The sequence below is a fragment of the Martes martes genome (assembly GCF_963455335.1).
Source record: "Martes martes genome assembly, chromosome: 14".
NCBI classification, from domain to species: domain Eukaryota; kingdom Metazoa; phylum Chordata; class Mammalia; order Carnivora; family Mustelidae; genus Martes; species Martes martes.
In genome coordinates this window covers 27,420,502-27,562,462 of record NC_137902.1, presented here as the reverse complement: position 1 = coordinate 27,562,462, position 141,961 = coordinate 27,420,502, and the positions used below count along the sequence as shown (strand labels likewise).

The window sequence follows — 141,961 nt, the reverse complement described above, 5'->3', positions numbered from 1 at the left end:
ACTAAGCATGTAATTGTCTTGGCTCTGTGCTTGGCCATGGTGGCTCCAGGGAACCCCAGCTCCCAGTTCCCATGCCCTCCTCCGCCAATCTTCCCTGCCTCCGCTTTCACTCCTCTTTTCTGCCTTCAGCCAACAAGGGCACACTGAGGCTTCTCCTGCTCTAGGGGCTGTGAGAGAAGTAGGAGGAGGAGTTTTAGTCCCCTCCCCTCCTGAAGCCCAGATCTGACTAAGGAAAGGAGAAAGGACACTGGGTGTCTAGGCCTGAACTGAGCAGTGGGGACTGTCTGCTGGCCCAGCCTGGCTAGATTATTGGGCTTGGAGAGGGATCAGGGCTTCCCGGAAGAGCTCCGTGGGCTCTCCCTCCCCTTCCCAGAAGCAGCAGGCAGCCTGGGCTGGGCCTGTGGGGCTGTGTGCAGGGGAAGGGCCATTTGTCCCGAGACAATGGCAGAGAAGGGGTCTCGAAGCGGCTGTTGAGAGCCAATTTGTAGTGGTGACGGCGGCCGAGGTTGCTCCAAAGGCTGGGAACAGCTGGAGCTCCGGGTGACTGATGGGTGGGCCCAGGAGAGGGGCCATTGGTCTGGCAGACACAAAGGCCCCGATGGTGCGCGGATGGAGCCCGTCAAAATCATTAAGGGCCGAAGATGGGAGCCGTGGATTTCAGATGGGACCAGTGGTTGGGGGGAAGAGGTCAGGAGCCGGCCCCTCCCTCCCTGAAGCCCCTCCTCCACCCCCATTCCCCCAACCCCGCCCCGGCTTCGGCAACTCGGCCACCCACGCCTCCGTGACCATCTTCTTTGCATGGACACTCCACCCCCAGGCTCACGCCAATTCCCTGGCCTCACTCCATTGAGAGTCCAGGTCCCAGTCCGATTTCGGCAGCTCTGGCTCTGGGGCCAGCCCCGCGCCTCTTCGGGGGCCTCATCCACCCTCCGGCACTGCCTTTTCTAGCCAGCGGCCTCACGCACTTCTCAGGAAACAGGACATCCTTAGTTCGGGACCAGGAAAGGGCCTTCACCCCACACACCTCCATTCCAAAGGGAGGAAACCGAGGCCCAGGGTGGTGCTCGCTTTCGGTCCCTCCGTGAGAGATGCTGCTCCCGCCTGACCTTGCCCCAAGGCAGAGGGGGGCGGGGAGCCCGGGGGACCCCCGCCCCTCCCCCGGCCGGCGGCGCCCGCGGCGGGAGAGAAGCAGTGACCCGGCCAGGTGGCGATGACGCGGCCGGCCGCGCTGGTCACTCTTGGCCGCTCCCCGCGCGCAGCCCGACCCCCCTCGCACGGGTCACGGCGCCGGCAAAACTCCCTGACACAGAAACGCCGCGGGGCCTGCGCGTGTCGGGAACAATCCTCCGCCTGATGGGAAGCGACAGCTCCGCTCCGCCTCCCTCCGCTCCTTTCCCTCCCGCGGCTCCTCCCCTGAGCCTCGCTCGCAGCCAGCCGCGGCCCGGCCCGGGGCTGGGGCGCCCCAGCAGGTGCCCACCGCTCACCCCCCACTCCGGCCCCTCGCTCCAGCCCAACAAGTCGCCGCCGCTGCCGCCGCCGCCACCACCACCACCACCACCGCCACCACCACCAGCACGCCCTCCCCGGAGGGTCCTAGGGTGGGGATGGGGAGGAAGAGGAGCCTCCCTAGGCCATGAGCCCTCGGGGCTGGGGTGAGGGGGAGTGGGGACTAGAGGGGCGATCCAGAGCCTTCCGCGATGGCAGGGGGAAAACAGGCAGCAGGACTCCTTGTATGGTGCCACCCCACTTCTGTTGTGACTATGTTCGCCTAGAAATAAGACTGGAAAGAAATCTCTCAACTTTAGAGGGGGGTGTGGATTGACAGGTGGGGTTTCCTTCCTTCTTTTTGCTTCTCTGTATCTCCTGGGCTCTGCGTGTGCCGGTGTGTGTGTCTGTGTTTGTAATAAACACATAAGGAAGCCATGCCAGGGCAGAGGGGCTGTTGGAGGGAAGCTCCTGCCCCGACTCCAGGCCCTGTTGAGGCCCAGCACTAATTCAGCCACAGGGAGGGAGGCTAGTGGACTCTGGAAGGGCCCTGCGGATCAGACCAGGCCGGGGAATGACCTCTCACGGGGGACCCTGCACTTCCTCCCACTGCACCTGTGAGGCTAAAGGCCTTAGAGAAAGGGCACTAGCTATAGGAGAAAGGCCCAGACGGACACAAGTCACCTGTCAGCATTTCCTCACACACGGACACTCAGGAGCACACTGACATACTGGCAACACCCATGCACCTATAACTCACCCTTGTAGTCACACCCAAGAACACACTCAGAGCCACAATGCTCTGGTATTCACACACTCAGCCTGCCCTTCACAACCCCAAATACCACATCCTTCTCCAGCTGTTTTTCTGCTCACCCAGCCTTCTCCACACTGTCTGCGGTCCTCTCCCTCTCCCTTAAGCTCCTACTCCACTTGGTTTTGAGATAAGGGGGAAAATTTGCCTGCTCTCCTACCTGCCCTCAGCCCCAGATTTGGTACGGAAGGAGCAGTGCCTGAGGGAGAAAGTGAGGGATTCTCCTTCCCCATCCTCCTCAACCCCCACCCCCACCTCCCCCCAACTCCCCGTGCAGATGAGGCCCTCCTACCTTCTTTTTTTTTATTTTTTTTAAAGATTTTATTTATTTATTTGACAGACAGAGATCCCAAGTAGGCAGAGAGGCAGGCAGAGAGAGAGGAAGGGAAGCAGGCTCCCCGCTGAGCAGAGAGCCCGATGTGGGGCTCCATCCCAGGACCCTGGGATCATGACCTGAGCCGAAGACAGAGGCTTCAACCCACCGAGCCACCCAGGCGCCCGAGGCCCTCCTACCTTCTATCTGTGAACCCAGCTCTACCACAGAACCTTCCTCTTCCTCCCTTCCTCCTACCCATCCTTTATGGCCTAGCCTGGAGCCCAGGCTCTCTAGAAAGCCACCCCTCTGGAGCTACCAGCCCAAGGCCTGGCTGCCACTTGGGTGTCCTGGCCCCTGACTTTCCCCTCAGTCAGGTGACATTCCTTTTGTGCCTTCACCTTTGATCCTCTCTTCATGGTTATGAGTCCTGGGAGCTCCTACAAAGCAGGGGTCTCATCATGCCTCCCCCCAACTCCACCGATTTGCCTGGCGATCTCTCAACTGACTCCGGGATAAATGAATGAATGAACTGAAGGCTGTTTGTGAACACGGCTTCTCCATGCCATTGACTGTGACTGTGTGTGAATGAAGAGGAAGTAGGAACAGAGGCAGCTGCATGGGGTAAGTGCCACCACCTGTTCCCTCTGTGAAAGTACCAACAGTGTACGCCTCCCAACTACTGGACGTGGGAGGCCTCCATTGGATAAGGAAACAGACTCAGAGGGGTTACAGGATTTCCCCAAGGCCATAGCGCTGGGCATGGCAGAGCTAGCCAGATTATCAGACTCAAAGGCAGAGGATGCTAACTGCTTCTGCCTCCCTCCTCAAGGCCCAGGATGGAGTGATGGTGGGAAGGAGCTGCTTTCAGATAACCATCCTGCCCCACCCAAACTCTCCAGTGAGGGGGCCTCTGGTCTCCTCTCCATCCCTTCTTTTTCCCCCTGAAACTTTTCTTCCCCACTTTCCACCCTCTCTATTACATCATCTCTGTTCAAGACTACCATCTCCTCAGTGTTCCTTTGGCCTTGACCACATCTCTAGGAGCAAGAAAATAGGAACTACAGTCTCTGCTCCATCACTGATTAGCTGGTGGCCTTGAGCACATCACGAATCACATGTCTTCTCTGGCCTGGGTTGCCCCAAGTGCGTGCAGTGGGATGGGGCTTGAGTAGGAGCTGTCTGAGGTCCCCTTCAGTGTCAATCTGTGTTCCAATCTCTGGTGAGAGCAGGGCACAAACAAGCCAGCACTTCACCCAGCCCAGTCCACCCCCAGGCCTCCCAGAGGGGCTTGGGCTCAAAGAGGGCTGGGAAATGCTGTGAATTAATTACCATCAGACCTCCGGCCGCTGTTCATCTCTGTAAACAAACATTTTAATATGCAGTAATTAATTACATCTGCCACACCAACCCTCCTCTCGTTCATCCTTCTTCAGCTTTTCTTCTGCTCACCCTGAACCAACCCCCTCCTCCCAGTTGGGGCCTGAGAACCCAGGCAGGCCCCCCCCACCATCCCCCCAGCTTTCTCCCCCCACCACCACCAGATTCGGGGGGGGGGGGGCTCACATCTGCCACGCGACTCTGCAGCTTTTTGTTCCTCTTTCTGTTACTCTAATACCTGTCTGTCTTTCTGACAGTCCTTTGTCTCTAGTTCTCTCTGCCTGGATTTCCCTCCCCAGCAAAGTTTGTTGCCAGGGACACATTTTGGGAGACAGAGGAAAATGAGGAAGCGTGTGGATCTGCCTCAGGGGCCATGAGCACACGCTGGGACTCCTTCATGTTCCAGGACCAGGCTCATTTACAGGGATTATCGAAAAGTCAGAACAGACCCTGTTCCGGGGTACCTCTCCAGGCCCTAAGAGCTCCTAAGAGTCCTCTTAGTCTCCCTCCCTTCTCCTATCCCACTCCCTGCCTCCACAGCAGGTCAGTGTGAAAAATACAGAGGGGGCGCTTCCGCCCCAGCCCACAGCACAGTTACTTTTTACCACCTTCAAGGGCCATGGGAACCACCATTGGATTCCCCTTCTTCGCCACAGCCCGCCCCAGTCCTCCCAGTCCTCTGTACCGGCCAGGGAATGTAGGAGACGCCCCCACAGGGTGGAAGGGAGTGGACCCCTTTTCTGGAGAAGGTCATCGTGTCCTGCCTGCAGTCTGGATGGGAGCGGGAGTGACCGACACTGGATCAGAGTCGAGGACCCCAGATGAGAACGAGACGAGAGGGACCAGGCACCTATGGCTCAGAGCGACAGAAAGGGTGGGAAGAGGACGGGTGGCCCGGGAGGTCCAGCCCAGCTCGGCGGGCCGCGCAGGGGGAGCCGGGAGCGGGGTGGGCGGGGTAGGGCGGGCGCCACCAGGCGTGGCGCAGGGAACCGAGCAGAATGAAATGCAGATGCAAAACGTGCTCGTAAGAGTTTCCTCTCTCTCCCCATCTGCCAAAGCCGAGATTTTAATCTTTAATCCATGAGCAATCAGCGAGCAGCGGCGAATGGCACATTACAGATGTTTTACTGTCGCGGGCGCTCGCAGCTTCCGCGCTTCGCACAGGCGCGCCCGGCGCCCCCGCCCCGCCTGCCCCCACCCTCCCCCTGTGGTCCCTCTTCCTCTCCCTTTCCCTGGTCCTCTTTTAACAACATCCCCCTCACCTGCACGCTCCCGGCCTGCTGCGGAGGTGGGAGTGGGGCACAGGACCATTAACCCTTCCTAGCGGACCTGAAGCTCCGCTAGTGCGGGTACAGGCAGGGGCACTGGTAGGGCAGGGGAGGCACTCTGTTTTGTGTCGAGGCGGATTCCCGGCCAGTCCAGATCCGGCAACCGGAGAACAGGGGCGTCGAGTGCCCCGCTAGCTGAGCTGTCCCACCCCCACCCCTTTCCCCGACCCCACCGACAGGGCCGCTCGCGGCTCCTGCGATTAGCGCTCCAGATGCTCAGCTGCGCTGGGGCTCCAACTTCCAGATGTTGGGCACCTCTGTTCTCACGCATGGGACCACGATCCCCTCAGCATGAAAAGGGAGGAGAATACTTTCGTGGTCAGATCTGGAAGACCCTAGGGAAATCTGACAGGATGAAGTCTTGAAAATCAGCTGATAAAATCTCACTTTGGTTGCAGCAGAAGTCCCTCCTACCTCTTGGGAGCTTGAGCAAGAGGCAGAAGAGGAAGACCTTACCGGGCTCTGAGTCCAGTTTGCTCCCCATAACCCCACTGGGATTCCTGAAAGCCACAGGGATGTACTATTCCCCCAGCGCAGAAATCCTAACAGTGATCCCAGTTTTCTAAGGAATCATTTGTGTGATGATTTGATTACTATCTGTCACTTCTGCTAGTCCATAAGATCCATGAGGTCAAAGATTGTGTTTTCACTCATCATTGTGTTCCCTGGGTCTTAATACTGGGCCTGGCACATAGTAGATGCTCAATAAATATGTGTTGACAGAATGGAGAATTCATATGGTCTGCTGTAGTCTTGGGATCATATTTTCTGTGCCCTTATCAGTGAAGACAGGCCCTTCACCCCCATGTACCTAGCGCATGCTCCCTCACACCCCTCCAAAGACTTCCCAATCTGTAGCTCTCATCTCTTTAATTAATAGCCCATCCCCCCCCACCCCCACCCCCACCTTACATCCATGATGGGTCTTTAAAATTAAATAGAAGGGGCTGCCAGAGTGTGTCAGACACTAAGCCAGGGCTTCTTTGGCAAGCTGCCTTCTCTTCCCAGGCCCTGGGAGCCTGGGGTCCCTCCGATTCAGTCTTCTCCCACTACTCTTAGACATCTTTCCCCTACCTGACTCCCTCTGTTTGCATGGACAGACACCATAACCTCTCTGGCATTTCCCTTCCCTAGCGGCCCCAAATGTACCCCCAGTCCAAGCCCAGTCCTAACCTAGTCCAAAACCCTATTTCACTAAGCAGGGTCCACCCCATCCTCGGGACCCCACTCTCCTGCCAAACAGCTTCTGGTCTTCTGAGAAGAAAAGAGAAGGAGAAGGAGACTGGAAATGCAGTAGTTAAAGAGGTGGAAAAGAAAAGCCTGAGAGGAAACCTAGACAGGTGGAAGAGATCCGCAGCAAAGGCTGGGGCAGAAAGGGGCATGCTGAGAGGACAGAAGCACGCCTGAGAGAGGGAGAACAGGGGAGGCAGAAACAGTGACTGGCAGAGGTCTTGGGAGAGGCCCAGGCCTGCCTTGGTGGAAAGAGGGATGGTAAGGAGGGAGGGTGCTGGAGTCCGGGTGGGGGAAGGGAGGCTGAAGAATGGGGCAAGAGGAAGGACTCGGCTTCTGGAAGGAGAGCGCCGGAGCGGAGGAGCCCAGGGACTGGGGTCTGAGCCTGCCCAAGCCGCGGTGCAGGCCGCCCAGAGCCTAGGCCGCAGGGCCCACAGGCGGCCCTGAGAGGCGGCAGCGGCGGTGAGGGAAGCCGGAGTGAGAGGCAGCGGAGCCGCGTGTGTGTTTTTATTATTATTATTTCTGATTAAAGAGGAATTCATCTCGTATCTGCCTCCTGCCAGGGGCCGAGGCGCCGCCATTGGGGTTAACGGTGCGGAAGAATACAAAAAAATTTCATTGAGGAGGATTATAAAAGTTACTAGCTGGAACATTAACAGAAGAGTAACTTGTAAAAAATGCAATATTACAATATTCACAAGGACGGCAGAGCGTGGTAAAGCTATAAAATTCAACATTAAAATCTTCCACAGCCTAGATAACCTAGTTAACAAACATGGTATTGGAACTACTTTTCTGTTGGGGCTGAGGGATACGAGCCGGGGGCTGATCACACCTCGGCGGCGGCGGGAGGGGCGGGGCGGCCCGTGCTGGCCCCGCCCCTCCCCAGCCTCAGCCTCCTCCCCAAGGAAATGGGGATACCCCCTCGCTCCAGGGTTGGAAACGAAACACTTCACAACCTCGGGTAGGGCTGTACACTTGTGAGGTTATATTTTGTGTGAAGTGCTAATTAAAGCCGACTATTCACCATGGACTTAGTCCTGATGAATAGGATATAGGTTTCTGCAACTACAGAATGTGCGTGTAAAATGTATCAAGAAAGAATTGTATGTGTGTATGAATATACGTATTTGACGTGAGATATGCGTGTGTTAGTGCAGGATGTGTGTCTTCAGGGTCTCTTTATGCATGCGCATCATTCTGGAGAATGTATGCGTAGCATGGAAATGTGTACGTAGGTGGGGTATGCAGGGCACAGAGCTTTGGGGGTACAGGGTGCGATGTTTAAAATGTATGTATGTCAAGTGAGTATGTAAGGTATATGTGTAGGTAAGATATGTGTCTAGACAGCATAGGTATTTGCTAAGTATATGTATGTAAGTGGTGTATTTATGTATAGGTCACGGTGTCATTGCAGGCATATTCTATATCTTTGCAAGATGTATATTTATGAAAAAGATATATGTTTGCTTGGTTCTGTGTGCATGCATGTGCCAGGCATACACACGACAGGGCATTATGAGGTTGTGAACACAGAATGTGTGCAGATAGCAGAGAACGTATAACACGTTTGCTATATGTGCAGAGTATGTCCTTATGCATAAGCTCTGTAGGGAGAGTATGCATAAATGTCTTTGGGGCATGTGTGTACGAGTGCAGTATGAGTGTGTGTGAACAGAGGGGATGTTTGTGAATGTGTGTCCAGGTATTTTGTGTATATTCAAGTATTTGCAGCTCATATGTATGTGAGCAGAATACATATATGTGGAAGGCATGCCTATGTATATGTTATATGTTTGTGAACAATATATAGACATCATGTGAGATGTCTGAGTATGTGGAATGTCTTTAGATGTCACAGGCCCCCGAATACTTAATAGACTTTGGAGACAGACAGATTGGGACTGAATTATAGCTTCATCATGCACCAAGTGTATGATCTTGGGCAAATTTAACCTTTGGTGGCCCTCACTTCCCCAATGGCAAAAACAGGGATAGTAATACTACCCGCTTCATAGAGTTGTTATTGAAATCAGATGAGTTAATACTTGCTGTGGCAGGCAGACTAATGTCTGACTGCCCCAAAATGTTCAACTCCTAATCCCCAGAATCTAGGATTATGTTACCTTCCATGGCAAAGGGATTTTGAAGATGTGATTTTGTTAAGTGTTTTGAGATGAGAAAATTGTCTTGGATTATCTGAGCAGGCCCAATGTCAACACAAGGGTCTTTACCCCAGGGAAGCAGGAGTATCAGAGTCAAAGAAGATGGGAGGGCAGAAGCAGAGATCAGTGATGCAGCCATGAGCCAAGGAATGTGGTGGCTTCTAGAAACTGAAAAAGGCAAGGCAACTCATTCTCTTCTAGAGTCTCCAGAAGGAAAACAGCCAACCTATTTTAGACCTCTAACTCAAGAACTGTGAGATAATCATGGTGTTGTTTTAAGCCACTAAATGTATGATACTTGGTTACAGCAGCAATAGGAAAGTAACACACTTGTAAAGTGCTTACAACGGTGCCAAGTACACAGCAAGTACCTTGTAAGTATTTGTTAAATACATTTCTTAGACATGATGCTTGAGGCTCTAGGGGAAGCCGAGTGTGTTAGTTGCCAGGTTTGCTATCCCCATCTAAGGCTGACTTTGGCTACCCTGGGCCCTCCAAGATTCTGGATCCTGCCAGAGCCTTTGTTTTGCCAACATAGGCATGGACACATTCATGGGGGTGGGGGTGGGGTGTTCCCTCAGTATCTGCCTGTTTCTTCTCCCTTAGTCATGCACTGGAGTTCAGGCTAGTACTGGGGATCCAGCCATTTGGCTGAGGGGGCAGGGGGAGGCAGGTTGAGAATCTCTGGTCTTCTCAGTGTACTTGCTCTTTGGCTCAGGCTTAGCAGGAGGACAAAGTTGTCATGGGGGAAGAGAAACTTGTGTGGGAAGCTGGGCCTTGAGTTCTATGGAGTAGGCACATGTCCTTGGGCACAGAGAACTACACCAGGCCACTGGTCACACTCAGCCACCATTTTAGCCAAAGAACTAGAGCCATCAATGAGGGAAGTTCTTGCTCGTAGGCCCTGGCTGTCCCCTTACCACTCTGCTTCTTTTGCTGTCTTCCTCCATCTCCAGCTTGGGACCCCTGGGTAATGCTCCTCCCATGGTTTCCAGATGGGGACAGGGATTGTGGAGACACTGCCATGAGATAATGGAGTAACTGTATTAACTTGCACCACAATATAGTTTTAACTCATACAAGTAGATGTGATGTATGAGTCTCCGTTTCCTCATGCACAAAAAGGGAACAGTAATAGTAATCCTTTCCTGCCTTCCTCACTGTGTCGTTGAGAGACTTGAGAGAGAGCATGCTCTACAATCATTCGGTCCTGCTAGTGCCTGGGGCCCTGGAGCCAGACTCACATTTACTTGGAGAAAAGAGGCAACTCTAGGGGCGCCTGGGTGGCTCAGCTGGTTGAGTGACGGCTTTCAGCTCAGGTCATGATCCTGGAGTCCGGGGATGGAGTCCCCAGTGGAGCCTGGCTCCCTGATCAGCGGGGAGTCTGATTCTCCCTCTGACCCTCCCCCATCTTGTGCTCTCTCTCTCTCATTCTCTCTCTCAAATAAATAAATAAAATCTCAAAAAAAAAGAAAAAGAAAAAGAAAAGAGGCAACTCTAGTTGCTCTTGGGCATGGGGCAGCGTATAAGGATAGAAGTAGGAAGGCTGAGTCACAAGGGATCTGAAGGACCATTGTTGGCAGTTAGGTATCCATTTCTTCTCACCACCGAAGAGGACAGAGGAAGTCTGTGCAGATGCGTCTGGACTCTAGGAGCCACTGGACACTTGTGACAGACCTGAGGGAGGTATGATAGAGCATTCTTGGGATGAGCCCACTGTGGGTACAAGAACAAGTTGCAGAGTTATCTATGTGTGTTGAGATGGTTAAACACTGAACTCTGGAATTAGAATAACCAGGTGAGGATCTTGGCTCTACCATTTCCTAGCCAATGTAACCCTGGGCACCTTAATTAACCTCTCCATCTCAGCTTCCACATCTGTAAAACGGTGTCTGATTCATAAAGTCGCGAGGATTAGGTGTGACACGAAATATTTATCACAGTGCCTAGTATGTAACAAATTCCCAATAAACATCGTTGTTGACAAAGATAATGTTAAGCATCCTTCTCCTCCCCTCTTCTGGAAGAGGCAGGTTGGTGCTGTGGCCTATGTGGCCTATGAACCAGAGGGACCTGGTTAGAATTGAAGCCCACCGCTAACTAGTTGTACGAACTTGAACTGCTCTACAACCATAATCCAAAGGAGCCTCAGCCTCCTCATCTGTATATTGGAGTCAGTAATAACTACCTCCAAGGGACACACCATGAAGATCAGAGTTAATGAATATATGACCCAAAAGCCGCGCTGGCCTTTAACTGGGTTTGCCCTGCATCTACTGTAAATACGTAATTCATGCAGTTACTGCCAAGGTCAAAATATTCGGAGCAGTACCCAGAGGAAAAGCCTTCCTTCCACCCCTGCCCCTTTCCTATTTCTAGTCTCTTGTATACCTTTCAGAGTTCGTCTGTTCAAGCACAAATGTGTGCATGCCTATATATGTGTCTCTTTTTCTCTCAGTAGATGGTACCTTACACATTGTTCTATGCTTAACTTTTTCACTTCATTTAGCTTGGAGATCTTTCCATTATCTTTTTTTTTTTTTAAGATTTTTATTTATTTGACAGAGAGAGACACAGCAGGAGATGGAACACAAGCAGGAGGAGTGGGACAGGGAGAGGCAGGTTCCTGCTCGCTGAGCAGGGCACCCAATGAGGGGCTGGTTCCCAGGAGCCTGGGATCATGACCTGAGCCAAAGACAGATGCTTAACAACTGAGCCACCCAGGTGCCCCTTTCCATATCTTTATATATAAAGATTCACTTCATTCTTAGTGAAGGCTGCCTAATATTCCATTGAGTAGGTGTGTCATAAGTCATTTAACTAGCTTCCAATAATGGACATTTAGATTACTTCTAATCTGCAAACAAACCTGTAATGACTATCTTTACACATTTGTCGTTTGCCTTATACACCATGTACCTACTTAGGTTGTGTGTGTGTGTGTGTGTGTGTGTGTGTGTGTGTTTTCTTAATCTGTGATAGCTTCCAATGAATTTCAAATAAAAACCAAGATTCCTGGGTGCTCTCAAAATATCAGACAACTTTGGGGCACCTGGGTGGCTCAGTTGTTAAACATCTGCCTTTGGCTCAGGTCATGATCCCAGGATCCTGGGATTGAGCCCCACATTGGGTTCCCTGCTCAGCGGGAAGCCTGCTTCTCCCTTTCCCACACCCCCCCTGCTTGTGTTCCCTCTCTCCCTGTCTCTCTGTCAAATATATAAATAAAAAATCTTTTTAAAAAATCAGACAACTTGGTATCCCTGGCCCCCACTTCTGCATGGCAGGCACAAACATTAGAGGCCTCACCCTCTCCGTTTGCCCCAGAACCCCCCACCCTGTTGTCTTCCCAACCATTTCTGCTCACACAGGCATTTGTGCTTATGAACCCCAAGTAAGGCTTAGGATCCATCATATGTAAATAGTGTCTAGCAACAAAGAAGTGTTCGTGTTACCGATTCCTGGGGAATAACTCATCTACAGTCTTGTTTTAGGGACACAGGTTTTTGTAGTGTGCAGTGGTCCTAATTGTCGAAACAGGAGGAAGAGCCACAATCAGAGGCCCTGGGCTCATACTCACAGGCCTTCCATGTCTCTGGGAGGGGGGAGGGGATTCCTTCCCACACATACTGTCCCATTTGATGAAATGAAGACCAACCTGCCAAGAGACCTGTCCTGGTCAATACAGTAGCCATCAGCCACAATTAAATAAATCAATTGAAATAATACATATTTTATATATAAAATTAAAAATCAATTCCTTGATCTCATATGGCCCTCTTGGAGTGCTCAGTTGCCACATGTGGCTAGTGGTCCCCGTATTGAAGAAGGTAGGTATAAAACATCCGCCCTATCACAGAACTATAGTTCTATTGGACAGCATTGCTCTAGACTGTAATCTCCATGGAGGCAGCACTGGGTCTCTCTTGTCCACTGTAATTCCCATGCCAGGCCCGGAGCTGACACAGGAGGCCCTCAGCAGGGGTTGTTGAATTAATGACTGAGGAATGAATGAATCCACCAACCGCCCACAGGACAGGGAGCCACAGGTTTCTCCACAGTGACCTACTGAGGCAGGCTTTTGACGGGAAAGTGAAGATGGGTTAGGTCAGAGGGAACCTCAATATGGCTGCCTCCAGGGACGCCAGCAAGGTCCCCTCAGGACAAAAGCCCCAAAAGGAAGCAGTCACCTACCCATGGTTGTTTGTGTCAGAAACCTGTGTTGAATGTTCCTGCTGTCACTTTTTGTGAGGTCTCCCTCCTTAGAATCTAAATATTCCAGTGTCTGAGCCAAGGAGACCTCACTAACCCTGTGGGTCAATGCAGAGCAGTGCACGTACAGGCTAAGACAGACAGAGAGGAGAGACATGAGGGAGCCTAAGACTCTGGGTGAGAGGACACACCCCTGTGTGTTTGGAATGTGTCCTCCTGCACCTCTGGGCCTCTGTATGTGCTGAGGGCTGTGTGTATGTATGAGGGGTCTGTGTGTGGCATGAGGGGAAGCTATGTGTGTAGAGAGAGTGGCCCCATGAGTATGGTTAGGCTCCAATGTGGGGGAGTGTATTGGGGGTTGTGTGTATTGGGGGCTGTGTGTGGTGGATGTGGTGTGGGCCTCTGAGTGTGCTGGGGTGTGTGTGTGGTAAGTGTGGTGTGTGTAGCTGTGTGTATGCCTTGTTGGGGGGGTGTTTGTAGTGTGTAGTAGACCGTAGTGTGTGATGGGCAGGACTGTGTCTCTCATGGGGCCTGGCTTCATCTGCTCAGAGGCCCCTGAACCGACCTGGGGAAGATCTCCTCAGTCCGGGAGGGGGGTTCAAGCTGTTCTGGTACGAATTGCCCTTCTTGCTTCTTGGTTCTGGCAGGGAGATGGGGATGCCGCCTGGGGAGAAAGCGAAGACCGAAAGAGAGGGAGACAGAGAGAAAGAAAGATATAGGAAAAAAGAAGACCTGACCAAGGCCCTGGAGACCAGGTGAGGGGCTGGGGGTGGGGAGGAGGAGTGAGAGAGAGAGGGAGGAAGCTGGTGGGGAGTGAAAAAGCAGAGACGCAGTGGATCCGAGGCCAGAGGGGGAGCCGAGAGAGGGAAGAGAGCGGGAGAGAGAGGAGAGAAAGAGAGATTGATGGGGAGTGGGGAGAAAGAGAGAGAGCGGTGGGGTCCGGCGAGGCAGCGGATCAAAAGCCAGAGTCGGGTCCCACGTCCTGGGTGGGGGGCGGGGAGAGGAAATGGGGGCGAGGGGAGGGGGCTCGGCGGGGGAATTGCCGGGCGGGCGCTCGGGCGCTCCGAGCCGCGCGGCTCCCCGGGGAGACGGCAGACACTTTGCGGAGATGTTACTCCGGAGTTGGAGACGATGATAAATATGATAATTTGTATAAAATCTGAATGGGTCTTGTTTTCAGGGAGAATGCCTCGGATGATGAATGGGCCCGGCTCTCAGATAGATGGCTGATAAAAAGTGTATTGGATTGTTGAGAGCGATTTTAATTCTCATTCTGTACCTGCAGATGCCGCGGCCGCCGCGCCCGGCCTCCTCCTCCCTCCTGCCCACCGCGCGGGGCGGCCGGCGGCCCGGCCGGCCTCGGCGGCTCAGGAGGCTTCTGAAATGACTCTAATTACAGAGTTATTAATTTTAAGAGGAGGGTGAGCGGGGGGTTTATGATTATTAATCGAGCGCCGGCGCGCGGCGGGCGGGGCGGGGCGGGCCGCGGGCGAGCGCGCTCGGAGCGGGGAGGAAGTTCCAGGCCCCGGGGCAGCTCCAAGCCCGGCGGGCTCCTCGGCGGCAGCGGCCAGGCCGGCGTCGATGGCGAGCTGCGAGCTACCGAGTCCTCCCGCGCGCATTCCGCACTTCTCTCCACCCCTAACCCCTAATCCGACCCCGCGGTCCAACCTCCCCACCTGGCCGGCTCGCCTGAGCAGCCGAGCGCCGGGCTCTGCGCACCCGGGACCCGTGGGTCGGCAGCCTCAGGCCCGAGAGGCGCGGCTTTGCCGGAGGAGGCCCACCTCCCAGCTCTCAGCTCCCAGCTCCCACAGGTGCTGAGAGTCCCGGTGAACCCCGAGCCTGGGACTGAGGCAGTGCTGGCTGCTTCGAAGGCCTCCGATGAAAACAATGACATTTACGGGTGTCACTATGTGTGCCAGGAGCTGTGCCGGCGCTCTAATGCTTTAATTTCCCCGTGCAGGAGGGATGCACCTCCCACTTAGACGAGGAAGCTCAAACTTGGAAAGTAACTTGTCTTTGGGAAAGGATCTGTTTTCTTCAGGGATGCGGCAGGCAGCCCTCCCCCCTCCTCCCCCTCCTCCGCCAAGTACACAACTTTACTTGCTGAAGACCTGGGGTGGGGGACAGGAAGGCAGCAGCAAGAGAGACAGCTGCTCTCTAATCCATCCCGTCACCAGCACTGGGGAGCTATTGCCTCACACCCTGTCCATCTTGGAGGAAGGTTTTTCAAAGACTAGGCTGCAAACTGGAAAGCAGACACTTTAAAAGGCCGTAAGTGGCTTTGCTCTGTGGGGCTGGCACTTTGGCAATAACACCTTCCTGGCTACAGTGACTATTTTTTAAAAACTCATAGGTAAGGGATTGGTTAAATTCCAGTAGGAAAAAAAAAAGTATATATAGGAGACTTCTCAATATAGGCTCAGACCTCTCCTCTCACAGGCACACATTCATCCCTGTCTCACTCTACCTGGATGGGTTAAAAGAGTGTAGATAGTTTTGACAGGCCTGGGGAATTCCAGAACTTCTTCAACTTCTGTCTTTTGGCAAAGATAACTCCTGCTCAGAGGGGGAAAGGAAAGACCTCTGTGGGCCTACAGAAAGGAGGGACTGTAGGTAGTTCCCACACATAGCGGGAAGGGCAGCCCTCGGGCCACAGGGAAGTCAATGCTAGGGACAGCCACGGTGCCTGTTATGGGGACCCAGGGAAGCCAGTAGAGAGGATGGGCTCACGAGCAGGGTCCTCTGCACGTCTCCGCAGTTCCCAGGGGCACCTTGGTCCCCTGTAGGGGACAACCCAGGTCAGTCCTGGAGCATGGGGGTGGAGGGAAGGGCATCAAGATCAATCTAGGCAACTCCTGGCTGTGAGGTTGAGGATCCACCTAGGCCTGATCAAAGGCTGAGTCCAGGTGGAGAGAATCTGTAGGTCCAGAAGCTGGAAAAGCCTGGGAGCCCCAACAGAGGGACAAGGCCAGGCTGGGAAAAATCACACTGTACCAATACAAAGGACAGCTCTTGGGGTGGGGCTCCCAGCTTCCTGAAGGGCTGAGTGAGGGGTGGTGACCCTGAAGCCACATGGACTTGTCTGGCCTCCTCACAGGAGCAAGCTCTGAATTTCCAGATTCAGCAGCCCTGGGCAGAGAAGAGAAAAGAGCATGGAGGCTGGGAAAGGGACCGGATGTGAGGATCTGCAAGACAGGGGAGAACCCCTGGGATGCCCTGGAGAAATCCTCTCACACCCATTCAACCTCTGAACCACAGCCATCCAGCCATCGTCCCTTCTCCCCCTGACTTCCTTGGGGACACTAAGAATATCTAGTACAGCCTGTGCTTAAGAATGTAGCTTATGGAAGCAATATCTGAAGTATAGATCCTACTTTTGCTATCTACTCACCCTGTGATTGTGGACTAGTTACTAAAACTCTCCGTGCCTCAGTGTCCTCATCTTTAAAATGGGGTTAATAGTAACAGATGTGAATTAACAGAATTAATATATGCAAAACACTTAAAACAAGGCCCGACACTCAGTAAGCCCTCAGGCATGATTTGTTGTTATGATTAATTTTGCTCCAGTGGAGGCACCTGGCCTTCCCTCTGGACTGACAATTTTTCCAGAGCATCTCCATGTCCCTCTTCCTGGTACCCCCTGACACTGGTGCCTGTGCAAGAGAAAATGTTGTATGAGTGCGTGCAGAGGCCTGGGTCTGGGCTGGGCATGGAGAAGGAATTCATGTGGTCAGACATCTATGGCTGGGGTTAATATACCCTTTATTTAATACCCTCCAACAATTCCATGAGGCAAATATTCTTGTCCCCATTTTACAGATTGTGGACATGTAGGCACAATGAGTTCAAGGGATATGCCCAAGATCACAGAACTAGTATGTTTTAGAACAGAGAAAGGTGGGGTCTATCTCAGGACTACCTGGCTCCATTTTTCACTCTTCAATACTGCCTTCTTTGTCTTGGGGTTAGTGAGAAGTTACCCCCTTCTTGTTCTATGAGGCTGCCTGGTAAGGGCGCATGAGGTGAGGAGGAAAGTGTTGCTTCCAGACCTGATATGTGGATTTCCACTTCTATAACCATTAGTGGGGGGGGGATTTAAGAAAGGGGGGTGGTGAATGTGGGGGAGGGGTCACAGTTGAGACTGAAGTTATTCAGAGACCTAATTTATCATTTTTTTCCACCACACACACACACACACACACACACACACACATCCACTCTGTGCCCAAGTATTCACCATCCTGCCTCCATCTCTCACATCTCTTCTCTATCTCCCTCAGACTCTTTTCAACCTTCCATCTTCTCTTGTCAAGAACACTGTTTTCTCAGTCTCTGCTGCTGCTCACTCTATCTCTAGCCCACTGTCCACACATGGAGATTGGTCTTTCCCCTCCAAATCAGATCTTCCTCCTTCCCTACTTAAAATCCTTCAATGGTATCCCATGGCCAAAAGGAGAAATGAGAACTTAGCAAAAGTGTTCCTTGATATAGGCCCCATCTACCTCCCCGTCTTATTTCTCTTGCCTCACCTCTGACCCTCTATTGCCCTCCCAGAACCCTTAGCAGTTCCCCAAGTAGGTGGGTTGTTGCCCCTTCCCCATGTCTCTGCCACTGATCTCCTTGTGCCTGGGAATATCCCACCCAGCTGCCCCCCACCCTCTAGTGGACATCTAATCATCTTGCAAGATCCCATCCCCTTTATGAAGCATTCTCTGACATCCTGTGTCCTACATCTTGACACTTTCTGGAGTTTCTTGGCAAAGCTCTCCTTTTGCCTCCAGATAATGTCCTCCTTGAAAGCAGGAGCAGTGTCTGACTTACTTCTGGAACCCTGGTGTCCATCACTGAGCAGACCAAGGTGGACTGACCAACTGACTGATGCCCTCTGAGCTGGTTTAGCTTGGTCACTGCCTCCCTACTTTCCCCAGACTGAAAGGTTTCTGGCTTAGGTATCAGTTTTGTCCTGTCTCCCTACAAAAGTAGAAATGGACTGAACTGTCAATCTTCTTCCTGAAGTTCTTTTCCCCCAACTCCTCTAGTCTGGCTCTGTGGCTGCTCCGGCCTGCCAGAGAAGACAGAGGACAGGGCAAGAGGGAGAGGAGTAGTGGAGTGGACTGGACCATACCCACCCAGAAATCCCAGAGGCTGGAAATTTTCCTAGCGCTGGTTTCCAGGGGCTGCCTAGCAGGTGCCAGGAAACCTTCTTCTCCTCTCTTGGTCCCACGTGCACAGAGGCCCCCAGCGGCCCTGTTGGGGTCTCAGTCTCTAGCCCGACGTCCTGGGGACGCCACAGCACAGGGGCTTGCAATGAGTGAGACCGGACCAGTAAGGGGACATCCCATCTTTGTCCGTGAGGTGACCTCGTCAGACCGCAGGGCGGCTGCTCCCTAACATCCTTGTACCCTCCTTTCCCTGCGGTACACATTTCCGCTTTTCATTCCTCTCTACTCTTCTGGGCCGCTACCCCCCTTCCCCCAAGTCCCCTCTCTTGTTCCTTCTCTTCCGCACTCTGCCCGGGGCAGCTCACCGCGGGGCCTGGCCCCTAGAGCGAGCGGAATCTGCGCCGCGCCGCTGTCGCCGCGGGGAGCCGGTTCGGGGAAATGCGCCCTCCACTGGCGCCGGGGCGCGGTTCTCTCTGCGTTACTTTTTTCTCCAAGCTGAGCCTGGCGCGCCAGTCCGGGCGCTGGGGATCTGCAAGACGGGGCCGGGCTGGCGAGTTCTCCGAGACCCAGCTGAAGAACGGGGGCCGGGGGTCCTAGGTGCGGGGACGCTGAGGGGTCTGAGCTAAGCGGCCGAAGCCCGCCTGCCCCGGGTCCCCGCCTCCCTTCGCGCCAGGGCAGGAGGTCCTAGGCTCCCGGGGCGCGTCCAAGAGAGCCTTGCGCTTTTTATCTCCTATCCCCTTCTCCGCCGTGGATCTAGGGTGACACCCCCCCACACACACACACAAACACCATGCCTTTCGGGGTCAGATACTCCGGACTCAGCCCCCTGGAACTTCACCTTGGAGTCGGACTCTGTGCCCGACCCGACCTAGAGCCCCGAGTGCGAAGGCTGCGCGGCCCGCCGGGGCTTCCCGGGTCTGCGACCCTGGCGAGAGATCCTTGACCGCGGCGGGGCGCGTTTTCAGGGCCGAGCCTGCCACAGAGGAGTTATTGTAGACAAAAGCATTTGCTCTTTTGGTTTTCTTTTATTTTCTTTATTCTTTTGTCCTCACCTTCTTAAGCTCCCCTCTTCGCCCTCCTTTCTTCTTTAACTTCCACTTCCCCTCATTTTGCCTTTCTTTTCGTTCGCTTTTATTCCTCACTCTCCCCGCCTCTCTCCGTCCGTCTTTTTCTGTATCTCCCTTGTTTATTTGGGCTCCTTCTCTGCCGCTGGGTCCCTGACTTTCTTTGGGTTTCCCTTCCCGGATCCTTCGCTCTCCGCGGACTAGGGTTGCGCCATCTCTTTGCCTCTTTTTTCCCCCTGACTCCGCTCCCCTTTTCACTTTTTCGTTCTCCCGGCGGCCCCAGCCTGGCGGGCTCGGGTCCGGCTCCCCCGCCGCCGCCGCCACCGCCACCGCCGCCGCCGCCGCAGTGATTTATTCGCCTCACCCGGCGGAATCAGGTGCTGAACCGAGCTCCGGAACGAGGGAACAGATTTCTCCCAGGAAGGGTTTGTGAACTAAACGATGCTAATTACGGGGTGGGGGACGCGCCGCCCGAGGAGGGGAGGCGCGCCAGGCCGAGCGCGCGGGGCCAGAGGAGAGGCCGGGGCCCGGGCACGGCCCTCCCAGGCCGCCTCCCCGGCCTCCTCCCCTGCGGCTGTCGCCCTGGCTTTCGCCTTTCCCTGGGAACTTTCCTGTCTGAGTTAACTATTAACCGCGGGCGAGAGGCAATTTTCTTCGGAATTCAGCGATTTCCTTTCCGCGGTGGAGGCAGATTAACATGCAAATGCGAGATCCTCGGCCTGAGTCTGCGCGCGGGCGAGGATGCCTCCGTCCCTCCAAACAGTGTCCTTCGCGACCGCGGAAAACTACAGCCCCGGCCTCCGCGCCCCACCCCCCTGTGCCGACGCAGGAAGCCGTGACCGAGCCAGTGCCCCGCAGGTGCCCGGAGTGAAGGTGGAAAAAGCCGAACGCTCGTGCTTGGGGGCGGGGTTGAGGGGGAAGATTAACCTGGGCAAGCCCGGGGAGACTCAGGGCTGGCCATGGCCATCCGAGGAGCCTGCGACCAACACAGCCTGGTCTCTACTCGGAGCCCCCAATGCGGGGACGCTCCTGGGGGCGTTGGCAAACTTTCCCGTCTCCAGAACCCCAAGACTGCGCCTCACTTCCTCCGCCTTCGTCACTGACGAGCATCCCTACACACATGCACACACACCCTGCTCTGGCTTGTGACCGCCGTAAACTTTGTCAAACTTGAGCCGTTGGGCACAAACTGCTCGCCTTTTCCTCCTTTCCTCTTTTGCCCGGGCCGCTCTTCCTGGTGCAGGACGGGAGAGGTTCTCGGCTTCCAGGCATGGGAGAGGACAGTTTATGAACGTGTTGGCCTGGCCTCGCTGGGACGCCAGCCCCTGCCTCCCTCCAGGCCGCCGGACCCCCAGCGCGTTCCACCGCAGAAGGCGCCGCGGAGAGGCTTAGCAGGGCCCGGGCCGGCAGCCCCCGCCGCCGCCGCGGACGACCCCTCACTATTGCGCGGGGCCGTGCTGGGCGTGGAGCCCCGGCTCAGGGAGGCCAGGCCCTCCGCAGCGGTCCTCTCTGCGCTCCCAGTCTTTCCAGCTTACTTCTCCCCAGCCCACGCCCGGGGTTAGCTCTCTCCTGCCCGACTCGCCGGCTCCGTCTCTGGCTGGACGGCCTCTGTCTCTCTATCTCTCCGTGTCTCTCTGTCTCTGTCTCTCTTGTTTGTTTCAACGCGCGGACACTGATTGCGCCTTATGAAGTTCTAACTGGTTTTGTGTCAGGAAGATCTTTCTCGCTGCTACCCAGCCTGGCGTGACGGATTAAACATCAACTAGTTAAATAAAAATTAATATCAACTGCCTCCTAACTTCTAATGTCATGTTGTTTATAACTAATGAACTGATTAGGGGATAAACACATCACGAAGACGTTTGGCTCTCCTGCCTGGGCTCCGCCGCCGCCCAGTGCCCACTCCCTGGCGCAGCCTGCGGGCTGCCAGGCCAGGAGGTGGGCGGGGGTCGGAGGGGCTGCGAGCTCCCGGGGGCTTGCGCCTCTGACTGCCTTGGTCTCTTTCCTGCTCTCTCCCTGTACATTCCTCTGTATATTTTTTTTTCCCAGCCTCTCCTCTTTACCTTTTCTTTCCTTCTTTCTTCTGTGTTCCTTCCCTTTCATTCCTCTCTGGCCTCTGCTTCTTTCTCTGCAAAGACCAGTCCCTCAGACTGTCCCTGGTTGTGTCTCTCTGTCTCTATCTCTCTTCCTTTCTCTAGGAGGTAGGTGGGAGCCTACCTCTCTCTTCCCACCTCTCCCCCACCTCATTTGGATTCAATTCTCCCCCAGCACGGAGTGTAATGATTAAAAGTGTCCTTGTGACTGGTCTTCCACCCCGCTACAAAGCAGAAGGTTGCCACCCCTCCCTCAGCACCTAGGGAATGACTGCCACCCCCTTCTCAGCTATTTAGGGGAAAGAGAAGGGAACTAGAATAGGTGGGGTTTGGTTTTTTATTTCTCTTCTATTTAATCTGGAAGAGGAGGTAGAAAATAAATGTGATTTTTAAAACTTTCACCTTTCCTCTTGTCCCAGAAGCAATTAATACAGGTTCAAGTGTTCAATTAAATATTCAAGGAAAGAAAAGGTGCTTTGGTGTTCTTCCTCGAGAGGCTTCAGAGCTCTCTCAACACACACCCATCTCACCAACCCGTCCCAGTCTGATCTGAGCAGCTTCCTGCAGGGCCCTTTCCCTAAAGATACTTAAACCAAATCACAGTTGTCATCATGACAACAATAAGTCAGGAGAGCAAGTAATCACAGACCTGGCCTCAGTGATTTTTTTTTTCCTAAGAAGCCACAACGTTTAAACTTGGTTTGCCCTGGACCACAGGGTCTGACAAGACAATAACAACAGAAAAGGCTTTTAAAACCAATTTAGCACATGTGAAAATGTAATTCTAATGAAGAATCAATAGACTGGTGGTTCATTTTTCCTGGGACTCCTTGGAGAACCTGAGAGAGACTTTCAATCAATGGGGCGGGCAATGAGCAAAAGGGCCCAAGAGACAGTGTGGAACAGGGGTGAGGGCTGGAAGACAAAGAGAAGCAGAGCCTGAGGGAAGAGGCTGGAGGGAGGCTGAGGTACAACTCTGCATCCTTTGACTGGCATCACTTTGCAGGCTTCCGGAGTCCCCAAGGCTCCAAAGGTATCAGAGCCAAGAGCTAAAAAAGTTCCTTCCCCTTCTTGGTCTGCCACAGGCTACTTAGCACAATGACCTCAGCTGCCTTCCCCTGGGCTTAGGCCCCAGCCCTGGCACTGCCCCAACCCTGGGCCCTGTGTTCAGGTAACTGTGACGAGCTGGCTCAGGGGCAGGCAGGGACAGTAATCCAAGTGTGTGTGTCCCCACTTCAAAACACCTGGTTCCCCAGTGGGTACCTCCCTGCTATGTGTTTCTGGAACATTGGGGTCTCAGTTCCTGTGTCTGATAATGCAGTAACAAGAGAAATTGAACGTGTGTGTAGTCACACTTCATGTTTTATAAATCACTTCCACACAAGTTATCTCTGGAGAAATGTGTGAGAGGTGCAAGGTTTATGAGCGCTATCTTCCAGAGGTAACAAAGGCACAAAGAACTCTGCAGAGAAGGTGTGACTCAGCAGGCCCTGGGTATGGCTGGGTATGGTTCTGAGTAGGTGACAGGGTAAGAGACTGTGTGTGTGTGTGTGTGTGTGTGTGTGTCTGTGTGTGTGCATTCATGAATGTGTAAAATGGTTCTGGGTATGGTTCTGAGTAGGTGACAGGGTAAGAGACTGTGTGTGTGTGTGTGTGTGTGCATTCATGAATGTGTAAAATGGTGACCCCCATGAGTGTGATTTGTGTGTGTGACTAGGGTTTCATTTACGCACACTACTCTCCCATCCTTCTTCTTTGGAATGAATGTTGCTCTGTGCATAACAAAAAGAAAAAAAATTTTCCGTTAAGTTTTTGTGCTCTTGGAATGGAAAAATCACTGTTTAATTTTTTTAAAAAGAAGAAGAGAGAGAGAGAGAGAGAGAGAAAAAAAACACCAGCAAAGTCTGATGCTTGAAATCACAAATGTTTGTAAGATTTTACCATGACTTTCCTAAAAAGGGCAGAAATTCTTGTTCCTGTAGGAAGATTTTTAGAAGTTGAGGAGCAATGATAAAGGTTTTTGCCCCTGTGCCACACACCCCACCCTGCCCCTAGTCACACCATCTTTCTATACGAACTTTCGCTGAAATGGATGGGACTCTCAGAGAAGAACTTCCAGTTCCTTACCCAAGGGGGCTCAGTAGGCCCCACGAACCTGCCCTTTGCTCGATGGCCTTCTGCCCGAGGCCTGGAGGTGTCTGTACAGAGGATAAGGCCAGCCATAGACCCCTGCTTGCACATCGGGCCTTACCCAGCACTTTCTTTGCAGCCTCTCGGTGTTACTCAACACATGTGAGCAAGGCTTTGTGAGTGTGGGAGGCCCAGAGTAGGACAAGTAGGTGGAGTTATAGAGCAGGGTAAATGAGAAAGGGGTACATGGGGGGCTAGAAGCGGGAACATTGTGCTTGAGGGGTGTGTGATTGTGTAAGTAGAAGTACAAGAGAGTGCATATGTGAAAAGTGGTGGATGAGAGGTTTGAGGGAGAATTTGTGACAAGGGTGTGAAGAGCAAATTCCAGATTGGGAGGGCATGATGTGGATAAAGCAAAAGTGAGATTCGGACCAGAGCTGAGTGTGCTTGGAGATGGTGTGAATCTGAGGGTGCAAGGGACGATATATGGAGTAAGAAGACCAGACGATTCTGGAATACTGTGGCTCAAGTGGGGGTTTATTTGAGTGTGGCAGGACCTATGGGAGGGTCTGGCCCTTTCCCCTTTCCTCAGGCCCTGATCACCTCTTAAGGCAAAGAAGCCAAGACTTTTTCCTTTTATTCTCAGTTAAAGGGAGGAGGAGGAGAAGAGGAGGAAAGGGGAGAGAGGAAGAGGAGGAGGGGGAGGAAGAGGAGGAAGAGGAAAAAGAAGAAGGAGAAGAAGAAGAAAAGGAAAAAGAACCGGCAACAGGAGAGCTTGTGAAGAATTTAGTGAGCAGTTCCATAATGCACTGGTGACAAGGACCTTCAGGGAGCGACCATGCGTTCCGACAAAGTTGGGGTGCGTTTGCAGGGCCTGGAAACTGAGGCCGAGACGGGGGTTAGGGGGTGGCAGGCTGTGGAACCCCACATCGGGAAAGCGGAATGGGGCAAAGCTGAGAGTGGGGGCGGGAAGGGGGCCGCACAAAGTTGGGGAGTGCACGAGAGTGAAGCCGCCCCTGCGTGCGAGGCTGGGCGGCTGACGGGGAGCGTGTGACAGTGCAGAAGAGGGGGTGGGGTGAGAGGGTGTGCCGGCATCTAGGCTGGGGATTCGGTCTCTGGGTGCCTCCGGCAGCGCGGGCGCCGGCGTGCGGGCGGCTGGCTCGGGGCCTGGGTGCGTGTGCGCGCGTATGCGCGGGGCGGAGAGCCGGGGGCTCCTCCGCGCGTGGCTGTGCCTCGGCGCGGCTGGCTGTGCGAGCGCGGGCGCGAGCGAACGCACAGCCCAGGCGGCGGGCTGCCGGGGTTATCTGAGCCGCTCGGTCTTGGGTGGCTGCGCCCAGATCTGGGGGCGGTGGCGGCACAGGCGAGACGCGCTGTCGGGCCGCGGCGGAGCCGAGAAGCTAGACCCAGGCCGGGACGGCAGCGGCGGGGCGCAGAGCATGGAACAGCGCACGGGCCGGGCAGGTAAGAGCGAGGAGCGACTGGTCAGCGCCCCAGGCAGGGGGTGGTGGGGTGGTGGGGTGGTGGGGGGCAGCATGTGGGAAAGATGAGGCAACCCGGCCCGAGGGCAGACCCCACTCCTTCTTCCTTCTGTGTTTGCCCTGTGGCGGGGGCCAATGTAATTGCTGAGGACTGGGGCTCTGAGGCCTCTCCCCACCGGTGGGACCTCCTGTGCTCTCCCTCCCGGTGTCCTCTAAATCTGCTAAAAACTTTGCACCCAGAAAACGTGAGTTTTACAACTTCTCTTGGTCTCTTTACAGAACCGGGCTTTTCCATTCTGTTGTGCCTTTAGGACTTCATCTTTCCGCTTTGCAGTGTATAAATGTTTTCACAACTTCCTCCAAGTTGGGTGCACAAGGAAGGCCTTGGTTTCTAGTGGGAATGGAGTGTGGGTGTGTGTGCATATGTGTTAGTGGATGGGGACACGCTGTGTGCACGTCTGTGTGCACGTGTATGAGGGTCTCGTGTCTTTGAGTTTGAACTTAAAGGTAAGCACTGATGTAGATGTGTCTGATGTTTGGAGAAAAGACTCTGCCACCAAAATAAACTTAAGGGAGGCCTGAGGCAAGGGGAGGGATGGCAGGCCCCAGGGGACCCAGATGGAGAGCAGAATCTGAACGCATTGACCCACAGGGCTAAGGGAGTGGAGGGCTGCTCCTTTTTTTCCCCTCCCTCCTTCTCTCCTCCAGGCTTGCAAATTCAACTCTGTCTGCCCACTACGTGCCCTAGAGTAGCACGGGGGTGTGAAGCCAGGTACCCAAGTTTAGTTTTGGATTGGTGGGGAGGGACAGAGTTGGCTCAGTTTCCAAGAGTTTTCCAAATAATTCCACAGAGGTCAAGAACCTACTCCAGGCCCTTTTTTGCTTCATTCCTCACCTTTCCCCTGTCTCCCCCACCCCTTTCACCAGACCCCAACAGCTCAGGTTCTGTCTTTCGCTGATAATCCAGTTTCCACCCTCAGGATTGGTCTTCCTCTAAGCTTCTTGGCCCAGCCCCTGGGCTGCCTCCATTCCCCCTTGGACGCCTGTACCCACTAGGAAACCGGGGCCCCCAGGAGTGCCAACTGTGGTCTCCTGGGCTTTTAGGGCTCTGGGCCACCCCTCCGCACCAGAGGTTTAAGTAGGGAGATCAATAGCAAACAGTTGTAATGATCTAATTAATTATGGCAAAATTAAAAGCGAGTACAAAATCAATCTCTGATGGTGTTGAAGATGGAATTCAATTGAGAGCCCATCTGTGCACCCCCTCGACCGTATAAATATGCAGCCCAAGGACAGACCTAATGGCTGGGCCTTCCTGGAAACCTCTCTCCCCTTTCTTCCTCCCCTATCCAGGGCTTCTCCCTCACTCATTGCATCTACTTTGCTTCCTGCCACCTCCCGCCCCCACCCTTCCTTGTTTCCCTGTCCCTCTGCTCAGGCTCTCGACACTCCCACTCTTCTGCTTTCCCTCTCCGAAGGCGGCTCTTTCTGCCTTGCAGGCCTGAGGTGCGCAGACAGGTTCCCAGTCCTGGCAAGTCTCCCAGCAGATGCAGCCAGGCCCCCTCCCCAAAGCCTCGGGAAGGAGAAAGCAGAGCGGGGTTGGGGGGGCATTCCTGAGCTCTGTTAGGGCCCTCACCCCAAGTTTCTGAGCGCACGGGATACTCCAGAACGGACCAGGGCGCTTCTCCAGGGTCGCCTGCGCCTACCTGCGCCAGGCCTGGTAGCCGCACTCCTGGCGCAGGTGGTAAAGGGACCGGGGCGGACCAGCTGTGCACCGCACTCCCTTTCCCTTTCCTCCTTTTCCCGCTTTGGCCGGTGCGGGGATCGCAGTCCCGCCAGCGGCGGCCTGGGGGAAGAGTGGGGAGGAGCTGCGGAGCTGGGCGGGAGGCAGGGCTGTGTTTGAGAGAAGGAAGCCACCGTTCCCTCCCAGACGGCCCCACGGAGCCCCGGAGTCTTCCGCCCTACGAGCCGCTTTCTTTCTTTTCATGCCCCTCCGCCCTGCCCCAGCCCTAATTTCTACTTTAGGCATGTCTGGCCGGGGCACAGCTCCCTGGGGGCTCTGCGTTCCCCAGACGGCCCCCGCGCCCCTTTGGTCTCATCCGCCTAGTTCAAAATGACAATGACACGGGCGCGCGAGCGAGCGTGCCTGGCTGACGCCCTGGCGCAACCGCCGCAGCCGGGTTTGCGAAGGATGCGGGTTTTATGTAGTGTCGCTGAGCCAGATCTGGAGCAGCGAAAACCACCAGGAAAAGGCGAGGCATGGAGGAAGGAGAGAGAATCTGCAACTAGGTCAATTGTGGTCTTTGGCCTTCGTCGCCTATACCCCCAGAATCATAAAAATAAGACGTTTATTTGATGCCTGCCGGCCTGTCCTAGCTGGTTTTCCTAGCCAGCCTAGCTGGCTCCCTGTCGCTGGTCCCCTGCCTCTCTCTCCTGGGGCTCTGGGCCCACTCCCTGGCCCACACTGAGTTCCCAGGTTTCTTTCTGCCCTCAGAGACCCCTCCCACTCCCTGATCCTCCGCCGGACCCTCAGAGCCTGGGGGAGACACAGCTCGACGCCTCCCCTCCCTCTTTTGCCAGGCCTCCTCACCCCGTTATTAATTGCTGTGTTGACCTGCAGGATTGATTGGCGGCCCGCAGGAAGAGGCTGAGAAGGCCTTGGCCTCGGAGCAGCCTCGGCAGAGGGCAGAGGGAGGAGGGGGAGGTGCTGGCTGGAGATGGGTCCTGAGCTCCTATCTCAGCCCAGCCTGGGACACAGCTGTTTGCCCAGACACCCTTCTCCATCTCCCCCCCCCCCCACACACACACCTTCCACGCACCCTTACAACACTCTCAGGCGATCCCCTCACCAAGAGATGTTCAGCCCCCAAGGAGACCCATCAGAAATTCTCCTTAATTGATTTAGAAATGGAAAGAGGCTTCCTCCCTCCGTTAGTCAGTTTCTTCAATCTGTTCGTTCGCCGCGGGTCTAGACCTCACCGCCGGTCCAGACACGACGGAGAAAACTACTGGGACCCGGGCTTTTTTCTGTCCAAGATTTACTTTGCGTCTTTTTTCCCCCCTAGGAACAGTTACAGAAAGTTAAGAAATAATCCTGGATGCAGTGACCTTTAGAGTCTCAAACCAAAGCACTTTTTCCAGGAAGAGCCCTTGTCCTGAGGGATTCGGTGCAGCCCTTTTGTTTCAAGTTCGGGGAGTGGACGGCTCTGTACCGCGGAGGGTGGAGGGCGGAGGCTTGCAGCCGCCTGGGGCTGGGGTCTAACCCTACAGCGGAGACCCTCCCTCCTCCCCCCACTCCGTCCCCCCTCCCGTCTGCTTAAACCTTCGCGTGAGCGCACAGACACACGCGCGCACGCGCGCGTAGACACACACACACACACTCTCTCTCTCTCTCTCTCACAGGGCCCCCACAGCCACAGTAACACCCCTTGCCCCGACCCCAGGCCACAGGCTCACGGACCAGGCACCCGAACAGGAGCGAGCCCCCAGACGTCCTGGCTCTGGGCTGGGGTGGGCGGAGGTGGCAGGAGAGCCGGTCCCCAGAGAGCCCCCTGTGCTTTGGTTCTCACTATCAGCCCCACTCTTTTCCCTTCTCCCCTCCGCTCAGGTCCTTTGTCTCCAGCCACTTCGCGGCGCCCAGCAGCTTGTCCCCCGCCTTGGCGGCACTGCCCTGCGCTTCCCTGCGTTCGGTTGGCGGGGCTCCCCCTGCCTTACCCGCTCCCGGTTCTGGCGCGTCCTCCGCCTGCTCCTCGCATCCACACGGCTGCTGGGAGAGGAGGAAGGGAGGGCGGGCGCGCCGCGGATGGATCCGACAGAGTAGATTTGGTGCTTGTCGCAACTCCGGCAAAACTCAGCCCGCCGGGGTGCTCCCGCCCCTCTCTAACTGTTCCTCTGCGCTGCGGAGCCGCGCGCCCGCGTTTGGCCCCTTCCTCTCCTTGCACGTCGGCTGTGGCTCCTTCGCTCCCCGCTGTCCTGTCCAGCATCTGCAGTCGCGCTCTCCCCGCGGCCCTGCACGCTGATCCCTTTCGGCTGCCCCCCAGCTAGCTCCCGCCTGCCCCCTTCCTCTGCAGCCCCCTACGTCTCGGTGGCGGTAGCGGGGAGCGCCGGGGCGGTCCGGGGCCCGCCCGTACTGTCTCTCCCTCCACCCCAGCCAGGTCCGGCTGCGGGCTCCAGGCCCGGCCGAGAGGGGTTGTTAATCATTACTTGGCCCCCCCGGCACAGCCGCACTCACGCTCTCTCACCCGGGCTTGGGGAGGAAGGGAAGAGGTGTTGGCGAGCTGGGGACCCCGGCTTCGTCCAAACCAGCCTTCCAGAGACAGGTGTCTTCTCCGTTCCCTCAGCACCCTTTTCATGTCCCTTTTCTTCCCCTCCTCTCTCCCCGCCTTCCACGACTCCCCTTCAGCAGGCCTCTCCCCACGGTCTCAGCTCCGCGCCGGCTTTGGCAGGTTGACTGAAGGTCCTGGGAGGACCAACTTTCTTTGTTTGGAACCAGACTGGACGGGATTTCCTTTCCCACGTCTCAGTGAATCGTCCAGCCACCTCCCAACGGTTTTGGCAGACTGGCCCGAAGGGGACCGCACCTGAGGCTGCAATTAACCTGGCTGTTGGTGGTGGGGGGCGCGGTAGGACTTTAACGGGTCCTCTAGCATCTGCGCTGAGGCAGCGGGGTGAGGGTACAGAAAGAAGTGAGAATGGAGTGTCAGGAAAGACAGAGAGCAGAGTGGTAAACATGGACAGGGTGTGGTATAGTCAATGGAAAGAGGAAAAATCCTGAAAGGAGGGAACACAGGAAGGGAGGCAGCAAGGAATCCTCTTGTTTCCTTTATAGGATAGAAGTTGGGTGGGAAAGCACCACCCCTTGGCTTGCCTAACCAGCTCAGATCCCTCCTTCCCTTTGGGGAAGGGTAAAGGCTCAGAAAGCTGAGCACTTCCTCCTTAACCTACCACAGAAATGTTTTGTTTTCAAAGTGCTTTGGTCCATGGAGTAGGCAAGACAGGTAATCATCCCTATTTTACAGGTGAGAAAACTGAGGCCCAAAGAGGGAAAGGGACTGTGAATGTGGTGGCTGCTGCTTCTTCTGGGTTGTGGGGTGAGTGGCCCCTTTAGCTGTGCAAGTCCATGAGTGTCTGGGTGGGGGTGTGTGGGACAGGCTGTATGCAGGTCTGAGCTGGGAGCATCACAGCCTCTGTGGGCCTCTTGCCTCCCACCCTCCAGCTTGTATTCGGTAACACAGGGCCCTCCACTCCTACCCTGTAGACCTACTGGCCCAGTTTCTCCTGGCTTGACAATTTTTTCAGCTCCCCAGTCGGGTCGCCCACCGGCGGCCGCCACCTGGCAGGCCCGTGCCGCTAAGAGGCCGCTTTGGTGGCCAAGTGGCTTGCATTGTCGTTTTCCCTCAAAGGGGCTGCGAAGGGCCGGGCAGGTCGCTGGGACCTCTGGCGAGGAGCAGCCGGGTTCAAGGGGGAGGGGCCGGCGAGGATAAAGGCGCAGCACGTGCGCCGGGCCTCCACAGGACCAACAGACCGAGCGGGCGGGGCCAGCCGGGAGGCGCCCCCCCTCAACCCGGGCTTCACGCAGGGAGCCCAAATATTGGGAACAAAAGCGGGAAAAGAAGAGTGAGAGCAGAGGGAGGGAGGGAGCAAGGGAGGGAGCGAGGAAGCAGAAATTAGGGGGTCTTAGATGAAAAAAAAAAAAGAAAGTAGCTTTAGGGGGAATGTGCCGTGGAGTGTGAAATTGCAGCCCATGGTGCTCCATATTGTACCAGAAGCTCTTCCAAAAAAAAAAAAAAAAAAAAAAGCCATCCTCCAACGTGACCAGAGGGCTAGGAAGGGGGAGGGGCGGGGAGAGAATGGGGAGGGGGAGGGGAGAGGGCCGGGCGGGAGCCGGTCAGGCCTAGCTGGAGAGGGGGCCGGGTGCGCGCGCCGGAGGCCTGGTATCTGGTCGCGGAGAGTGGCGCCCCGGGCTGCGCCAGGACCCAGAGGGCGAGTGGGCCGCGGCCGTCCCACACTTGGATTGTCAGCGAACTTTTTTTCTCTTTGCTTTTTTTTTTTTTCTGGTGCCAGTGGCGGTGACTTCCAAAACCGGGACTAATTCAGAAAAGGAGCTCGGCGGTGAAGCTGCTACTCTGCTCTACCTTCCTCTCTTCCCTCCTCCGTTTCTGCTTCTCTTCCCTTCGGACTAGTTTTCTCCCCCCTTGGTTCTAAACAGCTTTTTTTTCCCCCTGAACTTTAATGCGTTTAATTTGGTCCGCGCTGTGGGGAGCATTTCCTAGGGAGATACATTTAATTTCGGAATTTCTAATCCCCTCCCTCAGAGGCCTGGCCCTGGCTCCCTTTGCCGCTCCCCAGGAGGTGGAAGGAGTGGAAGGAGGAGGACAAGCCCAGGCCAAGGGGGAGGGGCCCGGCTGGGAAGCTCCCTGGCTGCCCCCAGCCCCCTAGGGCCCAGCTGCCTGCCCAAACTGCTCCAGGTGGGGCGGAGGGGCAGTGAGGGGTGAGTCTGGGCTCTGGGTCAGGGCTCTGCCTACAGCCAAGAGGTAGCTAGCCCTCTGCCTTTCCTCACCCCGACAGGAAGCACTGGGCCAGGGAATGGGAAACCAGAAAAGGAGTGGAAGGGTGGAGAAGAGAGCTGGTGTAAGTGGGGGAAGCGGACAGGGTCTACACGAGCACTTCACTTCATGCACAATCTGTCCAGAAATGCATCTGGTAGCTCGGAGCACTACTCATGCTCGGCTTGGGATGCCTGTGTGTTTGTCCACTTGGGGTGCGGGGGAGGAAGTCAAAGGGGGGGTCTTGCTTCTCCCACACCTACACCCCGGGGGGGAGCAGGCCCTGGACAGTGGGAGTCAGGCCAGCTGCAACTCAGCCCCAGAAAGGAGGCAAGGGCTGGGGCGGTGGGAGAGCCTGGCAGGGAAGGGAGCGGAGACGGCGAAGGAATGGAGATCCACAAGGAAGATTTATTGGGCAGATCAGATGCACAGAGGCGGCTAATGAAGCAAATCCCGAGATGGGTATCAGAGCAACTCCCCAAAAGTTTATTTGCCTTTAAATTTCCGCAGGGAGGCGGGCGCCTTGTTTGAAGTGTAAATGCCCTAGGTTGGGGGGTGGAAGGGCCGCTTTGAAAACACCAGAGAGAAAAGGTTCATTTAGAGGCAGACGGGAAAAGCAACCAACCCTGACAGGTTGGAGCCCGGGTTGTGTTTGGGGTTGGGTTGTTTTCTTTATTTCTCTTTCTTTTCCTCTTTCCTCTACTTTCTTCTTCCCTTTTCCCCTTTCTTGCTTTTTTTTCTCCTCTACTAGACCCTATAGAAGAAGAATGGGAAGAACAGGAAAGGAAGCATCAGAGGGAGAGGCCAGTGCCTGGAGAGAAATCTATAGGCCAGCTCCGGAGCCGTAGGAGAAGGAAGAGCCTTGGCTAAAAGCATTTCTAATCATCAGGGAACATTGCTCTTTAACTTTCTAGACCCAGGAATGGGCTGGAGCTGAGGAGGAAGCTGCCAGGGGCTGGATTGGAGGGAGGATGAGTGTCCAACTAGTGCAGTGCTGGAGAAGGGGTCCCAGGAAGTGGGGGTGACCAGGGTGGGAGTGATTCTGGGACCTCAGAGGCTACCTGGGAAGTGGACTGTCACGGAAGGGTTTTCACTCCTTGGGGGGTACATGGGAAAGATAGGTGTGCGAGTATAACTTGTAGCACGCTTTGTGCATTAAGTTCCCCAAGTCCCCTTTCACAAAATGTGACATCCCTCTTGCCCAATACATGGAAATGCCTGTTGTCTGCATCCACACTTCTTCATAGTATGTGTAACATAGAGATATGTCTAGCTGGGTCTGGAAAAATCAATGAGTCTATGTGTGTGGGGGGGGGACTGTCTACAGTCTTATTCCTCCCGTAGTTCAGGCTCCCCAAGACTTAGCTTTCTGGACCAATGTAGGGAAACCTAGGGTCAAAGGGCTCCTTGAGTTCTGAGCTCCTTTCAGTAAGGATCCTTCCCCTGTGCCTTTCCCTCCACCCAATCTTGGTTAATTACCTTCCTGAAGGAAGCCTAAGGCTGTACCAGGTAATACCACCTGAAAGCTCCTTTCTCCCAAGCCTGGGAGCCTTTCCCTTAGGCTGCCTGGACTGTGTTTTCCTTTTTTTTCCGCTCCCCACACAAAGTTAGTGCGTTAGGTGGGGTTGGGAGGCCAAAGCAAACCCGGGAGCGCCATCTGCAGGTCTCTAGAGGAAGAGACTGACCTTCGGGGCTAGACCCTGCGCCTTCACCCTCCAGCCCAAGGGAACCAGCCTGGCCGCCCAAAGGAAGAGGGAGTGAGGGTTGGGAGGGAGGGGGCTGGAGGGAAGTTTGTTTGTTTTTTTGTTTCTTGTTTTTCCCTCCCAAAAGTTACTCCAGGTGGATTAAGCAGATTAGGCTCAAGAGGATCCAGGAAGGTGGAGGGCAAATATCCAGCTGAGTCAGCCCCCTAAGGAGTGGGTGGTTCAGAATCCTATAGGACTGAGCCTGGCTGGATCCCCGTCCGAAGATTAAGGGCATATTGAACACCCCCCCCACCCCCAGGGTGCAAGAGGCCCAGTAGAAGTCTCCTGGCTGAGTGGGGCGGTGTGTCCCCCAGCCTAGCTGCTGCCTGGGCACTGGCCAGCGGGACAGCGTTGTGAGGCTGCGGCTCTTTCGCGGGCGCCAGGGTCTGCAGTCAGGGGACAGAGGTGCCCCGAGACCGAGCAGCAAGAGCCGAGCGCGGGCTTCCCTGAGCCGCCCTTTCACAGACCCAGGGAAGCGGGGGGAGGGAGGGAAGGAGGGAGAGAGAGTTAAAACATCAGCTGAAGTGCCAAGATGATTTATGAGACGAGGGAAAATATTTCATAAAGATCTCCCGGATATTCTGTACTTAACCAGTTAGGAGACAAAGGGCTTCTCCTGCCTGGTGCCTACGAGCGGACCCGAGCGAGCGCAGACGAGGGCTGCGGAGGCTGGGCCAGCGGCTCCGGCAGGAGCGGGGCCGGGCCGAGCGCGCTGCGCCTCCTGCGCTAGCTCGGGATCCGTCAAGCTGGCAGCGGGCGGCGCTCAGCCTCGTTCGCAGCCTCTTCTCCCCAGCCGGGGAGAACAAACCTCTGCTCCCGCGTCCTCTGCCGCCAGCGACCAGTCGCTCTGCACTGTCTCCCTCCCCAAGCCCTTCTCCCTGGCCGCCCGAGGGTCCAGAATCCAAGTCCCTGGCTCTCCCGCCGTCCGCTGGGTCCCACTGAGGCAGGTGGGTCCTCGCTGGAGGTCTCCAGCTCCATCCTAAACCGAGCGTTCTGGGCTACCCAGACTCTGATGGTCAAGGGGACGAGGGAAGCCCTCCGCGCAGCCGCGCGTGGAATGAGAGAGGACAAACTGCCGGGCACTTTGCCCCGGAATGAGAATTGGGGGTGCGTGGGTGGGGAGGCACCTCAGGAGGGAAAGGCGAAAGGGAAGGACCAGAGAGAGGAAGGAAGACTCAGGAAGGAACGGAAGGGAACTCAGAGCTGAGAGGAGGGGGGTTAAGACTAGGGATGCGGACTGGGCTCGGGGCCGCGTGGCCCACGCGGGCACTGGCCGGTGGATGGCAGGGCTGGGTGAGTTGGGACTGTGAGCCTGGCTTCCGAGAGCGGCGCGCTCCGCGGCACTCGGTCGTTGCCTGAATATTCATTAGACTGGCCGCTCTTTATCCTTATCTAACGTTTATCTTATCGGCGAGTTTCGTTTCTCAGTGTAGTTTTAATCCCGGGCTCCCCTTTCCCCTCCCCCTGGCCCGCTCCCCTCCCTCCCTCTTCCTTCGCCCGCTGCTTCCTCCCTCCCTCCCGTTTCCCCCTCCCCTACCCTCCCCTCGCCGGCACCGGAGTGACAGGCGCGGGGCCCTCCTCGCCGAAGCTCGGGGCTCCGGCGCTGGCGAATCACAGAGTGGTGGAATCTATTGCCTTTGTCTGACAAGTCATCCATCTCCCAGCGCGGGGAGGGGGAGGGGGTCTGGAGGGGGCTTTGCAGCTTTTAGAGAGACACACACCGGGAGCGGAGGCTCCAGTCTCCGGCCGAGTCTTCTCGCAGCCGCAACCCACCTGGGGCCAGCCCAGTGCTGCCGGCGCTGCTCGGCTCCCTCCCTCCCTCCCGGCCCTTCGGCCGCCGCGGCTTGCGCCTGCCTTTTCCGGGGGCGGGGGCCCGGCTCGCGCTCTCCCCTCCCGGAGGCGCCCGCTCGGACATCCCGAGGATTGCTACTTCTCTGCCAACTTCGCCAACTCACCGGCACTTGGAGCGGCCCGGCTCCCCGCCCGGCGCCCTCGGGCCGCCCCAGCTCCTCGCCCTCTCCGACCGCCGCCTCTCGGATGACCGGGTTCCAGGGGAGTGAGCGAGCCACCTCCCCCCGCCCAGCCTCAGCCGTGGCCTCAGCTGCCGCGCGCGCCATGCGCCCCCAGATCCCCCCGGCCCGGCCCGCCGCCCCGGGGCCGCTCTGCTGACCGCCCGGCCCCGCGCCCCGACGGTGGGAAGTTGCGGTCGCTGCGGTTGCAAGCTCCGATCCGCCCAGGAAGCGTCCCCGCGGGGAGCTCACCGCGGCGTCCCTTGCCCGCCCCGCCGCAGCCGGGCGCCCGCTCACCTCGCCCCCCTCCCCAACGTCCCTCCCTTTTCTCCTCAAGTCCTGAAGTTGAGTTTGAGAGGCGACACGGCGGCGGCGGCCGCGCTGCTCCCGCTCCTCTGCCTCCCCATGGATATGCACTGCAAAGCAGACCCCTTCTCCGCGATGCACCGTGAGTACCGGCGCCCGGCTCCTGTCCCAGCTCGGGGCTCCCCGTCCTAACCTCTCCCGTCCTGTCCTGGCGCGGCCCTGGCCCCCTGCACTCAGGTCCCATCTTGGGGACTGCGCTGGCTTCTCCAGGCCCCCCTTTTCGTTCTTCCTCTTCCCCTCATTTTCCAGCGTTTCTAAAGCCTCCAGTTGCCCTCTTCTGCCTTATGTCACCAATACTTATTCCTCTACCTGCCTTCCTACTTTCCCTGGTGCCCATCACCTGTCTTCCTTTCTTCCACCTGCTCCTTCTGAGGTCATCAATCCACAGCCCCGGGGCCCTGGCTCTAGCCATCCCACTCCCTGGTCACCCTCTTGCCCTGGGCTGGGAGACTAATTGGCAGGCAGTTTTAGAGGGGTTTGTGTTGTGTTGTTTTCTCTGTTCTCTCCCTCTCCCTCTCACCTCCCTCCCTCTCTCTCTCTCTCACTCTCCCATCCTCCCCCACCCTCCATTCATCTCTACCTTTCTCAAACTTGAGTGTACTTGTCCGGGAGGAGACTCCTAGCACTGGCAGCTTCAGTGTCAGGACAATCGGGCAGAAGAGTGTGGGGGTGGGGTGCCCCCAACTGACCCTCGGCTCCCAGCATCTCCAGGCCCCGGCAGCCTAGCCAGGGTTTCTTGTGAGCTGGCTTGTAATAGTTCCTCTTCTTTTCTTTCCTCCCTCCTTCCCCTCTGCTTCTCCTTCCCCTTCTCTTCTCCTTGAGTTGGGAGGCTGAGACTGGCGGGACACGGTGGTCATCTTTCTCCACCTCTCCCCAAGAGATGCTCTAAAAACAAAGAGGGGTTCCAAGGAGAAATCGAAGTCAGGAAGAGAAGGAGCAGAGGAGCCTGCCAGGCGGCCCCTGGGCAGAGCCAAGCTCTGCTTGCAGTTCTGGAAGCTCTTTGCTGGCCTCCCACTCCATGGTGAGGATGGTCCAGCCAGGGACCTGGCCAGTGGGTAGTCAGAGAGAGGGGAAATGAGGGGGAAAGAACAAAAGGAAGGCAAACGCCCAAGCTGGGGAGAAAGGAAAGAGAAATTTTGAAAAGGTGGAAGAAAATAAAAGAAAGAAAACAGAAAGGATGTTATCCAGGAAAGAGGGGGGGGGATGAAAAAAGAGGAAAAGAGGAAATGATTTTAATGAAATTTGAATTTATCTAATTCATGTCCTATGTCTTTAGCTTGGAGAACAATTCAGAGATTTTTTTTTTTTGGCAGTCTTTTTTTTTTTTTAGATAAATAGATTCTAAATAGAAAACTTCTCCTTCTCTGTAGATTAATAATTGAGGATGATTTGTAACTTTTCACGGGGAAACTTTTTTAGCCCTGGCTTGGATCGGTGCTCCAGAAAAGAGAGCAAAGGAGGAAGACCTCTGTTTTTCTCTAAGCTTATAATTAGCATTGCAGGGGGGAGCTTAAAAAAAAAATCCTGGGGTAAAATATATTTTTTAGAATAATTTCCAAGTACAGGTAATCCGAGTCAGGAGCCTCGGGCTGCCGCTGGTCTCCACCAGCTGAGCCAGAAATCCTGTCTCCTTTTCCAAGCGAGTGGAACTGGGTCCTCTCGCCGTCTTCGCCCAGCCCGCCGGCCTCCCTGCCCGGCCGCCTCTGCTCTCTTTGGCCGATTCCGCGGGGGATTTGCCGAGTCCCAGCCGCCCACTGGGTGTCACTTTGAAACCCGAAAGGGGGCAAGGCGTGCTGAAGGTGGTCGAAGGAAGGGAGAGAGCGCGGCGCGGGCGGGCGGGCCAGCAAGCAGCCGCAGCCCGAGTCCGCGCCGGCGGCAGTGGCGCATTCCAGGCCCGACTGAGCGGCGGCTCCCGGCCCACGGCCCTAGACTCCTGTCGGGTCCCTTCCCATCCCCTTCCCTTAGATTGGGGACGAGGGGCCGGGCCCGGAGCCCGGGGGAGGCTGAATTATTCATCTTTAATCTGCCTGCAGCTGCCGCCTTTTCATACCGGTAACGCGAGTTCTCCCGGGGCCTAAATTATTGATGGTCGGGGTTTGGAGGGAAGGGAGGGGTGAGGAGTGGGGCTAGAGATAGGGAGAGTAGCAGGAATGAGAGGCAAAAATAAGAGGTTCTAGCCTCCCCCAGCCTGCAGATCAGAAGCCTCTCCCCAGGGGTTTCACCAGCCTTTGCTCTCAGTAACCCCAGAAGGGGATGGGAAAGAAACGAGCGGAACGAAGATGTTCCCGCTTTCTCCGAAAGTCGCCTGAGGCCAGCAGGACCTGGGCTGTAGGTTCCTGGCCAAGTCAGGCCCGCCACTAGAACTCTGCGCTTGGATTGCTCAGGAACTGCGGCTCCGGGTGATTGCTCTGGGTGCAGGATTTCTAGACTGCTGTAGGCCAGGGAGAATGGGGCTCCGCGCAGTGTCCTCGGGCCTGATATCCGGTGACCACTTTGGCTCCGAGGTTGGAGGACCCCGCTGGAGACCCTGCGCCCTCCTCCTGGCCGGGAGAGCAAATGCCCTTGCTTCGCGGTGCCCTGGGAGGCTGCGGAGGTCTAAGAGGTCGGAGGGACGGGAGCTGCCCTGCATCCGCCTGGCAGCGCAGGGGACAGCCCTCAGCCTGTCTAGGCGACCTGTACCATGCTACCTAGGTGAGGCAGTGGGTTCCAAGCCTGGCTCAGGGCGGCAGGCAGTCGAGCCCCGGCAGCCTGCATTCTCTGGCTGCTGCCTATGGGAGCCCTGCCCGGCAACCGGCTGCCTCCCCGGCTCTGAGCACGGACACCGGACCCCTGCGTCTTCAGCCTTCCGTCCTCCACCTGGCTTTCTTTGAACTTTAGACGCTAGGGATTCAAGTGGGAAATATGGCCTCCAAATATCTAAAGATAGAAAACATAAAGGGAAGGAAAAATCCCGATCGAAAGCCAGAATAAAACAAAAACAAAAACACAGGGAAGGAGGCAGGAACACCAACTCTGATTAAAAATAGATACAAGAGGTAGGGAGCAGAAGGAAGGAGTCAGACGTTTAGCCCCTCTCTCAGCTCAGAGCCCTTTTGTATTGAGTCAATCGGTCCCAGACACTCCCCCCCAAGTTATCTGCCTCCAAGCCCTAACACACACCAACGACTCCCCCTTGCTTGCGGCTCAGGCGGGATCCCGCTTGGCCCTGCTTCTGCTCTCTGCTCCGCCCTTCTTTTCCTCTCCTACATTCTTTCCTGCTGGCATTAATTCCCCCTCTGCCCCCTTCTCACCCTGCTTCTCCATTCCTTCCCTTACTTTCTCCCTTGAGAGGTGCTGTCTTAGAGCCGTGTTCTTCCCTGCTCTCTGCCCTGCGTCTGCGTTTCCGCGTCTCTACGGCCCGTGGGGTTCAATCCCCAATCGCCCTGCGTGGCTGTTGCTCAGCAGCCGCGGACCACCGTTCTGCAGCGCGTCCCAGATCATGCCCCTCCGCCCTGCCTGCTCCCTTCGCACGTCCTGGGCCGCGGACCCTGACTAATGGCCGGTCCCTGCTGTGTGTGGGGTGTTGTGTTTTTTTCTTGTCTCTCCCCAGCAGGGCACGGGGGTGTGAACCAGCTCGGGGGGGTGTTTGTGAACGGCCGGCCCCTGCCCGACGTGGTGAGGCAGCGCATCGTGGAGCTGGCCCACCAGGGGGTGCGGCCTTGCGACATATCCCGGCAGCTGCGGGTCAGCCACGGCTGTGTCAGCAAAATCCTGGGCAGGTGAGGGCCTCAGAGCCGCCCCTGGGAGAAGCCTTGCCTCCTCAGCCCGAGGCCCTGGGTCTCCAGACCAAGGACTTGGGTCAAAGTCCAGGACGCCAGTGGGAGATGGGGTATCTGGATACTGGGGGAAACCTAGAGAGCTGCTCCTTTTGGCGAGGGTACCCAGGTGGTGGCCACGGGCCCAGGAGTAAGGGAGGAGAAGGGTCACTCAGCTCCTGCCCAGCTTTAGGGTTCTTGCGAAGAGGCTGCCGGATCCCAGACTTCAGACAGGGAGGAAGTCCTCTCCAAGCAGAGTTCATGCAGACTGGGGGGCTCAGAGGAACAGGGTGGGGAGCGTAAATGGGTCCCCAAGAGGAAAGTAAAAATCAGCCCTGGGGAGGGGACAGGAGGGTCCTGGTTCTCACCAGGGCTCCGTGCTCAGTAGGAAAGGGCTGGAGGTGGGGGCCTCAGCCCTGGTAGACCTGGAGGCCTGGAATAGTGCTGTTCCTCCTGTTCTTTCCAAATAAAAGGCCGGGCTTTCAAACTCCGGGGGCACCTATTCCCACTGGTGTGCTCTGCTCTCAGTCCCCGGCATGACTGTCTTCCTGGAGGGAGTGTCCCTCTCATCCTCCCCCTCCTCCTGCGGTCCATCCCTCGCCCCAGCCAAGCGCGCCCTCCGGAAGCTGGCTCAGCCACGCTGAGTCTTTACCCTCACGCTGCTGCCTCGGGTGGGAGCGTGGCTCCACCGCCCTGAAGCCTGCAGCCTCCCTGCCCCCTGCCACGGCCTGTTCTCGCTGACCCCGCCGGCCTTCCCGGCGCAGGTACTATGAGACCGGCAGCATCAAGCCCGGAGTGATTGGAGGCTCCAAGCCCAAAGTGGCGACGCCCAAAGTGGTGGACAAGATTGCTGAATACAAGCGACAGAACCCCACCATGTTCGCCTGGGAGATCCGAGACCGGCTCCTGGCTGAGGGCATCTGCGACAATGACACCGTGCCCAGCGTCTCGTCCATCAACAGGTGAGCAAACCAGCCCCTACTACAGGGCGGGACTCCAGCTCCCAGCTCCTGCCCATCAGGGCATCTCCCAGCTTGTGGTCTCTGTTCTTTCTCCGGCCCCTGCCTTTGCTCCAGGCTCTCAGCCCCTGAAGTCCTGAAGTCCTTCGGGCAGGGAGAGGAGACCTGGGAGGCAGAGAGACAGACAGACAGACAGAGCTGTCTCCAGCTCAGGGCTGGGTATTCCCTGCCAGGCTTCTCCCGTCGGCGTCCTGGAAATGAATCCAAGTGTTTGTGGTAATTAAGACTCCAAGATTACGTGCCTCGGTATCTAGAGACAATCACAGCCTAAGCCGAAGCCTTTAAAATGACCAGTGTCTATTCATCGCTTCCAAACAGACTTCCCTTTCTAAAGGCATGCTCCCTTCCCCAGGGGCAGCTGCCTGTCCTGGCTTCCCCACCCTCCCTGCCAACTCCCACAAACCTTGCCTCCCAGGAGCCCAGGCCTTGCTAGCCAGCTCCGCACAGATTTCTGGCCTATAAACATGAATGTCCAGGCCTGAGAGCAAACGCCAGCCACCAGCCAGCAATTGGCAGGGAGCAGAGGTGCTGGACAAGGAGTGGGACACCAGGCAGGCAGGGAGAGCTCTAGACCCCCAGGCTCCACTTTGGGATGTGTAGGGCTAGGGAGAGGTCTGCGCAGTGACAGGCTCAGGCACATGGGCCGACACAGGCTGGAGTTGTGCAAGGTAGCCTCCCACTCCCCAAGCCACTCCAGCCTGCTCTCTGGGACAGTACGCAAGGACGCTCCATGTGTGTACACACTGTGCCGGTGTGCAAATTGGGCCTGTGTCGGCTAGAGCAGGCACAAGGAGCAGTGGGATGCAGGGACCCAGGATGACTTCAGCATCGCAGAAGTGTACTATCTGACATCAGCAGAGACCCTGTACAAGTTCCAGACAGCTTGGCCAACCTTTCAACCCCTGCCCCCCATTTTAGGGCAGATTCCCAAGTGAGAAGAAGGCTGAGGGTTTCATATCCTTGTTATTCTTTGTATTCTTCATAGACTCATTATCAGGACATCTAATAATTCAGATGGTGTCTTTTTCTGAAACTGGCATCACGTATCAAGTTTCTTTTTTTTTTTAAATATTTTGCAAATGATATGGAATTATCCCAAATCATCCTGAAAACAGCAGGTAAAATTAGCTGGTAGAATGTACCTTGGCTAAAGAAGATTCCCTCTGCCACACTCGTGCTGTAACGTACTGCGAGGCGACCCCAGAAATTATCCCAGTGTGTGCCATCTGTATTAAAATGGTTATTCAGTTATGAACAGGGTAACATAATACTGATCAGCTAATTATACACCCTCCGAAAACCCTCCAGCTCCCCCGGCCTGGCTCGCCAGGTACTGAAAGCATAGCGGTTTGACATTCAGACACCTTCGAAGGAGCTGGATTAAGACTCTGGGTGGTTTGGGAGAGGAATGTGTCTTTTGCATTTAAAAGCCAGAGGAGGCTGGGGAAGCTCTGGGGCTGGGGCAGGATTGGCGGTTAGGAAAGGGCAGGGGACAAAGCATTTGTTTTCAGAGCCATCTGGAGACTCAGCCTCTTGGCTGTCTGCTGGTCCTGGGAGCGAGCTGGAACAGAGATCTGCCTGATGAGGAACGATGTTGATGGGACTGGGCGCTGGGGTCCTGGGGGACATTCAAGAGAAATGCTTGTCAGTGGTAGGATTTGCAAGGCTTTGGAGGACCCCAAGACATGCACAGTTAAGGCGGTCTGTTTTTCTTGATGGCTGGAGGACTGGAGCAATCAAGGCACTTCTGGGGCCAGCATCCCTTGCCTCCCACCCCCCCACTGTCTAGAACTCTGTCCTTCCTCTCCCCAACATACACCTTCACTGGCTCAGATGTTTTGGGGACCTGGCTCATGCAGGAGTTTGGGAAGGCTCATTCTGAAAAGCCACAGAATGCAGGGAACAGGTGACCCCAGGATTGATCTCAGAAGCCTGGGGGTGCACTCCCCAGCCCTGGGGGATAGTAGAGGGGTGGGTAGGGAGTAGGAAAAGAACGGCCTCAGCTTGTTAATGATGACAGCTATGGAATCTGCTCGTCGCGTGGAACCCCAGCACCTGAGGGGCACCGAGGCTTCCTTTGGGTGTGTAGAAATGGCCCTCGGTGGACAGGTGTTGCTGGAGATGGAGAGGGAGTGGGAGGAGAGGAACAGGGAAGCCACTGACAGCATGGGCAGCCAGCCCTGGGTCTGTGACTAGGCTTCCCGGCTTGCTTTGCCGACAAGGAGCAGTCAAGGTATTCTTGATTTTGCTCTGGGACAGTATCCCACCATGGTTCCAATTTGGGAAAGAATTCTGAGGGCTTCCCCGTGTGCTGCTGAGTTGGGGCTGGAGGGATGTGTCTAGGCCCGCATGTCCTCGGCTTCGTCCCTGTGGGTGCTTGGCTCTGAAGGGGGAAAGGTTTATCTGAGATTTGTAGTTTCACCCTGAAGCCTGATAAAGGCGGGATGTTTCTGTCAGCGTTGGTGATTTCAGGAACTTTGTAAATTTTTACTCACTATAGGAGGGGCCTGGAGATTTTTCTCTCTGCAGGAAGTGTGGCACCTCGGGGTGGTTCTTGAGTATAGGGCCTTACTGTTGGTGAGATGCCCACTTGTCTTTGGTACTTTTAACCGTTGTAAGGGTGTGTGTGTGTGTGCCGGTGGCTGGCAAGAAAGGAAGTCCACACACACTCACCCACCTGAGCCAAATTGTGAGGTTTGGTTTTTTTTCATCTTCTCCTCCCAAAACAGTTGCTGTTGCCGCACTTGAAATATGCTGTTATGGTTATAAACGAAATTGCCTTTCATGCCTTAAAATTGGTTTTGGTTTTCTCTGATCCTGTCGCGATAAAGGCTTGGACATTCCGTCCACGTACTCCACTGGCAAATCCTCAGAGAAATACCTCTCTGAGTCAGCGGAGTGGGTCAGGGATGCCTCCCAAACACACTCCTGCCCCCAGAGACCACTGTCGAGAATCCAGAGGGATGACTGGATTGCTTAGTCTGTGGAATTTCTGTGACTCAGTCTCGATATTGGGTTACTGACCGCTAAGCATGGAGTTGCCCGCCCCTCAGCTTATATGTCGTCCCTGTAGAGGACCGAGGTTTATAAACAGGTGACTTGAGACTGAAACCTGGTGTGGGAAATGACCTGGGGGCGGGGCGGGAAGAGATAGAGGGAGATTCATGCTACTGAAGGGGGAAAAAGTCACCCAGTTATGTCGCTGAGCAACTGACCAGGCCGGAAGGGATTTCCTGTTTATATGCCAGCGTCTTCTGATTTGGCCATTGCTGTGGGCAGAGATTAGAGTTCCTTTGAAAGAATCAGTACAAGCTCCAGGTAGAGTCTAGGGTTACCAAGGATCCCCCGAGGGTGATCTCTTAGAATGAGCCAACAGAAAGGCCATTGCTCTCTTAACTTTTCCAGCCTGCCCTACACTCTTGGGATCAGGGCCTTCCCTGCCCCTAGATCTTTGGAGTGGACTCTTACAGAGTCAGTTTCTCACTGATCACCTGCTACCCATGCTCTCCCTCAGCCTGTTTGGCTCTAAGCGAGCATGTTCATTTTCCTGGCGGTGACAACACTGGCTTCCAGGCTGCAGCCCCGGTGTTGTGCAAGGATTCCATCCTGTGTCATTCGCGGGCCTCATCAGAGGTCTGGCAGTGGGGTGACAGTAGTGGGTCAGCTGTTCATTTGAAGGGCAATCCAAAGAAGCTGGGAATGCTGAAGATATGTTCAGGGCCGGAGTTTGTGTCTCTTTCTCTGAAACTCAGGTTCTAGAACATTGCACATTTGACTCTTAGACTCTTAGACCTGGCTTGGCATGAATCTGGGCCGGAAGGGTGGCTTTACCTGCCACATCTCCATGCCCTTGTAGCTGTTGGGCTGTTGGTCTCATGGCAAAGAGCCGAGGCAAGCTGGTGGGCTAAGAAGGAGGCTCTGTCCTCAGAGGAGGAAGAGAAATAAGGACGGAGAACTTGCCTTCTGTGGCCCGGGGCCTACCAGACTGGGGCCACAAAGAGCAAAGAGATGCACCAGATTCTGTCTGAGGAGGCTTGCTCACCCGTCCTTCCCCAGAGAAGGCGCTCCTGCTGCCGAGATCACCCATCGCTAGACTAACATGGGAACTGGGTACGACTGTTGATATTACTTCTTCAAATGAGCTGGAGCTGTCCTCTTGAAAAGCCATTTTTTAAAAAAAGATTTTACTTATTTATTTGACACAGAGAGAGAGAGACAGTGGGAGAGGGAACAGAAGCACAGGGAGAGGGAGAGGAAGAAGCAGACTTCCCGCCGAGCAGGGAGCCCAATATGGGGCTCGATCTCGGGACCCTGAGATCATGACCCAAGCCAAAGGCAGACGCCCAAAGACTGAGCCACCCAGGCACCCCTTGAAAAGCCATTTTTGTTCCCTTAGTTACAAGAGAGGGAAACTCCTCCTAACTAACTAACTAGTGTCCCAACTATTTTGAGAACTCAATAAAACAATCACATCAAATATGAAGAGGCATAAATCTTGTGTCTGCACAGGTAACCTACTCAATTACTTTTATTATCGTTCAGGCTGCCTCCATTTATTACTGTCCACAGCCTGGGCAAAGAAGGTTGCATGGAGGGTGGTCTCCGGGTGTAGTCCTCCACCCCGAGAGGCAACGATCAGCCCGTAGAGCCAGGGATTTCGATGGGAGCTCAGGAAAGGCCCATCTGTCTGCATGAAAACCAATCAATAATTCTGTAACCCGAGCCCTTGTCACAGGGAAATGGACAACACAACAGTTCAATAGAGGGGCCACAGGGGGAATTAGCCAGGGGAGATGGGGCCGGGCAGGAGCAGCCCCTGGAGAAGGGAGACAGGGTGCCAGGAGCAGGGAAGGTTGGGGAGGGAGCAGAGCTATGTATATATCAGCAGAAGGGGCCAATTCCTGTGCAGAGTAGATCCAGGGACTGGATCTAGCGTCGGAAGTTGGCGTGGGAGGGAACAGTCGGGAAACGGGCTTATTCCGGTGCCTGCGAGAGAGTGTGGTTGTACATGGGATGGTATGTGCTTGTAGACCAGAACATCACAGCTCCCAGAGAAAGAGGAGCCGTGGTAGTAACTGGTGCAGAAGATGAATGCCACCCCTCCCCCCACAAACCCCACCAAGAGCCTGCACTCTGAAGAGGGGCTTGTTAGGAACCCGCAGGGGATAGGAGACCTCCTTTCCCAGCTTGTCCACAGGACTGATGAAGGAACGCCCTAAGCCAAGGGCTCCATTTTCTGCTCCCAGCTTCCTAGATCTCCAGCTCTGTGACTTCCTCTCTTAGTTTTCAGGTTTGTCCTCAGTCCCTCCTCATTGCTACCTGGAGTTGGAGGTCTCATAGTGAGGGGAAATGATGTCTATGTATTTCGTTTTCACTTCCTGTTCTTTCTTTTTAAAAAATTTATTTATTTATTTATTTGAGAGAGAGAGAGAGATGGTGCCAGAGAGACCATGCAGAGGGAGGGGCAGAGGGAAAAGGAAAGAATCCCAAGCAGACTCCCTGCAGAGCCCAAAGTGAAGGGGGGTGGGGTTCGATGTCACGACTCTGAGATCATGACCTGAACTGAAATCAAGCGTCCAATGTTTACCCAACTGAGCCCTTCAGGCGCCCCTTTACTTCCTGTTCTTTAAAAGAGTGCACTGAAGGCTTCCAACCTGGCCGGCCACCTCTCTGAATCCCTGCTGTTTCCCCGCACACCCCATGCCAGGTGTCTAGAGTTCAGATTCTTGCAAGGGAAGCAGTTACAGGTGCAGCTGTGGCCAGTGCAGCGCACCTGGCCATGTGGGTGAGTCCAGAAAAGGGAAAGAGGCCCCTGACAGATCTGAGGCGTGGGAAACAGTAACTCACAACCAATGCCCATATCCCAAGTGAAATAAACAGATGGGAAATGAAAGCTACCAGTAAACCATAGGATTGAAAGTTTTCCTCCCATGGAAACTGTCGTTTGGGTGCTGGCAAGGTGCAGCCTGAACACGGTTCACAATGGTTTCTAGGCACAGAGGTTGACATTGTCAGTGTGTATGGCTGTGTGTGTGTGTGCTCTTTGGCAAAAAGGCTCCGAGACCAAGAGGAAAGAGAGGAAGTTCTAAAGGATGTGTCCTGCAGTCACAGACAAAGGCTGGACACCTTGTCCTTGGCCCATCAGGTCAATCAGTGAGGCAGTCTTTGGGCCAGTGGGTGATAGTAGGGCTCAGTTGAAGATTCTTTGTTTCATAATTTGGGCAAACTGAAGTCAAATTTTCCTTCAATCTTTGTTTACGCTGTAATACTCCACGGTCCATTTAGCCCCCCAAAAGAGGGGCCTGGCTACAGTGATGTCACCTTCATACTGGAGAGGTGTGAGGTCAGCCATCCGTCTTCACTTAGACACTCACTTTGTCCCAGCCCAGTCGGCAAGACTAGTTAGGGACCAACTGTATACACAACTAAAAAGATGCTTTCCCAGTGGGTCTCTTTCCTGTACGTTCTGGCGCCAAGACCCACCAAGGGATATAGGTTCCCTCTGGTAGGAGGCGTGACAGCAGCACGGGAACACAGTCATTGGCAGAGCTCCCCCAAGGGCCGGGCCCTGGGCCCAGCTGCCATGTCCTCCCCCAGAAACCTGGGAGCTGGGGAAATAAGGAAGAGGCTCTGTGTAAAAAACACATAACTGGGGACTGGATAGGCCTAGGAGACCAGGCAGGACCTGAAGGCACAGGCAGATGCCTGGGCCTCCAGGAGCTGTCAGAAGTGGGAAAGAAGAGGAGAGTGACAGGGCACTGGAGGAGAAGGAGCAGGGACCCGTGCCATCCCCTGTGGGTAGGAGAAGAAGCTATATAGAAGGGAAGAGGGAGCCGGGAGAGGCCATGGAGCCAGGCTCCTCTTGTAGTTCCTTCTCAGCAACCACAAAAACCACAAAACAAACAAACAAAAAACCAACCAACCAAACAAACAAACAAAAACCGGACTCTTTCTTTTGGTTGTTGAGAGATAACATAAGAAGATATTTTGTGTGTTTCACATGAGAGTGTGCGAAACCGAGAGTTGGCGTTCTAGAGGGGTCAGGTTGATTGTAGGGACGTGGAGGGAGGAAAATGGGGCTGCAGGAGCTGGGATGGAGCTGGTGAGAGCTGGACCATAGGGCTGGAGTATGCGGGCCCAGCCTAGAGGCAGGAAGATTTGGGTTTTGAAAACTCCTCGCTGGCAGATGAAAACATAGCTTCAGGCCTGATTCAGTCCTGGGACCCCGGTCTGCAGCCCCAGAGCGGTGTCACCAGACTTGGCCTCTCTTCCCTGCTTCAGACTAGAGCTCTAACTGTGCAGGAGCGGGGGTGTGGGGGATGTTTCCAGAGCCCCTTAGTCCAGGAGCCCCTGAGGAAGGTAAGTGGGGAGGAGAGAGTCCGCTCTCTACTCTGAGGGCAAGGGAGGGTGAGGCGCGAGTAGGAGGGGAGGGTGGACGTCAGAAGGAGGGCTGAAGAGTGAGAAAGGAGGTGGGGAGGCTGAGGGGTGAAAGGGAGAGGCCTCGGAGCTGGCCTGGCTGGATGAGAATGGAGCGCATGGCCAGAGTACAAAGCAGGGAGCTCTGGAGGCTTGAAAAAGGGGTTAGATCCTGTGTGTCTCCACCAAGGGCCTCTCGTGGTGCTTGGAGGTGGTCAAAGGGAGCCTGAGCTCTGGGCAGCTGGTAGACCAGGCTGAGGGGGACTTCAGGGAACTCAAAAGGTGGTAAAAGAGGAAAGGGAGGCCAACCAGGAGGGACAAAGGGAGTAGGACATAGGAAGTGGCGTGGGAGGTCAAGTCGCAGGAGCTGGGGCTCGTGGCCGGCTGCACCACGAGGCAGGCTGGTGTGGCTGTCCGGTCACTGCAATGTGGTCGCTGCAGCCTGGTCCCCAGCAGAGGGGACAGTCGGAGAGAGGCCGAGAGGGAGGGAGGGAGGTCCTCACTTCCTAGGTGTTCCAGATTTGAGGCCCTCTACCCGGGAGCCTCCAGCCACTCTGCCCTGGACTTCCTCCTTTGCCTGCCTTCAGCCCTGCCCAAACTGCTCTGCAGTGAGCTCCCCCTGCAGCCATTTGGGGATGGAGGAAGCCAGAGGGTCGCTGCAAGTGCTGCCTGGCAGGGGGAGCAGAAAGTCCGGACGTAAGACAGGGCAGCAGGCTACGAGGGGAACTGTTCCTACCCGGTAGGTGCCATAAGGTCAAAGAATCAGAGAGGAAGGGCTCAGAGGTTGGGGAGAGAAGGAAGGAGGACAGGGAGGGAGCACGGCAGGGGCCGCAGGGTTGGAGCCCCTGAGGCGGCCTTCCCCTGGCCTGATGCTCCCTCTTGGCCGCAGGGTCTTTGCTGGGCTGGTGGAGGAAGCTGCAGGAAACCAGCAGCCTTGTAGGCAGTATCTCGCTCGACAGCCCACAGAGATGGTCAGGGAGGAGACCCTGCTTCTACCTCTTGTGACTTACCGTCCTAATTTGAGAGGGCGAGATGGTGCCTGGCTGATGTGTCAGAAGGAGAGAAGTTAGTGACCCTTCGTTGAGGACCTCCGTGTGGCTCTGTTTTGGAAAGAGCCTGTGAACTTTGGAAAGGGCATGTGCTATCTATCTAGCTGAATCCAGCGTTCGTGTCCTGGGAAGCTGTCTAAATGGTCCTGGTATTCCAGGGAGTGCTTAAAAGGACTCAGTCTTATCAAACAGAGGGCTAGTGGTTTGCTGTTCACAGAGTTTCTGGCTGAAGGGATTGTTTGGTCTCAGAATGAGAGTCTCTGCCATCGCGTGGGTGACCTGTCTATTTGGGACGTTAGCAAATGTTCTCTGGCAAGCGTGGGTTGAATGGACGATAGATCTCCCGATGGGCTGATGAGTGGGGGTCCGGTCAGATGCAAAAGGTCCTGACACACTTAGTCTATGTGCACACACGTGTGCATTTTCTCTGCTAGAGGTGAGGGTGTAGAGTAGCACATAATGGCCAGGCCGTGGGTGTATGACACGCCTACCAGGAGTCCTGGTAGCAGTGCATGGTTTGTGTCTGTCAAGGTCCTCAAAGGGAGTGTGCGTGTAGGTGGGGACACAGGTCAAGCTGATTATCCCCTTTTATCATCTGCAGAGAGGACACCTCCCCTCCCTCCCCCCATCACTTACCTTTTTCCTTCCTCTCTCCTCCTCCTCGGGGGAGCTGGTTTGGGTTGGGGGCCAATCTCTGTAGACTCTAACTAAAGAGGGAAGAGAATTTGATAAGATAAGGAAGGCCGTCCTTCCTCTGGGGACCAACAGAGGTTTCATGTTCCCCTACTCCACTCGGCTTCTCTAGGGAGCTCACACCAGGGCAGGCAGCCTTCCCACAGACTGGGACTGTCTGGCCTCTGGGAGAGCCAGAGGAAATGAGGTATTCCTTGGGGTCAAGACTCGGGTTCCCTTCCCAGTAACCAGGGGTCTGGGTGGAGGGACAGTCTAATGGAGGCCCCGACGAGAGAGAGAGAGAGAAAGAGAGAGAAGGGGTAAAAGAGAGATGGTCTAAGACAGGAAGAGGGAACTGAGAGCCAGAGGTAACTGACATGGGCCAGCTCTAGCTCAAACCTGTTCTTTGGGCCACAGAAGTGGACTGAGTATGTGTGTTGGGAAGGGAGGTCTTTTTTTTTTTTTTTTTAATTAAGGAAGAGGCTCTGAAACCTTTTGGCCAGTCTGCTGGGCTGAGCACTCAGCTCTTTGCAGAGGGTACAGCCCTAGTTCGATCCAGTTCCCCCTAGAAATAGTGGCCCCCCTCACTCTCACACGCCCTGTCCTCCAACCTCAGCAAGTACACATTGGCCTCTTCTCCTCCCTCACCTCCCCTTAACTTGGCCCTGAGGATCAGGTAGTTCCTGGCCCCAGGGAGGCCGCCCAGAGACTCCTTAGGAGATGACCTCCCAGGGTGGGTACAAAAAAAGTTGAGAGAAATTCATTTCATGGCCAGTGGCTGCTTAGAAAAGGCGATTCCAGCATACGAATGTGATAAATGTTAACTGAGCATTAATCGCATTAAAGAGGGCCCTATAAACTTTTCATTTCTAATTAAATTCGTCCAGTGATGCTGCCCAAGCGAGTACTCTGGGCCTTTGTTTATGTGGAAAATTAAAATGCAAATACAATGGGATTTATTTCCAGGAGTGGAGTGATGGGCTGGCCCCTCTGGCTACTGGCCTCCAGGCCTCTCGGGCCAGGTAACTGCTTCTTTGGATGCGCCAACTCCCCCCCCCCCCACCTCCCTTGGGACACATTGTGGTGAGAAGGGAGAGGACAGAGTTCAAGGTCAAATAGAGTTAGAGATGAGGAGAAGATGTGGGAAAAATTGAAAAGAGGAAGAAAAAAGACAGTAGATGACCCCGAAATCTAAGAAGGCGTTGCCCTGCCCCCCTTCCCCTGCCCACTGCCGACTCACAGCTCTAAGAGAAGAGATCTCTCAGATCTGGCTTGTGAGTCATGTCACCACAAGCTTGCACTGCAGCTCGGGGATGAAGGGTGTGCATGGGAGGGGAAATTTGGAGGAATCAGTCCTGCGAGGCATAGGTGGACCTCCTCCTAAAAGAATCAAGCAGTCACCCGCAGGGAGGGCCCTGGATTTATCTCCAGCCGTTTGAGGGGCGGCTGCTGTCCACACCGTGGTTTCACCGAGCTCTTCCTACCAGTGCCCAGCAGCATTGACGCAGAGCAGCAGAGCCGAGAGGCACCTCTGGGGGCAACGCGCAGGCACACCCGCACGCACGCCTTCTCGTGTGTGGGGACAGCCGGTCACTCACAGGAGTAAACGAATGTCCCCTGCACGGAGTCCTTCAATGCCGTGATGCCTTTGATAAAAAGCAGTAACCCCAAACACTGCTGAATAGAACGATCTAAAGTTCCTATTTACCAACACATAAATTAAGTCGAGTGGAGAGAAAACACGGGTCAGAAAAATCATGTGGGTAGATCAGTGGAGACACTGAGGGATCACCACGCTGCTGTATGGATAAGGAAGCTGTAAACAGCATTAAAAAGGAGAGAGGGAAGGAAAATGGAAGTGGAGCCATGATAAAAAGCAGAGCACTAAATCACACACGGGGGTACATGTACAAAGTCACAAACCAGATTTACGCCAAGCGTTGCAAGATCTACAGCTTGGTCGGACCGCACCTGGAGATACTCTGTGCCCGGGCGTGCGGGCGTCCACAAAGTGGATGAGGCCGTGTCAGCATGAAGGGAGTGGATTTGGCCGTAACCTGGGCCCCCCCTGTCAGTGAGACTGACCCCTCAGCTCCACGGTGCAGGGATCTGATGGGGCCGGCTTTGCAGACAGCCGAGGAAACAGCCTTAGGAGGTCTTTAAAGGTCTTTGAGCCCATGAATCTTTGTGAGCCGGACCCACGTTCTAATGGATGTCCAAGGCTGCAACCCATCCCCAGATGGAGTCTGCTTGACTAGTTTTGGTGTAGAGAGCTTGCTTTAGTCTCTTTTACTCTGGGTCATTCTCCTCCTTTTCAGCGTTCACTTGTGTCTGTTAGAAATGCATGCACACTTGCTGACAAACAGGTAAATGTGACAAGTCCCATACATCTGGATGAAAACCCAACCTGTAGGCAGTCCTCTGTGAGGGTTGTCAATAAGAAGCCAAATATCTGGCGATTTAGAGACATCTGCATAATTGATCAGATTTCTTAGTTCTTATCCAGGCATCGACACTCATTTTCATTTCACTGGTGTTGCATTTCATTGGGAAACACCTGTTTGCAGAGGAAAATAGTCTAGGTGACAAAGTGTCATGGTTAGAAAGCATCTTTGATGCATTTGGGTCTGGCTTCTGGCTTACAAGGAGACGGGTCTGGACTTGAGAGGCAGGTGGAAAGTTGGTGTTTAGAGAATTTGATATCTGAACAAGCATAGCTGGTGGGCGCTCTTCCTGGAAAGCTGGTTGGGAGGGCAGATCACTTCATTCAGATGAGGGTAAGCTGTCCGGTAGGTCTGGCTTCCGTAATGGAATCCATGGGGCCATCTTAAAGGAGAATATTGGGTTCTTAGGAGGCATGGTGTTTCATTCATTTATACTTTCATCTGTCCATTCAGAAAACCTTTGCTGGGGCGCCTGGGTGGCTCAGAGGGCTAAGCCTCTGCCTTCGGCTCAGGTCATGATCCCAGGGTCCTGGGATCGAGCCCCACATCGGGCTCTCTGCTCAAAGGGGAGCCTGCTTCCTCCTCCCTCTCTGCCTGCTTCTCTGCCTACTTGTGATCTCTGTCTGTCAAATAAATAAATAAAATCTTTAAAAGAAAAGAAAACCTTTGCTGAGCACCTGCTATTTGCCAGGTTGTTTACACAAACCTATGTAACCCAGACAATGTAAGAAAGTGGGCTCTGGGAGCGATGGCTGGAGTTCGAGTCAACTTCCCTACTGACTGGCTATGTGGTTTTAGGTAAATCTTCTCTCCTCTCTGGACCTCAGTTTCTTCACGCATCTAACATGGGGCCCACCATACAGCTCTCTTGTAGGGTCTCGGGAGGGTTACCCGAGTTAATCCACACACCTCGGCACTGCACCCAGCACCTAGCAAGTGTTCGATACATGTGAGTTGTTATTATGGTGGTCATAGTCACCAAATGATCTTGCTCTGTGTCTGCATCAACGTGTGTGACTTCTGGCTTGTGTGTGCACAAACAGTGACCTCTTTTAAATAAACAAGCTTGAGCTGAAAGGATATTCTGTGAACAGACATGTGTATCGTGAATGCTAGTGAGAATTATGGTCCACTGCGAGCCCAGCCGGATTTAGGAAAGGGCCTGTTCTATGTGTGTGCAGGGAAAAAAGCCCATGATGAGTCAGTTATCTGACCAGTGAACAGAATTAGTCAGGTAATTGCTCCCTTTGTCCTCGTTGGTTGAGACCCCAGCCTCTATGGTTGTGTGTGTGTGTGTGTGTGCATGCGTGTGTGTGTGTGTGTGTGTGTGTGTGTATAAACTTCCTATGCCTGCACACTCCTTCTCTGGAATGAGCCTACTACTGGTTGAGGAGTTGAAGGTTGGCATTTTCTGGGCTTCATGACATTTTCATGGGTTGTAGTGCTTTGCATTTTGTCATTTTTTTAAAAAGATAAAGTGAAAGAGTCATGAAAAAAAATTCTTATTTTATGGGTTTGTAGGGTTCCTCTGATTCTTAAATGCCATGGAGGGAAGAGAAGGAAGGTAAACAGGAGGAGGAAGGGAAGAGAGGAGAAAAAGTAAAAGTAAGATAAAGGATAAAGAGAGAGGAGAGGGGAAGTAAGCCAATATTTGACAAGTACAAACCAACCTGCTACTCTTGTCCCACATCTCTATGTTTCAGGGAAGCATGGGAGGTTGATAATCACTGCAGTTATTTTCGCTGTTAAGAGCTAGAAGATTTTAAGGAGCAAATTCAGGAGAAAAATTTTACTTTGGGCTTAATGTATTAAGCGCAATAGCTCACAGTAACTGGACAAGTACAAATTCTACTTACTCTGCGCATAACAGGAGCAAAGACGAAAACCAAAGTTTTCCAAACTCACGATGATGTGCTCTGGCTCCCCATCTTTATGGGAGGGTCCATGGACTGAGCCCAGCACCTAGTCCCATTCTTACCTATAGCTCTCCCCGTCCCTTTCGCCTGGGTAGGTAGCCAAGTTCAGCTCAATGGACTTTCGTAAGATCCACACCCAAATCCTTCATATTCACTGATCTGATTCCTTTCTTACCCCTTCCTTATTTCCCAACTTGACCCCTGGATTTCACTATCCCTTATTTATACCTATTGCCTGACAAACGTTCTGATTTTTTTTTAAACGTTCTGATTTTTTAAATTAGAAAGGAGATCTTTTACATGAGCTAAATTTGGATCCTGAGAACTCAATTATCTTTAGATTTTTTTTCATAACTATAAAATGTTTAAGGGCCACCGTTTTTCTTTCTGCCTATTCGTCCCCACAGGGCCGGATGCAACCTTGGTCTGGAGATGGGAAGTGGTGAAATCTATCGTGTCTCAGCTCCTGCCCCTGTCCAAACGGACCAGAGGGCCAAGGAGGGAAATAGCCCCTTTCTCAATGCCACCTGACTGCAGCTTTTGCACTTCTCCCCTTAAACCACACACATACCTTTACTCATCTTAGGGTTTTATGTCTATTAGCACACATGTGGATGTGCTTGTACACATGCATAGGCAAATCTTATGGCTCCTTTACTTGGTAAGCCCTTATATTCATAATAATAGTAGCTAACAAGTGCTTACTATAGCAGAAATCATTATAAGCATGTCGCATGTATTAATTGATTTAAGCCTCGTAAACAACACCATAGGGCTTTATAGGATTGTTTGTAGATGAGGTAACTGGAGTACAGTGACATTAAATAACTTACTCAGGTCACAGGCTAAGCAGCAGAACTAGGATTTGAACCCAGGCAATACTGGTTCTAAACCCCATGTGCTCCTCCAGCACTCCCTACTTCCCATTACTTTTCCATCAGAGGAAGGGCAGGTATCTACGGTCTCTTGCGGGACTCTGTATATCTTACAGCCTCATGCCCTTCTCTTGACAAGCTCAGAGCAGAGACCCTGCACCCTGGTAGGAAGTCACGTCTATGAGGTGTTGCCATACTCTCCTGTGCTGTGGGTGTGGCCCTGTGAGTGCAGGGGATGCTGGGAAGGAAGAAGGTGGTGATGGCCAGAGTCACGGAGATTAGTGGACTGGGGAGCTAGAGTTCATGCTGGACTTGGGTTCATGTTCATTGGAATCGGGGAGTTTACTCCCATCCATCCTCCTCTTGTCATATCAGGGACCCAGATTTTCAGTAGGCACTGAGTCCAGCTTCAGGCTTTGACCCATCAGGCGGATGTAGGCAAGGTGGTTCCAGGACCTGTGTCAGAAGTGTTCATGGATCGGGGGCAGCTGGCTTCCAACAGGACAGAACTGTGCATTTGGTCCTCGAGAAGAGATCCCCCCCATCTCTAGAATCTTCCTTCTGGAAAGCAGCAGGGCAAACGACTAAGCTGGAGCAAGGTAAAAAAGCTAAAGGATGGGCCCTCTCACCCACCTCCCACAACCACACTGAGAAAGCAATTACCGAATCCTGCACCACCACCCAGATCCAACATCATTACTCAACCCACATCACCAAGGAGACACCCATTAACCTAATCTCTGAGACATACATTACAAAAAAAAAAAAAAAGATGCTGATATGATCAACGAACACAATAATTCAAAGCAGAAACCCAGACATTGCTGCTAAACAATACCCACATTCCTCTAGCTCAGTGTTACACAAAGTGCCGTCACCTCAATACAATATCACAAAACACCAAGTAACAAACCTTAAGCCAGCTGCAGGAATGCATCGGGGCACAATGCACTACAGCGTACACCCAACACAATTCAAACTCTCCATCCCACAGGCACACCCATACACAAAGGCTGAAGTCGTGTGGCTGCCAGAGCAACAGCAAAGGCTGGTCACGCATGCGCAGAGCTGGAGCCGGCGCCGGGCCATAGAGCCCCCAGCCCCTCTGCACGCCCAGCAGAAAATGGTCACGGCCACGGCCTCCCCGAGCTCAGTGCCCCGCCAATCCCCAGGCACAGCGCAGCCTGCCAGAAAGCAGCAGCGCCATCCCGTCTCTCCAGCAGGTGGATGTGTCCAGACCATCACCTTCAATAAGGCCTCTGGGCTCTGGTTGCTAGTAAGAGAATAAACTGTCCCCTGAGCCTGCTTCCTGAGACAGGACAAATCAGCTCTATCCTGGCTGGGGTTTAATAAGACTTTGCTGTTACTGAAAATGACAGAGCTCCAGGGATGGAGGGAGAGGTGGGGGCGGGGGGGCGGGGGCTCACCGAGCTGGGTGCAGGAATTCCCCTTCCTCCACCAAGCCCTGCCTTCGGTGGCCATTCCAGAGCCGAGGCCCTCTTGCTGGGTGTTCACTGAGTATCGATTCAGTCTGCAAGCAATTTTAATATTTCTTCAGGGACTTTCCAGCAACAGCACAAGTCATTAATTCACCCTCCCAAATTGCTTATTCAATAGCAGGAACATGGCTCCTGAATAAAGTCCCAGAATTTATGTGACTCGCACGAGTCAGGAGGTCAAACAACTGTTATGGAGCGAAGTTAAAAATCCAAATAAAATATTGACACTTTTTTGGGGAGGGGGAGGGGGGGGAGTAAAGGTATTTAAAATAGGTTTTTGTTGCAATGCCCCCAGGATAAAGAATGGAAGGAGACTGAAGACAAGTTGGAGTTTATAAAATCAATGGAATTTATTGCACATCTACTTGGCATTTAATAATTCTCTCATTTCCACATCCCCCCCCACCGCGTCCTAGCCATAGACAGAAAGATACACAGGTGTACAAGTGCACATCTATGCACATCAATACCGATGCATGGACCAATATAAAAACACAGTTGTGATGTGAGAATCCCAGATGCTCTGGAAAGGGACTGGTGCAGAATGTGACTGTGGCTTACATATTTGACAGAAATAAGCATAACTGGGGCAGAAATTCATGAAGTAGGTTTTGACAAATATATCTCGTATTAAAAATTGTGGATCAATGCATCAGAGCCGACATGAATATAAAGATACACTAATCACAGTAGTAGTTTCTAGAAACATAGAAACACTTTGGTGTGCGGTACCATTACACACTCACGTACTGGATTTGGAAGCTAAATAAGTAGATAAATAGATACAGGGAATTTGGAAACTCTACACCCAAAACCTCCCAGTGCATATAAATACTGAAACCATAGCCACTTCACCTAAAATTGTGGTTTGTTTGTAACACAGATGCACTGCTCATCAAACACAGGGGAGAGGCTAAACATGTTCAGAATCGCTGCTATATGCAGTTTCTGTCTGTTGTCTACGCATACCTTTGCTCAGTTGTCCAGATCATAGATGGGAAAAGACGAGGCCCAAATAGTTAACAAACACAGATAACTATTAATAAAGTAATTTCCAGAAGAGGTCATATTGTTCAGTCTAAAGACATTGGAGTCCCAGACCTGCACCCAAAGTCTGGCTCCAGTGTTATTAAGCACTTGACCTTAGGCAAATTGCTCAGCCACTCTTGTCTCCTTGGCATCATAGAGAACATGCCTATTTAACAGAGTTGTAGCTAGGATTTAAATGAGCAGATGCATTTGTCACAGTGGTTGTCAGTTAGTGAATACGAAATAAGTTCTAGTTACTTCTTTTACTACTATTATATGCAGCTCTTCTATCGGGCCAACCTCTCCTAGATTCTACCGTCTATTCTGGGTATGAGCTATTCCACCCAGTGGTTACCTGCCTGGGTTCTGCAGCCAGGTTCCCCGGTTTAAATCCTGGTTCTGCTCCTAACAGCTGTGTGCCCTTGGGTCAGTTACTTAACCTCTCTGAGCCTTGGTTTCCACATCCGTGGAATAGGGATAATCTTCCTAAGAAGTTGTGAGAAATAAAGTAATTCATGTAAAGTGCTTAGCACAGTGCCTGGTACACAGTGAATGTATATTAGTGCACTCCATTCCCGAAGATGTTATCCTTATCATTATTAATAATAACCTTCACTTGTTATTCAGCAAATAGTTTTTAAGCGCTAACATTCTGCCAGGCACCATTGCTAGGTGCTGGAAATACATTAGTGAGAGAAATGGGTGTGATATCTGCCCGTGTAGAGCTCAGGGTCTAGGGGAGGACTCTGTGAATTGAGTAAGCCAGGAGACAAGCTTTCAGCTCTGTGCTAGACCCTGAGGGCAAGAGGGGTGCAGAGAGAAATAGATTGGAAAGCCAGGGCGGAGCAGATTGGGAAAGATTTTGAAGGCCAGGCTGAGGAATTTTGAATTGATTCTGTTGGTAATAGGAAGCAATTGTAGGGTTTAGCCACGTCACATTCTTTCAGCAGACAGACCTATGGATTGTTTTCAAATACTGGAGTCACTGGGCCAGAGGTGGGAGGGGCAAGAGGCAAGGAGGTCAGGCCCCACCTCTGCTGCTGCTGAGGGTACTTCCTCCAGGCTTCCTTCTGCTTGTCTAGGGAGGTGGGCTTGCCAGGGAGGGACATGGAGCATGGGCAGGGAGGACTTGGTCCCAGCAGTGAGGCTACACGGCACCCCTTTCACCATCACATCCGGCCAATCTTCTAGCCTCTGGACTTCCCACGCAGGATCGTGGGGTGGACAGCTGGTGGACCCCGGTTCTAGCCTGGAAGCCCTGACAGATGAGGACAGGGCTGGTGGTGAAAGGAGCTAGTCTGGTCACGCTCTGGGCTTGGCATGCACTGCAGACTGGTTTCCAAATGGTTAGTTAAACACATTGCCCCTTAATTTTTAAACCTATGCATATCTTGAAGTTAAATCAATCCATATGCTTACCATTCATCATATAAACCATCACTATTGCCCCCTTGGGCCAGCCCCATGGCCCATCTAGCCTGGTAAATTGTATCTGGCCTGGGCTCCCGGGGACACGTGGTGGAAGGATTATCGCCCGTAGTGCCAGTCTTAGAAGGCTAAGTTGATGCAGGATATCTAAAGAAATAGTATTTAAGGTGATAGCCAAGGAACCCAGTGGGAATCTAGCATCCAGCAATGTACAAAAGCCTATTTTGAAATTATTTTTATTTTTAACCTCTAGTTTAGTTTCCATGGAGGAACTGTGATAGCTTCTTGAATTTTGGTTCCTGGGTCAGTGGGAGTCAGGAGATGGAGAGAAATGTCGATGGACAGATAGGAGTAAGGAAACTTTGAGCCTTCTAAGACTTTCTCTCAACCCCATCAAGGCTCCCCTATATTACCACAAGGGTGGTTTCTTCACCCTCTGGCTTAAGCCAGTCTTCTCAAATATTATAGGATTTAAGAATAATCTGGGCAATTTGCTTAAATACAGAGTCCTGGGCCTTAACACCATCAGACATTTTAATCAGGAGGGCTAAAGTGCACCCCAGGGGATTCCAACGCAGGTGGTTCAAGGACAATGGTTTGAGGAAACTCTTGGCAAGCTTTTCATCTCTTGGAGCTCAGTCATGCCTTCTGAGAAGCAACAAAGGAGGCAGAAGCTCTTGGCGCATTTGGGGGAGGGGGGGCGTTAAGCTCGGAAGCCCAGCATTCCAGCTCTACCATGCTCTAGCCAGAACGGAAGTTCCTGCCGGAAGCTTCCCGTCCGCGGCCATGTTCACGCACAGAACCTGCTTCATCTCTGGGTGGTCGTCCGCGCTGAAACCTGCAGGGGTCTGAGTGGGCACGGGCGAGCCACCCTGACCTGCACAGACTGCGAGCCGGAGCCTAGGAAGACGACTTTGCACCAAGCACTTCCGGGCTGCCGTGGGGAGAGCAGGTTGGACGGATGCTGTTTCGTCTGCGAGGGGGCGGTCCTAAATGTGAAGGCTTTGGTTCCTGGGATGTGCGGAGGGGAAATCTAGTTCCTCAAAGTTCTCAGGAGGGTGGGGAGGTAGGAACCATTTTTAGGGGAGGTGAAATTCTCCTGAATAATCTATGACAGTTCACGTGAAGTTCTGCCTTGAAAAGTCTACAGCTGTTTGCGCTGTTCCAACTTGACTCAGGGCTCAGCCCCGGACATGTACCCGGCAGAGGCAGTTCTCAAAGGCCTGTGTTGAAAGTTATGTGCAAAATGTCCTTTGCTGAAGCAAATATCGTTTTGTCCTCTGGAATGATCCTGCCTCTAATACCCAGGAAGCCCGGGGCGCAGAAGGAGGCCCCGCCTACCACTCCCCTGGCTCGGTGGGCTGTGGGGCCGGCCAGGCTGAGATATTGTTGGTCCCTGGAGTTCCCTTGATTTACCAAATCAGGACAGACTTTCCTCCTGCGAGGAATGAAATATTTTCTGCAAAAACTCTGAAGTGGGCAGTCTACCCTAGGACAGTTTGAACTGATTTATACATGTGCATGGCACGTGTATACAGACACCTGACTTCTTGCCCTAAAGACCCTTTCAGCAAACCAGTAATATGGCCAGGCCTGGGACCAACCTGCCGTCCTGCTAAGAAGTAATTTCATTGTGGGGAAAGCCGTCTGCTCCAGGCAGTCAGACAGGATTTTATGGGGACGTGTTTGGAGATCGCATGTATATATCACGTTGTCAGCAGCTGGTTCCTACAGGTGTTATTACTCCCATTTTAGAGAAGGGAATACTAACTCTCAGGGAGCCCCCTACCCTTTGTTTCTCAGAACACAACAGAAGAGGCTGGAAATAGAATCCAGGAGTTTGGATTCTGGGCTACAGGGTATTTCTTTTCTGGAGGTAGACTAGCGTGGTGGTTACGGGCGTGGGCCTTGCATTTAGTTTCCTTGAGTTCAAACCCCAGACTTGGCCATTTATTAAATGGGTGACGTTGGGCAAATTGCAACACGCCATATCTCCAAAATGGGTTGTTGTGAGGATTAAGTAAACTGTTTGGGGCATGTAGAGCATTGCTTAATGCATAGCAAATACTCAGTAGACAATGGATTTTATTTCTGGGGCTCCTGTTAAGGAAGCATTGCTCCTAGAAATCCTGACCAGCCTTGCCCTGGCTATGCTGTCACCTAACTCTCTCCAAGGTGAGCTGTCTGAGGTCACTTCGATGCTAATAGGACCTCTCCTCATCTCCACCTCAGGGGGAGTTTTTGCACACCATTTATTATCATATAATACAATGCAATATAATATCATACATAACATAACATAATATGATGGGTAGGTTAACTTGGAAACCCTGAGGCGGACTGTGGATGGATGGATAGATGAATAGATACATTTGTACTAAGTATACATACATTATATCATTCTATTGATTTGTAAAAAGTTCCCGGTCTGCCTGGCTGTAATGAGATTTTTGAACTTTGCGTGGCGATCAATGAGTGGAATATTATTGGCCTGGAGAATTGATATACCTGCTCTCAGTGGCTTGTTCTGCTCCTAGGCTGCCCCGGCCCCCCAGGTGTACGATTCCAGCAGACACTTAACCTTTTTTACAGTGTCATCAGGCTAAAAGGAATCTAATAGTGACACAGGACTTGTGCTCAGCACTCTGCCACTATTGCTTTCCTGTCACAAATAATTTATAGCCTTCTATTTCCATCCCCGAGCCTGCACCCCAGCCCTGCCTCCTGCTTTCCCCCAGCTCCCAGGAATCAATAACCTCACACAGCCACAGTGGGACTACGGGGCGCAGAGAGACAGACGGACCCAGAGAAGGGAGACCCACAGACGGGCAGAGAGAGCCACGGGGCAGAGAGACAGCGAATGAAACACAGAGGAAAGAAGGAGAGGAGGAAGAGGAAGTGGGAGAAGGAGGAGAACCAGAAGAGGAGGAAGGATTTCCTTGGCGCTTTCTTAGAATGTTGAGAGCTCCTCGGTTTCTCCATGAGTTTAGCAAACTGTTAATAGGAGACTCATTACCTGCTTTCATTCTAACTCACAGAGCTGATGAAACTGTTTTGATCTCCAGCTTGGTGGGAGGTGGAGGCCTCCTGGGAATTTAACCAAGGAAAGAGTGACTTCACCTGCATTGTCATTTATCCTTGGAAGCACAGTCACGGCCCCCTGGCATCTACTGGGCTCTGAAGAAGCTGGGGCTCATGCTGTCTGCGGATTCCTCCCAGGGATCCTGGGCGGAGGGCCCTAGTCTGTCTCGCTGAGAGTCTCTCTGATGCGCCTCTTTTGGGGTCAGGCTGCGACACCTGCTGCTGTTGCTTCTTGTCTTCTCGGTGCTCAGTCGGGGTCCCCCATAGCGGCGGCACTGACCCGGCTGGACCATGTTGGACTTCGAGGCCTCCTGCCTGCACCTGGCTCGGTCCCTAAATAGAAGGCATCTGGTCCTGATGGCCACCCACAGGAACATGGCTACTCCTAGATGTTGTTATTATTATTAGCACTAGCATTTATTGAGCCAAGCAACATACTAACCATCTGACATGCATTATTTTATTTAAACCTCACAACAATCCTGGGAGGTGGACAGTATTATTATCCTCTTTTACAGGTGAGGGAGTAAGAAACTGTCAGGGGTCTCATAAGAGAGAGTCCCCTGAGCTGGGACTCAGACTCAGGCAGACTGGGCCCAGAGCCATCCCCTTCATCCTTTTACCCTAGTCACACCCTTGCCAAGCTTCTCAAGCCTCATGCTGGACTCAGGCCAAGCCAGGAAAGTTTGGGGAGGAAGGGCCCATCCCTGTGAAGGAGAACATGCTGGAAAGAGAAGTAGGAAGCAGGGGTCCTGACAGGGCCATTTTTGCATGGCAACAAGAAATGGTACTTGCTAGCCACCTAGTAGAGACATGGGCTCCCGGACTCCCCACTGATCCCCCCAAAGATCTTTACCTGCACACTTGACTTGAGGGCCAGACCCGCCTGGGACCGTGGAGGACATGCATGTGTCTGGCCGTCTTGCAGTGCCAAGAATGAAAAAGATGGGAAGAGAACGAGGAGGAACGGGAAAGTAGTATCAGACAGTCACCCACAGCAGTCCTGCACTTTATCTTTTTAAGCTCTGGTGATAATCCCCTGCATTGTCGGTCGTGTACAGGATTCCAGGTCAGCAATCAATAACCACCAGGTATCCACAATTCCAGTTCTTAAATTTCCCCAGATCAGCTCTGGAGTCTAATGAGTGCCCACTTCCTGGGGGAGCACGGATGGACACCAAGAAGATGAGTAATTCACGCAGGCGCCCTGCCCAGCTCCTCTCCCACGGATCCCCAAGCGGCTCTCAGGGAGTAGTGATTTTCCATCACTTGCTGCCTCGACTAAATCTACACCAGTGCCCCAGGGGTCAGAGGCTCTTGGTAACAAAGATAGAAACTCCGCAAGGCCATCCAGTTATCTGAGTCAACCAGCCCCAGCCCTGGGGTTTCCTTAGTCCAGGGCTCACCAACCTGCAGTCCAGAGCCCCCTACAGCAGGCCCAGTGAGATCCCAGAAGCTTTTGCTGCAATGAATTCAGAGTGGCTGCTCTGAGCTGCACAGCCCCCTTCTAGACTTTTCCTATAGGCCAGTCTCAACGGGCTTCAGCTCCTGTCTGATCTTTCCCATTGTGATCATGCTCCAAACCTTCCCCCAGCTCTAGGGAGATGAACTTGCCTTCTGCTGTGCTGAGAAAGAGGAGCTGTAAAAGCTCCTTTTCAAAGCTTTTAGCCACCTCGAAGTGCACCATCTCTCACCAGCTCTTCCTGCTGCCTCTCCTTGCTCCGCCTTGTTCTCTCAGTCATCTGCATCCTGCCGGGCAACTTCAGGCTCTCCCCCTAGTTCTTCCTCCTCAGCCTGCCAATGTATCCAGGTCCTTCCTACCTTAAACGGCCTTCCCTCCCCCTCAGCCGCCGGTTCCATCCACTGGCTTCCACACTTTTCTCTCCCCTCCTTTCCTACAGACTTCTGAAGGCACTGGTCTACTTTCACTGCCTCCCTCTCCTCCTGTTCACTCCCTAACCTCTTTCTGTCCTGTCCCAGTTGCTTTGATGAGACCGCCATCCCCCAAATTCCCACATCTGTGCCTCTTCTTATTCCCAGTTCTCTCCAGTTTTTACATTGTCATTCATGCTGCGAATTATAGTCTCCTTTTGGAAACGTTCTTCTCCAATGACTTAGGTGAAATGGCCCCATCGTGGTCCTGCCATTTCCAATGTGACCAATTGCGAGCCCTCTGTGAGGTCAGGTTCTTTTCCTCAACCTGTGAAGGTAGGTGCCCTCCAGACACCCGCTCCTTAGGTCCCTTGTCTCTATCAATACCCTTTTCCTTGACAGTCTAAGATCTGTGCCTACTGTGCCAGCTGGATACTCCCTTACCACCCCAGACACTGCAAATCCAAGACAAAACCAGCCACCTCCCTCCCTATCCTCTCCTGACAGCGGCACAAAACACCAGCCTTCCTTGTCGCCAGAACTGAGGGTCTTAGAGCTGTGGTTGACTCCAGCCAGTTGCTAAATCCTGGTCATTCTGCCTTCACAGTGTCTTGCAGACTCTTTCCCTTCCTGAGACCCCTTGCCTGTGCGCTGCCTTACACGGATCTCTAATTTCGAGATCACTCCCGGCTTAAGACTCACTCTAACCCTGGCTGCTGCATGTTGAGGAAGTGTGACAAAGTCACCGAGAGCACCTGTTTTAGGGATGGAGTTCTACCTCCGCTCTCACCAACAGTGTGGTCTTGACTAAGCCACTTAACCTCTGTCAGCTTTGGTTTTCAACCTGCAAAATGAGAATAGTGTCTACTCGGGAGGTTGTTGGGAGAAGGAGCCATCGTATGTATAAGTGATATAAATTGCATATAATTTGGGCACCTACTAGATGATGAACAGATGGAAAATCACTTTTACCGTCATTACTTCCAAGTTTTCAGCCTTATTTCCTCTTTCTCCTTTACGTACCTCCACTGCTCCCGGCTGGCCAGTCTGGGCTTTAACCCCTAAAACTAACTTGGCTTCCATGCCTTTCTCCTCCCTTCCTCCAGCACGTGCTTATAATGCTCCCACCCAACCCTGCCACGGCCGCTTTGCTCATCTTAGAACCGTAATATTTTTCACTGGGAAGCAGCCCTTCAAGATCCTGTAGTCCCACCTTTTTACTTTACAGCTGAAGAAACAGAGGCCCCGAGAGACCGACTGATGTGCCCCAGAGCTCTTGTGGCTGTTGAGAGGCAGAGACAGAAGCAGGACTCAGGGCCCCCGCCAGACCACCTGCTGCCCTTTCCACTCCCCTCCCTGCCCTCTGTCCCTTCCTCGGTTCAGCCCTGCCCTCCACTGAAGGTCTACGTGAAGATCTACTTCCTCGGGGACTTCCTCCCCAGTCCCCCACCTGCAAGGGGCCTGGGATCCTCCTCCTCCTCCTTCTAACGTTTACCCCCGGGCCCCCTGGGGCTCCTGAGCTTTCTCTGGGTGTGTGTCCTTGCTGCATCCAGCTTTACCTCTAGCACAGTGAGGCAGGCGCCTTATCTCTGTTCCCGCGAGCGCTCACTTAAACCAGAGCGGGGTCTGCTCACGGCTTCTGACTCACCTGGCTGGTTTGGGTGAACTTGGCCCCCACGCTTCTGTGTAGGGTGGGGCAATGCCATGGGAAAAGCTGCTTTCAAGGGTACCTATTCGGACTAGTGGGCGGAGGGGAGCATTCCTTGGTCTTGGCATTGGTCTTCTGCATCACTGAGCTGTGGGCTCCTCAGATCACTGACAAGCAGGCTCATCCCAGCCCTGGGGTGTTTGATCCCACCCCCCACCCCCACCAGAGCATACAGGGTGGGTGCCAGACTTTTCAACTAGGCTAGTAAAGAAGCTGTGATCTAAGTAAGACCCCAGAAAAGCAAATCATTGGGCCAGCGAGCTGGGCAGGAGCTGGGCAGTGCATGGACCCAGGAAGAAGCTTTTCAGGGCCTGGTATTTGGTGAAGGGACCGTGAGCTGTGCTGGAATCCCAGGGATAAAAAGGTCCACCTGTGACCCAGCTCTTTCCTGGTTATTTTTTTTTTAGCTCAAGACATAGGGAAATCTTACTCTGTCCCCCAACTCTGAAGGACTGTGGTACAGTCCCAATAGCTGTGGTACAGCTCCAAAATGATCTCCAGACCCAGGGAGTCCTGTTCAGAGGAGCTTTGCTTGTGGTCGAGGAGGGAAGGGTGGGCAACAAGCCACCAGGGCCGTCCCCACCCCCAGAAAAGGGAAGGATGCTGTGCTCCACTCACTCTGCTGCCTCAGTCCTTGCCACCGAAAATCAAGCTGCAGCTAAGACGATGCACACCGCAGGAGAGCATGCAGACTGCCTCTGTCCAGCTGCACTAGGCTGGCTCTGCAGAGCCCTGGGGCAGGAGGGGGGGGGGTTGGCGGCTCATGCCTCGCAGCAGTCAGTGAGGGGGGCACAGGGAACCGAGGGATGAGGAAGGAGCTGGGAAGCTTGGGAGAGGCCCTGTGCAGGGCTGGGCTGGAGCTGGTGCCCGCAGGAGTGGGCATGTGATGTGTGATGCTGTTGTGATGCTGTTGCAGGATCATCAGGACCAAAGTTCAGCAGCCTTTCCATCCAACGCCGGATGGGGCTGGGACGGGAGTGACTGCCCCCGGCCACACCATCGGTAAGAGGGCTTAAGGAAGGGAGGAGGAGGGGCCCCACCTAGGAGAGCCAGACACTCCCCCATCCCCCCCACAGAACGGTCCACCTGCTCATCTACCTGAGGTCCCAGGCCCTGTTTCCCAGCCCACACTCCTCCTGAACTCCTAGAAGTCAGGATCTCCCCAAGAGACTCCCTCACCAGAACTGCTCTCTGCCTTCTGCCCACATCTCCTTGCAGCTCCTTTTCCGTCTCTGTCTCTGTCTAAATCAAGATTTTCCTTTAGCTTTTTTAAAAAATATTTTATTTATTTATTTGACAGAGAGAGACACAGCGAGAAAGGGAACACAAGCAGGGGGAACGGGAGAGGGAGAAGCAGGCTTCCCGCTGAGCAGGGAGCCCCATGAGGGGCTCAATCCCAGGACCCCAGGATCATGACCCGAGCCGACGCTTACCGCCTGAGCCACCCAAGTGTCCCCATCCTTTAGCTTTTCCTCTCCCCTTTCTACCTCCTTCCTCATCTTTTGTTTTTATCTGATTCTGTCTCCACTTGCCTCTTTCTCTCCTATCTACCTTCTTACCGCATGTAATTTTTCAAATTCTTTCTTCTCTTCTCCCCTCCTCTCCCTTCTCTCTTCTCTCTCTCTTCTCTCTTTCTCTCTCTCTCTGCCTTTCCCTTTCTCTGCATGTGTGGCTCTGGATCTGTTCCCCCCTCTCTGCTCTGCTCCTCATGGCCTCTTTCCTCTTAACCCGTCTCTTCTTGATCTGTCTCTCTCCCCTCCCGTCTGTACTCTGCTGCTTCAGCCTCCTTATGTACTGATCCTTGCTCATGGCCTCTCGGAGACACGACCCAAGCTCATCGTTACCCCAGCTAATGTCCCCTGCCATGTAGACTTCCCTTTGACCCAAGGGCGCTTGGTGGGGCTGTAGCCATAGATGTGGCCTGGGGCACAAGGGGCTGAAATGTGGTTCTACTTCTCCCACTGCCCCTCTTGGCAGCTGTCCCCTTCTCTCTAGACCAGCAGGAAGTAGAGTGGCTGGTCCAAGCCCTCCTGAAGTTGGCAGGAGCCATAGTTTCTGAGGCCATGTTACAGCGTGTGCCGGGAAGCAGGGCTGGGCCAGGCTGTACCCGAGTTGATCACTGTACAGTGAGTGTTTTCACTAACCTGTGCCCTGAGGGAGAAATGAGGAGCTTCTCAAGTGATTTCAAGTCCAGAAGCAACTGGTAGAGAGGAGCCACGGCCTCCTGGGCAATATCACGCCCATTCTTATATCTCCCAGAGGGTCAGAGACAGAGCCTAGAAAGCCGCTGCCTCTGAAACAAAGTTGGTAAAGGCCGGCCCAGGAGCCTAGAGACCGTGAGCTGGGATGTGTTTAGAAGGGTCAGGCCAGCCCCAGGGGTGGCTGGCTGTGCAGGGAGGCCTGCTAGGAGCTGCGCTTTCTGCAGAAACACCGAGTCGCTCTTGGGATTGAGTCAGGGTTGGTGTTTCCCTCCATCCTTAGGAAGTGAGTTGAAGGGCCCAGCGGAGTCTCTGGGGTGAAGACCTGGGGCTGTAGAGCCCTGCACTCCCCGTAAACCTCAGAGGACAAAGGCGACTATGAGCTCCCTGTCCCTCTTACTGCCTCTGCCCCTCTCTGCCCCCAGCCCTGGGGCTTTGGCCTGCGATCACAGCTGTTATCCTGATGGCCTTTCCTCCTTACTCTCATCCAGTTCCCAGTACGGCCTCCCCTCCTGTTTCCAGCGCCTCCAATGATCCAGTGGGATCCTACTCCATCAATGGGATCCTGGGGATCCCTCGCTCCAATGGTGAGAAGAGGAAACGTGATGAAGGTAGGGAGGAGGGAAGAGGCTTGGCTTCCCTGTGCATGCTTTGTCCTTGGACTTGGAGCTCCGGTTTCGGCCCGGCCTCGCAGCTGCTCTGCTGTGAGATCAGTTTTAGTAGCAAAGCCCAGGTCCCCCCACTGCCCTGCTGGCTCCTGGAGAGGGAGGCGGGCTGCTGGCCATCAGCTTCACCATCTGCTCTGCAGCCTCAGCAGCCTCCTCTTCCGCTGGGACTGCCCCTAACATCCCAGAAGGGTGCAAGGATGAAAGCATGAGCCGTGTGTCTTGGGAGGTGTCAGGAAGTTGGGGGACAGCTGATCTCTGACCCAGGGATTAAAGACCAATCTGCCCTTGTTCTTACCTGATCCCAACCCATCAGAAGATGGGGGCATGACGTCACACGCGGCTGACCCAGGTGTCCTTTCTCTGTGACACATGGATTCTGCCCCCTCCTCCCCCGCCCCCACTGAAACCACTCAGGGAGATGGACAGGGGCCTTCTGTACTCCGCCCTATGGGAGGAGACACCACTCAGGCTCTTGTCTGCTCCCCTCCCCATTCCAGGCAATGCTTCAAGGTGCGCCCAAGACTGTTGGGCAGGGAGTTCAAGGCGGGGTATAGATGAAGAGGAGGAAGAGGGGAAAGGACTCAAAGAAGGAGTGGTGGCCAGGAGCTTGGGAGAAGGCATTTTATAAATGTTGAGACATGAGGAGTCCCTTGGTGACCATCTGATTCTCTTCCAATGAGAGAAGGGCCCAGGGCCCAGGGCCCAGAAGCCCAGGCCGGTGGAGACGCCAGTGTCTGGAGCCTGCTTCCTGTCCTGGTCTCATGGTCCCTGCTGGGGAAGCAGTAACCTTCTGGTCTAGGGAGGGTGTATGATTTTAAGGGTACCTCCCATGAAATAGAATTCTTCAGAGACGAACATTAAGGGGCACTGCATATCCCATTAGCCGGGACAGTCCCAATTTATGCTTTTTGTCTCTGCATCTTGGCCCATTGGCATCTCTTTTTTCTCTCAAAAATGTCCTGTTTGGACAATAAATCACATGGCCATCCCAAGCATAGACAAGCCTTTGATTGGGGTAGCGTTCGAGGGTAAGGAATGGAGAAAAGGGACAAAAGTGAGATTCCCTGGGCCCAGGCTGAGGGCAAAGAGAGTGTGAAAGCCACAGCCTCCTGCGGAAAGGACGGAGCATGGGAGAGGCCTGGGTCTGGCAAGACAGTGATGACCCGGTGCTGGCCTCCTTCCAGAAGCCCTAATGGCCTCGTTTCACAGGGAAACAGCTTGTCTGGCTCTATTTCTCCTTCTTCCAAAATATCGAAACCCATTTGGCTGCCACGGCCTTTGCCACTCACTAAATTTCATTGTGGTTGTTTTGGCGGCAGCCCCTGATGGGCAGGGAGAGGCTTCCGGAAAGGCACTAGGTCCCAGTCCTCCCTGGGGGCTTCCCACACTCCAGCCTTAGCCAGGCGCCCTGGCACCCTGAGTGGTTTGGAAGATTCTTCTCCAGGCCTCAAGGGTTCCCCCTTTCACCACCAGCCCCTGCATTTTTTAGAGTGTGAGATGTCCACCAGGCGGGGCCGGGGGAAGCCATAGGACCCCACTCCCCTGTGTACTCTTCCTTTTTTTGTCTGTGTTTGGGGCCAAACATGTGCTGTTTCCTGGGCTCCTGTGGGCCTCCTGAGAGGAGGCCAGTGCAGGAGGCTGTGGCCACCCAGGGTTGGGCCCAGCCGGCCCAGAACAGAGCGCTCTCCTCCCTGCAACTGATCGCCTTCATTGTTTCAAGTCAATTCAATTCAGTGAACCTTTCTTGTGCATCAGCGGCAAGAAAGGCTTGGTGCTAGAGGATCCCAAAGCAGAACAAGATATGATTCTTGTCCTTAAGGAGCTTACAGTCTAGTGGGGCATGTAAATCATGTGAGCCCAGAGAGCAGAAAGGCCCATTGGATAGCTGTGTTGTGATGGAGATCTGGGCCACAGGCCATGGGAACACAGAGTCGGGAGGGAGTAGCCTGGCGGGAAGGGCTGCATTTCAAGGAATGATGGGTCAGGGGCATGTTCAGGGACAATGGCAGTGTGAAATTCTGTCTGGTAGACTGTGCCTTGTGACCAGAAGGTGCTGTGGTGGGAAGACTCACGCATGCTCTGGCAGGGCTGAAGGGGTGAGAGGGAGAGGCTGGGAGGAAGGCTAAGTGCACAGGTTAGGGCCACAGGAGATCAGCCCGAGCCCAGACGATGTTCTTTGTTCTGCAGACATGAGTAGCCACTGTAAGTGTCTGAGCAGGAAGGGAGAAGAGCAGGGCTAGGTTTGGGAAGGCCATCCTCCGGGAGGGTGACTATAATGGCAGCGGGGAGATAGCTCAGGAAGCAGTTGGCATCTTCTAGGTGAGGGCTAATGGGAGCTCTCGGCTTCCCCTATGGCTTATACACCTACCTCCTGGGCCCAGCCAGGGGACAAGGAGGATCCGAGGTCCTACTTCTTTTGGGGTGGGGGGGATGGTTCTCTTGCCTTGACTCCCACTTCCTCTGACCAACCCCAGCCCAGGAGGAGCTGCCATTTCCCTGGTAGAGGGTAGCACCTGTGAGGGAAGCTGGGTCTCCCTGACCTGTCCCCGTGCCCACCCCGGGCCGCTGCACACAGTTGACCTGTCGGTGGGATCCAGGTGGAAGGGAGAGGAAAGGAGAGAGCAAAGGCAGACCTTTTGCAGCTCTGCCCCCTCCCCCATCCTGGGTGCCTCCAAGCAGCCAGGCCCAGTTTGCATTAGGGAACAGCTCAGATGATTAAGAATAGGAGAGATAATTATGTGTCAAGATGATGTAGCCCAAGTGTGCGGTCAGGCCAAGGTAGCACAGCAGCTGGCAGGCCGGTGGCAGGAGGCAGCCTCAGGCACGGGCTGCAGACACCCAGGTGTGTCCTTCAGCCACCAGGCGTGCGGCAGAGGCTACAAGGAAACTGACCAGGGGCGGGGGGTTGGGGTGGTGCCCTGCAGGGCACTGGCATGGGAGTGGGGATGCATGCCAAGGGACTAGACCTCCAGGGAACAGAGGGGCCCATCTCCCTTCAGGAGGACCCCGCCGCCCCTCCCTTGGCCCCACGCACTGTGGCATCTCTCTAGAAGTGCCGTACCCCGAGGGCAAGCCGTGAGCCTCTCTGTCCTCAAGGAAGCCGCTCCGGCTCCTGCCTCTGGGTACAGTTCGGCCTATTCTTCAGCTCTAACAATGTCACGGTGGTGGGCATTAGCGAGGACAATCTCTGCAGCGTGTGCTGGCATTATTGGAGACAATCTCAGCGGTAGTTATTGGTGTTCACAGTGATAATACCCAGAGCATTATTGGCATTGGCACTCGGAATATGGACGGCGTTATTAGTATCTGCAACAATCATATCTGTGGAGATATTAGTAAAGGGCCGATCAGCTGTGACTCCGGGGAAAAGGGAACTGACAGTGTCTGTGCGCCTGCCTGAGATGCCTTCTCATGCCATTGGAGGTATGGGAAAATCCCTGGACTTTCCTTTGAGACATGTGCTAGTGAAGAAGCTTTGACACTCTCCCCCTACCTGAGTCCAGGAGCTCCCAGAATGAGACAGGCAGATGGACCAAGGATAGACGAGGAAGCTATGTCACAAAGCATCCAGAAGCCAGGCTCTCCACCAGTCGGAGAAGGTAGATCCCCAGCTAGTGCCCTGCTAAGATCCTTACCTCTTTTTGGCCATGATTTCAGTTGAGTATATTAGAGTCCCTTGAAGGGACACTGCTTCCCTGAATACTGTATGCCCTGGTTTATGTGGCTGGAAGATAGAGACTCTTGTATTTTTTCAGGCTGGAGAACCAGAGTCCTTTGCCTTCACCCAGTTGCTTTCGGCCATAGCCTAAAGCATCGCTGTCCATACGTGTTGTTGACACATGGAGCAATTACATAACTTGTCCAAAAATCCAAATGAAGTCATATGGTATGAGGCTAGTTATCTGTGTGAAGGAAGGTGTGTTGATATCATCCTTTGATGTGTGGGCTTGCAGGGGGCCATGATTTTGCATTCCATTAATTAGGTGCACAATGAGTTGCACGGTTAAGAGGTGCCCAACCCCATGCAGGGGTGTATTTGCAGACTGGGCGGGTTGCAAGGAAACGGCTCAGTCCTGTCACTGCCTTTAATAGCTCCCTTCTGCTTTGGATGTAGCCATAACTAGAAAAAGAGCCTTATTTCCTGAGTGAGTTAGGTTGCTCAGGTTAGACGTGGAGCAAACGAGGGGATTTGGCAGTGGCAATGAGCAGCGCCTTCCCGGTCCAGGAGCCCTGGCTTCGGGCAAGAGGAGGCTGCAGGACCCCCGCCCAGCAAGGAGGAGGACAAGGGTGCCAGGTGGAGGCAAGTAGGCTGTCCCTGGAGTGGCGTGGCTGGGCAGTGTGACTCAGTGGGGAAAGGTGTGGGCCCTTGTAGTGAGCCCCCCGCCCCCCCCGGGGTTGGAATCCCAGTGGCTCAGGCAGATTGCTTACCCTTCATCAGCTCAGTCTTCTCTGTACAATGGAGATGGCATCACACTCACTTCAGGGGGACTGTGGAGAGGACCACACAGAAGCACGGATACAACGTTGAGCCAACTCCATCTTGGAAGGCAGGTCGTCGTGGGTCTGTGGGGGAGGACCTTATCGGCAGGTTTATACTTTGAAGGAAAGTGAAGTCATGTCAGAATAAAACCTAATTGGGCCCATGTTCCCTAATCTCGGTGTGGGAACCTGACGCTGGAACAAGCTCACAGGGATGGGGCCAGGGAGTGGGGGAAAGATGGCAGTGACCCATGTGTGATCGGGAGACCTTTGTCCATCTCTGCGTGGTCATTTGCTGTGTGGTTATCTGGGTGGGCCACGTGTCCTCTCTTAATGTCCAAAGGCATTTGAGATGTGCATAATTATATCTAGGACCCCTTCTTTTCTAACATGGAGGCATCCCTCCCTCTCTCCATTGCTGTGCATTTCTGCTCTCACATGTAAGTGTATTTATTTAGCTAGGGAAACGTGTGTGCGTTGTTTTATGGACACCATGTAATTTTTTATGTGGTTTATGCAAATATGGGTACATGTGCGTTTTCCACCATTCTGAGATCTTTGGGTGAAAAGGGGCATGGAATGCCTGCACGGTGCGGGTGTGCAGTCTTCTGGGTAGTGTATACACTTGAAGAGACAACCAGGTGTGAGCAGGTGCGTGTCCGCCAGCACTAGAGAGCAAGGAGAACTGTAGGCCAGGCCTGAGCCTGTTAAGGCTCCACAATCTTGAGTTCACAGGTGTGCGTTTGGAGTGTCACCCAAAAGGCCCCGTAGGCACCACCTTGCATTCTGGAGGCAAAAGGATAGGCTGTCCTGAGCCTGCCTCCTGGTTTGCCTGGGGCCCAAGGACGGGGAGACTGAGGCTGGGAACCTTTATACCCTCAGGCTATGTGGGAGTTGTCACTCAGAAACCTCACAGACCTTGCAGGAGGAGCCTGGTCTCCTAATCTCCGGGTCTTGTCCCCAGTCTTCTACCTGCCTGTCTTTCGGGATCTCTCAGTATCTGTCTGTCTCTTATTTGCTCTAGTTGAGGTATACACTGATCCTGCCCACATTAGAGGAGGTGGAGGTTTGCATCTGGTCTGGACTTTAAGAGGTATGGGGGACAGAGGGAATATGGCGTGGGGGTCAGGGGACAGAGCTGGGGGGTGGCGGTTAGAGATAATTCAGAGGGTGGGCTCCTAAGAGCCAGGGAGCGGAAACGAGGAGGTGGGTCAGACTTCCACTGGGAAACCAAGAGGCTAACAGAGTCTCAGGGCTTGGATCACTTCGGCCACGGGCCACTGCCGGGTTTGGGGGCTAAGGCCCCAGCGGCCTGGAGGGTCAGACACTCCGTGGTTGGGGGGCACTTTTTCCAGCCCTTGGAAAAACAAAGAACAGATCGGGTAGTAAAACAAAAGCAAAGGAGACCTGGAAGCACCTGACAGCCCTAATTCATCACGGCCCAAGTTTTTTCCTGTGTTCCCATTATATTTGTTTGTAAAAGTGGAAATCAATTTTGAAGGTAATTTTCTGGAAAGAATGGAAGGGAGGTGGGAGGGCCGGATAAGGCAGAGATGGTAAAAGGAAAAATTTAGGCCAGGCACAGCCCAGGGGCAGCTCTTGGCAAGGTGAAAGAAAATTGCATATTCAATCTCCATCCATGAATCTCCCTCACTGCTGCCCGCCTCCTGCTTGAAAACAATGAAGGCTTTTTCCCAACGCTGGGCAGGGCCTCGGTATCAGCCTCACTTTAACTTCAGGGTCATTAATTCCCTGATTATTGAAGGAGAAGAGAGGGTTGCAGCATCGTCAATTTTGAAGGCACACCCCCCCCACCACCCCCATGTGATCAGGCCCTGGCTGGGCTGGGGTGGGGGGCAGCCCGGGGTGAGGTGAGGTGTTGTTTCCAAAGAGCAAAGGGGTGGGCAGGGAGGAAATGGGGAGCCAAGCGGACTGGGGGGAAGGAAGGCAGGAGGAGGGTGGAGGAAGGCAGTCATTACTGCATACCTCTGTTGTGTTGTTATTGCAAATTAAAAGTAGCATGTTCCACTCCACAGCTATCTTTGGGGAGGGAGGGGCACCAAGGGAGGTGGGGGATCTTATCATTGCTTCTTCAGCAGACCAGCCGTGGTGTCACCGTGTGAGGTGACATTTGAATTTACAATTCCGCTGAGAAAAGCCATTAATTCACAAATTAACATTTCTCCCTCTCCCTCTCTCTTTAACACTCTCTCCCTCTCTCACATGGATGTGCAAGCAATTGAAAAGACAAAGGAAATAGCCTTAAGGAAGAGACTTTACTGCTAGTCTGTCTGTGCTGAGATGGCTCCCCCTGCTTCCAGATAGATAAACCAATTACCTGAGCCGCCCTGCTCCTGGCCGCCCGTGCTCGCCTCCTTTTGTAGGCGGCCTCGGTGGCCGGACTACGCTCAGGGTAGCTCATTAATGTAAAGCAGGCGTGCCCTGGTCACTGGTCTCTCTTCCCCACTCCCTTCTTGGAGGGGCAGCGGGAGGAGTGCTGGTGTCAGAAGAGGCAGACAAGGAGGACCCCCCCACCCGGACTTCCCCTGCACCTCCTGGAGGAGGCCGGTGGGGGACCGCCGCAGGTGGGCTCTGCTTGGGAGGCTGGCGTGAGGCAGGAGCCAGAGCCTGACTCCCTCCGGCCTTTTGGTCCAGACGGCCAGAAGCAGAGAGCAGTGGGAGCGCAGCTTGCGTGGGCAGAGCCTAGGGAAGTTTTGCAGAGCGTAGGCCCTGTTAGTGGGACAGGATTCTCGGCCGAGGGAGCTGGGAGGGGTTGCCGAGGAGTGTCCAGGAGACACCTTGAGGCTGTACCGTGTTGCAGATTCCTTAACCAGACCCAGCACCTGGACACAGCCATGTCTGCGTACCCCTTCCTCCTTCCACACCTGCATCCCCAGCCCCCGGCTTCCCTTCTCGAAGAATACCACCCCCTGCACCACCAACCCAGGAGCCCAGAGCCCCGGGGTGGTGTGCTCTCGGAACCCTGGAGTGAGCTTCCATCCTGGGCAGGAAATCACAGAACCACTTTCGGCTTAGCTCTCCTCCAAGCCCTGGCCAGGCATTGTAAGAAAACATTTTGCTGGCAGAGGGAAGCCCAACAGAGTTGGAGTTTCTCTAAGGAGAGATCCTCTGTGGATTATGGCTGGAAGGATATGATTTCACATCCCCATACGACCCAGCCCAGGTCATAGACTCTGCCCCTCATGAGGCAGGTCCTTTGAAAGTCCAGAAACCAAGCTACATGAAAGCAGTCATCTGTCTGGGCAAGTGTCCGAGTTTAACTGTATCAACAAAGCTCAACCTATGTTCCTTTTCCAACAAATCGTCAAAACCTGGCTAATGTCCATTCCAGTCCGAGAAAGAGTTAAGACACTGAAAAAAAAAGAAATCCTCTTGTGCGCACACACTCATTGTTATGATTCTATCTTCCCAGTAACCTGGGAGATCAGACCGTTGGTACCCGAGAGGGGAGTTTCTCTGAGATGGATCACCTATTTTAGCCCCATTTTCTGGGTAATGTCGGCCATGAGCCTGTTGAACACTCATCATATTGCTACCCAGAAGTAGGGGTAGGTATGTTGATATTTTATTTGGCGTCTGTGCACCCGTGGACTTGCTTTTGTCTGTGGGGAAGGACCAGGGTTTGGCCATGGCTCTCTGTACTTGGTCAGGGTGTGTGGATTCGTATGTAAATCTCTGTGTTCACCCCAGAGACCGGCAGGCCGATCACTAAGTGGTGTGGTTCCCCAGCCAGCTCATGCCGCTGTGAAGAATTGTATTTGCTTGTTTGAGGAAGACCATTGAGATCTAGCACAAAAGAGACTTTTCTTCATAAGGAGCTGGGACAGACAGGTCGCCCCTGCGCCCAGGAGAGAATGGACAGATCTGCCGTGGAGGGGTTCCCTGTGTCCCTCCACCACTGGAAACCGGGGTAGGGGTTGCGTAGTACCCGAACTTTCCCGGCCAAGGCCTCAGGTCCTCCTGCCGCCCCCTATGTCTGTGCCCTCCTGCGCACGTTTGTGCACACACCCGTCTTGTCAGAAGGTGTCTTCACCTCCTATCTTCCAGACAGCAACCCCCTTCCAGCCCTGAAGGTAGGCATCAGTCTCCTTCCTCCACCGGCAAGGGCACCAGGCGAGAAATCCGCTGCCTCAGCTCTGCCCTTCTCCCCCAAGTGCAGGCTCTGGATGTGGGAGGGAGGAGCCGGGCCCTGCTGACCCTGGGCTCCCCTCCCCAGGCACCTCCTCCTCCTCGGCAGGCCAAGGGGCAGCTGCAAAGGGCAGGGGCGTGGGGGACACTTCAGGAAAAGGGCCTGGGAGGCAGGCAGGCCAGAGGGCTGCATGCCGGAGGAGTGGGTCTGAGCCTGCTGGCTGCCCACAGAGGAGCCCTGAGCTCAGAGTCTTCCCTGCCTGCCTTCCCCAGAGATCACGGTGGCCCGCGGGGACTCTCCGGGACCCTCCCCATCCTGCCCTGGGTTGGGGCACAAAGGCAAGGAGGGTGGGGGAGGGCTGGGCCTGACTCCGGGGCTGGGAGACAGATCACGAGCCTCTAGCTGAGTTGCAGGAGAGCCAGTAATTCAAACCATCCTGACCCTTCGGTGAACCTGAACCTGCTGACCTTGACAACGCCAGACAAGGGAGGCCTCACAAACCTCAACCTGCACGAAGGCCTTGCCTTCGCTCCCTCCCTTCCTTGGAGCCCCAGGGCCCAGCCTCCAGGTGGCTCCTCATTTGGCTGTCCCCACCATTTGGCTGTCCCCACCACACATCAGTATCCCTCCCTCTCCAAAGGACCTCCCCCTCCCCGCCTGCCTCAGAACGCTCTCTGTGCGAGGCCCCACTGGAGACCCTCCTTGTATCTCACAGGGGGCCCCCCACCACCAGGCCGAGGGGTTCTCCTTTAAACACTGCTTTCACACCCTGCGCATTCTCCTCCTGCCTGAGCCTTGATCTTTTTCAGAAGTACTGGCTATAGTATGCGTGTGCGTGTGTGTGCGCACGCAGGTGTGCACACGCGGGGTCTGGGTGCACACAGGGGCAGGGATAAAATGTGATCAAGACAGAGCGGGCAGAGGAGGGAAGAAAAGCCCGAGGAAAGCAGCCCCAGGAACCTGCATTAAGGTAAATGCAGTTTATGAAGTTTATGCTTCCCTCCTAGGGAGAGCTGGATTCCATTCAACAGCCTCTCAGAGCCTGGCAAATAGCTCCTGAAGCAGAAAGTGCGGGCAGGAGCTCAGGCAAGCCAGTGACAGAGGGAGGGATGCATAGACTCTCTCTCTTTCTCTCTCTCTCTCTCTCTCTCTCTCTCTCTCTCGTCCACGGGCTCACACAGATCTCTCTAGCCTCCAGCCGACTGCAAAGTCTGGATGGAGGGGTGCAGATGGTGTGTTCGGTAGGAGTGACTCTAAGAGCTTCACTTGCTTCCCTCTCACCTGCCCAGCACCCTCCCCCATCTTCCTCTCTTTTGAGTGATGTGGCCCACCCAGACACACAACCAGTGAGCACCCCCTCCCAGGGCAGACTGGTGGCATGGCAAGCGGGACCGGGACCGAGGGCCGCGTGAACCCCTGGGACAGCTGGCCTGTAAAAGCTGCTCTGTGTGAGGGGCAGTGGGGACGGTCTCAGGCAGATCGTCATGAGGCATTAGTGGTAAAAGGGACCAGAATGTGGGAATGTGGTCTTCCAGGAAGCTGTCTTTTTTCTGACACTGGGATTCCTTTTCTCTGGTATCTTGGTCTAGGCCAGCTGGGTACCTTGTAGCTCCTGAAGACAGCTGTTGGAGTCTCTTAAGGAGAAACAGACAGTGTTTTTTTTTTTTTCCTGGGACTTCAAAGGAAATGAATGATTGGCAAGATTAAGGATGAGGGCTCTCAGAGGGATTTATGAGCAAGGTGGGCTCTCTGCTCTTCTGGGAGTTTCTTCGTGTGCACAAGCACATGGGTTCACGTGTGCATACACTAATCATGTAAATGGACTGGAGTCCTTGACTTTGGAGGAGAGGGGAGTGTGTAGTAAACGCCTTCACTCCGACCCTTGGGGTTGACATTCCCTTGCTTCGGTGACAGGCCTTAGCTGGGGATGGGACACAGGGAGGGGAAGTCTGTCTCCTGCCTCTCCCCAGGAACTTGGTGTCCCTGTTCAAGTTCCACCAGGAGCTGGGACAGAGGAGGATAGCAGAGGTAGAGTCATCCAAAGGCGGACCGTGGAGGGAAGAAGAGTTGAAGGGAAAGCAAAGGATGGGCAGAAATTGCTGATTATGGAGAATGCTCTGGAAGCCAGGAGATGCCAGGCATGGAGGGAGGCAGAAACTGGCCAAGGATGGCTTTCGCCCTTTCTCTCCCCTTCTCTCTCCTCTCTCCTCCCTCCTCCCCTCCCTCCCTCTCCTCATCCCTCCCCTCTTCCCGCCACACATCTTTATTGGTTCCGGTAATAGCGTTGATTTGCATGTCAGGCAAAGCCTTGCTACACACACAGAAAGAAAACCCCAGCCGTGGAGGCTGGCAGTGTCAGCTCTCGCTGTTGTTCGACAGTGTAAAATTAAATTAATAAAGCCCCCAACACAGGAAAACATAACAGGAAATTAATGGCCTTTACTGTCGCTCTGATGCAGTCATTTGCAACCCTGCTTTCCGCACCAAAGACTTCATAAATGCAAGCAGTTTCTCTAAACAAGCATACTTAGGGCGGCCTGCTATGTAATTTTTCGCCTTGCTTGTGTCCTTTGAGCTAACAAAGCCCCCTTCCCTCCTGGCTCCAGAGAGGTTTCTAACTGGTCCTGGCCCCAGCTGGAACCCAGCACCAGGCAGGAGGCCCCAGCCCTGCCCTGAGAGCCCACATAGGGCTGAAGGAGGACTCATCCCCACACAGACAGACAGACGCTGGGCCAGCTTCCTTCCCCACCGATGACGGCCAGGGAGCCTGGAGCCCTAGCCTCTGCCAGCCGGCCAGCAGGAGGGCACAGCGCCCGCTCTCAAGCAGGAAAGTTGATCACTCTGGGGAATTCACCCAAACCCACCCAGGGCTCACTCTTCCCCTTTCTCTGTACAGTTCAGTTCTCTCTCCACTGCCTGTTCACTCCCCTCCTGTCATTGCCTCTGGTCATCCTTTCCCTCCGGCTTCACCTCTGCCTGCTCCCCCTCCCACTTCCTAGATGGGTCACACGCATTCACGCTGGCTGTGTGTCAGCCGTGGGGCCTCTTGCCCTTCTTTGCTACAGGTGCCTGGAGATTTGGGGACGAGGGGGGACTAGCTTATTCAGAAGGGGGGAGGTCACTGTACTGGTATAATTCTCTGGAGGTCTAGGTCTCCCCTCTACCGTTTGGTGAGGAACTGTGAGGGTCATGCCTCTGTCCTCAGGCAGATTTCCTATAAGCTGTTTCAGACAGCTGAGAGCCTGTGGTTTTCCTTTGGTGTGTAAATAGTGGAATATTGAGAAAACTTACATCTCTGGCGAGCTTTGTATCAGTGTGGGTTCAAGTGCCCACTGTGTTGGGATGTATGAGAGGAAAAAATAACCAGGAGGACATGAGTCTCCAGGAATTTATAATCTACTGGGGGAGGCAAGGCTATCACACATCAGACAATAAGCTATTAATTAAATGCTGAACCATGTGGCCAAGCATTCACTAGGCATTCAGGGAAGTGGCTAGAAGAACAAGCGGGAGTTGGGACTTGAGCCCCAGAGTACCTAAGATGTGGAGAGACTGTCTCCAGAGACCCCTCCCAGGTGAAGGGAGATCAGTGGCTGGGCTGAGGATGGTGGCAAGGCAAAGTATCAGATTCATAAAGGTCATCTGGTCTTATCTGCCACTCCCATAGAACTCTCCCTTCGCACAGTTCTGGCTGACAGGCCACAGCCCCTGCCTGCACATAGGACATACATGGACAGTTGTCGTTGTTAACAGCACTGCCTTGATTCTGAGACAGGGTAGTGTTGAGGGAAAAACCTTGGAAGCCAAATGTCTGGCTGTGGGGTCCATCTGCACTCCTTACTGGTTGTGGGACCTTCGGTTATTTACATGATCTCTTTGAATCTCAGGTTCCTCATCTTTAAAATAGAGACAACAATATTCACCACTTAGAGTGATGGTAAAGATCTCCCTTTGATGCCCTCTCTGCTCTCCCTCCCTTCCTCCCTTCTTCCCATCCATCCCACTTGGTTTGCTGAGCCCCCGGGTGAATTTTAGTTTCTCACATGATGTGGTGCCTGCACTGGAGAAAGGTTTCCCACCATCCTGGTTGCCCATATCTGAATTCACTCTTGACAGTTAAAGTCTCTCCTCCGTGCCCGCTGAACCCTAGAGGCTGTCTAGCCAATGCCAAGAATGGTAGAACCATGGTCACTCTCCATCTGGAGATCCTGCCTCCATAACGTAGCCCAAGATCACATTCGATTTTTTTTAGCAGCTCTGTCAGACTTAAGATCATATCGAGTTCGTGGTCAACGAAAACCTCGAGATCTTTTTCACATCAATTGCTATCAAGCCAGGTCTACCCCATTCTGCACTTGGATAATTGATTTTTTTTTTAACCTAAACATAGGGCATTCCATTTATCCCTGTTGAATTCCATCTTGTTGGTTTGGGCTCTTAATTGTACCTGATTAAGATCATAAGGGTGTCTTCTGTAGCATCATCCTAGTTGGGTTTTTTTACAAGAATTATTTGCCTTGGGGCACCTGGGCGGCTCAGTCGGTTAGGTTAAGCATCTGCTTTCAGCTCAGGTCATGATCTCAGGGTCCTGGGATTGAATCCTGCATCGGTCTCTCTCTCTAGCGGCGAGTCTGCTTCTCCCTCTCCCTCTCCCTCTGTGCTCTCTCCCAAATAAATAAATAAAATCTTCAAAAAAAAAAAAAAGAATGATTTGTCTTTACAGTAAAAGAGAGACAGTGGCCCACCAGTGGAAGCTTCCCTCCTGGTTGCAGTAAATGAATGCTTTGGGTACTACTAAGCCCAGCAGCCATCAAGCATTTCACTTTTCTTCATCCTGCCCATAAAATTAGGAAGGGGATTCTCTGTGAAATGTTAACATTCACCACATCCACAGCATTTTCTCAATCAATTAAAAATGCAACTTAAGTTGATGAGCAGATCGAGGGCCTGCTATATATAAAACATGGCAGGACTGGTTTACAAAAGTAAATAGAATGCAGTTCTTGACTTTGAGAAGCTTCTAATCTAGTAGGGAGGTAAACATGCGCATCATTATACAAGCAGAATACGATAGATGCTATGATCAAGGTATAAAGTGCTATGATGAGTGTTTAAAAAAGAGAGAGCGTGCAGTTGCTTCCAATCAGGGCTGTTAAAAGAGGTTTTAGTGGGGTTAGCATCTGATCTAAGCATTGATAGCTAATGAATGTGCCACAACTTCTTCTTGGTGGGTGCAGGCAGGTTCCGGAGTATCCTCATGTTTTTTCCCCCGGGGCCCACACATTAACTGTATAACAATGTCTTCTAAAAGATTTCCCGACCCTAGCATTAAATTTACTAGAGCGTTATTTGCATGAACCCCCTCCCCCCTTTGCAGGGAAGATGGCATTGGGCTTTGTCACTGCCTCACGCTTTCATTGTGACTTCTCAAGGATTACCAGCAAAAAATTTAGGATCCTATCCACTTTCTCCTGGAGGGTGCCGGTAGATGAATTATCTGAGCCCAGGGAAAGTTAAGTACATTGAAATAGAGAACAGTTACCTGCCTGGCCCCCTGCTGATGTGAGCAACTCATGCTGGTCCCATTTTGAAGATTCTTTGCTTTGGTGGAGAAGAAGGCAAGCAGAGGGAAGGAGGGTCGAGAGGTTCTGCCTTCTCCCCCCTTTTTTCATTCTTACTTGCCAAGTACTGAACCTAAGCCTGCCTTCCTTTTTGTTCTTTCTTCAGACATAGCTACGAAAGCCCTTTTCTGTTGTCTCAGCTTGTTCTGACCTTTTGTCTTCCTGACAGGTTCACGCTACTCTCATATCCATCCTTGGTTATGGTCCCCTCCCTCCATCTGTTGTGTCCTTTTTAAAAGGGAAAAAAATAACTTTTGTCTGATAATAAGTGTCATACATGCTCATGGGAAGGTATTTGGAAGATACAGTAAATTTTTTTAAAAACCACCCATAATCTCATCACTGAGATAACCACTGTTAGAATTTGGTATAGTCTTTATGGTCTTTTTTTTTCCTTCCGTGCATATATAATTTTTTATCAAAATTGGAATGATACTGTATATACAGCTTGTGTCTTGCTATTTTCACTTAACATTATATAGGACCATTTTCACATATCATTAAATATTCTTTGAAAACATGATTTTTTAATGGCTGCATAATCTTCCACTGTTCAGTGTACATGTCCTTTTAAAATCTAGGCTCATCATATTTTAAAGCTTATCCGTGTGCAACAGCAATGATTTTTCCTTAAATGTCCTTCTCTTTCAACCCCTCCCCCACTCCAGTCCCTTTACTTTGTCAGGTTGATTATTTGAGCTTGTAGAGGTGGAATTTCATTTTTAGAGCACTCTGTCCTTACGGAATTATACTCCCTTGTAGAATCTCTTGCCACGGAATCACACGACCGTTCTTGCCCTCCCTGTGTAGCAGTTTGCTTTCCTTAAGTTGGATTCTGTCCAATGCCTCCTTCGCTGGCTACGGTCAACTCTAGACATGCTTGCTTTCTTCGCAGATCCCCATCACTTCCCTTTTATCGTTTTTTTTTTAAGATTTTATTTATTTATTTGACAGAGATCACAAACAGGCAGAGAGGCAGGTGGGGGTTGGGGGAGGTAAGGTGGAGAGCAGGCTCGAGGCTGAGCAGAGAGCCAGAAGCAGGGCTGGATCCTAGGACCCTGAGATTATGACCTGAGCAGAAGGAAGAGACTTTAACCCACTGAGCCACCCAGGTGCTCTGCCTTTTATTGGTTTTTGTCTCTTGGTCAGAATTAAGCAGCTTGGAATAGTGAAAAGGGCATTGGGCATTGAGAACCTTGGTTCCCATCTTAAAGATCACCAGCTGTGTGACATGGGAAAATTACTCAACCTTTCTGAGCCTTTTTTTTTTTTTTGGTCTTTAAGAGGGAATCCTATTAAATGATCATCTCCATGATAATTTGCAGCTGTAAAATGCAGTGACACTGAATCCAGAGTAGCAACTCACTTCGTTGTTTCTTTTTTCTTCTAAAAGGTAAACTGGTAAGCAAAGCAAGTTAAGAGGTTATCTACCTTTGCTTCTGGAATTCTGTTAGATGAACCAGCCAATATTCCTTTTTTTTTTTTTAATCACCTCGGGCCCTATGCTAGGTTTATGAAGATGAGAAAGATGAGTCCCTGCCTTCGAAATAGTCACAGTTTAGTGGAGAAAACAAACATTAAAAAAACAACAATGAGGGGCGCCTGGATGGCTCAGTGGGTTAAAGCCTCTGCCTTCGGCTCAGGTCATGATCTCAGGGTCCTGGGATCGAGCCCCATGATCTCAGGGTCCTGGGATCGGGCCCCGCATCCAGCTCTCTGCACAGCCGGGAGCCTGCTTCCCTTCCTCTCTCTCTGCCTGCCTCTCTGCTTACTTGTGATCTCTGTCTGTCAAATAAATAAATAAAATCTTAGAAAAAAAACCAAACAACGATGATACATATAGATTCTAAATTTGGTTCTGCCACTTACCGGCTGTAGTAGGTAATTTGGGGTAAGTTACTTAATTTTTCCATCCCTTGGTTTCTCTGGGTTACGAACTTAAGCTGCCACCAGCATATTGCCTGTGTTGCTTCTGCTTCTTGCATCACTTGTTAGCTGCATAAACTTAGGAAAGTTCTGGAACCTCTGCACATCATTTCCTCACCTATGAAATGGAGATAATAATAGAAGCTTCCTGCTTAAGTTCTGGTGAAAATTAAATGAGTTAATATATGTACAAATCTTAGATGAGTGCCTAATATATAGTAAGCACTTAATGTTAGCTGCTGTTATTGTAAGGATTAAGTCAGTGTCTATATGTTACGCATAGTGTCTGCTACTGTAATAGGAACTGGATCAATTTCAGTTATTATTATTATTTCTACAATAGAGGTTTGGATAGATGGCAATTGGAACACAGAGAAAGAAGAAATTAATACTGCAGCGGGAGGAGCTAGCCACCCACTGGTGTAACTTTGAGGAAACTCAATCCAGAAGAGCTCATGGGACTTGGCCAAGGCCATGTAGCACGTGAGCAACAAAACCAGGATTTCAACTCAGATGTCACTCCTAGTTCAGTGTCCTGTTAGGCTCACCAGTGCAGCTTAGTGTCCCTAGAGGCACATGGGTGTCAATGGACACAGCACGACTGAGGTCAGGCAGGCCAGGCACCACACCCTTTTCCCCCTGCCATGAACTCACTGGGTGTCTGGAAGCTGAGCTTGGTCAAGGAGAGGAGGTGGTCTGGCAGGGCTAGAAAGCCAGGCAGAACCTAGTCCTGCTCAGATGCTAAGCTTTGGGCCATGTTTCCAAGGGCTTTTACACGCCCTATCCTCAGCCACAGCAGACTCACAGGTTGTCCAGTTTAAGGATGGGAGGCACCGGGTAATGTCATCCCATCTCCTTGGACAAACTGTGTTCCCACCAGCACACTCTCCAGCCTGGGCCTTGCAGCCCTTCCCAGCACAGGGCAGTAGGGCTTTCTTCCTCTCTCCTTTTCCTGTCTATTTCTCCTTTCCCCCAAGCTTCCCCTCTTCCTTTCTTCCTCTCTTCCTCCCTCCCCTCCCCTCTCCTCCCATTCTCTCTCCCTCCCTCGAACTCCTTCCCTTTCTTTTCCCCATCCAGACCCCTCCCTGTGGCCCCATTCCCTGCTCTTGATCCCCTGAGGAAAGCAAAGTAGGGGAGGGGGTGCCTGGAACCCCGCCCCGCACCCCATCAGCTGGGAGGCGGGCGCCGCGTGGGGGTGGGGCCGGGCTGCACCGGCGGGCTGCCCTGAATGACAAGCGGGGATATTGATCGCATTCTGAACTCAGCCCAGCCGATAGAAGGTAATTAATGACTCCATTTGCCTCAGTACGGAGGAGAACAATTGAGTTTGAAACTGCAACAACTGGCAGCTGGGGGTGAACCCCTCAGAGGGGGAAGGTAGTGTTAGACAAGGGGGGTGCGGAGCTGACGCCACCGGTCAGAATGGTGGGGAGCAGACGTTAGCACGGAGCCCCCCACCCCGACCACAGAGAGCCCAGGCCCCTCCAGCGCCCCTGCCCTCTGGGGGCCGAAGCCCCTCATGCAATGATTCTACTTCCTCTGTTCCTTTTCTCTTTTCTTCCTGTCTCGATTCTTGGGGTCATTTTCTGTCTTCTGATGAAGTAAGACTGACTTCCCCCAGATTGCTTCCCCTCTGCTGTGTGATCTTGCACATTTTTTTTAACCCTCCCTCTGCTTGTTCCCTCATTTGTAAAACTGAACTAATGTTATCTCATTGGCAAGTGTTGTGTGAGAACTGGAGACACTATGTGTGAAGCTCCTGAAGCCCGCCTGGGACACGGTGTCCATACGTGCTAATGACAATGATGGTGATGACCTTTGACATAAAAGGCAAATTTGGTGGCGAATTTGGAGAGGGCTTCAGAGTCAGACATCCTGAGTTCAAATCCAGGCTCTGCTGCTTAGTCCTTGGCTATTGTTGAACAAATAATTTTCCTGCTCATCTGAAAAATGAGAAGTACCTCATAAAGTCAAGTGGATTTAATGAGTATATGTAAAAGCTCTAATGTCAGTTTCCCCAGAGGTAGACGTGTATACTGGGGCTGCGAGAGCTGACGGTAGCATACTTCTTTCCTGTACTTGACAAAGATCCCTCTCAAATGCCTAATTCTTTTTTCTTGGGATTTGCAGGGGAGGTAGCCCTTATTCATCCCACCTAGATTTTGTGGACTTTGATGAGCCTGGGTGTTTTCTGACCAAGGAAATGGCATTATTTCATTCTGTCTCTAATCATCTCCCCACCCATTTTTTGGTCAGTGCTCAAGACTTTCTCCTGTCCTTTGCAGTGACTACTTTGAGAATTCAGGTAGAAAGTCATCACACAAGGAGGACAGAACACCTCTGTGCCTAGCCCTCACTCTTAGGATGTGGTAGTCAGTGGCTTCCCTCCTGCCCAAGTTGCTGGGCTCTCACTGGACAGCACGATTCATGACTGGCCTGGCCTGGAGTCAGAGAAGGTAGAGAAAGTAGAAGGTAGGGTTCTACGCCCAGCAAGCCCAGAAGAGATAGGGAGTGATAAGGCTAAGTGAGTGAGATCAGATCCTTTCGCTGGGGGAGTAAATGACATTTTTATTGATGATTCTAGAAGTGGTGCATGCTTATTGTGCAAAGTCTGGACAATATGGAAAAACTTAGATGAGAAGAAATGATCCAGATTTGGTCACGATCCGAAGGTAACCATTGTTAACCATGTTCACAAAGTGGCTCTCCTTCTAGTCGAGATGATCTTTGGTTGTGCAGCTGCCTTTGTCCCCATGGAGACCGGGGCACCGCTGCTGGAGCCCCCGCTCTGGACTCGGGCTGGGCGGGCTCCTGCTGCCCATTGTAGCTCCGTCCTCAGCTGTCCATGGAGCACCTTCCCCGCGCCAGACTCTCCTGTGGATATGCCCTTGAGCTAGCCTCCCACTAAGCTCTACTTTGTTTGCTCTGAGCCCATTTCCTCACCAGTAAATAGGGGATCATAATCCCTACCTACCTTGGAGCGTGGTTAGGAAGCCCAGATAACCTAAGATCTGTGAAAGCGTTCTGTTAACTGCTCAGCAAATAGGGAGCAGTCAGAGGAGAAGACAACATGAGCCTTTGTTCCCCCGAAAGAAAAATATTCATCAAACTTTTAGCTCTGCAGTTTGTTTAATTTAATAAATTTATTTATATCCTGCCTTATTCCAAAAAGGACTTGTCATAGCTCACTGCCCTTGAGAGTGCTCTTGCTGTAGTGGACAAGACACCCAGAATGGGGTCCAGTCCTAAGAGCCCTAACGCCGAGCTGTGTGACTTCAGACTGGTCACCTCCCCCTGCTAGCTGCTCACCCCTGCTAGTTTTTCTCACTGTAAAATGAGAAATTTGGACCAAGTCTCCCCTAGTCATTTTCAAACAGTCTGTGCTCATTCAGCAGAGGGCCACAGGCTGTGTCTTCAGTGTAGGGAGGGTGTAAGGCAGAGAAGTAGGGATGCTAGGAGGGACACCATACCCCAGATGGAGTCAAGTGGTCCCCAGCTGAGCCCCTGGGTTTAGAACCCGGGCAGCAGGGTGAAATGACGTAGTGGGTAGGCTCTGGATCAAGCAGACCTGAAGTCAAATCCCGACTGTCACTAACCAGCTGCCTACCCTTGGCTAAGCCATGTAACGTCTTTTTGCCTCAGTTTCCCTCCCTTTCACGTAGGTATCACAGTCCTGACCTCATAGGGTTGTGGGGAGGATTCAATGGCATGTAATAAGCTGAGTACTGTGAGGTGCTCATGGACGGTGGCTGGGTCGGGGACAGAAGGAGGACAAGGCTGAATCCCCCACACGCAGGGACTAATTAGCACACGGTCCCTTCCTTCCTCCAGCAGCGTGCGGGGTGAGGTCTTACTAAACCTACAGCAACCACATTTTCCAACCTTCGTCTAAAATATGGCCTCGCAGTGGGAAAGAGAATTAAAAATCAGAATTGTTCCACAAAGCCCAGGACGTGAGGCCACCATACTCCAGCCCTGTTCTTGGAATCCTGACAAGGGGGTGGCTTATCTCATCAAGATAAAGGCTGAGGGCCTCCTCCCATCAGTTAGGAAAGGCCTTTTCTGGAACCAGCTTCCACCGTGGGCCAATAGACCCATCTTATCCCACCCCCGCTGTCTGTGACAGGGCCTCGGTGTGGGGAGTCCAATTCAGAGGTTGTCTCTGGTCCCTGTTCCCAAGCGACCTCTGCTGCCTTCCTTGGACAGCGGTTCTGCAGCTCCCAGGTCAAGTGCTGCTCTTAACTGGGAAGACGGCGTTCTCTGTCCTTTGGGCAAAGGTACCATAGGTGGGCAGGGTGGTGTCGGTGATGGGGCCGCTGTTAGACACTCACCAGCAGCGGGGGTGAGTGAAGAAGGGGCACATAAGCCCACCCAGGGCCCTGCTGTGGATCTTCCCACATCCTCTGATTGGCAGGGACCTGATAAGCGACTGGGCGTTCTGGGGTGCCAAGCCAGTCAGGTGGCCAGTCCAGAGACCTTGGGCCAGGGGCCTGGGTCAGCCATTCATTCAGTCACTCATCAAATGCCTCCTCTATGCCCATGTCTGTGCCCAGCGCTGGAGCCACAGAGATGAATTCAGTCACGGTCTCTGCCCACGGGGAACTCATGGCCTGGCTCTCTGTTGGACCGGGAATCTTCTTGGAGAAGGATGCTCTCTAATTACTCACGCATTTCCTTTCCCGCTCACTCTGAAACCTAGATCGAGACGTGCTTCTGCCTCCTCCTCTGTCTTGGCCGGCTCCGCCAGTGAGCCTTGACTCCCCGGGGCCTAGCAGTGACGTCCCAGTGTGGTTCCATCCCTCTCCTTGTGTCACCTCTCAGAGTCCCCCCTTGGGATGTCCCACCCAGAGGGCTCTCTTGCCGTCATCCTCAGGAGGTCTCTGCCCGTGGGCAGCGCTGAGCACCACTTCGTCTTCTCTTCCTTTTCTAGTTTCTTCTTCCATGTTCTCTTTTTGTGTCTGCTCTTCTTTCTCTCTCCTCTTCTCTTCTGTTTTTCCCCTTCTTCAGCCTGCCCTCCCCCACCCCCATCCAGGCCCTTCTACAGCTGGACACCCAGGTTCCCCGTTCGAGTGACTTCTCCCCAGCCAGCACTTCCCCGGGCTTCTGGGGCAAGGAGCGTCTTCCCTTCTTCCTCTGCCTGTTCTCTGCCTCTGCCTTTCCTCCTTTCCTGGACTTCTGCTTCTTGAACCTCTGATCCCAGGCTTCTCCCAACCACCTCTCCTCACTCCCTTCCCACACTCTCCCCTTGCCTTCATCCTTCCCGTCCTTCTCCAGCTGAAGGAAGGGTGCCACCCCTCCTCTGAAGAGAGCCTGTGAGAGCTTCCTGTCCCCATCCTCCATGGTTCCACGGCCCACTCCCTGTCTCTGCACCCCCACCCCCCACTGCCCCCAGAAGTTTCTTTGTGCTCCTTCGTCATTCATCATTACCGCTGCCTTTTCTGCCTCCTCATTGCCTTCTTCTTCCTCTGGGAGTTTCCTCAAGCCTCCTGTAGCCTCTCTTGGGGTTCTCTGCAGGCTTTCATCACACCACCTTGCTTTCCTGATCCTCCAGCACCTTCTTTCTCTCCCTCACCCCCCCTCCCTTCCTCCTTCTCTCCTTCCCTTTGCCCGCCTCCCGCTGCCACCTCTTCCAGTAGCAGGCTTCCCTTCGTCTTTCCTTCCTCCCTCCCTCTTCCACTGCTGCCTCTGTAACCTGTCTTATCACCAGGGCCTGAGTATACAAAAAAATAAATAAATAAAAAGGTCAGTGAGTGGAGGGAGCAGCAATAACCCCTAAAACAGTACTATCAGTGGAACATGATTGATCAATTGAATTCCATAGCGGCTGAAAAATGTGGGATTAAGTAGTGTATTATACGCACAATGAGTTGAGGCATGATGTTCATTTCAAGTTCATTTCGCCGGCCTCTGCCACCAGATCAGGCAATCAATAGGGGCAGCAGATATCATATATCACCTCTCTGCGGGCTGGGGAGAGAGCACCATAATCTCTCGCAAATTTAGAGTGACAGATTTGTCAAGATCTGAAGGGCCCCTGAATAAATGAAGGAAAAGAGACTCCTCCAGCCAGTGACCTGAGGACAAAGCTTCAGTTCAGCCCCCATACACACACACACACACCCGGTGGAGCCAAGCCACACACAGGCTCAGACACAAATCCACGCAGGGGCACGCTGTGAGCCTTCCCACACATATGCACACACCCGGGCACTGAATACAGGAGCACCTGCTCACAGACAAATGCACACCTTCCTTGCCGGGACCCATTTGGTGACACTGCAATAACCACACACAAAGACACCGCCACCTCTCTTGGCCCGACAGCAGGGCTTCCCAAAGAGGTTAGGAGGATTTCCGTGGGAGAGGGTTAGACACAATGAACATGCAAAGAGCTACAAGGGCTGGAATCAGGAGGCACATCCTTGAAAGAAAAGCAGGCACAGAAGAAACACGGGGCACCTGAGCTCACGCTCCCCTTGCAGTGACACATGCGTGCGTGCACACACACACACGCGTGCATGCACGCGCTTGGAGAACAGCTCTCGTTCTGTCACTTACACAAACACCCACACGTATCTATCTGGATGTTTACACGTGTACAAACGCGTATACACAGAGAATACCCACCTGCAAGGAAAAACTAAATGTGCCACACCCCACCTTATATAAGAGAGAAACATGCAGTGTCTAAGACAAAATCATTCCAGAGGCTTGCACAGTAAAAAATACAACCACCAAGTTTTGTGTCCGTAGGAATGCAGGGAACATGGAAACCCCATAGAGGCTGGCCCTGTGTCTGTCTCTCCACCTCAGCCTTGAGCCTGCCCTTCATTTCTCTCTCTTTCACATGCATGTGCGCATGTGTGTGTGTGCGCGCGCGCACACACACCCACACACACACTTTCTTTGCTTTCCCACCTCCTGAGGAATAGAGTACAGGGAAGGGAAGATAGCGGGTCCCATTTGGAAAGCAGACCCCATGCTCCATCTGGGAGGCCGGAAGAGAGGATGGCTGCGGGTTGAGGTTAATCAATATGTAATATTTTCTATGGTCTCCCGAATGATACTGTACGGTGTTACTGTATATAATGCAATATTGATTATATCATATCGTATAATCACCTATAAACTGATATATATAATAGTCCCAGAGGAACACCCTGAGGCCTCCAGCATGCGCTGGCCCCAGGCCCAAGGCTCCTCTGTGGGTCTTGGGCTGAAGGAAGCCAAGGAGTGGCCACACTGGGGCTGGCGAGGACCCAGGCTCGGGTTGGGGAGTTGCCACGTAGATGTTCACAGAGAGAGCCAGTAAGGAGACTCTTAGCTCACTGTGTGCTCTGGAAACTAACAGACGGGATGCAGGGGTGCAGGGATGGGGAGGGAAGGGTAGCAGAAAGTCTGGGTAGAGCGGGACCTGGACAGAACTGGCCTGTAGCCCCAGGGAGCAGGCACGAGTGTGGCACCTCCGTGGCTTTTCCTTCACAGAGTGTGTCTTGGCTCTCTGTGACAACCACAGGAGGAGCCGGGCGCCCATGGGGCTGGCCCCTGACAGAGGCCTGGCTGGAGTCCAGGTCAGAGACAGAGGCTGAGGAGGACAGTCTGGGCATAGGCACACACTCTGGGCACAAAGACACTGTCTTTAGTCTCTGCCCAAGGCGGGGTCTCCCTGCTCACGTATCACCTGCTGTCCTCCTGCTCTGGTCTCTCCTGGCCCCACGAGAGCAGAATCCCTCAGCTTGACTTTCAGAGTCCCTCCTCCCTTGGTGGTGAAGTTAATTACTTCACCCAGTCTCCGTGTTACACTCAGCCTCGGAGATTTGATGATTTTCCACCCTTGGAGTCAGTGGAACTGAAATTCATCTCAGAGCCGAGTTCAATTCTCCACAGGCTCGGTAATGCTGGTCTGAGACACCCAGCTCCTCCCCCAGGCTGACCCAGGCCTGGGGACAGAAGGGGTTCTCGGAGACATCCCCTCAGGAGACCCCTTGGCTATAGCTCTGCCCAGTCCTTCCCACACCCCCGGCTGCCCACACTGGGACAACTTGCCTTTCTTTTCCCAGGTCCTTCAGAGGCTCTGGCTTCCCCAGCCAGATTTCGGAGGCATGGTCAGCCCCTGGGTCAGCCGCTCTAGCCTAGAAGCTGGGGGTGAGGGGTCCCAGCAGGGCTAGAAAGTCCCCTTGACCTACTATGCCTGTGCCAGCTTGCGCTGATGCCACCAGTGTCCGTGTGTCCTCCAGATGTGTCTGAGGGCTCGGTCCCCAATGGAGACTCCCAGAGTGGCGTGGACAGTTTGCGGAAGCACTTGCGAGCGGACACCTTCACCCAGCAGCAGCTGGAAGCTTTGGATCGGGTCTTCGAGCGTCCTTCCTACCCCGACGTCTTCCAGGCATCAGAGCACATCAAATCAGAACAGGTGAGGAAGGAGCTTTTTTTTTTTAAAATATTTTATTTATTTATTTGACAGTAAGAGAGAGCACAAGTAGGGGGAGCAGGCAGAGGGAGAAACAGGCTCCCCATTGAGCAGGGAGCCCAATATAGGGCTCCATCCCAGGACCCCAGGATTGTGACCTGAACTGAAGGCAGCCGCTTAATGACTCAGACACCCAGGCACCCCAGGAAGGAGCTTTCTGCTTGCAGAAATGGACAGGGACAGGGCAGGACAAGGCCTCTGGAAAACGTGTGTACCCAGCGTCACCCATGTGACATACAGGTACACCACATGCATGCCGAGTAGACACACTCACACCGAGACGCTATGGTAGTGTTCAGAAAAACCATAATGGTATATGGCAGTTAGAAATGATGAGTTCTGGGAGAGGTCTTGTTCCCTTTCAGAGCCTCAGTTTCCCCATCCATAGAATGGAGGACTTGGGTAAGGTCTAATAGGTCGCTTCTGGCCCTGCCGTTCCACGTATGTGGTATAGAAGACCCAGGACACGTCCTTGTCCTCTTGTCATGTCCCTTGCCTAAATGCCTCAGAGGTCTTACAGAAAGTTTGGGTGAGACCAGGGTGCTCTTCTCGCCCTCGGGGCCTGCCTCCTGCTCCCAAGTCCAGCTGTCCAGTGTGACCCGAGGTCAGCTGATGGCCTACCCATCCGCCCCGATACTTCGTCCAGACGCAGAACGGCCCTGTGTACCACACAGCCCACAACACACCCGCACAATACACAATGTAGACACATCTCCTAACTCCTCACATTTACCCTTGTGCACATGTTTACACACCACCACAGGCACCTACTCCCTCCCCCCACTCACAGCTCACACTCCTGCTAGCACAACCCCCCACCCCATCTTCCAGAAGGGAGGGCCTTCTCCCAGACCACAGCTCGGCACACCCCCAGCACCTGCCTCTGCCCACACATCCAGAGGGGCCCCAGTGCACACACTCCCATTCCTCCCACACCTAAGGCCCTGGCCAGGCCCACAGCCACCGCACAACCCCGTCCGCTGGGCTTGCATGCGCACATGCACGCTCGCGCGCTCTCACACCCGCGCAGCCCTGCAGGCTCCATGCGGCGCGGTTCCGCTCTAGGACGCCCGCGGCTCCCAGCCACTCGCCTCTCTCTCCGCCCGTCCTTTTATCCCATAAGCTGTTTGTCTTCATAAAACAAAAATCAAAAGTCTTTTTAAGGTGCCCTGAGCCATAAACCAACAAAGGAGGAGCCGGCCGAGGCGGGCGGCTCGGTGCACCCTCCACGAGTCCCCGGCTGTATTACAATGAATAACCTTTATTTACTTTCATTAGACTATTAAACACCAGCACAGTCATTTTTCCCCCTGAAACTCGGAGCAGGGCCCATAAAGCAAATCCGAAGCCTAATTGAGTTCATTTTAATTTCTCTCCGATCACAGCGAATTACTCTGGTGATAAATCAGGGGGCAGCTTCACCCCCAGTAGAAGGCCTAATTTGCAGCTAATTACAAAACTGATTTCTACAGGAAGATCAATACGAGAAGGAATTGGAAATGACGAGGCAATCCCGGCCAGCCAGGGAGGGGAGGGGGCCCTCTGGGGGGGCCAGGAAGCGGAAGGGAAAAAAACGGACCCGAAAGAGCAGAAAATCAGTTTTAATTTAACGTAATATTAATCAGAGCAACTTTTCCTGCTTTGTGCAAGCTCCTGGTCGGCCCGGCTCCGGGGTCTGGCTGAGCGGTGACGGCAATAAAAAGGCAATTACCCGAGTGTTTCGGGCAGGACACCCTTTCAGAGGCAATGACTGGCCCCCTCCCACCCTTCTGTTAGCCATGTGGACTCTCCCCCTCCCCAATTTCATACCCCAGTGCACAGGCAGAGAGCGAGGGGCCCGTGGGGCTGTCTTTGTTTGTTTTTTAAAAAGGGGGCGCCAGCACCCGATCAGCCAGCCCAGCGGTGCCAGGCCCAAGGCCCCCCTAGGCCCTTCCCCCAGCTCCTGCCTCGGTGGGCCCATCAGGGTCCGCCCCTCCTCCCCAAGACTCCAGGGGGAACTGAGAACACCCCTTGCTTCTCAGCAGGGGGGGCCCCAACTGCTACACTCCGCCCTTGGGGCTTTGTCAGCACAAGAGGCTACAGCAGTTCAGAGAGGGCTGGGATCACCACCACTAACTATCCTCTAGCTACCCCCAGTTGGGTCTCCCCCACCCACACAAAACTCTCCATCATCCACTGAGCTCGCCCCTCCCTCGCTCCCCTCCCTCTGCCTGGCCATCTCCTTCCGCCCCATCTGGGAAGGCTCCCTGTCCCTCCCCCCCATCTGCACACCGAGCCCTCTCTCCGCGCGTGTGCCCATCAGTAGAGAGCTGTCGCTTTTCTCTCTTCTCCCAGGGGAACGAGTACTCCCTCCCAGCCCTGACCCCCGGGCTTGATGAAGTCAAGTCGAGTCTATCTGCATCCGCCAACCCCGAGCTGGGCAGCAACGTGTCAGGCACGCAGACATACCCTGTTGTGACCGGTAAGGAGGCTTCCAGGAGGTGGGGGGAGGCACTGATTTCAGTAAGGGCACCTCAGCCCATGCCATCTGGGGCCCAGTGGGACAAGTGGGCCCCCTGCCATGATATCTGCAGAGAGAGCGAGCCTCCGAAAACCAGGGTGCTTCCTGAACAGATGTGTGCAGATGGGAGGTGAAGAGATTGTGGTCAAGGTCTCTGTGTGCTTCCGCCTGGAAAGGTTGAAGCTAGGTGGAGCTGTTGCTGGTTCCTTCTGCCCATCCTCTTGCCTCTCTGTTTGCCTTTTCTCTTGCCACCCCCAAGGTGCCCGGAATTAGATGTGAGGATGTGCACAGAAGAGGGCAGAGGGTAAATAATTTAGGCCAGACTGGGGGGAGGAGGACGGTGTCCAGCCTCCCTACTGCCATGCCTCCAAGGCTCCTCGGGGGTCCACCTTCCTCTCCCTCTAGGCAGCCTGGGGAGCTGCGGTTTTGGGCTTCAGGGCAGGGCCTCCACCTCTGTGGTTACAGAAAAGCACAATTATCCCAGTCGCTCTCCCGCTTCCCAGAGAAATCACTGAGACTGAGCCTTGATTTCAAGGCCAGGCAGGGTCAGGCCTGTCCCACAGTCAAGTGCAGGGGAGAGGACATCTAATCCCGCTGCTCCCGTGGATTGGGAGCAGCAGAGGCGGCTGGAGGGGAAGCAGGCCGAGGTGTGGTGTAGCGAAGGACCCAGCCAAGGAAGCTCTAGGCCTCAGAACTGCAGGCTGAGGAAGGCGCCTGGCACTGCAGAAGGGTTTCCGGGCCAGGAAAGTGCCCAAGTGGGAGAAACACACATTGAGGTGTTATTAAAATTCACCTAATTATTCTGGAGACACTAAAGCCAATGTGCCGTTTGTTCCTTGGGAGACAGAATGATTGAGAAGGGTCTCGGTGGGGATTGGGAGACACTGAGGCGTTACCTGCCGAGCGAGGCGTGTGGACGCGGCCCAGGGACCCAGCGGCGGGCCTGTAGGCGTCACAGCCAGTGGCGAAGGCAGGGAATAAGGTCCTGGTGCTGGTGTGGAGCTGCTCCGAGCAGGGCTCAGGCCTGAGCTGGGCTGTGAGTGGCCATCCAGCTTCCACCTGCGGGCTTAGGAGGGCCTTGTCCTTAACCTTCCCAGGCTCTCCTCAAGGCGTGTCCTGGTACAGCTGTTTCTGGCCCAGACAAGGTTGAGCTCTTCAGCTAGGTGATCAGAGATGGAGTTCTGGAAGTATCAGAGACCTGGACGTTTCTTTTGGGAGTGACAACCTTGGCTGGGTCAGGGCATAGCCTGTTACCAACTGGCCCTCGACGTGAGTCCTCCTTGGCCAACATGGAACTCTCTGACCTGCTGGGTGTTCTGACCCAAGGCAGAGAGATGGTGCAGGCCAGGCCCACTTTCTGATCTGCTGAGAGTTTCAGTGGCCACTTCCTGAAGGTGTCCCAGCCCAGGCCGGGGACAAAAGAGAGCCCAGGAGACTTTTCCCTCATCCCAGCTGTGCTTCTCTGTGCCTGGGACCACACGGTCCAGAAGGCAGGGGCTCCCCGGGGTGGAGAGATGGATCTTCGGGTAGGGTTCCTGCTGCAGGAGAACTCGGGCTGGTGCAGAAAAGTGCCTCCACCTTGAGCCTCTCCCGCCCGCCTCCCCCCCATGGCCCTGGAACGGTCCCAGCTCAGCCTGGGAACATCTCCGGCTGATCCATCTGGATCCAAGTGTGAGAAAAGTTCATTTCAGACCCAGCTTGACATTCCCAGGTGGCAAGTTAGCACTAACATCTCAATCTGTATGCGACATTTCAATCAAGCGAGGAGTAACAAAAGCAGAACCATTAACATTCGGAGCTGTTCACCAGTGGTAATGACGGGAAACTCGCTCAGAAACTGGAAATTACCAAAAAGAGAGAAGTGTGTGGAGAGGTGGGGGAGGGGAGGTGGGAGGAGGTGGGGGCAGGGAATGATTTTTCTACACTTAGGCCAAGATCCAATGTTTGGATTAATGGTGCCATTACCAGAGAGAGGGCTGCCGATTATGCTCATTCTTAAAATGTTTTTGCTGGCAATTAAACGGCTGCAGTTATTGATCTTTGTTGATTTTATGTCCTCCTAATTTGCATAATCTATTAAAGATGAATGATTCATGATGTGTTTATTATGGGGACAAACAGAATTTGCTGGAGGTACTGTCAAGGTGAGAAACGGGGCAGTGCCCAGAGACTTGATGGGCCACCTCGGGAGTGGGTCCAGCATGGTGGCCTTCGGGCCAGGACTTTATGGGTAGCAGTAAGCAGTGATGCAAGGACAGCAGACACAAGAGACTTGGACTTGGGCTAGGTTCTTCTAGAAAGATCTTGGTATCTGTGAAAACTTCAAGCACAGCTGGCATATGGGAGAGGCTTTGGGAATATTTGTAGACGTTCCCTTTGAAGATTCTTAAAAAGCAGATTTTGTTGGAAAATATGAAGGACTTTGGTTGAGAAAGAAAAGAGGAGGCTCTTTCTGGGCAGGTGTGTGCTAACCGTGAGGGAGCAGAGAGGTCGTCTGTGTCCACAGCCTGGCTTGGGTGTGCTAAGGTGTTCCGGGCCCCCTCGTCATCCCCTGTGTCTCGGACACCCAGCTCATCTTCCTCCCTGGGGACAGACAGCAGAGGCTGTAAACTTTCAGGGATGAGTCCTGGGCAAACCGGCCCAGCAATGCCCCAGCCAAACCTGGAGAGCCGACCTTATTGATATTCCTGCCACCTTCTGGCACCAGAGGCTGATTTCAAACTTCACCAGCCACTTGATACAGCTGTTCCACAAGGTCAGGACTGAGAGGAGAGAGGAGCCCGGGCTATTGTGTGGAGGGGAGAGTGGGGCCCAGTGGGCCAGGACACAGCTAATCACATTGCAAGCAAGGCTGACTGCCAGTGTCTGGGGCTTGGCCTGATAGTCTCCCCTCCCCACCTTCCATCTTGGAACCAAGGAGAGAGACGGATTTTTCTGGGTGGTGTTTGCAAGTTCTGCCGAGATTTTAATTTCACTGCATCACAACTCAGCAAGCTGCCAAGTCAAGCTGGTTATTTAAATTTATCACCCACTTTCCCTTCCGCCGCTGGGCTGCTCGAGCTCAGCGGCATCTCTTCTCTCCAGCCCACTGCTCTAGGCTGCTGGTCTGGAACGGAGCCGAGTCTCTCCAAAGTGATAAGGAAAAAGGGACCAGCTAGAGGAAAGAGTGAGTTGGGGGTACGCTGGCCCCAGGCTGCCTCAGTTTGGCTGGTGGTGGCTGGTACCTTCTTCTATCAACTTCTTACCCTTCCAGAGGACCCCATGGGGGCTGTCATCAACCCCTCAGTAGTCCCAGGGACCTCTGGACCAGGACTTCAGTGAGGACTCCGGCTCCAACTGGGTGCTGGTGCCTTCAAGTCTCCATCACTGGTAGAAAAGAGCCCTTCATCCCCATGAACTTCACCTTGGCCTCTCCCTTCCTGTGTCTGTCCGGGTCTTCAGCCATAGAGGAGCATGAAGGGACACAGGCAGCCGAGTTGATCTGGGAGAAGATGAGTACTAGTTTCAGGATGCCCCAAGACCCTTGGAGAGGTGCCTGAGCATTTAGAGGGTCCCTTGTCCTGGTGGAAGTCCACAGTGAAGGAGAGCACAGGATTCCTACCCTGGAGGCCACACAGAGCAAGACGGGGAATGTGCGGCAGCTCTCCATGCTAACCCTAGCAGCCCAGGAATCCACCCGTCAGTCCCTGGAGCTGCTGCCCCAAGCAGGCTTCACTCACCTCCGGTGGACATCGCCACCGAGCGCTGGGAGAGCTTTGCGAGAGGGTAGTTCTTCCATCCTCCTTTTAGTCTCCGAGAGGTAGAGGAGGAATTGAGATCCACGTCCAGAAATAAGCGGGCTACACTCCCCAAAACCCAGCTGGATAAAAATGTAACAACAAGAATTGTCAACACACAACCAAACCTCACGCTCTGGTGCCAGAGGAGAGGGGAAACTCAAAGCCAGAGCAGTAGGTGAGAGCCTGAGGGTATCAGCCTGGAGCTGGACCCTACCTGGGGGAGACTGCGGTTATAACACAGCAGACAGGAGCCATGACCTTGGGTCCAAAAGAAGCAGGAAGCCAGAAGTGAGTATCACCCTGCGTAAAGCCAGGAACAGAGCAAGACAATGCCGTGTGTGAAGGGGAAACACACAAATTATCCCAGTGGCCCAGGGAAGCAAGTGAGTGAAAAATCGTCTCCATGAAAAATGGAGTCCCCACTCCTGACCCTGGTTCAGGGTCCAAATTTATACCTGAGTATGTGGCAGGAACCCCCAGCCGAGACCTGACATAAAAATTTGTCTAGGATAATAACCTACTCTGAAACCCCAGCAGGAACCAGGGCAAACCTTCTCTACAGAGGCATTCCCGAACCTAGGGCACATGGAACTCCACCAGTAAAGATGAGCTCACTACGAAAAATTACGCACCTCATGTAAATGCAAGCTATCATGAGGGAGAGTTAACAGAAGCAAGAAATAGGACAACTAATATCCCTAAGAACTAGAGAGAATAGAACAGTCCAAAAGCAACTATAAAATAAGCATGTTTCATATTCCAAAAAAGATAACAGAAAAGCATCAGTTTTGTGTTTATCGCGGATCTAGATCCTTCATCCCTCCCCCCCCGCATCAGCCAATCTTCAGGTAATAAAAACCAAAAAGGCCAGGAAGGAAGACCACAGCTATATATAGCTTATTGTTTTGGGGTCCAGGAGCCTCAGGCGCAGCCCTGAGAGTAGAGCCTGTACCCTGCTTATCCAAGCTCCCAGGCTCAAGTGTCAGCACAGAATCTTCCCTTTGGAAAAAAAGTCTGAACTTTGGAAAGCTAGGGACAAGGAAAACACAATCCTCCTTAGTGAAAAAAAAAGAGCCTTCTTAGCTTCTCTACCCTCTGTGGATGGCAGTGGAGAGAGAAGGTGGTTTTATTCAAGCTTTGGAAGAAACTTCTCTTGATGCCTTAAGGCTACAGCTTGGAAGGAATCCATAGCTGAGATCCAGGAGGAGGTGGGGATGCTGCCCAAAGGGGAGTGCCCAAGGCGGGAGAGGGAGCAGAAGCTTCTCCTGGAAGCTGGTAAGTTGGGGGGGTGGTCAATAAGGCAAAGTTCAAAGCTGAAAAGCAGGGCTGACCCCCCAGGTCCTGGAGGCCTGTGAGAACCATGCAGGCTCAGCTTCTGAGAAAGGGTTGTGAGCCCTCAGAAGCCCAGACTCCTTGCCCACATCTGGGATGGTCAGTGATGTGGCCTTTTAGCAGACAGAAATGTGGATCCTGGGAAACCCTCCTCCTCCTACTCAGGGAGTCCTGAGGACCTCCAGAAACTGCCTCTTTCCTGTAGTTAACAACCCCCTTCCAAGGCAACTGCACTTCCCTCCATAAAACAAACAGCTTAGCCCTTGGCCAGCCCCTCCGGGGGAGGAGAGGGCAATAAAGGCTGAGAAATGTTTCTAAAGGAGGCTGGGAGTCTCCTAGCCTTGTCTGTCGGCTCAAAGCCCCTGATTAGCTAGAGGAATTTAGGGTACTGACATCAGAGCTCCTCTCCAACCTTGAAAGGAAGGGGCTAGGGAAACTTCTGACATACAGCAAGTCTGAGCCCTTTGCTGTGGAGGCCAAACCAAGCCAGAGGGCTTCTCTACACACCCATGCACCCTGGACCCTTCACTTAGGCCTGGAAGGCCCAAGAGTACGAAGCTAGCTTCCTTCAAACATCCCTGAGGCCTCCAGCCACATCCCCAAGGACCTCCAGCCCCCAGACCTCGGCTCTGATTTAATTACGGGGGCATTTCCATAGCAATGAGACATTGACAGATAATGCGGGTGCCCTAGGCCTGCAGCCTAGGGAGTCATTGGATCTGGGCTCTTTCCCTTCCTCCTTTATCCAGTTCACCTTTAGAGGGAAAGGATATTGAAAAGAAGGAACACTAATCCACTCTAGGCCTGGGAGAGTCAGATCGGAATTGGAGCCAAATAAAAATTGTACCACCCCCAACTCCATCCTAAATCCACGTCCATGTCTGTGTCTACTAGCCATCTGCAGTAGTGACAGCCTGCCCATCCCAGCAGGGCGCCTTAGACAGAAGCACACACGGCTTCTAACGGAACTGCAGAGGGGAGCAGAGTCATGGAGAAGATGAAGAAGGTGTGAAAGACTCCCGGGTACTTTAGCAAAGACGCAGTACCGTGGCCGCCTAAGCTGAGCTCAGGTGGGGCCCATTACCTTGAGCTTTCACCTTGACTTCTCCCTTCACCTCCTCCCTCCACCCATGAGACCCAAAGACTGAGCACCCCAAAAGGACTGTGCTTAGTCCTCCACAGCTAGGGCTCTCTGATCTATATACAGATCAGGGAGAGGGGCCAGTTTTAATAGGAATCAAAATATTTTTAAGAAATCAGTGATCTTTATTTCAAACCCATATAGTAGCCAACCTAGGCTAACGAAGGGTTGCCTAATAGCACTGGGTACCGTTTTCACGATTAGCTAGGTTATGGAGAACCTCTCAGCTCTTACACGGTTGTTTAGAGATGCTTGGGGTATCCCAGAGGACAGTTCTCCAAAATGGGGGGGGGTCCCCTGACACTGAGCTTGTTTACTCCATTATTTGGCACTTTCTAAGAAGAAAAGGTTGGCTAAGTAAAAGTGAATCAGTCAACTCAATCTTTTCTGAATGACCAGAAATCCTAAATGGTGGTGTCCCAATGAATATTAGAGGTATGCTTGGGACGAAGGGCTCAGAAGGCCCTCAGATAAGACCTGAAGGCCTGTTTCCCCCAGAGAACCAACCAGCCCTCAAGGGACAGGAAGACACCCGCCCCCCCCCCCAGTCCCCCTCCACACACTGCTTCTCTAGGGGGATCAGAATCTTTCTTTCCCTGCTATCAGCCTCAGGACAAAAAAGCCAGCCCTTTTTCAACCCTGAGCTTGGGGAGGCGAGCCCTGCCACTAGTGTTACTTCTGAGAGGGCTTTGCTCCCTTCAGCCTGGAATCCCCCCACTCCAGGCAGGGAGGGAGGAAGTCCGAGGGCCGCTCGCAGAGCGGCCTAATGCTCCAGCAGCTTAAGTGGCCCTTCTCCTTGGGATTAGGGTTTCACTTACACAGAGCGCCTGAAAAACGCTGCGCTCTCGGAAGGATTAGAGCTGACAATTCAGTGCACTCAGGGAACAAAATAAAGCCGGAGAGGAACTGGGAGACCTGGAGTATCGGGAGACTGTGCAAACAGGCTTAACCTCTGCCCACCCAGCAAGAGGGTCTCCGGTGCTCTGAGCCCATCCGTGAGTAGGAGCCAGCCTCCTCGGCGCCCGCACCTGCCCCCTCGTCTCCACGTGTGATCTGCTCCCGTTGCTAGAGAAGGCAGCTTGGGAAGTGAAGGAGGAGGGGGCGGGGATGTCGTCCCCCCTCTCTGAGCCTCAGTTTCCTTCTCTAAAAGATAGCCAGACTCCCTCGCAGGGCTCTGCAGATGTGATACTCGCTTTCACTGCCTAGCCTTCTCCCAGGATCCCGAGGCTGTGGCTCCATCCGCCGTCCTGCCGAGTTTAAAGGAAGCTACCTCTTGGGGGGCCCTAGGCCAGCAGGCGACCATGGCCCAGAGGAGGGCAGTGTGCTGGAAGGAGAAGGAGCGGGAACAGCCTAACTGGTTGTACCCAGCTAGTTGGCTGAGTGCAGACCTTCCCGAGCCCACCCAGCTCTGGGCAGCTAAAGGTCCAGCTGTGGGGGAGGCAAGATCAGCTGGGAGAGCAGCCACCTGAGCCAGGGGCACAGCCCCCTCTGCTGGAACCCAGAGCAGGCAAGGCTCAGAGGAAGCGCTCTGGGGCCAACCCAGCGCCTGGGGCTGGCGGCTCTCACTCAGGCACCCCTGCTCCCTCTCACCCCCAACCCAGGAGAAACCTTGGAGAGGATTCAGAAACGTGGGAAATAAGAAACCGAACGAAAACTCTTTTCCTCTCCTTTAAAAGCAGCTTTTACGGATTTAAAGTTTGTGGCTTCAGTGTATTATGTAAACTTGGATTGGTCATAAAGTGATCATTATTGGTACAGTCAGTGTAAACGTACAGTATATGTAGACAGTAATTACAAATTTAATAACTGTATTCTTGGAAGTATTATAAATGCTTGTGTCAAAAGCAGGCACAGACTGCCAACCTTGGAGCGATCTAACGTCTTCATCTTCACCACCTTATGAGAAGCAGACAAAACTTGAGAATAGGATAGTAAAACAAGAGTTATGTTTCCTGGCCTTAGGGTCCTCCATAGTGTCAAGTGGAGAGCAGAAGTGCTCATTTTCAGAGAACGATGCTGAGGAAAAGCATCTCTACACTCACTGAATAGAACTTCTGCTGTATAAATCTACGTCTAATAAGTCTTGTGGTCTGAGTCATCACCGGGCAGAGCGTCTCTGCCGCGCTGGCGGCTGCCTTTGTGTTATTTCCTGGGTCTTCGGGATGCCGACGTTCTCCTCGCTTGTGATCAGCCTCTCTGCTCCTCCACCTGTTTATTTGCTGTTCTTTGTGTGAGCTCATCTGTTGGTACAATTCAAGTGCGTTCAGACGAATCAGTGTCTTTCTTATGCCAAAGAATGTGTTCTTTTGGTTTGGGAAAAAGAGTGTTTATCCATCTTGGAGTCGTGAATACTTCTGAGAGTATGATAAAAGCCGTCTAGATATTGTGTATGTGTACCTATAACGTTTGATATATGGCTTTATATGGGCTCTGTGAAGCGGATCCATAGAGTCCTATGGGATCAGTGAACCCCAGTTTAAAATCCTTGCTGTAGAAAATGGAAGAAGCTAAAACATGCAAGCAACAAGAAGCAACAGGATGTTGTTTTAGGAAGGATTCCCCTAGCATAACCCCAGGTTACTCTCCTGGACCAAATACCTATTTTCTGAGTCTGTAATATTCAAGGACGTCATTCCAGAATCAATTCCCAAGTATACTGCTTGTTCTGTTCATCCAGATTCTGCCCTCTACTCTCTGTGGAATCTTGAACATAATACTTAGCCCCTCTGGGTTTCAGATTTTCATCTATACTGTGGGGATTAAAAACAGATCAGCATCATTGGTTGATACAAGCATCAAAAGAGAGAAGACACAGAAAATATTTGGGATGGTGCCCAGCTGTAGTAGGTGCTCAGTGAGGGCTACCTTAGTCTTGCTAAAGTAGAAACCCAACTCTGCCCTTGAATCTTAGAGCTGACAAAACAGCATAAATTGTCTGGGGGCTGAAATTTTCCAATTTCTTAATAAAGTCATTTACTTTGCTGTTCTCTGTACTTGTAAGAGGAACTACACTTAGATTCTCCAAAACCGTTGATTCGATCTGGCCCATTTGCTAAGGAATGTCTGACAGAAGTGCACTGTCTGATTCAGATGCAGTGATTACTGTAGAAATCGGCTGTAGACTCTTTGGGGACTTCCGCAGTTGAACTGAGAAGACATCTTCATCAAGTACAGTGCTTCTCACACTTCTGGGTACTTTAAGATTCCCAACTACTGCTGTTTCTTGAAGAGCCTCTTTGTTTTTTAGGAGACTCTCCAAGGAGATTAATACTCCACCCCGTGGAGTTTTGTCACAGACTTTTGGTGTCAGTATTTTATTCTTTATGGTTTTTTTTTCTTGCCTCGTCTTAGTGACGATATGAGATTTTTGCTTGTTGGATGACTTCTTTTCCTTTCCTTCGGCCCTTTTGGGGATTATCTGGCTTCATGTTGTCATTCAAAGGCAGTGTGCCACAGACATAGCTTCAAATGTGGGCTCTCTGGTTTACTAGCTCTCTGGCCATGAGGAAGTCATTACGCTCTGCGCCTCCATTTTCTCAAGTTGAAGATAAGGAAGTTAGATCATCTCGAAGGGTCGTCCATCTTTAAAACTTTGTGATCTTAGGAAACAAGTTTCCCCCACAAAATGCCCATCCCCTGGTAATATGTGGGTTTTTGGTTTTGTTTTGTTTTGTTTTTTAAGATTTTATTTATTTGACAGAAAGAGATCACAAGCAGGAAGAGAGGCGGGGCGGGGGGGGGGGTGGGGAAGCAGGCTCCCTGCTGAGCAGAGAGCCCAATGCGGGGCTCAATCCCAGGACCCTGGATCATGACCAGAGCCGAAGGCAGAGACTTTAACCCACTGAGCCACCCAGGCACCGCCCCCCCCCTTTTTAAAGATTTTACTTATTTATTTGAGAGAGAGAGAGAGAGCATGAAAGGGGGGCGGGTGAGAGGGAGAAGCAGACTCCCTGCCGAGCAGGGAGCCTAACATGGGTCTTGACCCCAGGACTCCAGGATCATGACCTGAGCAGAAGGCACTCGCTTAACGAACTGAGCCACCCAGGCACCTGGTTGTTGTTGTTGTTGTTTTTTAATCCATTTGTGATTCTTGGTCCTGTTGTCACATTCCTGGGATCGTGGATGAGCAAAGCACCTTGCCACTTCCTGTCTTCTGTTGGGCGGCACATACTTTGTAACTGATGTATTTTGCTATGTCTCTGTTTTCTCCTCTTCCTGTGCTTTTGCTTGTTTGTTTTGAGGGGGTGGTTGTGCTGACAGTCTTGGAGCCCGTCTCCGCACCCCTCTGTCCATCCGTCGGCAAGGCTCTGTTGATTCTCCTTGCACACATTCCATTACCCATTCATATCTCTCACTAAAAGAGGCTTGCTCAAAGAATGCTGCTGGGCAAATGGCATGATGGTCTTAGTAATTTGAAAACTTCCTGCAGTATGTGTTTTCCATTATTGACAATGGCGTTCCAGAAAAATATATGGCTCTGGCAAGAGTTTGGTCAATTTTTTCCTCTTCTTCAGGTGTCCCCTGTGTACTAATGAAGCCATTGAGAGTGCTTTGTATGCGGTGGCTGGTATCTCTGTTGGTTCAGGGGTCCTGATGGGCACCTCTTTGTGGTGATACTGATGTCCCAGGAGACGGCGGCACAGCTGTGTGCAGAACACCAGGAAGCCAGTATGCTTCTTCCTCATCACGGGCCTCTTCTCTCACATTTTAAAAATGTCTGAATAGCACTTCCCAGATTCAGTTTTTTTTTTTAAGATTTTATTTATTTATTTGATAGAGAGAGATCAGTAGGCAGAGAGGCAGGCAGAGAGAGATGGAGAAGCAGGCTCCTTGCTTGTGGGGCAGAGAGCCCGATGCAGGGCTCGATCCCAGGACCCTGAGATCATAACCTGAGCCGAAGGCAGAGGCTTAACCCACTGAGCCACCCAGGTGCCCCCAGATTCAGTTTTTTAACTAGAATTTGGAAATGTGTCTTTCAGTGAACAGTTCTCTGGGCGACTTCCAGCACACAGAAGTTTCTGTATGCTCCAAGTTAGCCTGACTGTTTTGCGAGAGGAAAAGCCGGTGGAAATAACCATCGTTAATAGAGTAAATCCAGGTTAGCTGGAGACACTTTTCCAGGAGTCCAGCCTTTCTTCCTCTCTCCTGAAGCCAGGTAGGGAATTGTATGACAAAACCTTAGATTGCAAGGAATTCATGTGTGTCATGTTGTAGGAACCAGGCAGCTGAAAATCGGAATTTGGGTACATTTAAATTCCTGTTTTTAAAGAAAGAAGCATCCCGAGTGCCTGGGTGGCTCAGTTGGTTAAGTGACTGCTTTGGGCTCAGGTCGTGACTCTGGTGTCCCAGGATCAAGTCCTGTATCCATCGGGCTCCTTGCTCGGCAGGGAGTCTGCTTCTCCTCCTGACCTCTCTCCTCTCATGCGTGCTCTCTCTCTCATTCTCTCTCTCTCTCAAATAAATAAATAAAATCTTAAAAAAAAAAAGAAGAAGCATCCTTCTTTTCCTGGTTGCTTTGTAGGCATTAAGATCAGGGACCAGGAGGAATTGGCTTTCTATATCTTTTTCATTGCAAAACCTCTAACTCTTCCCCAACTCTCCTTTGTCCTGGGGCCTCTTGTCTAATAAATGCCATATTATTCATCTCTCAAGGAACTGATAGATGTTGCTGTCCTCATCCACTTCAGACCCACTCCACTGAGAGATGGACAGGAGGAATGAAACTTTTAACAACAATAGAAGTCAGTGAAAGAAAACCCACAATAAAGCAGATGCAGATTCTTTCCTCTGTCTCCCTGGGAGTCTGAAGTGATCTCTTGTCTGATGGTTCTGCTCTGTCGTCTGTTCTTGAATTCTAGGAAATGTAGGATCTTCGCTGTATTGGACAGGTATAGAGGAGAACCATTCTATCGCATGATAAAATGAGTCGCAATAAGTCACTGTCATCTCTCTCCTATAAAGATTCATAATCCTTTGCTCAAACTGTTTTTAGAGAAAAAGCAGATTTCAGCATTTGTATTTTATCCCAGCCTTTACCTCTTCAAAGGAGACCAGCACACATGAAACAATTAGAAAACTGTACAACCGACATGGAGTTGGCTTGAAGTCCAACAGAGTGATAGAGAATCAATCACTAGGGTATTTACTGAGCATCATTTATTAATTTCTCAACTATGCAAGACAGAACAGAAGACGGGGCCCTGCCCTCAGTTTGATTATGGTCTGTTTGAGGAAGTAAGCCACCATACGGAACAGGTCCAATGCCTTACGAGAGATAATGACACAGTCAACCATGCAGCACAGACAGCACAGACATTCTAGACGTTTAGAAGAAAGAAACTTCCCTGAGGGGCAGAATGGTAGGCATTTTAAGGCTGGAGGTGGAAAAAGAGGGACACTATGAGGAAGAAGAAGAAAATCAAACAACAAAAGCACAGAGATGTTCCAGAGCACGCATGCTTGTGGAAACAGTTCAGCTGAACCAGGTGGAGTGAGAATCAGCGCTAAGAAAGTCAGATGAGAGAGTACCCAGGAGGCTTTGAAAGCCTGGCAGAGTGGAGGTTCCAGCTGTGGACTACAGAGAATCAGCAGTGGTTTGCACAAGGGCAGTGATATGTTGAGAGCAACGTTTCATGGGGACTAGCCAGACAGCCACACTTGGGATAGACTGGAGGGGCAAGAATGTGCGGGCAGGGAACACCAGCAAAAGCACTGTTATGGCAGACCAAGGGTGGGGGACGGGGGCTCAGGAGCTGAGCTCTGGAGGCTCTAGAGGAAATGGAGATGGGACCAATGGAACAGACATTGCTCAGGGGAATCGGGAACACCTGGTGACTGACTTCATCCAGAGGGAAAGGACAGAGGCTGTATCAAGAAGGATTTCAGGGAGCCTGGGTGGCTTGGTTAGTTAAGCGGCTGACTCTTGATTTCAGCTCAGGTCATGATCTCAGGATCTCAGGATTGTGAGATCAAAGCTCTGTGTTGGGCTAGGCGTGGAGTCTGCTAAAGATTCTCTCTCATGCTCCTTACCCCCACTTCCCACCTCGCCTCACCCCAACCCCCCCCCACAACTGCTTGTGAGTGTGTGCGCTCTCTCTCTCTCTCTAAACAAAAGAAGGATTCCAAAGATTTTTGGTTTGGTGGTCTTCAAGAAGGTCTTCAACACACCTGATGGGGGGGGCGGGTGCAGGAAGATGAGTTGGCTTTTATTCCCCTTAGGTCTGAGGCGACAGTGGGACAGCTAATGAAAATGTTCAGCAGGCAGCTGGAAATACAGAAACCTGAGCTGTAGCTCTGTATACTTAGGGGACGATGAATCACTCAGATGTGTTAAGGGAGGAATGAGGAAACTCACATCTCAGAAGAGTAGGAGATGAGGTGAGATTCAAGGAGAGAGTGGCAAGGAGAGCCTGGGGTGTTTTGGAATAGCCATAGGGAGGATGAAGACCAGGGCAACTGATGAAAAGAAAATGTACTGGGCCAGATATGCAGAGTTCTGTGGCTTCCTGCAGCCACCCTTCACCTTCTCAGGGCCAGATAGAGGCGCTACAGTGGAGGAGTGGCACAGGCTGAAGAGGAGGATAAGGGGGATCTGGAGAAGATAAGTGGGACCCAGGCACCACGTTTTCTCTAGCGCATGGAAGTGTGGGAGAGGGAAGAGGGCAAATTATTGTCATTTAAGATTGGGACATAAATTGCAAGGCAGGTGGTGGACCCTTCGTGGTGATGGAGGGAACAGGCAAGGAGAAGAGGCCACTCAGGTGTAGCTGTGTCCCAGAGAGGTCTTTGGACTCGGGTGGTTCCCTTATATTGGCTTGCCTCACCTTCCCTCCAGGACACTGCTAAGGTAAGCCCTGCCTTCCACCCTCCAGACTCTAGCCAGTAGAAGTTTCCAGGGACAGAAGTCCAGCAGCTGGTGGGGGAGCACATTTTGCTCATTGGAACTTTATCCAATCCACTTGAACTGTTGGCTCAAAGCTCCCGATTTTCACTTCAAGGGTGGTTTTCTATTGTTTAAATGCCATAAACACTAACAGCAAAATAGCTCCCTAGTGGCACAACCCTCCCCCTCCCACCGCCCCCACCCCAATCGCCTGCTTGCCACACCTGCCAGGCCCTGCACCTGCAGCTCTACTTAGAGAGGACAAGGAAGACCCATCAGCCCCAGCATGGGTTGCGGGGGCGTATCCTCCAAGCCTGAAGGGAAGACGGGGTGCTAGAGAGGCGAGCAAGATGATAGAGGTCCATTTGGTTACTGGAGAAACCACAGGTGACTGTCTTGCCAGAGAGGAGGAATAAAAGCAAGTCGTCTCCCTCCCTTCTCCATCTGGGTTTGGGCTACAAAGGGACACATGCAAAGGTAAACACAGACACGTAAAACACACAGAGAGACACAGAGCGCTACACAGAGCAGAGGTGCACAGTCCCGTCACAGGACATTTGGGGAACAAGCTTAAACCCGTGCAAAGGCACACCCGGACCCGCTCATTCAGACATTGTCCCACGTGTCTGCACACAGCTCTGTCCTCTCCAAGAGTTTCCTCCCCACGAAGTACCCTGGTGTGAGCAGAGGCAGGCCTCTCTCTTCCAGGCCTCACCCCTTCCCCTTTGTGTTTTTCCAGGTCGTGACATGGCGAGCACCACTCTGCCTGGTTACCCCCCTCACGTGCCCCCCACTGGCCAGGGAAGCTACCCCACCTCCACCCTGGCAGGAATGGTGCCTGGTAGGTGACAATACTGCAGCTGCCCAATTTAGGTGGGGGTGACTAAATTGTGGGTGAGCTGCCGCATGCTCAGTAGTCTGGGGGTGGGGGGATCCAACATCCCTTCCCCCTAAAACCAGTGCTGTTCCGTCCCTTTGTCTCCCTAGAGGCTGCAGTTGGCCCCTCATGAGCAACCCAGGGAGGGAGTTTGCAGAAGTGGCTCTTGTGTGCTCCCACTGTATGTCACAGCTCCTCCACAGGGCCCGCCCACCCGAGCCTGTGCCCAGGGAGCACTGAGCCTCAGCTCCTCTCAGCGCCCCAGCCCACCCCCAGCCAGCTGACACTGCTTGGAAGAGCCTGCCCTGGTTTCCATGGAAACTTGGAGCCAAGAACCATTTCCAGGGGCATTGTCAGTCACTCAGACAAAGCCACCCTGGTCCACACCAACCCACAGGGAAAACCAGTGTGGAGAATTGACCCCACCCCAAGGAGAGGAGGGAGCTAGTCCCTAAGGAAGTGGAACAGAGAGGACAGGCTATGGCAGGACCCAGAGAGACACTGGCTTCAGAGAGACAAGCTAGAGCACCATGTCTCCTCAGAGATACCGGGGCCCTCGTTCCTCCTGAGGAGCTGGGTCTGGACTGTGTGGATCAGAGAGGCGGAAGCCACACTTAGGGTCTGAGGAGCCCAGCTGGAGGTTGTGCTCTTCCCAGCCTCTCACCCCTGATTGAGAGCTGGGCTTTATGCCACAGAGTTGAAGCTTCTATTAGCAGAAACACCAACAAACTCTTGTCTTAAAGAGGGTGAGACTCGCTGGACCTGCAGCCCACCCCTGCTGGTGGCCCTCCCCTCATGCACAACCCTTATGGTGGGGGAGGATGGAAGACGGTGACTGGCCCTATTTCTGGATGTCCATTCAGGGACAGCCCTGGCTAAACAGAGCTTGGGGGGATGGGCAGTGGCAAAGAGGGTGCTGCACCACAGGGGCTGAAGGGAGTTAGAGGGCCTGGCTAAGGAGAGCTGGGAGGTGTGGGGGAGGGGATCCATGCCCAGATCTGGAGTGGGGGTAGAAGTGTTGGGGACAAGGAGAGTCTTCTGGGAAGGTCCCAGCAGTGAGCAGGTGGAGGCTGGAGAAGGTCTTAGAGAGGTGGGGGTGAGGGAGGGGGTGTCTGCAAGGAGGTGGGGATGAGGGGAGCCGCAGAGAGCTCATGGTGGCAAGGGGGGAGTCGTTAAACAGAATCTAGTGCTGATGAGGAAATTACACTTGTTTCATTAGCGATGGGGAAGGAGATAGCTCAGTTCCTCTTGGTCACAGTTGAGCTCAGAAGCTCATTATCCTGCTGCACGCATGCTTTCCCTCCTCGTCAATAAACAGGCTTTCCAGTGGCTGCATCCCCCACCCCCACCCCAGCTCCCTCTCGGAGAGGGGCCCCTTCTCCTCTACTTAACCCGCGGTTAGGGATCACTGTAAACAGTCTGGGGTCATCACACAGGAGAAAGGGCGAGGGGGAAACCCGGAGGCCTGGCCTTTCTCCCGCGGAGGGAGGGAAGCAGCTTCCTACGGCTCCCAGCCCACGGGGCCCTCGGCTCACCGCCCGTGGACCTGCGGAGAGTCCACCTGCTTCCCACCTCCTCCTTCTCCTGCTGCGTGGCCAGCGTATCCAATCCCTCGAGGGAAAGGCGGGAGGGGGGTGTTTCCCAGCAGAGCCCCCACCCCTTGCATTGGCACCTTGCTGAGATGCCAGTCTTAGGACTTTCTGGGACAAAGTGTCCCGAGGGCCTTCCTTCACCACCTTCCCCCGCTTCCATCCCGTGGGGCTATGGTTCCTAGAACCAGAGTGTCCACGCCCCCCAAAGCAGCGGGGTAGGCGCACAGGAACCAGAACAAACCCTTCCCGGATGGTCCGGAGTGCTTCATTGGGGGCGCCCCAAGCCCCCGGTCCCGTGTCGGTGCTTCTGCACCCGCCCCACCACGGGCTCTCCCCACGCGGACCCGGTGGACTGCTCTGCCTCTGTCTGCCCTCACGCCTTCTGCGGGGTGAGGTGCAGGTGAGGTGCCCTCCTCACCTGCACCTCGGACGGGGTGGGGGAGGCCGCTGGCGGGGCACGTCGGGTCCGCCCCTGCGTTGCGCTTGTCTGATCCCCACTCCCCCACCCTCCCGCAGGGAGCGAGTTCTCCGGCAACCCGTACAGCCACCCCCAGTACACGGCCTACAACGAGGCTTGGAGATTCAGCAACCCCGCCTTACTAAGTGAGTACGCCACCTGGCTGGCCGGCGGCTCAGCGCGTCCGCCCGTGGGCCAGCTCAGCCGGGCTGCCTCCCGACGCCGGTCCGACTCCCCGCGACCCGCCGGGCGGACGGGCGGGCTCGTTAGTGCCGCACTGAGGTCCGGGGATGCCTTGAGGACGCCCGTGCCTCCCGCCCCCGGGGCTAGAAGGCTCTCCGCCGCCCCCACCCACCCTGGCTCCCTCTGGAAGGCCCCCAGTCGGGCAGCGGCGGTCACCGATCGATCGGGTCCCTCTCCCACCGGTGACTGAAGCTCTCCCGGGGGCGACCGGCCCCATGACCCAGCCAAAGTGTCCCTGCCCCGAGTCCGCCAGACCCCAGCCCCGGGAGGTCTTTGCTTTTCTTTCCTTTTTTGTTCTCCTGTTTGTCCTCTCACCCAGCCCATTCTTCTCCTGTGTTAACTTCCAGGTTCCCCTTATTATTATAGTGCCGCCCCCCGGGGCTCCGCCCCTGCCGCTGCTGCCGCTGCCTATGACCGCCACTAGTTACCGCGGGGACCACATCAAGCTTCAGGCCGACAGCTTCGGCCTCCACATCGTCCCCGTCTGACCGCCCACCCCGGAGGGAGGGAGCACCGACGCCACGCGATGCCTCCCGGCCACCGCCCCTGCCCCACCCCCATCCCAGGAACCCTGCAGCCCTTCACACCACCCCGTCGAAGGCCGGACAGGACGGGTGGAGCCGCGGGGGGGACCCTCAGGCCCGGGCCCGCCGCCCCCAACCCCGCCCGCCGCCCCTCCCCGCCTGCCTGGACTGCGCGGCGTCGAGAGGAGGGCGCGCCCCAGCTCGCTCTCGCTTGGCCCGAGCCGGCCCCGGAGCGGACCAGCCACACCGCCCGACCCTGGCCTGGCCCGCCGCTGCGCGCGGGGGACACGATTCTGTGACACACAATCAGCGCGGACTGCAGCGCGGCCCAGCCCCAGAGCAGCCCGCTTCGGACGCTCCGGCGCCGGGAGGCTTAGCTGGAGGGACTGGGCGAACGAAATTAAGAACGAAACGATTTTCTGCAGAAGGAGGAAGAGCCCCCTGCCGAACCCTCGGGGAAGAGCCCTTACCCTCGCGCTAGCCGGACTGCCCCCACCTTCCGAGTGTGCCCTGCCCCAGGAGGTGGCATGGAATGGGGCGTGGGGTCATCAGGTCTTTCCGAAGTTGGGACCCAAGGCACGCAGGCCCCAGCAGCGCGCACCCACCGAGCCCTAGTCTTGACTCTTCCCTACTCTACCTGAACTGCCTGGTTCCCTAGGGTCCAGGCACTCCTACTAGTGACCGGACTCTCAACCCCACCTTGCCCCTACCTCAGCGTCTTTTCCATCAGCCGACCTCCCGTTCTTCCCTCCTGCCGGTCCTTTTCCCATCCCACGACCCTCCGCATCTCTCCTCCTTAACTCCTCGCCCCTTCGGAGGCTCTCCAGTGCCTGCCGCAGGACCAGTTTCCGTAGGCCTCGGGCACTGGTCTTGCCCAGCGGCTACTGGATGTCCCCTCCCCCGACACAGACTCGCGATCTGCCGGTAGTAGGAGCCGGTTCTGAGCTGGCGCCTGGGGCGGGGTGGAAGTGGGGGCTGCCCAGTCCACCCCCTCCCCACGACCCCCAGCCTCCTCCTCCGGCAGGAACTGAACAGAACCGTGAAAAGTCTACATTTATTTAATATGATGGTCTTTGCAAAAAGGAAAAACAACAGAAACTCAACAGGCTGCTGCTTTGTAGAAAGACGGTGTGTGTCGTGTGAAGGCGAACCCCTGTGTATATAAGCCCGCCCCACCGCCCCGCCCCGCCCGGTAGAGTCCCCGCTGCCCGCCCGCCCTGCCTGTAGATACGCCCCTCTGTCTGTGCTGTGAGAGTCGCCGCTCGCTGGGGGGGAGGGGGGGACACAGCTACACGCCCACTAAAGCACAGCACGTCCTGGGGGAGGGGGGCATTTTTTATGTTACAAAAAAAAAAATTACGAAAGAAAAGAAATCTCTATGCAAAACGACGAACATGGTCCTGTGGACTCCTCTCGCCTCTGTTTCGTTGGCTATTTCTCTGTAATTCCGTGTTTTCGCTCTCCTCGTCTCTCCGCATCTCTCCCCTCTCTCCATCTCTCTCTGCCCCGCTTCTCTCCCCCTCTGTCTCTGTCTCTCCGTCTCTGCCCCTCCCTCGGCCTCTCCCCCAGCCCAGCCCCGGCCGCCTGGCCCACGCAGGACCTCTCCCAGGCGGCAGCTCCAGCCCCCGGGGCTCGCCGCTCCGGCCGGGCCCCGTGAGCCCTGGGCCGCCGGCGGCCGGGCCGTCCCGCCCAGTAGTTGCTCTCTCGGTAGCGGCGATGCGCCCTGCATGTCTCCTCACCCGTGGATCGTGACGACTCGAAATAACAGAAACAAAGTCAATAAAAGTGAAAATAAATAAATAAATAAATAAATAAATAAATAAATAAATAAAAATCCTTGAACAAATCCGAAAAGGCTTGGAGTCCTCGCCCAGATCTCTCTCCCCTTCGAGCCTTTTCATTTGAAAAGGAAAACGAGAAGAGACTAGTTTAAGGGAACTGCCGGCACCCGGCAAGGCTCCCGTGGCCCGAGCGGGGCGGCAAGAGCACTGGGGTTCAAATCCCGAGGCCCGGTTCGTCCCAGTCCCTGTGGAGCTGGCCGGGCAGGGGCCCCAGCCCCAGGACCCAGCCGAACCCTCGAGAGATCCCCCTGACAGCTCTGGTCTCCTGAGCCACTTTCAGCGCGTCGGTTCGTTTTGATTCTTTTCTTTTTCTTTCTTTCCTTTTCCTTTTTTTTTTTTTTGTGCACATGAGAAATAAAATAATAATAATAATAAATAATAATAATAATAAATAATAATAAAAATTTTGTATGTCACTCCCCACGGCTCCAGGTTTGTCTCTCCCTGTCTCTGGGATAGGCCTCCCCTCACATTGGTCCATCCCAAACAACCCATCAGGGACCCTCCCACCGCGACCGACTTGCCACCCTCTCGCCGAGACCCTGTGGGTGGCGGCCGAACTCAGGCGGCGGCCCAGACGCGCGTGCCCTTGGGTCGCCACCCGCACCGCCCACCCCACCGTTGGGGCAAGGAGTGAAGCTTTCCAAAACTTCAGAGTAACTTCGAGTTCCGCGTCTACACCAGGCCCCGCCTCTCCGCCCGCCCCCAGAGTTAGGGCTCAGGCTCTCAGGGCGCGACGTCGGGGCGCTCTCCCCACAGGTGGGGCTTGTCTGCCGCGCCGGCTCCTTCCCCCGCTCGTCGCGCAGCCGCAATTTCACCCCCGCGTAGGCGCGGAGCCGGCGGAGACCGCAGACGCCTGCGGCGCCGCGAGTTTCCTCGCTGGGCGTTGACTTCCAGGGCCGGACCGTGCCCGGCCCTGCGGAGACCCAGGGACACCCTGCCGCTCGCGGGACCTCGCGCGCCCTTGGGTTCGTCCCGGAAAGGGGGAGAGGGCCCACAGTTGCTTATGCCTGTGTGGCGGTTAGGTGGCTTCCATTTCTGTTCCTGTGGGTCTGTCTGTCCCTGGGGCGGGGGGCGGGGAGGTCTGGTGGTGGGGTGGGTAGGAAAACGGTTTTGTTTTTTTCAGACACTCTTACTGTTCTTGTCGCTTGATGTCCAGGGAAGGATCTGTGTCTGTCCCTGTGTCTGTTCCTGCGTTGGGGAGGGAAGGAGTGATTGTCCAAGACTGTCCGGGCTGCATCTGAAATACTTGGAAGGGGTCCCCCTCTCTGTCTCTTCAGCAACCTCCCCAGCCAGTGTCCACCTGGTCTCTGCTCTTAGAGACTTTCTTTCTCTGCCCTTGGGAAACCTGCCACTTAGCCCCCACGTCTGCCCCTTCCCACTTGAAAGGCCGTTGAAACTCTGGGCTGCCAAGGATGGCGAACAAGGCCTGGAGGCTGACTAAGGAGTGACCTTCTCCCTTGGCCGGTGTCTCCCAGATACCTCCTTCCCACCAGGAACCCAAAGGCCTTTTCTTCCCCAAGCCCATTTGCTCAGCTTCACCCACATCATGGGACTTCAGGAGGATAGGAAGGGTCCCCCCAACAAATTAGCAACCCCCTAATCAAGTCGATTCCCTGTCTTCTCCCTCTAGGAGAAGGTCTCCTGCCTAGTCCCCATCTCATCAAAGGACGGTCCCATTGTCTACCCTGCCCTGTGCTGCTCCATTTGATCACGAGTCTTCTAAAAGAGAGGTCTTCAAACTTCTTTGATCATCCACATTATCAGTAGAAAGAATTCTGAATGTGCACTCCCAGTATAAGTATATTTACTTATTTGCCAATTCCATAGATATACTCCTGGGCTAACATTATGAATTTTAGGACATAAAATAGAAAAAGGACACGATTGGAATACATAGAAATAGAAGTTGTAATGGTCTCATCTCATGCCTAAATGGATTATTTTGCACTCCCTGGAAAATGTACACCCCACTTCAGAGATCCTGCTTAGAATCCATCAAAACCCAACATGGCTGAACTCCTGTCTATTGCCTGATACCCAGTAGGTCCCCACTGCCTGGCTTTGCCTCCAGGTCCCCCAGACTGGGAACCCTGCCCTGCCCAACCCATTAAATTGGAAGCCATGCCTTTCCCTGGGAAGGGACGTTCCCACCAGAACTCCCTCCCTTCTGTTCTATTTCTGGTCACCTTCAGACCAGCTTGGACAGCAAGGATTCCACTGTCTACAGTGACCGCCTTCGCCCAGAAGTTTTCATGTTGTGCTGTGTCCCTCCTGAGGCAATGATTTCTGCTTGGAAATCTGAGGCCCCCAAGACTGTTCTGTACTCTTTGACCAGTTTCCTGTTCTAATTGCAGCCCCATTTACCTACCCCCAAACACAAATAGGGCCCACTTCAGCATTCCCCAGAACTCACCTAATTCTGGCTCTGCAGGTCCTGTCCCCGTCCCACCCCACAGAGTTCCCAGCTGAGGTACGCCAAGTATGACAATTAGAAACAGATGAAGAAAGGTGTCCTGGGTTGAAGGAACAGCAGGAGCCAAGACATGGAGGCATGGAAATATACCAGATAAAATGTGGCTGGAGTATCAGGTGCCTGGGGAGAGTCAGGGGGTGGGGGTAGAGAGAGAGATGGCAGGAGGTGAAGCATCAAAGTAGTTGAGAGCCAGGACACTGTACTGGAAATGTCAAAATCATATCCTTCAATTACACGGCTCCTTTAGGGTAGCTGCCCCACTCCCAGCCCCTCCTGCCCTTGTAGACACCGTATCTCTCTACTCTGCTACTACGGTTGGACTCCAGCACAAATCCAAGCCAAGCCAGTCAGGACAGAACACAGGATGCAGGAGAGAATGAGGACATTCCCCGAGGGAGCAAAGCCCAGTGGAGGCCCTGAGGGGATTCCCCAGCTTTTGTCACCTCAGTAAAGGACAGCTGAAGTCTACCGCTCACTCCAAAGCTGCCCTCACACCTTCGTCTTTCCCATCTCACGTCTGAGCCCTCAGCACGAGACATCTCCACCTTTAAAAGAGGCACGGGGGCGCCTGGGTGGCTCAGTGGGTTAAAGCCTCTGCCTTCAGCTCAGGTCATGGTTCCAGGGTCTGGGGATCGAGCCCGCATCAGGCTCTCTGCTCAGCGGGGAGCCTGCTTCCCTTCTTCTCTCTCTGCCTCCCTCTCTGCCTACTTGTGATCTCTGCCAAATAAATAAAATCTTTTAAAAAAAAAAAAAAGAGGCACGGAACTGGACCACTTCTGACTACCCACCCTGTACTGTCCTAGTCCAAGCCACTGTGATCCTTTAGCTGGGTTTGCAAAAAAACATTCTAATTGGTCTTTCTGCTCCCATCTTTGCCCCATCCACCCCAGCCCACTCTTACCCGAGCAGCCAGAGTGATGCTCCAACATGTAGAACAGATCATGTCCCCCTTGCACATGTTTTGGCTGTCTCCCCCTCACCCCTGCCCCACCATCACCGCTACTCCCTACTGACCTCACCTCCAGACCTCCCCCTGACCTCCTGTAGCTCACCTCTGAACAGTGCTTCTGTTACTCCAAGCTTGAGCCTTTCTCCCACCACCCCGACGGCTCCCCACTTCCTCAAGGGCTCTGCTCTGATGTTCCCTGACCAACTTAAATGAACTAGCACACACGAGCCAGCACTCTGTTCCCCTCCCCTGCTTCTCCGTCCGCTCTACTACACCTGACAGGCTGTGAGTTATTGATTTCTGTCTTGTCCTCTCCCATCAGAATGGGAGCTCCATGAGGACAGATTTTTGATCTGTTTGCTGCTCTGTCTGGCTGGACAGTGTTTGGCACATAGACGTTCAACAAACAGCGATGGACGAATAAAGGAATGGAGTGAGGGGAACAGGAAATCAGGAGTAAGCAGAAGGCTGAGGCAGGGGAGAGGAACACAGGAGAGAGTGAGAGATGCTAGGAACCTTCAGTCACGTGGAGGAGGAGAATGACCAGCAGACAGTAGCTGAGTGGCTAAGGGAGGAGGTGGGAGAGGGTAGGTGCTGCTCCTACTTCTCTAGAAGCCCAGTGGTTTGATGTGATCACTGAACTCCTTAAACAACTCTGTCCATTACCTAGGGTGACTTTTCCTTACCACCCGAGGCTCCCATCATTGTCCTCATGGGGGCCTCAAGGGGGAACCCCTTCATCCATTGGGAAACTGTCCCTCCAGCTTCCTTTGTAGCCCTTGTGGGGCTATCAGTCCGAGTGCCCATCAGCTCCTGACCACAGAGATGGGCCTGAGACCCACATCTGCCTTACAGGGACCTCACATCCCTGTCCAAAGAGCACACAGTCCTCAGGTAAGGAGCAAAGACCTCTCAGAAGGCTCATTACTGGGGACTGGAAGAGAGACTTTCTCTTCTCTTGGACTGCCAGCTGAAATGACTAAGGGCTTTGGACCTCTAAGGACGGCCCCCTACCACATGGAGAGCCCAGACCCACTTAGAGTCAGGCAAGAACACACAGAGCTGAGAGAGGTAGAGAGGAAAAAAGCTCTGGTGGTATTCTCCGAGCCTCTGAAGCCAGCTAGGCCTGAAACAAGACCTCTTTGGGGCTTCCAGAGTCATAAGCCAGTACATTCTCCTTCTTTTCACCTAAGCGGAAGTGCTGAATATCTGTCGGTTGTAGTCTAAGAGGGTCTGACTTGAGTGGTTCTGGAGTGCACGAATGCCCTGGGAAGTACTTTGGATTTTGTTTTTTTCTGTAAGGCCATGAGAGCCACGGAAAGTGTTTGAGCAAGAGAGTGGTTTAATAGGCTTGCATTTTTGGAAGGGCTCTCTGGCCATAATGTGAGGGGTGGGATACGAGAGGAGGCAGTGGGTACAGATAAACTCGTATGAACTGACTTCGGTAGCCCAGGCAAGAGATGGTGGTGGTCCGTCTACACCCAGGATTCACTCAGGAAGGACACTGGCATGGAAACGATAAGGTTATATTTTTAAATAAAAAAGAAAAGAAAAGTACCAAACAGTAAATAGATTGTATTTAAGAAAGAAGAAAAATGAAATAATTTGCATCTATAAACATAAACATTGGAAAGATAAACAGCAATCTTATAAAAATGGTTGTCTCTGGGTGGGGAATAGTGTGGATACAGACCCCGTAAGAGTAAGGTGTCTGTGAATATGTACTCTTTGAATGTAATTTTAACTTTATTGAAAAATGAAATTTAAATTAAAAATGTAAAAAGACTGGGTGATTCAGTGGGTTAAAGCCTCTGCCTTCAGCTCAGGTCATGATCCCAGGGTCCTGGGATCGAGCCCCGCATCAGGCTCTCTGTTCAGCGGGAGCCTGCTTCCCCCACCCCCCACCCCCCGCCTGTCTCTCTGCCTACTTGTGATCCCTGTCTGTCAAATAAATAAATAAAATCTTTTAAAAAAAAAGTAAAAAGACAATCAAGCCCTTGACACATACAATCATAATTGTTTAGTGAATAAACCAAATTTTGCTTTTTGCTGTACAACTGAGGAAAAGGCCATCGGATTTGGGGAATAGGGGTATGTGATGATCAGAAGGCTAGTGCTTTCTAAAGGGGGAGGGAGGACAGAGAGGTGGCAAGGAGAGGTAGTTAAGACCTGAGGAAGCAGGAGGCAGAGGGTAAACAATTGTTGGAAAACTTTGGAGCGGGAGGGGCTTGAGATGATGCGACTGGCAGCTCAAGGGAAGGTTCTTTCAGGCTAGGGGCAGTGGACAAGCCTGCTGGCTGAGGCATAGGGTGGAAGCAGGGGAAGGCAGTGAAGATGTTTGGAGATGGATGTGAGAGGCTTATGAAAGGAGGTCTGAAAGAATGGGGCTGAGGCGTAGGGGTGAGAGGTGGGGAGGACCCAGAGAATTCTACTGGGGAAAGGAAGGTCATAGGGGAAGGGAGCCGCTGGGGTTGCTCAGAGGGATTGTAGGAGGCCCAGCTGCTGTGTGCAGAGTGTGTGGGGAGCAGGGCTGGGCCCAGCCTTGAGGAGAGTAGAGTTCTGGAAGAATCTCCTGGGGATTCAGAAGGAAGTCTGAGAGCAGGAACGTGTTGTCGGCAGCAGGGAGAATGCACTTGGGTGGTAGATCTCTGGCTCCCCTTGCCCAGGCTGGTTCCAGCTCTCAGGACACAGCAGCCAGAGTCCCAGGACTACATTGCTCCTCCCTTGCTGACCTGATCCCCATCCCCCTCCTCCACAGGCCCCCAACTAACAGAACCCCAGCAGCAACTAGGGCCCATTTTCATGGTCTGATCTTGGTGCCCGTCCCTCTGCTAGTGCCCAGACATGGCCTCAACCGCCTTGTAGGAGAGGCCTGTGGAAGAACCATCTGCCCAGCCCCCTTCCCGCGCCATCCCCCCAACCCCCACCTCAAGGCATTCCCAGCCCCCATATACAACCTAGGGGTAGGACAACAAACGCCGTACACAGAGTCATCTCTAAGCCAAGAACAGAAGGGACCTGAAAGTTGGCTGGGTGACCTCCCACAAGGCCCCTTCCTCTCTCTGTGCCTCAGTTCCTCCATGTGTAAAAACCAGATGGCCTCTGGGACTCCTTCCCCTTGGACATCCTAGGCTTCTAGAGGTGTATACTGTAGGTACTCAGGCAATCTCTGTGACCAACGGAATCTGAGAAAGCTCTGTGGAAGTAGAGGGGTACATTCAGATGGAGAAGGGGATGGAGTGTTCTTTTAAACTCTAGGAGGAGGCGTGGGTTCATTTATATGTTGCCATCTCTCCCATTTGGGAGTTAGTACTGCCTTTTCCTCTCTCTTTTCCCAGTGTCTGCCCAGAGGTCTCTAGGGACAGGGGCTGCAAGCACTGAGACAGGAGAGTGGTGGGGCCCATTGAGGGTGCAACGTAGGGGACTAAGAGAGGAAGACAAAGGAGGCAGCCATTTGGGGCCAACCACATTCCCTACCTCCCCCCATACCCCCACCTGCCCAAAGCATCCCAATACCCTAATTAGCTTGTCCCTTAGGCCCCTGTTAGCCAGGCCGGCTGAGCGCCCAACTCCCAGGGGACCAGCCCCCTTACCCCCTAGACTAATCAGTCCTTTGCTCCCTGTGTGCATGAGCGTGTGTGTGCGTGTGTGCACACAGAGACACACACACACCTTGATTCTCTCCCAGAGTCCCAGGCCCCATTCCAGCCTTCCGAAGGTTAATTTAAGGCAGTACTGAATTCTCCCAATGAGGACACCCCCATTGGAGATGATTGAAGATTTGGGGAGATGCCAGGCAAAGTTTGAGGGGTCCTTTTCAATTGGGGTTTTTCTCTCAAACTTGTAGGGCCAAGAATGTGTATCAAAGGATGAAGCCATGAGTGGGGGTGCTCTGTGGCACCCCAAGCCCGTGGGCTGGCACCTCTCAGGCCCCTGGCTATGGTCAATATTCACCCCAACCCAGACCCCCTCCTCCCCTGCATCCCCCATTCATCTACCCACCCCCTTACCCCCCGACACCCGCACTGTCAGCCCAAACACATGATAAATTGCCCTGTCAACAGAATTCATTCAGGGACCAATTAATTCCACAGAAATGAACCAGGAGCCATCAGTTGCTGAAAAACTCAGAGTGCAGGGAGTGGAGGGAGGGGGTGCAGGCGGGGGGTGGGCGGCAGAGGAGGGGACGGGGAGGCTGGGGAAGTTAGTCTGACAGAAATTGGTCATTTAATGCTTAAGTGCACGCTAGACAGCCCTGTCATCGCCCGCGGCCCCCGCGCGGGATTAATTATCAGAGGAGGAGAGGGCAGCCCAGCCCAGCCCAGCCATCTGTCACCAACCAAGGCTAGAGTCACCCAGGACTTGGGCCACCCGGAGTCCACTTCCAAGTCTTCAAGCCTCCTGCTTCCTCAGCTTACACGTCCTCCCAGATTCCAGTCCTAGGACCAGCCTCGTATCTTAGACCCTCCACTGCATTTAGTCAGGCCCTGCCATCAGCTAGCCCAACCAGGAAGGCTTCTTTGACCCCTTGACAGGGTTAGACCCCATAACTCCCTGTCCTCCCCCATCATTACCCTCAACCATCTTGGGTGACTCTTTCTGTGGAGGTCAGGATATGATTGTCCCACCCATGGATCCTAGTAGGACGGAATGACACTATTGTCCACATACCTGCTCAAACCAGAATCGTACTAGTCATCCTTGACCCCTTCCTCTCCCTCATCCCTCTCATCCAATCCATCCCAATCATCCAATCTTTGGGAATCCCAATCCCAATCTCAGGGCAGCCTCCTATACACGTATGAAATCTGAGCCAGCTGTTTCTAGCTCCTACCACCCAAGGCTGAGCCATCAGCGGCTCCACCTGTTCTCCTGATTTAAGGTTCTTGCTAGTAGCTAACATCATCTTTAAAAATACAAGTAATATCCTCTTGTGCCCCTCCACATGTGCACGCATACCCATACACACACACACACATTACCTTCCAATTTAATACGCTTTGGTGGATGACCATGGACCTATAGGGTATCAAGTTCAAACTCTGAACTTGACTCACAAGGCGCAAAGGCCCAGCCTTACCTCCAACCTGTATCCCCTTCTTTCTCTGCTCCAGAGCTACTGACTTTCCTTTCCAGCTTTGTAAACTCTGTTTTTCTCCCAGTCTGCAAATGCCTCCCCCTCAATTAACTTTGCTAACTCCTATTCATCTTTGAGATCACAGATTCAATGTCACTCCCTCCAGGAAGCCTTCCCTTACCCCTTGATGTGCTTTTACAGCTCCAAGACTTCCTCATTCATCAACATGTCACTTTACTTGTGCATTATCTGTCTTTCCACAAAAATGTTAATTTCAAGAGACTAGAGTCCATGTCTTTATCCTTCTATCCTGGCACTTAATGGGTACCAGAAAATATTTGTTGAATAAATAAATTAATGAATAAAGGCCTAACCTTGTCTTGGCTCTATCCCTGGCCCAACTGTGGGGCCAGGCTCCCCAGAGTCAGAAGGCTCCCCAGAGTCAGAAGGCTCCCCAGAGTCAGATCTTTCCTGGAAACCCAATACATCCTGGGGTGGCTGGGGAGATGAGAAACCCTCAGGGAACACTCAGGAAACTTGTGAGCCCATCAGACTGACCCAAACCAACTGTGTTAGTTGGGCTCAGAAGAGGCAGCTGAGAGATAGAGGTTAGAATAGTCAAGAGAAGGGCTGGAAGGAGTTCCTAGAAGATCAAAGCCCAGGGTCTGGAAGAAGCATGCTCTGTGCAGAGACATGGGTTGGCTGAAGCATGGGACTGATCAGAGAAGGAGGGGGTATAAAAGTTGGAAAGAGAACTTTCCAAATATGATTTTGATTTATTTACCAAAGGTTGAACTGACAGAACTTAGATACTGATTGGATAAAAGGGATGAGGGCAGGGAGACCAGTTAGTGAAGGGCAATGAATGCCAGGCTGAGTTTGGCCTTTCTCCTGCCCTTGTTGGTGGCAAAGTGTTGGGGCGGTCATTGGCTGCTTCTAAAGATGGCCAAATGCAAAGTTTTATTTGCAAAGTTAACTCAGGCTGCCATACATGGTGGTTAAAGGAAAAAGTTGAGGCTGGGAGGACAGTGCTGTTAGGAGAGAAAGAGAGAGAAAAGTTGACCTGTGGAAAGGTTTATGGTGGAGAAGTCTCTCATGACAGTCAGAGGAGGATGAGATGAGATGAGTGATCTCCATCTCTGAGAAGTCCAAGAAGGCCTGGTGACAGCCTCAGTTAGATGGCATATCTGGACTTGGTTGCCAATTGGATCTGAAGCTGAGAGAGAGAGAGAGAGCGAGAGCGAGCGCATGTGCAAAGATCACTGTCTCCAAAGTTTGTGTTCCAAGAGCCTGGATGACTGATGAGGCCATCAGTGGTGGTAGGAAGAGAGGCTGATTTGGTACTAGAAACAATGAGCTTGACTTTGTATACATGCCTGAGTTTGGCAGCCCTGAGCATGATGTCCAACAGAGAGAATGAAAGAACAGTAGCTCAAGGGTATGAATTGGCCTTGGGATGTAGAATTGGAAGATATACCTTGCCACCTTTGTTCTCCTATCTTCCAAATTTGTATTTCAGTTTGGATAAGACAGTGTAATTTGTGACAAAGTAGCAGTATAATTCTCAAAGTGATCCTACAATAATATATAATGCAATAAAGATGTGTTATCAGGTACAAGTGATAGTGTAAGGCTGTAATAATATAATCTAGAAATAAAATAACTATATGCCAATTTACTAATATCAACCAGGAAATGATGGGTCAATATATTGGCTAACAGTATGGGCTCTACTGTGGTAATGAGGTAACCATGTAATCAGCGATACTGTAAGTGCTGAAAGACTGTAACAAGCCACACAACCCAGCAATAAAATGACAACCTGACAGTGTAATCACGTTAACTTGGCAATTAGGTACTGATGCAAAGATGCCATGACTTAATGGCAGAGTAGTGATGATGTCACACAATAATAAAGCCTCAAGGACAATGGAAAGAAAGAGGATAGGACCCTTAACCTGAGCCCTGGGGCCCTGAGAATAGAGAGAGCTCTGAGTTTGAATAGAAGCTTGCTCAGGATGCAGCAGAGGTCTGGAAGCAGCCTCAGGAGGGATGGTACAACCTGGGACAGGAAAGAGCTGAGCCAAGAAGGAAAGTTGGCAAGGCAAAAAAGAGAAAGGAATGCTGATGGCTTTGCAGGGCAGGTCAGGGCTCTATGGAGCTGGCCAGGATGAGGGGCCTGGGCTGGGGTCAGAAGAAGGCAGCCCCAGATTGCAGAGTAGTATCTGAACATCCTCAAGAGCATTCAGTGCTCTGAGTCCTTGTTTGGCCCAAGAGGTGTCTGTTCCCTCAGGAGCTAAAGAGGACGGTAAATCACATCCAATACTTGCAAGATTCTTGGAATCATCAAATTGGCAAAAATAGAAAAGAAAATCCAGAGCTAATAATAACACAATTGAAAACAATTCACATTCATCCAATCTTTAGCAAGGGCCAGGCACTGTGCTCAGTCCTTTCCCTGCATTATCCACAATAACTCCATTAAGAAGGTTTTATTGTCTCTACTTTATAGAGAAGGATGATGAGGCTGGTTAACATATTTGCCCCAAATCACATGGCTTACTTGCCATGGGGTAGAACTGGAATTCAGACTCAGGCCCATTTCCCTTTAACCACACCATGTCCTTGCCATTGGGTATCTGCTTTAATAAGTGTGTGTCCCTAAGTAAGAAGCAACCAGGGAGCAAGTTGAGCTACAAGAAAAACATGCAACATATTCCCAGACACTAATTTTATTAAAAGACCAATGTTAAGCTGCATAAAGTTATGTATAATAAGCAACCATTTAATAAAGAAAGGAGGAATATGAATACAAATGCTTTTTTACTTACATTTTACAAAATGGAAAGATAAACCAAAAGACTTTTAAAAATGTTCATCCAGGGGCACCTGGGTGGCTCAGTGGATTAAGCCCTGCCTTTGGCTTAGGTCATGATCTCAGGGTCCTGGGATCAAACCCCACATCAGGCTCTCTGCTCAGCAGGGAGCCTGCTTCCCCCCACTCTGCCTGCCTCTCTGCTTACTTGTGATATCTCTCTCTCTGTCAAATAAATAAATAAATAAATCTTAAAATGCTCATCCATTGAAGAATGGAGGAAATAAAAGGACAGGAACAGGATAGAAGGTAGATATAACTGATTATAGCTTATCTTACAGATTTGACTTTAGAACCACGTAAATATTTTACATAATAAAACAACAAAATTAAGTAAATAAGTAATCCACCCCCCCCAAAACACAAAAGCAAAATGAAACAAATGAATCTAACTATCCAGGGAGTTGGTATCATAACCACATAGAAATTATTTCAAGTATTTTAAAACCTAGTAATTGACTGTACATACATTCCCTAGCGGGACATATACTAATAAAGCAAATAAATGGTGATATCAGTATTCATGGAGGTTTTCAGTGTGAGAGGAATAAACAAAACCAGATGGAAGATCAATGAAGACAGGTAAAATCCCCATAGCCCTGGATTTAATTGGCCATACTATTAATAACTCTTTTTAAAAAAATATTTATTTATTTGACAGACAGAGATCACAAGTAGGCAGAGAGGCAGGCACAGAGAGAGGAGGAAGCAGGCTCCCTGCTGAGCAGAGAGCCCGATGCGGGGCTCGATCCCAGGACCCTGGGATCACGACCCAAGCTGAAGGCAGAGGTTTTAACCCACTGAATTACCCAGGCACCCCTACTAATAACTCTTGATGCATTTTACCTTTTAAAAAAAAACTTTCCTGGATCTGTCCATGGAAAAAGGACAAGAAAATGACCAACTCGATACCAATAAGCACCTCTAGTCCCCAGATTGTGGTCTTTAAATACCACTTTGCACTAAAAGGAGCCAGGGCTCTTGGGGGAAATTGAAGACTCCAAGTCTGAAATAAGAAATATAAAAAATGATTCTGGAACTCTTGTTATCTCAGAAAACAGAAAAGCTATTAAAGACTACTAGGGTCATGTTAAAAGGACTTAGTTGCCCATGAGAGACTCCCATTGGCCAATGACTAGATAAATGAATATCAATGAGAATAATAACTGCAATTAACTCAAACTCATCAAACACACTTAAATTCATGGGTCCATAATTATACCTAAAAGAAAAGCCTTATTGATCTTCTTTGGAAGGTGCTAGGGAATCAACTAATTATTTGGGAAACTGATAAAGAAAAAAAAATCGAGTACTTCTACAGTTTTTCTTATATGAAATGTACCTCAGGAAAATGAAATAGTGGGTGAGGGGAAATTTCTTTTTATAGAAGTCCTCGAGCAAATAAATGAAGAAGGAATGGATAGAATTAGAATATCATCATTTTGTAACCCCTAATGGAATAATAGATCTAGACAACGCTCACTGATGGCTGTTAATTTCACAAAAAAAGAAGCAACGGAACATTATGTGCCTCTCGATGAAAATACAAAAAAAAAAAAAAAAACCTATTAAGTAGTATTTCCCAAAAAATCATACCTGAATCTGATCAAGCCACAAGATGTAACTATTATTTTACAGAAAATATTATGAACAGAGGAACTACAGGGATACAATCTGATTTAGGGGCTTGCCTATATAAATTCCCCTGACTGTGAGAAACCTTAGTGCAAATAATCTGGCTTCTTCAGTAAGGAAATTTTAAGGGAGGCGGGGGGCGGGGGGAGGAAATATAGACTAAAAGAGACTTAAGAGACATATCAACTAATTGCAATATATTTGAATCTTGCAAGTAGTTAAAAAGAAGAGGAGGAGCAGGAAGAGGAAAAGGAGGAAGAGCACGAAGAGGAGAAGCTATGAGGTAATCAGGGAAATGTAAACATTGCACTAATGTATATATGTATCAGTATATATACATTGTATATACTGTGTGTGTGTATATATAATATATATTTATATATAAGTAATGAGTAATAAGTAATAAAGTAATAAGTAATATATATATATATATAACATATAATATATATATTACTTCATCCATTCATCAGTCTATGGACATCTGGGCTCTTTCCATAATTCAGTTATTGCTGATAATGCTGCTATAAACATATGGATGCATGTGTCCCTTTGAATCAGTATTTTTGTTATCTGTTGGGTAAATGCCTAATAGTACCTTTGCTGGATTGGAGGGTAATTCTATTTTTAGCTTTTTGAGGAAACTCCATATTATTTTCCAGGGTGGCTGCACCAGTTTTCACTTCCACAAATAGTGGAAGAGGATTCCCCTTTCTCTGCATCCTCACCAACATCTGTTGTTTCCCTTAATTTTAGCCATTCTGACAGGTGTGAGGTGGCATCTCACTGTAGTTTTGATTTGCATTTCCCTGAGGATGAGCGATGTTGAGCATCTTTTCATGTGTCTGTTGGCCATCTCTAGGTCTTCCTTGGAAAAATGTCTGTTCACGTCTTCTGCCCTTTTCTTAACTGGATTATTTGTTTTTTGGGTGTTGAGTTTGATAAGTTCTTTATGGAATTTGGATACTACCCCTCCATCAGATATGTCATTTGAAAATATCTTCTCCCATTCCATAGATTGCCTTTTAGTTTTGTTGACTGTTTCCTTCACTGTGCAGAAGGTTTTTAGCTTGACAAAGTCCCAGTATTTCATTTGTTTGTTTGTTTGTTTCCCTTGCCTCAGGAAGTGTGTCTAGAAAGAAGTTGCTACAGCCAAGGTCTGAGAGGTTGTTGCCTTTGTTTTCCTCTAAGATTTTGATGGTTTCCTGTCTCACATTTAGGTCTTTCATCCATTTTGAATTTATTTTTGTGTGTGGTATTAGAAAGTCGTCTAGTTTCATTCTTCTGCATGTTGTTACCCAGTTTTCCCAAAACCATTTGTTGAAGAGACTATTTTCCATTGGACATTCTTTCCTGCTTTGTTGAAGATTAGTTGACCATAGAGTTATAGGTCTATTTCTGGGCTTTCTATTCTGTTCCATTGACCTATATATCTGTTTTTGTGCCTCTACCATACTGTCTTGATGACTACTCTGTAATAGAGCTTGAAGTCAGGCATTGTGATGCCCCCGCTTTGCTTTTCTTTTTTAAAGATTGCTTTGGCTGTTCATTTTCTTGTCCCATACTAATTTTAGGATTGTTTTTCTTGGCTCTGTGAAAAATGCTGGTGGTATTTTGATAGGGATTGCACTAAATATGTAGATCACTTTGGGTAATATAGACATTTTAACAATATCAGTTCTTCCAATCCATGAGCATGGAATTTTTTTTCATTTCTTTGTGTCATCTTTGATTTCTTTCATCATTTTTAAATAGTTTTCAGAGTAGAAATCTTTTACTTCTTTGGTTCAACTGATTCCTAGGTATCTTATGTGTTTTGGTGCAGTTGTAAGTGGGATCAATTCCTTGATTTCTCTTTCTGCCATTTCATTATTGGTGTATAGAAATGCAACAGATATCTCTACATTGAATTTATATCTTGTGACTTTCCTGAATTCATGTATCAGTTCTAGCAATTTTTTGGTGGAGTCTTTTGGGTTTCCTTTGCAGAGTATCATGTCATTTGTGAACAGTGAAAGTGTGACTTCTTGCTGATTTGGATGCTTTCTATTTCTTTTTGTTGCTTGGTTGCTAAGGCTAGGACTTCCAGTACTATGTGAAATAACAATGGTGACAGTGGACATCCCTGTCTTATTCCTGACTATAGAGGAAAATCTCTCAGTGTTCCCCACTGAGGATGATATTAGCTGTGGGCCTTTCATATATGGCCTTTATGTTGTTCAGGTATGTTCCCTCTATCCCTACTTTGTTGAGGGTTTTTGTTAAGAATGGATGGTGTACTTTGTCAAATGCTTTTTCTGTATCTATTGAGAGGATCATACGGTTCTTGTCCTTTCTTTTATTAGTATGATGTATCACATTACTTAATTTGTGAATATTGAACCACCTTTGCAGCCCAAGAATAAATCCTACTTGATTGTGGTGAATGATTTTTTAATGTACTGTTGGATTTGACTTGCCAGCATCTTGGTGAGAACATTATGAAGTTTTTAGATGTGCTAATGATATTATGGTCATTTTAGAAGTCCTTTTATTTTAGAAATATAAACTGAAATATTTACAGATTAAATGATATAATATCTGAGATTTGCTATAAAATAATTTGGGAGGTGGAATTGTTGGGGATTATATAGAATAAGACTAGATATAAACTGATCATTTTTGGAGCTGGGTTTGTTACACTATTCTCTCTATATATCTTTGAATTTTTCAGTGATAAAAAGTTTTTAAGCATTGTTATAGTAAAACAAACTGGTTAAATTGGAGCTAGCCATTTCCTGCACCTTGATTTTCAGAAAGCTGGCATCTGTCTTCAGTTGCTTAGCTGTCCAAGCTGGTGATTCTGAAAAAAAACTGACCAGTCCAAAAGAAAATACTTCTAGCTTCTGGCTATTGGGGGTCCCCCACAAAACAGTTGTTTCCCCCACCTTACTACTTTTAGGTGACATCTACTAATCAACAGATCTCAAACATGCACACAGAGTTTCCAAGCAGTCTTTTATTGCCTTACTTTTGTGTGTTGATAGACAGGAAAGTGTACTAATGGTTTTAAATGAGCTTCTAACGTAAGAGATGAAGACCAGAATTGACTGCCACAAAGAAAAGAACTTGGAAGAATCAAAGACAATTCAGGGGAAAGAAGAAAACTAAAAACAAACCAAAGAAACAAAAATCCATCTATAATTAATAGCCTCACAGAGGCCAAAAAAAAAAAAAAAAACCTCACATCCATGAAGCAAAAATAGGGTATATTTTTAAGGTACATTTGGGGAATAAAATAATTTTTATCCCCCCTGGAAATTAATATATATGCATATGTGCTGCATTTATGTATATTACATATGCATATATATAATACCAGAACTAAAAATATTTAATAGAAGGTTTTCAAGGTAAAGTTAAGAAAATATCCAGAACATAGAATGAATAGCCACAGAGATGAAACTAGGGGAAAAAAGTAAGAAAACTAGGGGATAGATATAGAAAGAATAAACATCTGGGTAAAAGGAGTGAGGAAAAGAAGACAAGGAAAATGGAGGTGAAAAAATTATTTAAAAGTAATTCCATAAATATTCCAAAAATAAAGAGCATAAATCTCTAGATTGAAAGGATTTCCCAAATACCCAGAACAAGGGATTTACAAGTTCCCACACCAAAGCACATAATCATAAAATTTTAAAACACCAAGAGATAAAGAGATGCTTCCAGAGTGAGAGAAATAAAGGCGGGGAAAGTGTTTACTACAACAGTTAGAAAATAAGAATGTCAGCAAACTTCTCAACAGCAACAATGGAAACTATTGGATGATGGAACAAACAGCGTGAAATTTCTTAGGAAAAATGCTTTTGAAGCTAGAATTCCCAGCATAAATATCAGTGTAGTATGAGACCAAAATAAAGTCTTTCTCACAGTTCCAAAGTCCCCCCACATTCCTTTGCATGCTTTCTTAACAAATTATTGGAGGATGTCCTCCATCAAAAATGAATTAAGAAAGCAGAATATTTGGATCCCAGTAAGCAAAAGAGCTAACACTGGAAAGAAGTGAAGGGAATTCCTAAAATGATGGAGAAGGAAAAATTTATGACAAATGTGGAACATATCCATGGAATAATCAGTACATACAGGAACAGGAATGGGTACACCATACAGTTTTATATATTGCTCCTGACCAAAGGTGTCTAGCTTGGTGGCCATAAGTGTGAGATAAAGTTCATCTTGCACTCGTCTTGCCATGCCACATTCCTGATGAAGGAATGTTTGACTGCATCAAACCTAGAGGAAGAAAATACCCTTACTAACTGGTCTTCCCAAAGAGAGCAGTATTCTATAACTTGTCATCCCAGGAAGCTCCTCTGTATAATCCATCTGTCCAGAAGGGATACCTTTTTAAGGAAATTGACTCAAAAGGGCCATTTGTGTTAGTGATGGCCCTGCCTGGAAAAATTGCATGTCCAAAAATGATGTCACCAATAAAAACATGGTAACAATAGATTGCAAAAATGCTTGACAAAATAAAAAAAGTTTCATATCTCTGTTGGGAATTTGGATATGAATTAATTAGCAGTAACTAGAAAACTTAGCAAACAACAAACTAAAGCAATTTCTAACTCCAGGGAAAGCACAACAAATAAATAATGTGGCTCCCTCTGAGGCAAATGACTGATATGTCAGGGATGGGAGTTAGTGGGAAAAGGGAGAACTTTTTTTTTCCTTTTACCTTTTTTTTCCCTTTTTATCTTACAGATTCTAATGCCATGCATTATTCTAAACACTTTAACTCATTTAATCCTCATAATAATCCAAGGTGGATCATCTTCATTTGATAGAAGAGAGTTGGCTCTTATTTGAAGTCTTTTCAATGAGCAGGTATTCCTTTTTAAATAATAATTTTTTAAAAATAGTGAGTCAAAGAAATCTATTCTCCTTCTCATATGACAACCATTTGGTTATTTAAATTCTTTTCCTCCCTGGTATAAAAAGCCCTAGTTCTTCCAATGATGTCTCAAAGGTAGAATTATTATGTATTGCAGTTATTAGTAACACCTTCTTAACTGACTGAGCCACCATCAGTTGCCCCTAGTAACACTTTCTTTTACTCTCAAATGTGTCCTAGGTTAGGTAATAAATTTTATGGTAATCATCACTAGCCATCAGGGAATTCAAATCAAAACCACATTGAGATACCACCTTACACCAGTTAGAATGCCCAAAATTAACAAGACAGTAAACAACATGTGTTGGAGAGGATGTGGAGAAAGGGGAATCCTCTTACACTGTTGGTGGGAATGCAAGTTGGTACAGCCACTTTGGAAAACAGTGTCGAGATTCCTTAAGAAATTAAAAATAGAGCTTCCCTATGACCCTACAATTGCACTACTGGGTATTTACCCCAAAGATACAGATGTAGGGAAAAGAAGGGCCATCTATACCCCAATATTCATAGCAGCAATGGCCACAGCAGCTGCCAAACTGTGGAAAGAACCAAGATGCCCTTCAACGGACAAATGGATAAGGAAGATGTGGTCCATATATACTATGGAGTATTGTGCCTCCATCAGAAAGGATGAATACCCAACTTTTGTATCAACATGGATGAGACTGGGAGGGATTATGCTGAGTGAAATAAGTCAAGCAGAGAGAGTCAATTATCATATGGTTTCGTTTATTTGTGGAGCATAAGAAATAACACGGAGGACATGGGGAGATGGAGAGAAGGGAGTTGGGAGAAATTGGAGGGGGAGATGAACCATGAGAGACTATGAACTCTGAAAAACAATCTGAGGGTTTTGGAGGGGTGGGGGGTGGGAGGTTGGGTGAGCCTGGTGGTGGGTATTATGGAGGGCACATATTACATGGAACACTGGGTGTGGTACATTAACAATGAATTCTGGAACACTGAAAAGAAATTTAAAAAATAAATTTAAAAAAAAGATACCAAAAAATTTTTTATGGTCGTAGTACTTGGTGTTTAGACCTCTACCATGGGGGTTGCCTTCCCCTGGTCCTCACTCTTTCGAAGGGTCTTCAGCCCTCAACCTAGCAAAATATGGAAACTAGTAGGACCATTGGCCTTTCTCATTTCCAGCTTTCTGCATTTACTAAGACAGCTTGGAAGCCTGGGAGTCACCATATTCCTGGCAGGGCCACACAATTCATTCACAATGAATTAACTGTCAAATAAACTGTCTTTTTTGAGTGACTTGTTCTTTTTTTAAGATTTTATTTTTAAATATTTTAAAAGAATCTCTACACCCAAAATGGGCTTTGAAAACTCCCAACCCCAAGATCAAGAGTCACATGCTCTTTCGACTGAGCCAACCAGATGCTCCTGAGTGACTCATTCTTAAGAGGTCTCCCAATCCCGTATTTGCACCTTTGATCTTTTCAGCCCACCTTCAGGATTCTATATCCATCCTCCTCCTCCAACTTGTTCATGTAGGATTGTCGTTCCAGCCTGTCAAGATCATTTTGAATCTCAATTCTGTCATCCAGCCCATAAGTGATCTTGTTCCTCTTTTTGATGGTTGGAAGTATGATGAACGGGACACCTACATCTTCATCTGAGCCACTGATAGAAACGTTGCATGACCACTGGCAAGACCACCCACTAGCAAGATATCATCCCTATCATCATTGAACTTCTTTGTGTATAGTGAGTCACCAGTTATAAATCCTCCAAGCAGGGCCATCATGCAGCCCATATTTCTTCATTGTATCCACAAGGATTGTATGAAAATCTACTTCATACCTTGTTGAAAGCAAAAAACTTCAGCATTCCCCTAACCTTCTCATTCAATGTTCTCACCAACAAAAGAAGTATTATATTCTGCCCCTTGATATGTGTTCTTAGAGAGCTCATGCTGGCTTCTTCCTAAAAGCAGACACAGTTTCCTTGCTGAGCAGTGGCATATCCTATATATAATAATCATTTCAAGAATTTTGATGGGAATCAACATCAGTCTTGACAGTCTTTAATTTCCAAACCCATTGTCTACAATGAGTATAATGGCAATACTTGTTCATTTCCATCCCATGGCTCCCCTCCCATCCTCCAGGATTCCCCAAAGGTCACTGAGTGCAGATTCCTGATCACATATGATCTTGACACCTGTCTGGACCTGGACCCTCTCACCATGATTTTTTCCCTACAATTTCTGATTTGAAATCATTCTCCTTGACTCCCTGGAAAGAAGGGAGTAGGACAAAGTAGCAGCTCTTCTCTGTCTTTGGTCAACACCACACCATGACCTTCTACCCCAAAGTTGTCCTAGGTATTAAACACATTTTATTCATTTATTTACTTAATTAATAAGCAAAATCCAACTGTTCGTTCATTTATGTTCATTCACACAAGTGATACATACACATTCAAATGCAAATATTACAGGTAACTCTAGAGCTGTCATTGACCAGTCCTCCTAATTCTAGTCCATTCTTTTTTGTTTTGTTTTGTTTAGAAAGGGAGGGAGGGGGAGGAATAGAAAGAGAGGGAGAGAGAGAGAATTTTAAGCAGGCTCCAAGGCCAGTGTGGAGCACAATGTGGGGCTAGATCTCACAACCCTGAGATCACGACTTGAGCTGAAATCAAGAGTTGGTAGCTTAACTGACTGAGCCACCCAGGCACCCCTGTAGTCCATTCTTTATTGTTACCCACTTGGTGTATACTCTCCTATGCATCTACACATCATTTATGTACATAAAAAATATGGGCCTTGGGCTTTTGCTTAACTATGTGGATATATCCTGTAGAATATATCCCCCCATTAACATTTTCCTGGCAGAACATCTTTAGATTTTTCTGCACCCAGACTTTATAGAACACATGTATCTCCCAATAATGTGTTTCAGTTGTTTATATGGGAAACATACATATAGTATTTGCATCATCAAAACTCAATATGGCATTCTTTTTTTAATAAAATTTATTCTTTTTTTAAAAGATTTTATTTATTTATTTGACAGAGATCACAAATAGGCAGAGAGTCAGGCAGAGAGGGGGTGGGAAGCAGGCTCCCTGCTGAGCAGAGAGCCCGATGCGGGGCTCGATCCCAGGACCCTGAGATCATGACCTGAGCGGAAGATAGAGTCTTTAACCCACTGAGCCACCCAGGTGCCCCTCAATATGGGATTCTAAACATAATGATGTACAGGGAAAATCCTGAGTTCTATTTCAAATAGAATTGGTCGAGTGTCAAAATCATGTGTAGACGTTTTGAAAAGTGTCAACAAAGGGGATGTGAGTCTGGAGCGTGGCTGACACTGAAGGGCCTTATTATTGCTAACAAAGCAGCCATTTGCCATATAACCGGAAGCAATGTTTTGAGCATTTTCCATCCTAACATAATAAATAATTTGTTATTTACGTAGAGGCATTTTACCAGGATTTGCTTATATTTTAGGAAATCAGTTGAGGGATTTGAGTCCTGTTATCATTTTCCCATTTGAAATCATGGAAAACAGGCTCCCACTTTGAGTTTAAAAAAAAAAAATGCTTGATCTGAAGGGATGGATTTCTGACAGTAAGAGAGAAAATGGCCTGTCCATCGACAGAGGCGGAGATGAACCAAATGTGGTACGTACATACAATGAAATACCATTCAGTCATCAAGAGGAATAAAGTTCTGACACCTGCTATAGTGTGGATGAATCTTGAAAGCATCATGCTCCGTGAAAGAAGCCAGACATGAAAAGACAAATATTAAAATGATTTCATTTATAGGAAATATCTTATAAGCAAATTTGGAAAGACAGAAAGTAGATTAGAGGTTCCCAGGAACTTATGTGCAATAGGGGGTAATGGCTTAATGGGTACAGAATTTCTGTTGGGGATGATGAGAAAATCTGGGAAATAGTGGTGACAGTTGCACAGCCATGAATGTGGTTAACGCCACTGAACTGTACACTTTAAAATGGCTAAAATGATGCATTTTATGTTATTTATTTTACCACAATAAAAAAGGAAAGGTACTATGTATTTTAAACACACACACACACACACACACACACACACACACACACACCACTTGGGGTGCCTGGGTGGCTCAGTCGGTCAAGTGTCTGACTCTTGGTTTCGGCTTAGGGTCGTGGGATTGAGCCCCGCATGCGGCTCTGTGCTCAGCAGGGGTCTGCTTGAAGCTTTTCTCTCCCTCTGTCCCTCCTCTTCCCTCTCTCTCTCTAAAATAAATAAATAAAATCTTTTTAAAAAACTCCTCTTTTTAGCATTGATATTCTTACCTACATTGAGTCCTATGATGATTAACATACATATGGAGAAATTCAAGGAGAATCTTGTTTCATCTTATTAAACTTTTTATTTTTCATGGAAAACAAAGTAAGATGACAAATGTCTTGTTATGTAACTTGCTTATCTCATTCAACAGAATGATTGGAAAGCCCCCATGCCAGTCCCTGGATTTTTGTAGAGTCCTGTGTAGGATATAATGTGTATGGGGTTTATCTGCCCATTACAATGCTGGGCAGTGTTTAGGAGCCTCTCCTGTCGGGGGACTCTAACCTTCCAGGTGCTTCTCACTGTGTGTTGACAGTGTCCCTCTTCCAGTCCCTCTTCCTTCCTCGCATGGTCTGTGCAAGCCCGGGATCAGTCTGGCCTCATGAGAGACCTTCCCAGGCAGTCGTAGGGGTATGTTCCCATGCCTATCCTGGGTTTAGAGATACATGTTCAGAGATGTCCCTTGCATCATTGTTTCCAAAGTAGAAAGCATCCATTGTCCATCAATAAGATGGCATTATCCTTATTCCTACACAAGCATTAATGAGGTTGGTATAGATTATAGAACTATATTTATTGACATAAAAAATTGCCCACAAGGGACGCCTGGGTGGCTCAGTTGGTTAAGCGGCTGCCTTCGGCTCAGGTCATGATCCCAGCATCCTGGGATCGAGTCCCACATCAGGATCCTTGCTCGGTGGGGAGCCTGCTTCTCCCTCTGCCTCTGCTGCCACTCTGCCTGCCTGTGCTCGCTCTCTCTCTCTCTCTCTCTCTGACAAATAAATAAATAAAATCTTTTTAAAAATTGCCCACAGTTGCTAAGTTAAAAAAAGTTTTTTTTAAAATAATGTGTTTTGGGGCACTTGAGCGGCTCAGTCCATTAAGCATCTGCCTTCGGCTCAGGTTGTGGTCCTGGGCTCCTGGGATGGAGCTCCACATTAGGTTCCCTGCCAGCATGGGAATCTGCTTCTCCCTCTCCCTCTGCTCCTCCTGCTGCTTGTGCTCTCTCTCTCAAATAAATAAATAAAATCTTAAAAAATAATAATATGTGTTATACAATACCATTTTTACTAAAAAAAAAATTGATTATGTCCCTAAAAATAAAGTCTGGAAGGCTATACACCGAAATGTGGACGGTGGTATTCTGGCTGATGGGATGGCAAGTGATTTTTTTTTTAAATAAACATATAATGTATTATTAGCCCCCAAGGGTACAGGTCTGTGAATCGCCAGGTTTACACACTACACAGCACTCACCATATCACAGGCAAGTGATGTTTTATTTTGCACACCTGAATTGTCCAGTTTTTATTCAATTAACATTCATAACTCATATAATGTGGGCAAAGAAATTTTTTTGATGTCCCTGATTTCGGTAATTGTTTGAAGCTATTTTAGAGTACAAATAACTTCTTTTTTTAAATATTTATTTATTTGAGAGAGAGAGAGAGAGCATGTGCTGGAGGGGCATAGGGGGAAGGAGAGAATCTTGAGCAGGCTCTGTGCTGTGTGGGGTTAGTAAGAGAAGTTTCCAGAAGAGACTTAATGCTCGATCTCATGACCCTGAGATCACAACCTGAGACAAAACCAAGAGACAGAGCTTCACCAACTGCACCACCCAGGCGCCCCCACAAATGACATTTCTTACACTCTTCTCTCTCTCCAAGGGAGTTGTGGTCTCCATTCTAAGGCGGGGGGGTGGGGGGCAGGAGGCCGGCCACCATCTGTAGGCACAGTGCCCAGCTTTGGCCAGTGGCTCTATCTCCATCCTTGCATTTAATCCACAAAACAGCTGAGAACGGGTGGATATTATTGGGCCTCGTTTTACAGATGAGAAAACTGAAACTGAAATGATAAATAACCACTTTCAACCATGCAGCAAATAAATAACTAAAGCCAAATTCAAAACCAGGTCTTCTTGAGCTCAAAGCCTTCCTCCTTTCATGGGTCCCTATAGCACCCACTTCTACAGATTTATCTGGGCTTTGTTTTTCCTGACACCCAGTCATCAACTTACAGTTTGCAGCTCTTTCAGCGCAGTAGGTCTCTTCCGGAAACTTCCCTGATGACACCCCCCCCACCAATCCCCCAAAGCAAACCCTAGCCTTTAATCTTCAGTGCCATTTGTAAGCTCACTTTCACATCTCTCTTCTTCAATCCTTCCCTGCGGAGCATGAATTCCAAATGCCGGAAGAAATGAAGTCATTCCCCACACCCCCTAGTGGACCAAGATTTCTTCGGTGTCTCTCCCTGTGGTTGCAAGGTTCTGCTGATGGCATCTGGGAGTTCCAACAGGTCCGGGCAGGGTTCTGCCAGACCTCAGTTGTGAACCACAGAAGGTCCTCTGGGATCCCTGTCGGGCACCTTTCAGGACGTCCCTCACTACCTACATCAAGGACGTTTCCAAGATCCTTCCCCCTTGCTTCCTGAGCTTCCCTCAGGCCACGCCGGCTAGCTCCTTCTGTGGCCATCTCACCCTGGCTTTGCCTCCCTACCTTCGTTTTGGCGTCTTCTCATTGCCAGATTTTTCTTTCCTTCCTTGTCCTAGGAAGATGAAGGGCAGCCAGATGGCCCTTTAACCCTTTTACCTTCTCTGATGGAGACACCAGTTTGCATTTCCAGCATCCAGAGCTGCACGACAGCTCATTCAGGTAAACATAAGCTCTTGTCCCTCCCGCTTCCCTGTCTGGTGGCCACGTCTGCCTCAGGGTTGTGGGGCGCATTCCTGAGAAGCAGCCTAGAGGCCTCTGTCTTCCCAATATTAAATCCCTTTCTGCTTAATGAGAGGGGAGATCTGTTTCCTGCAACTGAACTCTTCATGACACATAAATGATAATAATAATAACTCCCCCTTCTTTTTCCAGTGGGCCTGACGGTATGCGAAAGGCTGAACGTCCATCGCTTCATCTAATTTACATAGCAATCATGTGATTTAGATATTGTTTTCCTGATTTGCATGAGAGGAAACCAAGGATCAGAGAGGTTGCCCAAGCGAGCATGCCCAGTAAGTTGCCAAGCCTTGGCTGGAAACTCCAGAGCTTGTGTTCCTAACCTTGTGGCATACGGCCTCTCACAGGGCTCCTTGTGGAGGGACACGGAACTATGGAGCAGACAGTGTCCTCGACAGACTTTGTAGGAGATACCTAGATGTTTTATAAACCACAAGTGATACTGCAAGTGATAAAGTATGTAAATACAACTTTGTAAATATATTTATAAAGTATATAAATATAACCACAAGTTATAATGACTCTGCACCCAGGACTCTGCTTTCTCTCCACTGTCTCCCCCCAGCCCACCCCTCCAAGCCTACACACTTTCCTTCCCTTGGCCCTGCCTCCCCTCAGACTGGGAGCCCATAATCTCCTTTCCTGTCCTCACCACACTTTCTGGAAGAGCACCTGCACTGTTCTTTCTGCCCCCACCTTCGGCCATATTCCTACTGTCACCTGGCTTCTGTCCCCACTACCCCAGGGAAACTGTTCCAGTCAAGATTTTTGTGTCCTCTCATTGCAAATTCCATGACTCTCTCTGAGGCCTCCTCCTATTCCTGTCACCCTACAGCCTCCCCCCACCTTCTTGGAGCTCTTTCCTCCCTTGGCTTTCTCATGACGGTCTCCCCTGATTTTCTTCCAGCCGTTCTGATGGTGACTCTCAGCCTTAATCACTGGCTCTCTAAATCCCTTTGACCCTCAGATGCTGGTGTTTTCCAGGGTTCCACCCTTAGCCCTCGGCCCTGACCCCCTCCTTCAGGCACTCTAATCCTTCCTAGAGCAGCAGTGGCCACAGAGACGCATTGACAGCTCCTAACCTGTTGTCTTCAACTCAGATAACTCTCTCACACTTGAGGCTCATGCTCCCTTCTGCCTAACAGGGGCACCCAACTGGAAGTTCCCCTGAAAACCCCAGTTCAGTGTGTTTAAGACTGAAGAGTGCAACATGTCTCCCATAGCGTATGCATGTGCACACATAAGTCTTTATGGGTGGTGGGATTACATGTGATGTTTTATTTCACGTATCTGAATTTTCCCATTTTTCCTCAATTGACATTCATAACCCATATAATGAGGAACAACTGCTTTTTTATAAAAATGTCAAGGTCGACTTCCCAGACTCTGATAAATGAACAGAGATGCAAACGACATTCCTCACATTCTTCTTTCTCCCTAAGTTCAGTCTCTACTCTAAGGAAAAGGGAGGGGAGAGAAGAAAGGAGGCAGGGCCACCATTTCTAGGCACAGCCTCAAATCCTGGTGGGGGTTTGGGGGCGGTTGTCTCTATCACTGCATAAATCCTCACAACAGCTGAAGGGAGTGGATATTATTAGGCCCATTCTACAGATGAAAAAACTGAGAGATTCTGAAATGATAAGCAATTGCCCTCCAGTCTTGCAGCTATAAATAACTCAAGCAAAATTCAAAGCCAAGTCTGCCTGACCCCAAAGCGCTCGCTTGCTTGCTCTCTCTCTCTCTCTCTCACACACACACACTCTCTCTCTCTCTCTCTCTCTCTCTCTCAATCCCTAGAAATACCCCGGAGTTCCTGCTTAAAATTTTCCACAAAAGCTCCCTCTCCTCTCCACCCCTTTACTTCTGGCAGGGCCCGGAAGGTGGGTGCCTGGGGGACAATAACACACTCTGATGTCCCTAACATTTTTGCAATAGCACCGTAATAGCCCTATCCTAACACAACTACCATCCTCACTTCTGTCAGAGAAGTCAT

At 51.9% G+C, this 141,961-nt stretch overlaps 1 protein-coding gene across 9 annotated transcripts; it reads left to right on the top strand.

Moving 5' to 3' along the window:
* Positions 1-35,495: 35,495 nt before the first annotated feature.
* PAX2 (paired box 2) lies at positions 35,496-113,124 on the top strand (the record flags this gene model as incomplete). 9 transcript variants are annotated; one of them, XM_080822426.1, is made up of 11 exons in its annotated part: positions 35,496-35,601; positions 39,109-39,277; positions 40,078-40,275; positions 66,238-66,323; positions 68,011-68,130; positions 73,691-73,759; positions 92,601-92,776; positions 95,168-95,294; positions 110,207-110,308; positions 112,453-112,539; positions 113,003-113,124. In XM_080822426.1, the coding sequence occupies 11 exons, from the start codon at positions 35,559-35,561 to the stop codon at positions 113,122-113,124; spliced, it is 1,299 nt and encodes a 432-aa protein (XP_080678552.1). The 9 variants fall into 9 exon arrangements, with proteins under 9 accessions (XP_080678552.1, XP_080678554.1, XP_080678553.1 ...); XM_080822423.1 differs by having other exon boundaries at positions 35,559-35,601; positions 39,112-39,277; positions 112,984-113,060; XM_080822422.1 differs by having other exon boundaries at positions 35,559-35,601; positions 112,984-113,060.
* Between the last annotated feature and the right edge of the window lie 28,837 nt (positions 113,125-141,961).